General features: G+C 42.4%; 1 protein-coding gene across 1 annotated transcript; it reads right to left on the bottom strand.

Annotated features, from left to right (window-relative positions):
- Positions 1-33,157: 33,157 nt before the first annotated feature.
- Positions 33,158-108,883, bottom strand: LOC145403965 (NAD(P)H oxidoreductase RTN4IP1, mitochondrial-like). The gene is made up of 12 exons (XM_080275565.1): positions 108,836-108,883; positions 107,243-107,468; positions 99,720-99,865; positions 98,165-98,320; positions 88,255-88,353; positions 82,199-82,392; positions 72,526-72,711; positions 65,194-65,371; positions 50,133-50,326; positions 45,687-45,749; positions 37,542-37,643; positions 33,158-33,284 (listed from the first exon to the last, which is right to left on the bottom strand). Exons 1-12 carry the CDS (start codon positions 108,881-108,883, stop codon positions 33,158-33,160), a joined length of 1,719 nt encoding a protein of 572 aa, XP_080131691.1.
- Positions 108,884-137,476: the final 28,593 nt, after the last annotated feature.

The following is a 137,476-nucleotide window of genomic DNA, read 5'->3' as shown; positions in this document are numbered from 1 at the left end:
CCAGCTCGAATTCTTCCCTATCCTTCCGGCACCATGCCAGAAATCTTTCTAACAACTTTACCTCATTATCCTTCCCTCCTCCTTTCTACTGTGATGGCTCTGTAGCTATTTCTTCCACTGATGAAGCAGATCATTTTGCTCAGACTTTCGCCTCCAGTTCCACCTTAGACGATTCCGGTGCTGTTCCTCCACCACTTTCCCCCTCTGACTTCCTCATGGCTGACATTAAAATTTCTTTAATTGACGTATTTTCTGCCATCACTGGCATCAGTATTAACAAGGCATATGGACCTGATGGGATCCCTCCTGTTGTCCTCAAGAACTGTGCTTCTGTGCTTACACACTGCCTAGGTAAACTCTTTCGCCTTTGTCAACTTGTACCTTTCCTTTTTGCCAGAAGTTTGCTCTCATTCAGCCAGTCCCAAAGAAGGGTGACCATTCTCAACCCTTGATCACCCAATTGCTTTAACATCCTGTGTCTCAAAAGTTTTTGAGTCTATTCTTAACAGAAAAATTTTAAAGCATCTTTCTCATTACAAGCTTCTTTCTGATCGTCAGTATGGGTTCCGTCAGGGACGCTTCATTGGCGATCTTCTCACCCCCCAAAGACTCCTGGTTATCTTCCTTTCGGGACTTTGGCGAAAGCTTTGGTATTGCACTTGACATCTCAAAGGCTTTCGATCGAGTCTGGCATAATTCTTTAGTTTCCAAACTGCCCTCCAATGGTTTCTATCCTTCTATCTGTGCCTTCATCAATAGCTTCCTTTCAGGTCATTCTGTAGCTGCTGGTGTAGACGGCCACTGGTCTTCTAGATCTGTCAACAGTGGTGTTCCTCAGGGCTCTGTCCTATCACCAGCTCTCTTCCTCATATTCATCAATGACCTTCTAAGCTGTACATCTAACCCTATCCTCTCATACACTGATGATTCCACCCTTCACCTTTCCATTCAGTTCCCGCAACGCCCATCTCAGCAGTTACCCTACTTCAGCAAACAAGGGATGACGATATGGCACACCTAATATCTGTCTTAGGCTCCTATCTCCGACTGGAGTAAAAGTAATCTTGTTTTCAGTGCATCAGAGACTCAGTTCTTACACCTATTAACCCAACAAAATCTTCCACAGGAGTACCCACCAATGTTTAATAATATCCAGTTCAATCCTGCATCATCCTCAAACATACTTGGGGTTTCATTCTCTCGGGACTTATCTTGGAAAGATCATATTACATCTCTTGTAAAATCTGCTTCCAAGAGATTAGGTGTGCTAAGCCGACTCTGTACCTTCTTTACCCCTGCACAGTTGTTGACTTTATACACGGGTTTTATTCGCCCCTGTGTAGAGTACAACTCTCATGTGTGGGGAGGCTCCCCACATATAGCTTTTCTCAATAGGTGGAGTCAAAAGCTATTCATCTCAATAACTCTCCTCCTCTTGCTGTCTCCCTTCAACCTCAGTCTTTTCGCTGAGTCAAAAGCTTTTTGTCTCAATAACTCTCCTCCTCATGCAGTTGCCCTTCAACCTCTGTCTCTTCGCTGCACTGTTGCATCTTTATCTCTTTTCTGTCACAGCATCAATAGTCACTGCTCCTCTGAACTGTATACTTGCATCCCTCCACCTTAACGACTGGCACATAGCACCCGTCTAGCAACAAACTCTCATCCCTTTTCTGGCCTGCTCTTTAATGCAAGAGTTAACTGTTACTCCCAGTCCTTCCTTTATGCAATATGTCAACTTTGGAACCGTCTCCCTCTGTCTGTATTTCCTACTTCCTGTAATCTCCAGTCTTTCAAACGCAGTATATCCAGGCGTCTCGAAATGAACGGATCTTGAATTTGGCTCTCTTACATTTTTGTTTTTTTCTTGGAAGGAACGGTTTGCGGGCTTCTGGCCTGTGGTTCCTTCTTTGCATAAAAAAAAAATCCATCCAGCATCAAATCCTTTTTGCCCCATCATCTTATATACGGTATATATATATATATATATATATATATATATATATATATATATATATATATATATATATATACCGTAGATAGAGAGATATAGATATATATAGATACCAGGGTTGGATCAAATACTTTTTTCAGAGGTCAGATACCAATACAAGTCTTTTGAAGTTATGATACAAAAATACAAATGCAAATACTTTTATTCCCAAATTCAAAAATACAATTACAAATACAAACACCTGCATATCAGAATTACATTTTATCATAATTAATGCAAGGAAAAATTAACAAATTGCCAGTTACAACACATAATATGAAGAAATACAGATACAAAATACTTTTTTTTTGGGGGGTGCCAGATTACAATTACAAATACAGATACTGTACTTTGAAAATGTATTAAATACACCTCAACTACAAGTACAGCTATGTTTGATCCACCCCTGCTAGATACAGTTTTGTTTACCATTTGTCCGTAATAATTAGGTTAAAACATTTTATACAAATGCATATTACTATTATTATTAAGGTTTTGTCACGGCTGAAATACTTGGTATGAAGCCTTTTACTAAACCTTAATGTCATTTTGTGTGTGTGTGTGTGTGTGTGTGTGTGTGTGTGTGTGTGTGTGAGAGAGAGAGAGAGAGAGAGAGAGAGAGAGAGAGAGAGAGAAGATACAGTACTGCATAGGCCCAGCTTTATCTTTGTGATATTGTAGCTGAATGTTTTGTTATAATAAGCACTGCAGTACTGTAGTAATGCAGTGAGGTACGTAGGCCTATGTGGCACAATGTCATTGAACTGACACATTTCCGAAATTAGTGTTCATTTATACGTTGTGAAAATTTAAAAGAAAAACTTCTCTTCTGATCCACAGAGGTAAGCCAAGATAATATGCCGATGGGTACTCTTTTACCACAGGTATAGATATCAAGAACAATCCTTTAAATTAAACCAAAACAGTCTTAAAAACCTCGGGCATAATACTGTAAGTAAACACTGCCAGTGTTAATCGATCTAGCTTTGTCTGGCAACTCGTTACTGATATATATGCCTGGAAATAAGCCTAGCTGAACTGGGCTAATATATTGCCCGGGCCTCCCAAAAGGCGAGGCAATCCATAACAACAACCTAGCTGAAGCGTAGAGAAAAATTCCTTTTGATACAGCTTTACGTATTAAGAAAGCGCCACGTGTTCAAGCATAATGTAACAATGTTCGAAAACGCACCGTAAAATCTGAACAGTAGTTAAGTAACCTAGTATTATGTTGCAGCTATCACTGATCTTTATACGAACTTGAATGATCCCAGCATATACCTCATTCGCTGCACCAGCATGGCGATTGTCCAGGATCTTTCTATAGGGTCACTAGAAGGGGCAGGGTAGGATTGGGTGGGTGCATGAGTGGGCAGGATGAATGGGGTGAGTGGCCGAGTGGGTGGACATATTCGGTGGGTGAGTTTGGGCGAGTGGATGAGCAGCATGGGTGGATGAATGTGGGCGAGTGGGTGGGCAGGGTAGGTGGGTGGGTGAATGGGTAGGGTAGGTAGGAGAGTGGGTGGGAAGAATTGGTGAGTGGGTGGGTAGTGTGAAAATAGGTTCATGGTAGGAATAGTTTCATGGGGAATATACCCCTAGGGACATGGGTTCAAGGAGAAACATGCAGTGGGTTCATTGGGTAAAATGAGACCCCTGGGGTTTTCTCCCACAGGAGGAGTGACCGTCCAGAGTCCCAGTCATTATCGACATGTACGATCCTGTGATTTAACCGGGCAACGCCGGGTATCCCTGCTAGTGCATTATATTCTGTTACATTGAATATGTCACCCAGAGTAAAATAGTATGGCATCAACCATATTTGATAGTTACTGTATTCAGAATTACCAGACGCAGCGAGACTTACGACTATCGCTTAGGCTATACCCAATTACAGTAGGTTGACTCTGTGACACCCTATTCAGTCTGCAAGGTCTAGGATGTATATCGGTGATGTGCGGCTTCAACAGAGCGAACAACTTTAAGTGAAATAAGTTGAAATAAGCTTTTAATTAATTGCTAGGCGATTTAACACACACACACACACACACACACACACACACACACACACACACACACACACACACACACACACACACACACAACTTCTTTCAAACTGTATGATGAAGCAGAGGCACATATAAGTGATTAAAAGGTATTACAGTACTTCATCAATAACTTGATACTGAAGTGACGGGGTTTGTGGTGTGCTTAGGATGTTTCATTCATTCCTCTCAAGACGATTCATTTTAATTACACTTGTATTCTTCCTTTCTCCTCGAAATCGCTAGCTGGAGGGGAATGAGGAGTCAGTTGGCGGGACAAAAACACCTAAACAAATCTGTGAATTTTATCAGTTGCCATCACTGACCAGGTAATTTGTAATCATGATGCCTCCTCACTACTTTCTGTCCCTCCTCCCTCACTCTTTATACCTCCGTCACCTTTCCTTCATCATTTAGGCCGGATTCGTTCCCTTCTCCTAAGGTAAAGCTCCTAAGGTAAAGTGGTTCTGTCTCTGTCCCTTCATAACTCTTCTGTCCCTTTCTTCTCTTCATCAGTCACGACACGCTTTGCCACCTTCTCCTTCCTCTTACACGGACTGTACAACTGCCACCTTCCCTTCTTCATTTAGGTCTGTTTCATTTCCTTCTTCCCCCATGATAAGGTGGCCCTATCCCTTTCCCTCTTAATTTTTCATATTCAGTCTGTGTCCCTTCGCCGCCCTCACCCGTTGTATCATTGCCACTTTCCTCTTTAGTCATATCATCTTCATTCCCTTCTACGGCCTTCAACCATTTCCTTTCTTTAATATCACTAGCAGGGGTATCCGGCGTTGCCCGTGCCAAAAAAAAGGCGAACACTGTAATCCTACTTCTAATTCAATCTTTCTTTCTACTCCAGAATGACAGTGTACTTCTTAAGCCTTTGATGAGGGATTATAAAAGGTCCAGAAACTTTCTATTTCAGTTTTCGCAGACTAACGCACAGTATTTGTGCACACTTGTTTACCATTACCGGTGACCTCAAATGACCTCAGAGGTCATCCTCACATAGCCTGTGTCCGAACTGGAGGTCATGCGAGTCTCCATGTCAGATATTGGGCTGCTGAGTCTAGTTGTTCGAACGTGTGTTGCCCGGACCTCAAAAGACCTCCGAATGGTGGCCTCACATGATCTCGGAGGTCAACCTCACGTAGACTGTGTTGGAACTGGAGGTCATATGAGTCTCCGTGCCAAAAATTGGGCTGCTGGGTTCAGTTGTTCGAGCGTGTGTTACCGGTGACCTCAAATGTCCTCTGACCAGTAACCTCAAGTGACTTCGGAAGTCAACCTCACATAGCCCATGTCCGAACTGGAGGTCATGTGAGTCTCCATGCCAAAAATTGGGCTGCAGGGGTACCTGGCGTTGCCCGGCCCAAAAAGGCGAACACTCTACCAGTGACCTCAGATGACCCAGATCTGAATTTTGACCCCCCTAAACCCATCCTTGGGTCATCCTGATTCAGAATATATATGGGTCTGGGGGCCTCTGGCCCTTGGTTTGGGCGTGATTGAAGGACAAACGAACAACGCGGCTCTTTTATAATAAATACAGATCACACCCTCTTCACCACCCTCTCTTCTCTTCCAGCGATTATATCATCGCTGCCGCCCCTTCATCAGTTACGTTATTCTTTTTCCTCTTGGCCTACATGTCCCTTCTCTTCTTAATTTTTCTTCTTTAGTCACGACATCCTTTCCCCAACCCTCCCGTTTCTCTCATCCATAGAGCCACCGCCGCATTCCCGTCTTCATTTAGGTAATTTCCTTTCCCTTCTCCTAATGAGGCCTTCTCCCCTTTCATTCTAAATCACCTTCTTTCATGATACCCCTTCATAACCCAAACTTCCTTCACTTACACCTTCTGTACCACTGCCACCATTCATTCCTGTTCATGTATGTAAGTGGCAGTGTCCTGCACCTTTCTTCTTCAGTTACATCCTTTTCGATCCTACATTACATTCACTCCCGCCTCCCGCACCCACTGTGCTACTACTGCATCCCCTTCTTTTGGCCTCATCCTCTTCCATTCTGCAGTAGTGACAGTCAGGTTTCAGCCTCGTGTATTCCATGGCACAGAGAGGTGGTTCTCTTTCTTTTTCCCCTTCTTTGTCTAATATTATCCCTATCTCTCCTTCTGTAGCCAAATGTCTCCATCCCTCCATCAGTTAACCTTAATATGTCCTTTTTCCTTCTAAATTCAGGAAACCTCTAGCTCTCTACGTCTGCAGCATTCATCATGCCACCATCATATATTTTTTTCTTCTATTAGTTGGCTTTCGTCCATGTCACTTAGCAGAGTGCATCCAGGCAGAGAAGCCAAATACACCCTACTTTCACTCTGGGCTTTACAAATGACTGTTGGAAACAAGGTAATTGTTTATTCGCTCACGATTTCAGTTTTAATAGTGCATCCGTCCGTCTTTTTTTCTTCTTCATTCACAGAATCCCCAGTTTCATTCGCCCCTTCCTGACACACACACACACACACACACACACACACACACACACACACACACACACACACACACACACACACACACACACACACACACACACACACACACACACACACACACACACACACACACACACACACACACACACACACACACACACAATAACATCACCTTGTTTTCTCATACTGCATTCTCCTTCCTTAGTCAGGTCGGCTTCCCACCCTTTTGCTCCTATAGTAAGTGGACTCTCTTCCCATCCTTTCCTCGTCAGCAGCAAGGTGACTCCATCTATTTTTGATTTTGCTCCATTCTCCTTCACTACCCTCCTTCAGCTGCTGCACCATCCATACCATTACCTACCTATTTCCTCAGTCTGTGTGGCACTCTTTCCCTTGTTCCCAAGTCATATAGTTCCTTCCCATTCCTTCTGTCGCAAGGTAGTTAAGTCAGTTTCCCTCCTCCAACAGTCAGTGTCCTCACCTTTACCATCACTGTCATTAGTTGTTATGCCACACTCAGGTCAGTCTTCATCCGTTTTCCTTTTTAACACAATCATTTAATCTTAACAAACCCTCCTTCACCCAACCATCCCAGAGTGAGAGAGCATGCAAATGAGTGGAGTGGCTCCTAGCCAGATTGCCGGGGGGGACAGCCAGCTATTGCTTGGACGGTAATTGCTCAATCATCTGAGGACCTTTAGCTGGTCTGTTCAGTAAGCCGGAGCAGGTGACAGAATAAATGATGTCCAGGCTTGTGACAGTGAAAGGAAGCACCATCAGTCGTTGCTCAAGGATCTTGAGAGAATATTGTCCAATGATCTGAGGACCCATAGTTGGTCTACACAGAACGCCCTATTCAGTGATTGTTACATATGCATGCTGTTTATTCTTCGGCCTCGAGTCGCACTCTTTCAGAGCTAGATTCCGCTCATCATAATGGTCTTCATTTAGCAGTTGGTGCTTTTCGGTCAACTCCCGATGTAAGTCTTTGTGTTAAATCTTCTCACCATTAGGTCTTATGCATATCTCCTTCAGCTTCTTACAAATAAGTTACTCTGTCCTCGCAGCCTTCTCCTAGATTCTTTTCACTTGGTCTCCTATCTCCTTCTTCCGTTCCCCCTTCGGGTCCCCATCCTTCTTCAAGCTGTGATTTCACTTTTCCCCCTGTTCTTCCACCTTGTCCAGTTTCCTTCCCATCTTGGCTTCGGCCTCGTGCTGTAATTTGACCTTTTTTCTCCCTTGTTCTAAGTCTCTTCTTCTCGCAGATACTCGCTCCCTTTTTCTCAAACAAATGTACTGTGTTTCTTCTGCCATGCATATCTTTACTGATGGCTCCAAATGTTGCCATGGTGTTGGGTTTTCTGTTTTGTTCTCTGACTCCTTCTTCCAAAGTAAATTTCCTTCCATTGCAAGTATTCTCACTGCAGAACTGTATGCTGTTCTTTTTGCTCTGAAGTCTCATCCGAGGTTTCCTTCCTCCACCTTTGTTATAATGTCTGATTCTCTCAGTGCACTCGCTTCCTTACACATCACGCCTTCAGATTCTCATCCCCTAGTCACCCAAATTCAGGAATGGCTGTTCCGCATTTCTGTTCGGAAAAAATCAGTTCGCTTCTGCTGGGTTCCTAGCCATATTGAGATTACAAGTATATACTGAACAAACTCACTAGTTGGCACGCTTTGCTACTTTCTCCCCTGGAACCTCTCACTGCCCCATTTCAGCTTTTGATTGTTTTCCTCTTCTGACTCGTCTTTTCCGTGAACGTTGGCAGTTCTCGTGGAACCTGCAAGTTCGCAACAAACTTTATAGCGTTAAACCCTCGGTTCTTCTGTGGCACACATGAACCAACCCCATTTGTCTATTGGAGAATATCCTTGCTTGTCTTTTTATGGGCCATACTTGCCTCACTCATGATCATTTAATGAGTCCTGACCTTCAGCCCATCAGTCCACGCTGTAACATTTTTTTTTTTTTTTTTTTGCTCGTCAACACTCCAACACCGTCTCTCAGCTTTTCCCTTCTTTTCTTCACTACAGTACGAGTATGTCGACCTCCACAGCTTACTGATTTCCTAGATGACTTTCACACTTTCTGTTTGCAATATTATCACGTATCTTACTGTTAATGTAATTATTTCCCCTGCGTCCTTCTGCCTTATTGCCATATAGCCATATTATGGCTTGGTGCTAGTTCTTCATTGTTTCTTCATTTTTTCCATGCATGGTGCAGTATGAGGCAGCACCAACTACCTTCCTCTGATGTTCAGTCCATCCACCCATCATCCAATCGTACGTTGTCCCATGAGGAGCGTAGGAGTCCGGGGCTAGGCAAGTTGGTCCTGACATTTAAGTTGAGAATGACCAGCCTCACTCATCCCTGAGTGGCACTACATGAGCAATAAACCTCAACCATCCCTTGGATATAAACCTTCTCCGGCTCAGTCCGATTGGAGCGCCTTAATTACCCACTAAACCACCAGGCGTCATAATTTGATTATATGGTTACGACCCAGCCTAGTAAATGGTTTCCTGGTGTACAGGAAACAATTTGGCGTGTCACTCAGTGTAAAATCACTCATAGGCTGAAGAAATAGAAAAGAATGAAGGAAGGAAAGACTTAAGAGGGAGTGTAAAGTCATCCGTAGGCAGAAGGACAAGGAAAGAATGAAGGAAAGAAAGAAGAGGAAGGAAGGAAAGAAGGAGGAGAGGAGAGGGCAGACACCCGTGAGCAACAGTACATCAAGTGAGTGGATGGTGAGCGTCCCCATCTACCACCAAAACATACAGGATATTCGTCATCATCAATGAAGCACTCCCCCCTAACTTACAATTATCTATCCACCTATCTATTTATCCATAGCCAGATGCCTTAATGGAGGGAGTGTACACAAACAAATCACCTCCATGTCATCCTGTCTTTTTCCATCAGGCTTCCCTCCCTCCAGATCACACCACCCTCACTCATATATCTTCCACCTCATCCCTCGATCTCCTCCTTGGTCTCCCCTTCCCCCTCACTCACATACACGCTCCTATTCAGTCTCTTTTTCTCATTTCTGTCCACATGTTCAAACCAACTATGGTACTTCTAACGGTTTGTCAGCATGACCACAACAACATTGCAATGCTCCTTAACATCCTCATTTGTCTGTCTGCCCCTCCACGTAACATCACGTGCCCCTCAAATACAGCTGTACCCCCTCTTACGTGGCTAAAATATTAACTTGACAAACCGTGCATGCAGAATCTGTGAAAATGGACCCCTTTAACCCATCATAATAAAGTAGACCCCAGTTTGTGCTAAAATCCTTTATGACCCCACCTGGACTACAGATATGTTTCATAAGGGCATAGCCTACTGTGTAGAGATAAAACATATTAGACAGTGACATTAGAAATACTTAAAGGAATAAAAAGTGGGACAGAAATTCATCATGACAGGCTTCAACCTACTGACTTAAAACCCTCAGAGACCCCACCTCCGTTTCTGGGGTCCTAGGTGCAAGCCTCAAACTTATATTCATGACAAAACCACTCAAGTTCTTGGCAGCCAAGATGCCAGCCTAGACGTCACTGCGTGGGTAGTTTGAAGCACCTTGCCGACTTTGGTACTGCTTAGAAGCATCGTGTAAGTGGAATCCATGCAAAAAGGGTCTGCATAAGAGGAGGTACTGCTGTAACTGATTTCCACGCTCACTCTCAACCTCTCCCTCCAGCAGTGTCCAAGTTTCATATGCATATGTAGTGAGAATCACAATACACTACAGGTACAGTCATGCAATGACTACTTCTGTGCTTACTTCCCTGTTCCCCATCACTGCCCTTATCAAGCCTGCAACCGTCCTCACAATTATGATCATTATTTTGTACTCTTGCTACCAATATGCAATTTTATTCGGTCTCTGGGAAGCTTTTTGTAGCAAAAGTGATGAATTGATTTTATTCCTAATCCTTTTATTGCTAGGAGTCTTTTGTAATGCAAGTAGAAACAGTCTGCTGAAAGTGAAAATGAAATATAGAAGATTCGATCAGCTGAATGGATTAATTAACATCCAAGGAGGGATGCCAGTGATGCTGCAGTACGGATGGATGGAGTTCAAGCCTAATTTCTTCGCTATCAGGTGTCTCTCATGGCATTAATCAGTCTATCTATCCATTGCCAGACGCCTTTAATCCTGCAAGGGGTGGCCACAACCCCGCCATTTCACTGCCCTCCATTCAGCTCACACCCTCTTCTCACATATACCTCTCCACTCCATCCCTCCAACTCATCCTCGACCTCCCCCTCCCCTCTTCCACCTCGCTCACATACACTCTTCTCGTTAGTCTTTCGCTCTCCATACTCTCCACATGGCCAAACCACCTCAGTGAATTTCTCCAAATGCTTTCTGTCACATCCGCCTCCACATCACAATGGTCCTTCACATCCTCATTTGTCTGTCTCTCCATGTAACTCCACATGCACCTGTCAGATAACTGATTTCCACTGCTATCACCCTTGACTTGTGTCAAGGTCCAAGCTCCACTTCCGTATGTTAGAACTGGTATCACAGTACTATCATGCAACGACTTTTATACGTCCATGTTCACTTCCCATTTTCTTAACTTCTGGTGTGAGTAATGAAAGATAAAAGATGCTTTCATACTAAACAAATTATAATCATCTGAGGAGACCCGCAGTGATATTGCTGTTCCCGAAATTGGTTGCTGAAATAGTAACAACTGAGGGCATCACAACATCCCCACGAGGCGACAAGGGAGGGGTAAGTAGGGCGCGCGTGACATCCGTGTGATGTGGATGTATGTCTCATACAGCTGCGCGCCCCTATTCCACGGAATGCACCCGGCGCGATCATCTCAGTTTGGGTGTATTACCCTTCCACTGACCCAGCCTTCGTTAGGATCGAGGTGGAACTAATAAAATAGCTCCAGGCAGCACCCCAGTGACGGCCGGTAGCTGCACACTAAAGGCAACAGCCTGTAGTCGTGCAACCGTGATGGCTGGTAGCCATACACTAAAAGCAACAGCCTGCAGCCGGGCAACCGTGATGGCCGGTAGCTGCACCTTTAAGAGACTGCCAGCAGCCGCTCATAGTGCTGCCCACCCCCCCTGCAGAACTCATGACGGCCGGTTGCCGCACGCGGGGAGAGAATAGTACACTCTCTCTCCTGCAGTTGCCTCAAGGGGCACGACACCAGTGACGACCGGCAGCCACACCAGTAGACGGGGGATGGCCAGTAGCCGCCCTTCGCCAACACATCACCCCTCATATGGGACTTAGGCGACGGCTAGTAGCCACGCCCATAGACAGGTGATGCCCAGTAGCCGCACTTCATCTGCGGTCCCGTAAGGAAGTTGGGCCCTGGTGACGGCTGATTGCCCAAGGGACCTCGGCAACGGCCAGTAGCTGCGCCAGGGAGGGGTGCCTTAAAAGCCCCTCGCCCCCTGTGACTTCACAACCTGAGGGAAACCCCTGCTCGAGCCGCCCCACTGGTGGCAGAGTAAGTCCCACCCTTAACTCCCCAGACCGAGGTAGCCTCCAGGAGGAGAACCTTCCAATTGAGGACTGGTGGAGAGGACCCGTCCTGACCCCGGGGCTGCACTCCTTCCAGCCGGTGCCAGAGGGGGACCAGCACCTGTCGGACTCATGCCACCAGCAACGCCGCAGCCCTACCCTGACGGCAAAGCAGCGGGAGCAAGACCACAGTAGACGGGCTCCCCACGGTGCCCCTAATACCCCGGGGCGCGACCTCTCCAGTCCAGAAGAGGAGCAATGCCCTTCCTGCACTGGGCGCCTGCAGGAGCGCCTTCAGAGGATATTTGGCCAAACCCCAGTACCGAGCCCCTCCAGTGCCGGGCCGTTCACCATGCCTGACCACAGTCCATTCCGGAGGACGATGCCCCCACGAGTAGTCCCGTGGCCCCACGACGAGAGAACACCTGGGGGGACGCAGCTGACACTGGGCCACCACCTGTGAGCCGCCGGCCCCTCCCTCCCCTTGGTTGGCCAGCTCCTTTGCCCCACATCCCCATAGTGACTGTGACACCCCTGCCCGCGAAGTGGAAGTGACTATCAGAGTATAGAATACAGTGACAGTGTCCAACTATCCGAACTTTACTAAATGTGATAAGAGACACGAGCAGTGTTCCACCTCCCTATTTCATTCAGTGTAACGCAGGACAGGTATACAATTATCATAAAGTACAAGCAGCCCTAGAACAAAGTGTAATCCCATCTTCACTTAAGTACAGTGTCCGTCTGTTCCCGAGACTGTCGGTATCCTACGTGGTACCTGTAACTTATACATACCTGCCAGTTCCAGTTCTTGCCATTGGATAATCTGTATCTAGAATTTGGTAATATACATGTAAGGTTGTTGCCCTGTGTTTTTATGCCCTGTTCCTCTCATACTGTGTCTAAGCTTCGGTCTAGAAAGGGAACCCAGCTAAACTTAGGTGTTGTTAGGACGGGAAGCCGACCTAAAAACACCTAGCAACAGTTGCTAGTTGAGGGGGCTACTGCCTTCCTGTGCATTTTCCCTGAGTAGGGTGAACGGCTAAGGGTCATATTCTTGTTAATCTAAGAGGTTTTCTAACCTCTTCCTTATCAAATTTATTTACCTGTATGGCACAACAATATTTTCTCACATTATTTATGTAATTTACATCAGTATTAAGAAGAAATAAACAGCATGAAGAATAATGAGGTGTAGTATTCAACAGATCTTCCCAAGAAGCAGGTGGTAGATTCCTCCAAAGCTGACTAGAGCCATACCCTGAGTGTCAGACTCCAGTCAGATCTGAAACTTTTCCAACACTGCTTTTTTAGCATTTTGTTTTTCATATTACATCTCAATATTGTCCACGAAGAGATCAGTTGGATGGAAGTACTGGAAGCAATGAAGAAAATCAAAATGGAGAAAGAATCAGGGATTGATGGAGTGTATGGTGAAATGCTGAAGCACGGGGGAGATAGCCTGGGAGGAAGGTAGAGTAGCGGATGATGGGAAGTCGGGTATCATTATTCCCCCGAAAAAAGGAAAAGGGGAAAAAGAAGTGTGTGCTTGTTATGCTAGGTGTTTAAGGGGCGGCTTTCCGTCCCTAGGACGCCTAGAGTGTAGCTGGGTTCTCTTTCTAGACCGGAGCTTAGACAAACAAGAGAGGGCCAAGGCATATAAACACAGGGCAACAACCTACACGTATATTGGCAAATTCAACTGCTGTGAAACAGATAGACAATCTTACACAATCTCATAGGCAAAAATCAATACATAGGCTAGCATTAATGGGTATAGTATCGCACAGGATACTGTGTGTACAGGAGTCTAAGTCTGGTTCAGGAGGGCAAAGTCACTGTTACACTGTCTGTGGTGAGGAGACACTGTCGTGAGGCGTTCACTGTTCTGACACTGAGTTTATAGGCTGAGTACAGGGGGGGGGGGAGGTGTTACTGACTCTGCACAAGGGAGGGGAATATTTGGTAGCACTATTTGCAGGCGCCATTATAGGATGCGAGGGTAATATCACTGTTCGTACCGTAATATTCACTATCTGTGCTTTTGTATTTTAAGGTCTTATGGGCTTACTTGGCCCCACTGCACACTTGTAACTGGAATTCACTAGGGTGCCTGTTCGTTTACACTCACTGGTCTCAGTCTTTTCTGGCATCACTGTATTCTGATATCACTGTAAATTCACTCTCGTGCCTTAAGTGCCGGTCTCACTGTTCACTGTAAACTCACTGTCTTTGGGTCCACTTTGTTTCACTGGGGGAAGGGAAGGTCCAGGGCTTACAACTCTTGGCCCGGGGTGGGCAGAGGCCCTTTGGGTGTCCCTTCGTCCCATGGCCACAGGACCACTCTCAGGGTCGTCGTCTCTCTGCTGGGGCTGGGGCTGTGTGTGGTGAAAGGCCCCTCACTGTCGAGGCTGGGGACTGGGGTCTGGCCCTCGGGAATGGGGCCAAACAGGCGTTGGAGGCGCTCACTCAAGCACCTGGTGGAGGACGGGCATTGCCTTCGTTGGGGTGGGGAATGGGCCTGCCTGGGGGTCCGTGGAATGTCCTCAGAGGGGCGCCAGCTGCAGTCTTCTGCTGGGGGCGCTGCCATCAGGGCTGGGCTGTGGCATTGCTCTTGGCCGGAGTCCGTCCGGTAGGTGTCCTCTTCCTCCAGACGGAGGGAGAACAACCCTGGGACAGTACGGGGCCACTCCACCAATCTTCTGAACAGTGATCTTCCTCCTGGAGGTTGCCTTGGTCTGGGTGGACAGGCGGGTGATCTGTGCTCCTGCTGGAGAGCAGGACTGAGCACAGCTCACTGTCTCGTTGCAGAGTCACAGGGGGCGAGAGACTTTGGCGTCTCTCCCCAGCGCGGCTGCAGGCCGTCACTGGGTTCCCTTGGGCAACAAACGGAGGGTGGCTACAGGCCATCCCTTCGCTGTTTGCTCAGTTACAGGCCGTCGCCGGGGCCCGACTCCCTAAGAGGAACTCAGGCGAGGTATGGCTACTGGCCTTCACCTGCCTGCTGGTGTGGCTACCGGCCGTCACTAAGGTCCCACAAGGAGGGCGACATGCAGGAGAGGAGCGGCTACAGGCTGTATAAGTCTCCTCTCTACGGGTGCAGCTACAGGCCGTTGCTGGTATCGTGCCCTCCGAGGCAACTATTGTACAGAAGGAAAGGGGACATACTGCTTTTTCCCCAGCAGGGCTACAGGCCATCACTGGTTTCTGTAGGGGATGTGAGCAGGACTGGGCGGAGCGGCTACAAGCCGTCTCCTAATTAGCGGTCCGGCTACAGGCTGTGACCTTTTTTGTGAGCATCTACAGGCAGTTTCTGGTGCCTAGCTACAGTCCTTGGCCCTTTGTGGTGAGTGGCTACAGGTCGTCTCTTTATATGCTGAGTGGCTACAGGCCGTCTCAGGTGCCCGGCTACAGGCTGTGGTTGGGGTGCTGCTCAGAACCGTTAGGCCAGTTCCACCCCAATCCTGTCGGTGGACAGCTCGTCCGGAAGATAGTGTACTTTGACTAAGGTGGCGGCGGCAGGCGAGTTCTGGGGAATAGGGGCTCGCGGCCTGGGTGAACTCATGGCCCTGCTGCCCAGGCACGATCCACGCGCTGTCTAGCCCTCCATGTGCTCCTCCTGGGGGTGTGGTGGCGGCTTGCATTGTCACAGCCGGCATTTTATTGCTAATCATACAGTAGAAGCATTTGTCTTCTTGGTGTACCATAGTAGTAAAAGTATATGGTAGGATACTTATTGACAGAGATAGGGAAATAAGAGTGGAATTAGTTGGGGAAGAACAGGGAGGTTTCAGGAGGGGAAGAGGTTGTGAGGCTCAGGTATTCATCCTAAGGTGCTTTGTGCAAAAGTTTCTAGAAAAGGGAAAGAAGTTGTATGCAGACTTCATGTATTTGGAGAAAGCATATGACAGAGTGGACAGACAGTGAATGTGGAAAATATTAAAATATAAGTAAATGAAAAGCTGTTGTATACCGTGAAGAATATATATGAGGGCTAAAATGCAGTATAGTATTACCGAGGGCAACCCAACACCCCAAGAAGGAGTCCACAGAGGAGCATATACAGCGCGACTGGACTCCAGGCGACAGGGACATAAGTCCGCAAGGGCCGCGTGCCCCTATGACCCGGAGCTCGCCCGCCACCACCATAGCAGGAAAGCGAGACTACCTTCCGGGCGAGCTGACCACCAACAACCATGGGGTAGAGCTATTACTCTAGCTCCAGTCAGCACCCTTGAGACAGCTGGTAGCCACTCAGCCCTCCTACAGGAGACGGCCTGCAGCCGTTCTGGAGGTAACGATGAGATGGCCGGTAGCCGCTCCCGCCTTCATCAGGAGACGGCCAGAAGCTGCTCTGAAGTTGCCCTAAACAAGATGGCCAGTAGCCGCTCAACCCTCCTACAGGAGATGGCCTGCAGCCGCTCCGGAGGTAACGTGGAGACGACTGGTAGTCACTCCCACCTTTGTCAGGAGACGGCCGGTAGCCGCTCCGAAGGTGCCCTTGAGTCGTCTGTAGCCGCTCCCTTCCCCAGGCCACAGCCAGTAGCTGGGCCTTAGCGACGGACGGTAACCGCGTCCCTGGAAGGTCATGGCCAGTAGCTGGGCCCTACAGCAGGAGACTGCTGGTAGCTGCTCCTCTGTCAGGTGCTGACTCCTGCCCACCAACCTACGACCCTGAGGGAGACCCCAGCCTGGAGGAGTATTGGAGAGGCCCCATAACTACCACCGGGCTCTTCTCACTACAGCCGGTTCCTGAGAGGTCCTGCCTGACGGGCCTCGACGGAGGCCGACGCTGCAGCCCATTCCTGACGACGTCCTCAACCGCTGGAGACCGCCGCTCCCAGGACCCCCAGGCTGGACATCCCTTCACCCTGACGCCGGAGATCTTCGTCCTCCGTCAGGCACCTGAGCGAGAGGTTCAGGCAGCTGTTCGGCCCCAGCCCTGAGGGCCAGACTCCCACCCTGAGCCCTGAAAGCGCGGGACCCTTCGCCACCAACAGCCCTGGACGAGAGAGGACACCCCTACGTGTGATCCTGTGGCCCCTGCATATGGAGGCCCCTGGCGGAGCTTAGCCCCATCAGTAGCAAGGCTGAGCTATTCCCACCGCCCTTGTACCTGACTGCCATCACGCCCAGTCCCGAAAGTGAGTGAAAGTGAAAGCACAGTGTTCTTGACATAGTGAAACAAGGGCAGAGCAGTGAGTTATTAGAATATGGAAAGTCAGTGAGAAAGCATCAGTAATAATATAAAAGAGAAGAGGAATAAGTAAGATAACAGTGAACACGGCAAGGCAGTGAAATAAGGGTCTGTCTCAAGTGAACACACTACCATATACAGTATAGTGACTCCGCCTCGCATTAGGATCATACAGAAGCCCCAGTGCATCAGTAATAATTAACACACGACAGACAAACCAGTTAGCCTGCCAACAGTGAAAATAGTGCCACAAACTCCACCAGCATACAGAACCTACAGTAGACTTTCCCAAATAGTAGTGTTTAGTTTCACTGCCCTGAGTGCTGTTCACCTTACCCGACCTTGTCGTAAACAGTATCCTGTGCGATACTAACACCCGATATCTAAGCCTTAGAATTATTATTGTTCAGCATAACTGTATTTGTGACTGTAATGCTAGGTGTTTTAGGGTCGGCTTCCCGTCCCTCTAACACTTACTGTGCAGCTGAGCTTAGACAAATAGGGGAGAGGCAGGACACAAAAACTCAAGGCAACAACCTTACACGTGTATTTCTAAATTCTACGGTGGAACGGGTAGATGTCGCGAATACAGATACACTGGACAATTATAATTCTTAGGCCTAGATATGGGTTATTAGTATCGTGCAGGATACTACCCAGGTCAAGGTCGGGCAAGGTGAATAGCACTTAGAGCAGAAGTTTATATGCTATTATTGCAGGAAGTCCAAGTTTTATATATTTGTGGTGTGGGTGGTACTATTTCACTGTTGGCAATTATTACTTTAACACTGGGGTCTGTGTATGATTTTAGTATGATGGAGCGTTATCAGATGGTAGCGTATTCACTGTAATAGACACGTATTTCACTGCTTGGCCGTGTTCACGATTTCACTGTTACTTTTATTCACTCCACCACTTTTATATTGTCACTGGTGCTTCTCTCACTGACTTCCTTTATATGGTTAATTCACTGCTCTGCCTTCACGTCACTAAGTCACGGACACTGTGCTTTCACTGTCACTCCTTTCGCGTCTGGGGTGTCGTGGCGGTCAGGTACAAGGGCGGCGGAGGTGACCCAGCCTCACTACTGACGGGGCTGGGTTCTGCTGGGGGCCTCTGTGTTCAGGGGCCACGGGATCACACGTAGGGACGTCCTCTCTCGTCCGGGGTCGCAGCGCTGATGGGCCCCATGCTTTTGGGGCTTGGGGCGGGAGTACGGCCCTCAGGGCTAAGGCCGAATAACTGCCTGAACTTCTCGCTCAGGCGCCTGATGGAGGATGAAGATCTCTGGCGTCTGGGTGTAGAGAGGTCCCGCCCAGGGGTCCTGGGGGCTGTCTGGGGGTCCAAAGGGCTGCGGTCCCTGGTGCTCGGTGGTGCCGTCAGGAAGGGGCTGCCGCGCCGGCCTACATCAGGGTCCGTCAGGTGAGTCCTCTCCAGATCCGGCTGCAGGGAGAAGAGGCCAGGGGAAGTCACGGGGCCTCTCCAGTACTCCTCCAGGCTGGGGACTCCCTCTGAGTTGTAGGTTGGTGAGCAGGAGTCAGCACCTGACGGAGGAGTGGCTACAGGCCGTCTCCTGCTGTAGGGCCCGGCTACTGGCCGTGGCCTTCTAGGGGCGCTGCTACAGGCCGTCGCTAAGGCCCGGCTACTGGCCGTGGTAGCTACAAGCCGACTCACGGGCACCTTCAGAGTGGCTACAGGCCGTCTCCTGACGAAGGCAGCAGCGGCTACAGGCCATCTCCTGATTTCTCTCAGAGCGGCTACAGGCTGTCTCCTTCAGGGGTTGAGCGGCTACAGGCCGTCATGGGAAGGGCACCTTCAGAGCGACTACAGGCCATCTCCTGATGAAGGCGGGAGTGGCTACAGACCGTCTCCTGTTTTCCCTCAGAGCGGCTACAGGCCATCTCCTTCATGAGAGTTGAGCGGTTACAGGTCATCTTGGAAAGGACACCTTCAGAGCTGCTACAGGCCTTTTCCTGTTTTCTCTCAGAGCGGCTACAGGCCGTCTCCTTCAGGAGGGTTGAGTGGCTACCGGCCGTCTCAGGGGTGCTGACTGGAATTGGAGTAACAGCTCCACCCCGATGTTGGTTGGAGAAGGCTCGCCCGGAAGGTAGTCTTGTATTCCTGCTTTGGTGGTGGCGGGCGAGCTCCGGGTCATAGGGGCGCGCGGCCCGGGCGGACTTGTGTTGTTGTCGCCCTAAGTCCCAGCGCGCTGTCGTTGCTCCTCTGTGGGCTCCTTCTGGGGGTGTTAGGTCGCCCCCTGTGGCACTATACTGCATTTTAGTGACATCTGCCCATTCCACTGTAGAATTTAGCAATACACATGTAAGGTTGTTGCCTCAAGTTTTTGTGTCCTGCCTCTCTCTCGTTTGTCTAAGCTCCGGTCTAGAAAGAGAACCCAGCTACACACTACTTACTAGGCGTAAGAGGGACGGGAAGCCGACCCGAAAACACCTAGCATTACAAGGGCACTATGTGATAGTGTTTGCAGATGATACTGTATTATTAAGTGAAGATGAAGGGGAACTAGAAGGCATGGTGAATGGGTTTGAGAGAGGATGTAAGAAACGGAATCTAAAAGTGAATGTAGGGAAGAGTAAAGTTGTGGTCTTTGAGAGACATGCAGTCGCTGAAGCACACTGAGGCTGGATAGTGAGTGTAATGCTAGGTGTTATAAGGGTCAGCGGCCCGTCCGTCCAACGCCTAGTGTGTAGCTGGGCTCTCTTTCTAGACCGGAGCTTAGACAAATAAGAGAGAGGCAGGACACAAAAACTCAAGGCAACAACCTTACACGTGTATTGCTAAATTCTACAGTGGAACGGGTAGATGTCAAAAGAGTACTTTGCTGAACAATTATAATCCCAAGGCCTAGATTATGGGTGTTAGTATCGCACAGGATGCTACTTGGGACAAGATCGGGTAAGCTGAATAGCACTACAATCAGGAGTCTTAGGGCAGTGAAGCTAAACACTATTACTTGGGAAAGTCTAGGTTTTGTATATCGGGTGGAGTTCGTGGCACTGTTTTCGCTGTAGGCAGTCAAACTGGTTTGTCTGTCGTGTTGTTAATTATTGTCCTTACACTGGGGCCTCCGTATGGTCCTAAGGTGAGGCTATGTCACTGTATGGTAGTGTGTTCACTTAGACATTTATTTCACTGCCCTGCCATATTCACTGTTTCACTGTTATCTTACTTATTCCACTTCTCTTTTATAGTGTTACTGTTGTTTTTCTCACTGACCTCTCATATTCTGATAATTCACGTTCTGCCCGTGCTTCACTGTATCACTGGCACTGTGCTTTCACTGTCACTCACTTTCGGGACTGGGCGTAATGGGGGTCAGGTACAAGGGCGGTGGGGATGACTCAGCCTCATAACTGATGGGGCTGCATTCCGCCAGGGGCCTCCATATTCAGGGGCCACGGGATCACTTGTAGGGGCGTCCTCTCTCATCCGGGGCTGTTGGTGGCAAAGGGTCCCTCATTCTCAGGGCTTGGGGTGGGAGTCTGGCCCTCAGGGCTGGGGCCAAACAGCTGCCTGAACCTCTCGCTCAGGCACCTGATGGAGGACAAAGATCTCCAGTGTCGGGGTGTAGGGATGTCCCGGCCAGGGGTCCTAGGAGCAGTCTGGAGGTCCCATGGGCTGCGGTCTCCAGTGGTTCGGGAAGCCATCAGGAGTGGGCTGCGGCGTCGGCCTTTGTCGGGATCCGTCAGGCAAGTCCTCTCAGGAACCGGCTGCGGTGAGAAGAGCCCGGTGGTAGTCACAGGGCCTCTCCAATACTCCTCCAGGCTGGGGTTTCCCTTTGGGTCGTAGTTTTGTGGGTAGGAGTCAGCACCTGATGGAGGAGCAGCTACTGGCCGTCTCCTGCTGTAGGGCCCGGCTACTGGCCATGGCTCCTAGGGGCACGGCTACCAGCCGTCGCTAAGGCCTGGCTACTGGCCGTGGCCTGGGGAAGGGATCGACTACAGGCCAACTCAAGGGCACCTTCGTTGCGGCTACCAGCCATCTCATGACGAAGGCGGGAGCGGCTACCAGCCGTCTCCTTATTACGTCCGGAGCGGCTACCGGCCATCTCCTGCAGGAGGGTCGAGCGGCTACAGGCCGTCTCTGTTAGGACATCTTCAGAGCGGCTACCGGCCGTCTCCTTATTACCTCAAGAGCCGCTGCAGGCCGTCTCCTGTAGAAGGGTCGAGTGTCTACAGGCCATCTCTTGAGGGGCACCTTCAGAGTGGCTCCTGGCCATCTCCTGATGAAGGCGAGAGTGGCTACCGGTCGTCTCCTTATTACCTCCCGAGTGGGTCGAGTGGCTACAGGCTGTCTCTTTTAGGGCACCTTCAGAGCGGCTTCTGGCTGTCTCCTGACAAAGGCAGGAGCGGCTACCAGCCGTCTCCTTATTACCTCCAGAGCGGCGGCAGGCCATCTCCTGTAGGAGGGTTGAGTGGCTACCGGCCATCTCAGGGGTGCTGACTGGAGCTAGAGTAATAGCCCCACCCCGTGGTTGTTGGTGGTCGGCTTGCCTGGAAGGTAGTCTCTTTTTCCTGCTGTGGCGGTGGCGTGTGAGTTCCGGGTCATAGGGGCACGCAGCCCGGGCGGACTTATGTCCCTGTCTCCCGGAGTCAAGTTGCGCTCTATTCACCCCTTCGTAGGCTACTTCTGGGGGTGTTGGGCTGTCCTCCGTAAGACTATTCAGCATTTTAATGAGGAAACAGAAACTGTGAGTGCATTTAAGTACTGTATTTGGGTACGGTAGTGTGATGAGCAAAGATGGATAGTTCGGAGGATGAAGTGCTTGAAAGGGGACAGCAGGGATGAAGATTGCTGTTTCATTGAAAGCAGTGATGAAAAATAGGGAAGTGAGCATGGAAGTAAAAAAAAGTCACTGCATGGCAGCATTATGATCCCCACCTTAACATATGGAAGCGAAGCTTGGACCTTGTTGGAAAGACATAAGAGTGACAGCAGTGGGAATGAGTATTTAAGAGGAGCATGTGAAGTTACATGGAGAGACAGATTGACAAATGAGGATGAGAAGTACTGTGGCATGGATGTGAATTTGATAGAAAGAGTTTGGAAAAATATATTGAGGTTGCTTGGCCATGTGGAGAGGATGGAGAGTGAGAGACTAACTAGGAGAGTGTATGTGAGAGAGATGGAGAGGGGAGACCAAGGGTGAGATGGAGGAGAGGGAGACTGAGGGTGAGATGGAGATGTGGATTAGAGAGGCATATGAGAGAAGGGGGTGAAAGCTGAGGGGAAGGCAGTGAAATGGCAAGGGACAGGGTGACATGGAGGCAATTTGATTGTGGCCACCCCTAAAGGGATTAAGGTGTCCAGCCATACCGTAGATAGATAGTTGTTATTTATATTGCTTTAATACAAACATACCTGAATAAACATCTTTAAAAAAATATCTATGAACATGCTGTATGTAGAAATTAACTGGTAAGGAAGCAGTGCTACTAAGCTCCCTAAGCCAACAAGAATGTGGCCTTCAGAGACTGATGATCTAGGGACTGAGTAATGCTGCAAGCTGCATCCTCTGGCTACTGATGCATGGCTATTACTGCAACCCATTCCATCTAGAGGGTGTATTTTTTTTTTTATTCTACTGGTACCACCATCACTTCTCTATGACTATCAGTCACGTTCTTCATAATTGCTCAACTACTCTCCAACATTGTCTCTCAGCATTTCCCTTCCTTGCCTCAATACGATGGCTCCCACTGATTGAAGAATTCATAGGTGACTCTCCCACTGTTTTTCTTTCCAGTATTATCAGTTTTCTTTCTGCTTTTTACATCATGCATTTATTTTAATTATTCCCTCTACTGCCTTCTCCATTAGTGACATATGGCCATATTATGGCTTGGTGCTAGTTCCTCATTATTCCTTTCCTTTCCAGTCTGAATAGCTTATCAGAGCTGAATAACATACTCAGGAGATGAAAGAAGTATCCCTGGCCTTCATGGGTTAATAATCAAAGAGCAATACAAGTTTCTCGCTGGTTTAGGACATTTTGTAACACTTCTTTCTCAAAAATAGCTTTTCCCACAACACCTTTATATCTTTTTATATATTTTCAAAAACAGTTTTTCCTACAACACGTTTATATCTTTTTGTATATTAATGCAGCAAAGAATGTCAGTACCAAAAGACTTTAATACCATTCATGATAAAATTAAGGTGCAATACACAAAAATAAACTACTAGGAAAGAAGCTACAAACTCTCCTATGCCATCAAGAAAATGGATAATAGAAAGAATAGGTCTATATAGGACTGAATCTGACTGCATCATGTGAGGTTAAGTGAACTGAATAATGGCTTCCTAGTGTCAGGTATCAAAGACCAAATGGGACTACTTCAGAATAAAAATGCGTGACTAGCAGTGGAACGGAAATGGGAAAGTAGAAAGAGAGGGCGAGAAGAAATGGTAAAAACACATTAAAACAAGAACATGATGCTATGTAGATAAATATGCCTTTAAAAATCAATAAAACCTAGGAGAGAAAGTATGAATTTAACTGTCACAAAAGAGCAGTATGAGTTAAAAACAACACTAGAGAGTCCACAGAAAAGGTCCAGGATTCACTTAAAAGATCAGCTGAAAGAGGGAGACAGCTCAGACAAAATGGGAAAGGAAAAAAAATGGTGACAAACAGCACTACATGAGGATAAAAATGGCGACAAACAGCATTACATGAGGATAAATAAATGTCCAAAAGGTTTTTGCATAAGATGTAAAACCAAGATTCTGATGATGGATAGTGCATGGATAACTGACTTATTCACTGGACATTCCTCTGACAGCTCTCCAGTCTTTGTGCCATTTCTTTCATTGTTTCTCAGTCCTACCTCATTTCATCTTTTAAATGGGAATATGAGTTGTATGCTGGAAAAAAAAAAAAGAGAGAAAAAAAAAGAAAAGTCATATCAGAGTAAAAAATTACAGACCAACATATCTGTTTATTACAAAAACTGTACATTGCATACAACTATAGGAGATATAATATACATAACTACTCTGTACATTTATAATCTATATTACATGTCAAGGAAAAATTATGTAGCATGTGTTTTGTCAGAAAATACAGTACATAATGCTGATAATTCATGGTCAATAAAAAGCACTCCCAAAACTGTACTTTGCAAACTAGTGTTCCTATATTTGAATGGCTTCCACAGACCTTAAACACCATAAACTCTATTTCTTGACAGCTCAGTGATGTAATACAATATCTCATTATAAGTAGCCAACATTTAATTCAAAACAATTTATGCAGCACTAAATCTATAATAATTATGTTCCAGCTTTACCGAATACTGTATGTAGAACAACTTGCAATGATGTTTTAATAATCAGGCAAGCACTGTGGATTTAGGCTAACAAGTTACTCTTCTGCTTTGATGTATCATTATCATAATCATCTGCTCCTTCCATTTGGTAACATCACATCCTCATACAATATTATGCAACCTGTTAAAATCTATCTATCGGTCTATTGCTAGACGCCTCAATCCTGTTCAGGGTGGCCACAAACAAATCGCCTCCATGTCGCCCTGTCCCCCGCCATTTCACTGCCCTGCTCCCAACTCACATCCCCGCTCTCATATACATCTCCACCCCATCCCTCCATCTCATCCTCGGCCTCCCCCTCCCTCTCCTCCCGTCCACCTCACTCACATACACTCTCTTTGTCAGTCTTTCACCCTCCATCCTCTCCACATGGCCAAACCACCTCAGTGTATTCCTCCTAATGCTTCCTATCACATCCACACCACAATGCTCATTTATATCCTCATTTGTCAGTCTCTCTCTTCATGTGACTCCACAGGCTCCTCTTAAATAACTCATTTCCACTGCTCTCACTCTTGACTTGTGTCCTTCCAACAATGTCCAAGCTTCACATCCATACATTAGAGTTGGTATCACAATACTGTCATGTAATAACTTTTTTACTTCCATGCTCACTTCCCTGTTTCTTATCGCTGCTTTCAAGGAACCAGCAACCTTTCTTCCCTGCTGTACCCTTTCAAGCAGTTCACCCTCCAAACCTCCATCCTTACTCATCACACTAGCCAAGTACTTAAACGTACTCACATTTTTCAATTCCTCACCATCCAACCTCGCTGTACATTCACTGACTACACCTCTCTCAAAGACCATCACTTTACTCTTCCCTACATTCACATTTAGATTCCGTTTCTTACACACTCTCCCAAACTCATCCACCAAGCCTTGCAGCTCCCCTTTGTCTTCACTCAACAACACAGTATCATCTGCAAACAACAGTACAGGGAGTTTCCAAACACTACCCTCTCTCACCAGGACCACTCCAACATCCACTACCCTACCTTGCACCTCTTTTATTACCCCATCCATGTACAGATTGAACAACCATGGAGACATGACACATCCCTGTTTCAACCCAACCTTCAAAGAGAAAATTTCACTCAGTTCACCATCCACATGCACTGCAGCCTTAGCACCATCATACATACTCTTCACAGCATTCAACAACTTCTCATCTACTCCATATATTCTTAATACTTTCCACAATCCTTGTCTATCCACCCTGTCATATGCATTCTCCAAATCCATGAAAGCTGCATGCAACTTCTTTCCCTTCTCTAGAAACTTTTCCACTAAAGATCTAAGAATGAATATCTGATCTACACAACCTCTTCCCTTCCTAAAGCCTCCCTGTTCTTCTCCAACTAATTCCTCTGTTCTTTCTCTAACTCCGTCAATAAGTATCCTACCATACACTTTTCCTATTATACTAAGAAGACAAATGCCATTATGATTACCACACACTTCTTTTTCCCCTTTTCCTTTGTACAAAGGAATAATTATACCTGACTTCCAATCCTCCGGGACTCTACCTTCCTCCCAGGCTAATCTGCACATCTTCCACACCCATTTTACTACTATCTCTCCTCCATGCTTCAGCATTTCACCACGCACTCCATCAATTCCTGGGGCTTTCCCCAATTTAACTTTCTACATTGCTTCCACAACTTCTATCCTACTGATTTCTTCCTGTCTTCTCACCTCCCTCCTTCTCCCAGCTATTCCCCAGCCACTAATACTCGCATTACTTCCATCCTCTATGTTCAACAATCCCTTAAAGTGTTCTCTCCATTTGCTCACTTTTTCTCCCTTCTCCACTAATAATCTACCATTTTTATCTTTCACTCCCCTGCTAACTTCACTTCCACCCTGTCTTACTCTCTTCACCTCTTTCCAGAACATTTTCTTACAGTCCCTCCACTTTACACTCAAAATCCTTCCAAATTCCTCATCCACTCTCTTCTTACTCTCTCTTACTAATCTTTTCATCTCTCTCTTTCTTTCTACATATAACTCTCTCTTCCGCCTCTCAACCTCTTCCACGCCCCTATTTCTCATCCATTCATTGTATGCTTTCTTCTTTTGTGCCACAGTCTGTCTCACCTCTTCATTCCACCACGCTGTTCCTTGCACCCCCCTCCGTCTTCTCTTCATCCCACACACCACATCACATGCTGCACATATTTCTTTTGTGAATATCCTGCACACACCTTCCATGTTCCCCATATATATGTATAAATAAATAAAAGACACTTCCATATTAGGATACCCCCTTTGAAGTACATGGGCCCAAGACTATTATAGGTCTAGTACATTTAATTGCTTCAATTAGAGGATGTCACTTTAAACTTGCTATCTCCAGACAATTTTATTCAGCTAAGCTGAAAAATGGAAACTATAAAGGTTAGATTCATTGTATGCTTTCTTCTTTTGTGCCACAGCCTGTCTCACCTCTTCATTCCACCACGCTGTTCCTTGCACCCCCCTCCGTCTTCTCTTCATCCCACACACCACATCACATGCTGCACATATTTCTTCTGTGAATATCCTGGACACACCTTCCATGTCCCCCATATATATGTATAAATAAATAAAAGACACTCCCATATTAGGATACCCCCTTTGAAGTACATGGGCCCAAGGCTATTATAGGTCTAGTACATTTACTGTAATTGCTTCAATTAGAGGATGTCACTTTAATTTAAACTTGCTATCTCCAGACAATTTTATTCAACTAAGCTGAAAAATGCAAACTATAAAGGTTAGATTCAATCTAACAACCCTTACAGTACCAAAGGATTCTCCTAAACTGAATTAAGCTGTCTGGTGGCTGGAAGAGCAAACTACAACAATATGTCATCACTGTAAATGGGTTAAGAGTATAGTATATGACCAGCCTACCTCCCTTGAAGGCACTGATCATAAACCTCCAGTCAGCTCTGACACTTGTTAGTGTTATGTCTGACCAGTGACACATCAAAGAATGGAAAAGTTAACCATCAGTATCAAATTTATTTAGTCTTCGTCTCAGCTATATCTGGGGAAATGCAGTGGTTTACATTTTTATATCAAAATTCTAACTTCTTGGAGGCATATAACACTCTAAGTGGATATGGTAATACAAAGATACGCGACTCTGCGGATACAGTGATATGCAAAATACAATAAATTTACAACAGTTTCTGTGGGAATGTACCTTTTTCAAGGATTCTTTTTTCTTTTAAAGAAAATCAGAAAACATGAAAAATTATACAGATAACCAGTTCCTCACATTAAAAATAAACAAGTTCAGTAAAAGCACAAACAGTTTAAAAGTGGGTAGTTAATAGGAAGCATTAAAAGTGTAGAGATATTCTTATGAACATGCAACAGTCCGTACCAGGTATAGTAATCACTCAGTTATCCAACATAATTCATGCCAGATAATGCTATGCTGGGTATTGCGTTGGTACCCGCAATCAGCTACCCATGCAGCACTGAGGCAGACTACTTTATATGTTACCACCCTAAGCTATCCATCTCGACCCTCTATCCTAAAAACTCTCCTAAAATATTACCCATGAGTAAAAGATTAAAATCAAGCATAAAATACAGTACAGTATTGATACAGTACATATAATACAGTAACAGAGTACATGTTATAATCATAATCACACTTACCTAGTGCTGACATCAGCACAAAAGCCACAAACTCAGCAGTTGCGCAGAACTAGGGTACAGTAGTCAAAGCACTAGGGCATGGAGTACTGAGGGGCCACAAAGGAAGTCACAGCACTACAGCAACGAGCAAGGCATCGGGGGCCACAGGCCAGGTCACAGCACTATGGGATAGCCACTGCATGGGTCACAAATGCACAAGGCACAGATAGGTCCTCACTATGCAGTGTCCAGTGGAGAGAATGAGAGGGTGACAGTTGGCTTGGCACATCAAGTGGGACACTCCTGCAACGAATTGTGGCTGGCTGGTGTGTGCTGCTGTGTTGACATGCCGATCGGGTTCTGTGTCTGAGCCAGATGATACACGTTACCACCAAAAAATGCATATTACCACTGATTGCTTGCCGTTTGTGAGCCGGATATAGCCTAATTTCACCGAATAATGTTTTAATAGAGCCGAGCAGAAAGCCCTGGATACAGTATTGTGATAGGCCTGATACTGTCACGATGGATAATTGAGAAATTGCTATATGATTTATACATTAAAATTCCCTAACCTTGCACAAAGACCCACTCAGTTTACCAAGAATTAAAAAAACAATTCATAGCAACTAAATTCTAACCACTTACTATTAAAAAAACAATTCATATCAACTAAATTCTAACCACTTATTACCGTAATTGTTGCTGAGTAACTTTAGGGTGTATTTTTTACTGTAAAATATGTGAACTGTATATCTTTCAACTAAACAATAAACTGCTTAGTTTGAAAGTGAACCAGTTTTTCATTCTTGTGCATACCATACAAAGGTTATAAAAGAATTGCATGAGAGTGTGTTGTATCCACATTGACATGTGGGTGTGAGATTTTGGCACAGCATGAGCCTAAAAAGTTAAAGACAGAGCAGTGGAAACGTAACAGAATATGTGCAGGTTGCACAGAAAGACATGATAAGACATAAAGAATTGTGTAGAATGTGGAGTAGGGGAGACTATTGTTAGTCACGTGTAGGTGTGTGCTCTGATAGCAAAATAAAAAAAACAGAAGTCAAAAAGATGGTGCAGAAAAATTGTGTTTTTGAGTTTTCATGAAGGGGGAAGCATAGGAGGCCAAGATTATCGATGGATATATTAACAGTGTGCGTGAGCAAGCGAGGTATGGCAGATGAAGACGTTTAAAAAAAAAAAAAAAAATGACAACAGAATGAAAAGGATGGATGAAGTATATACGGGTGCACAGAAGGGTTGTACCCATTCTTAATTTGCTAGTCAGTCTGATGATTCTACTCAACAGGGGTATGTGAAGCACAGCTTATCATAGTCACCATCATTTCTGATTTGACAGTGGTTTTCTATGTAGCATGGGTCAGATAGGTCCATCAGATAGCATTCCACCTTCCTCTCATCTGCACCTGCATTACAGTAATACCTCTTAGATAAAGAGGTCAGCACACAACACCTCATCCCATGTCTTCTTCAGCCTACCTTTTCTATGGTGGTCTGGTACCATAATACTCTTCACCCAACTCTTCTGCTCAATCTGCTTAACATGTCCAAACCATCTCCACTTTCTCCTCTCGATGCTTTCCACCCAGTTATCTTCTTAGTTTTTCTGAGGATATCCCATAATCCAGTTTTATACCACATACCCATCTGATCATACTCACATCATTTTGTTCAAGTGTCATTACTTGTATAACCTCTTCTTTTACACCCCATGTTTACTGCCATACAGTATGACTTCAGTACAGGTAACAAATACTTTCACTTTTATAGACAATGAGAAAATTTGAGATTTCAGGAAGGGTAGCAATGCTCTTAACTTTTTCTACATGCTGCGCATCCTTGCAGTGGCACTCTGCTTGGCACAACCACCTTCACTGATGACAACTCCAAGGTAGCAGAATACAGTCTCCAGGTTCACGGACCGTATTAGCCTATCATCATGTGGTCTCGTTACAGCCCTGTATGTATCTACAGCCCTGTATGTAGGTGAGGTGGAGGGAGGGAGAGGGAGGGGTAGACCGAGGATGAGGTGGAGGGATGGAGTTGAGAGGTATATGAGGGAGGGGGGGGTAAGTTGGGGGGAGGGGAGTCAAATGGTGGGTGACAGAGTGACTTGGAGGCGTTTTGTCTGCGGCCACCCTTTGCGGGATTAGGGCGTCGGGCTATAGATAGATATAGATGTATCTACTACACGATCAAAGTCAAGCTGCCACTCACTTCATTATATCTCTTGTGTACCCAGTGTTTACTTTCAGCCCCCTCACCCCCCAAAAATGTATGGATGGTTCTTACTTATATGATGGAACCAAGATTTTGAAGCCTCAGTGATGTGAATGAAAAATTGCACGGACCATTTCACTGGGCTTGCAGTTTGATAGTTTTACTTTTGTGCTTTTTCTTTGTTTCTGGATTCAGCTTAATCCAGTTTTTTACATTAGATTAATGATGCATAATACTGGGAAATGTTGCACCCAAGGTATTCAAGCTTTCTGCAGAATTTAGCCATCATTATATAATATGAAAATGTCTAAAGTTTGTACTGTACTCATGCGAAGTACCGGTATTGCCTGAGAATATTACAATCCTCCTAAAAACTGTAGGGTGCAGATAACCCAAGTTTTTACACACAACACAATAGGGTCATCAGAATTCATACAATATGTACCCCCTCGTTTCTTCCCTTCCTTAAAATTTCAGTAACTATGATCCAGGTTTAATTATCTATCACTTGCAGTCTCTAAACTGGCTTAAATTTATCCTTCACTAGAATTTCTATAATAAAATATGCTGCAACAAAATAACAGTTCACTAAAAGGAGTTATTCTTCGATAAGGGAAAAGAAAAATACAGTAACCATAAAGCTCTAAAAGGTATTAGGTAAAGAAGTCTTTAACAAACACACTGACTATGCAATAGTCATGAAGAATTGCATCAAGGTCTACTTGTTAGATTACCCTAAGAGAAAGACACTTATTACAACCCCTGTCATACAACTATCTCCTACAGTATGCAGCACTACAGCCACAACAGTTTGAATTTACATTAAAGATGTGGTACATTAGAAAAATATATACTGTTATTTAATAGCACACTGGAGGGAGTCAGAGTAAACTATTATAGGTCATCCTAAGCAATACACATCATGAAGAGTTTGATTTCTGAATTATAACCTATGGTGCTCTGGAAAAAGAAGAGATAAAATGCATTTAATAGTGTAGTATAAAGATTAAGAAATTAACTGCTTATGACAAGTAACACAGGCAGATACTTTACCACAGTTTGTCCACCTTAACTTGGCAGAGATTCTATGATTTCTATCATATTTCTCAGAGCTCTGGGGCAAAATTAGATCATACTACAGCACTGCCTCCTTTCCTACAGCATTTCTTTGTGATCAGCATCACACACTATGGTTTGTCTTCTTACAGCTCAGCAATCAAGGTGGAGAGAGGGCAGTTTTAAAGCATGTTAAAGTGGACAGAGTATTGTGAACAAATCAGTAAGCACCACTCACATTTTATACCATAGCATCATGCAACACATCTGCTCCGTAAGTCTCCATTAAATATGACAACAATTAATATATTACATACTCTAGGAAACTATTTCACATCTTTTATTGGAAAGAAAAAAAAAAAAAAAGGAAAGTATGGAAGAATATCAACTAAACAATGAAAACTCAGATCAGTAAATCCAAACCCACATGCTGAAGAAGCCAAACAATATCAATGTCCTATGAAAAATTTGTACAGAAAAAGAAGAAGAAATTACAGAACTACTTTTGTCCTTGAGATCAATGATACTGAAGCTGAGCAATACTCTTCCATATGTTTTGGTGTGTCTGATAAATCTGAGTAACTACACATTCAGGCTATTGACTGAAATACCGTAGTACAAAATAATAAATGATTACTGAAACATAGTATACAGTACAGTACAGTAATTCAAAATGTCTTGTAATAAGTTTCAAATTGAAGAACACATCATGATTTATTTTTGTTCTTCGAACAGTCTGGGACTGCATCTAATTCACACTCAGGGCATGTCTGTAAATTTCCTCCCTGATAAATCAGAGAATCACCTATGGGCAAAGAAACATACCAAGACTCTCTTAACGTAGGAATATAAGCCAACAAAAGAAGCTGAGAGGCAGAAGAGGTCAAAGAGTAGGTGAACTTTTATCCCCAACTGTACATTCAGTGCCTCTATCAGCACTTCCTATCTAGTCAAGAGAACACTAAAATTATTTTAAAAAAGGAAAAAAAAAAATTCTTGTCAAGTAAATGTATCATTAAGGTCAATACTTAGTTTTCATACCGCACCCTGACATCTGTAATTCTTATATTAATATTTATGTGTCAGTGCCCCGGCACATGTTGCAAAAGGAGAGGAAAAATAAATAAATAAAGGCATTATGGTAATCTCTACTTTGAGCATGTAAAAAGTTGAGACCAGCTGACAATCTACACTGAGACACAATATGATGCAGCATAAGGAAGACTAATTATTATCATGTTTAATATGGAAGCTCCATATACAGTAATCCCTCAATTATGTGGACGTCCCGTATCCGAACATTAGGCCTTGGCTCTGTTATGTCAGTATCCGAAATCTTTGTCAGTATCTGAACAAAATTTCTGACATGGCCAGATGGTTGGCCCACAAATTTTAAAAAATCGGTTGGGCAGCCGGCCGGCCTTTCTGGCCGTGTGCAGGTAAATAGACCGCAACACATCATCTGAGCAGGAATGGCTGTGTGCCTCCTCACTGAATGGTCAGTCACCCAGCCAGCTGGCCAGCCTCTCGGGCCACGCACAGGTAATAGACTCTAACCCACTGGCTGAGCAAAAATGGCCATCTGCCTCCTCACCAGTCAGAGTGACCTGTCCAGCCAGATCACTCCACTTGGACACTCCCAGGCATGAGTGGCCGTCCGCCTCCCTACTGAATGGTCAAAGTCGCCTGGCCAGCCGGTAGAGACATGGCAATGATGTGTTCAGCAGCAGGTACTGCACGTCCCCACTCATTGCCCAGCTCCAATGGATGAAGGAGGAGCACTTTCTGACATCTGTTAAGTGATTATGTCAGCCACTAGAGCACATGGGATTACTGTACACCAACTACTGTACAGGGCAGTGGGTTATAGTACTGTAGCTATTAATTTTTTTTTTTTGCAAGCTTCATCTTCATATTTTTTTTTTTTTTGGGGGGGGGGGGGGAATTCTGTTGTTGATGCATTGTTTTCTTAGTGTCTGGCATTATATCAGATATTCCCATGTATATTTTGATGTCTAAATAACTGAAAGGCCGAAGAACAATACTAAAATTGGGAGGGTTAGTGTACATAAAGAGAGGGTCTAAATGGTATTGTTCCGTATCTGGATATCATCCATATTCTAACGTACCGAAAGCTCCATTATGTCAGGTAATTGAGGGATTACTGTATTTCCCACACACTTAATGAGCTGGGATGTTGAGGAGGAATTATATGCATATAACCCTGATAATGATGCATTATGCATTGTACAAAGAAGTTTTCAGGACCCAGTTTGAAACTATTGTAACTTTGAGCATCAGTTCTCCCAAAACAGTGCATAAATACCTTCAGCCTGGTTATGTAATTTTTATTTAATTCTTGTTACATGATTTTATTCAGCTTGGGAGATATCTCTTACTGTGGTAGGGGTAAATAAGGGCTGCATCTAATCCTTCCAACTATAGGTCCTTCCAAAGCTGAGTAAAATCACTTAGAGAAGTCACAGATAAATTGAAAAGTCCGTCATTTGAGGAATGGGTTCAGTCAACATCGATATTAATGTGTCCATGGCAAAATCAGAGAAATATGCAAACTTCATCAGCACATATCACTAAAACTTGAAACATACTTCAGAACTGAGAACACTATGTACTTCACATCATTTTTAAACAATACCAGACAATATAAAAGCATACGTCGAATAATTTGTCAAAAATACCATCAAATTTAAAAAGATTACAGATATAAAAATATGTATTGCAAGGAAATCATTAGACAGTGATGTAAGTGGAACATTCCCAAATTCTGTGAGGTAATACTGAACTTCCTTACACCACTAAAACTCTTGCAGAGGTAATAGCATACTAGTTATTACTGTTTGCCATTCCTGCATGCCAAATGAAGCACTGTAAGAACGTTAACAGTAATAGCCACTCCTTTATTACTCCACAGGGGCCAAGGGGGACCTGTGCAATAGGAAGGCCTGAGTTTAGGCTACCATACTCCAGGTTACGTAAGCCATAGATGACCATTGTATGTCCCTGGTAGCATTCAGATGGCAGAAAAACCTCCAGTCACCTCTTTGACTCAAACTGTGGTGCATTAACTTATGCTTCCCTCTAAGTCTAGATTATCACTCATGCTACTGAAGGGTATCACTGGAAGAAGAAAATAATATAGCAATAGAAAAAAATTACTTCCATATTTTCGGTAATGCTTGGTATAATCCCAAACATCAGTACTGCACCATTTTACAGGGCACAGGTGAAGACAAATTACTGTACTGATTCATGGATTAGTTCTTTCATAATCAAAAGCTCCTAAGTACACATCATGAAGCAAAAATGAGTATGGAAATGTTCTTACTGTGAACAATGTTTACTAAGTTATCTGTGATTAGTCATAACAGATCCCCTACTGCGCCCACAAAGGACAATCATTTTTTATCATCAAAATATGCTATTGCTAAAAATCATGAATTCTGAGATATGATACAGCAGCAACAGCCAGATCCACAAGACTTACTTCAGCAGAACACAACATGTAAAGCATTGAAAACACTGTCGTAAATTAATATAACCCTATCAGGTTTCTGGGCTGGGCAGATTATGTCTGTGCTAGAGTCAGCCACTCACGCTGACCCACATCTTTGCAGCCCGATTTTTTACTTTGATTACTGTGTAAATACACTTTTCATGATAGAATGTTGGTTTTGGTGTCATTTTAAAGCTGAATAGTTGTACTTTATCGTAGTATGTTCAAAAAAAGAGAACAAAGAAAATTTAATGTCAAAATGACGAGTTGAAGTTAGGTGAAAAGCAAAAATTTCATACCTTGCTGTAGAAAAATATTCGGCAAAAAATAACGAGTAAAGATATATAAACTTGGTTTAAACCATGCAAAAATACAATAAATTACCTTTACAGTGATATATAGATTATGGTAATTTTTGCATTTCATCCATCCATCATCCAATCCTACATTGCCCCATGAGGAGCGTAGGAGCCCGGGGCTAGGGAGTTGGTCCCGACATTTAAGATGAGAGTGACCAGCCTCGCTCATCCCTGAGTGGCATTACATGAGCAATCAACCCCAACCACCCCTTGTATTTGCATTTCATTGTGCAGTAAAAGCAAAAGGAAAGACATGCACAATTTTGTTTTAGTCTCGGCCAAATATTCGGTTCACGATGTTTTTCTTTGATCGGTCAGTGTAAATACACTTTTTAAGACAGGATGCTGGTTGTAGTGTTATTTTGATGCTGAATAGTTGTACTTTATCGCAGTAACTTCATGAAAGGAAAACAAAGAAATTAAAAAGTCAAAGTGAGTAGTTGAAGTTAGGGGGGAAAAAAAAAATTTTATACCTTGCTGTAGAAAAATATTCACCAGGAATAAAGTTATACAGAAACAAAGCCATGGGTCAGACCAGCTGTGCAGTACCGCCACACATAGAGCAACCATTCCGTGACATCACGCTTGAGCCTCTTTGTTATGATGCGTAAACGCGATTTATGTTGAATATTTTACAAAAGTTTCTTAAAATGACGATTAAAAGCATCATCGGAATCTCTGAGGTTGGATTTGAAATGACGATCGAAATAGTCATTGGAATCTCAAAGGGTTAATCTAATTTACCAACAAACAATTATCTCCAACTTAGGAAAGGCACCTAGCTGCTGTGAACAGGTTAATGAATGCTATTTCATGCATGATCACAAAGTTCTGATAATGGTTGGCAATTTCAATTAAAATAAACATTAGATGCATACTTCAGCAATTCCCTTCTAAGTACTTCCCTCCTGCATGCACAACTCATGTTCCAACATTCCAGTCACTGAAGATAGCATTACTGGAACTCATCTTTCTTGACACTCTTCAGGATGCTTGCTATTTCAGTCTGAATGTCTTAATTGTGTCAAAATGATGTCTGTTCAAGAGCTTCAGCCTGGAGAAAACCAGAAGTTGCATGATGCTAAATCTGGTATAGGGTGGATGTAGAACTAACAGAATTAGTTTCTTGGTCAAACACAGCTGGATAACAGCTGCTGCATGGTTGGGTGTTTGCTGTATGATGCCTTCTACAGTATACCTCATACCAATTAATTTGGCCAGGCATGTATGGCAACACTGTTCTGGCCGAGATTCTGATTGGCTGGATGTGTTTGTTCGATTTTGTTGTTGCTAAAACTGATACTCTTTTTATTATCAGATGTGATACTGAGTTTGTTGACAATACAATCGTCAAAAGCAATAAGAAATCCGTTATATACTTATCAACAATGAAATTTTCATAGGAAGATAGAGATATTGTCAACAAAGTATTATAACAGTCCAAGTCAAGGTCAGCATTCGAACAATTCCTTTAAATCTCCGACACTCCGTAATATAACAAAATTAAGGAAACCTGCTTAATCTAAGTGTTGGTATAACACATTTAAATTCTATGATCAGTCTGCACCCTTAAATCATGCCACAACTCTGAATAATTAAAAATTCTAATGAAAAGACGAGTTCTGCATGGAGGGAGGTTTGAAAAAATTGCAAAAAATCAAAGTAGGCAAAAGGAAAACTATTTCATTATATATCCTCTATTGTCACAGTACGGACTGATCTTAAAATTTAAATGTTATACCAACTCTTAGATTAAGCAAGTTTCCTTAATGTTCTGTTATATTACGGAGTGTCAGAGACTTAAAGGAATTGTTCAAACGCTGACCTTGACTTGGACTGTTATAATACTTCGTTGACTTATATCTCTATCTTCCTATGAAAATTTCGTTGCTGATAAGTATATAATTGATTTCTTATTGCTTCTGACGATTGTATTGCCGACAAACTCAGTAACACATCTGATAATAATAAAAAGAGTATCAGTTTTAGCAACAGCGAAATCGAACAAACACCTCCAGCCAATCAGAATCTCGGCCGGAACAGTGTTGCCATACATGCCTGGCCAGATTAATTGGTATGAGGTATATCACTCCACTTCTCACACAACAGCTTCCAGAAAATATTTCAAAACTCTGAAATTATGTGTGCACATATCCTTATAAAAAACTTCACTGACAAGCTTTTGAGGGTCTCAGTTACATTTATGTCACAGTGGGAAAGTTGTCTTTTGGTCTCTGGGTCATATCTGTAAATCCATGTTTCATCCATTGTTATGATCCTAGATAAGAACATTGGATCCAATGTGCATACACATCAATAAAGGTGGAGGAAAATGTGACATGATGCTTCTTTTGGCCATCTGCAAGGATGCTTGGAACAAAATTGGTGACAAAAAACCAGTCATGGGCTGGTCATATTACTTTAACCTTGTTCCACCTACAGCTTACTGACAAAAGGTATCATGCTGTCTGGTGATATATGGCAACCTGATGAGCAGCTCATGTACAACAAGTAATGGCACAAATCACTAGCTGTTCATCGCAAACTGCTGAATCCATTATCAGAACTTTTCTTTAGCACACCTCATATCTAATCCTTCCAGTTTACAAAGCCTCTCCCAGGGTGAATACAGTAATCTGGAAATATAGTTTATGAAATAAAATACATACTGTAATACACTTATTCATTATATATGTCATTAGATTCAAGAGGTTAGGGGTAAGGTAGCCTAGCATCAAGTCTTTACATATCAAAGAGACTGGCTGTTACTGTTTTAACCTCAGACCATATTTTTCAAATAAAAATTGCCGGCCTGAGGTCAAACTTATGACAAGATATAGTTGTTATGATACAGTATCTACAAGCACTTTGAGATACAGTATCTACAAGCACTTTTGAGCAATCATGTTTTAAATATATGCAGCACATAACCCCTTCAGTACAAGATGTCACTCTTAAACACATTTATGGTATCAGGTAGCAGTAATAACAAAATATATGTAAGATGTTATACAATGGAGGGGTTAATGTACATTTTTTACAACCCCTTCTCTTAGAGGTGACAATAACTGTTTGGCAATGGCAGGAGTAATTTACTACATAATATATCATACAGGAAGTAAGGAAAGGATTAAAGTTATTTAACCCTTTCAGGCACAGTCGCGCGATTCGCGTGATGTCGGCTTGCACTCCGCCAGACACAGTCACGCGACTCGCGTCCTTAAGGCCCCTTCAAGGCCCAAAAATATTCGTCAGAAAAAAACTTATAGGCCGATTTGCGTGATTTTTTGGCGCGTCTTAGGGTAGCCAAGGCCTACTGGAGGTAAGTCATTGGCAACACTGCTTTGCCTTATCAGCCTCAGCCCGCTCCCTCCAACCTCAGTGTTTGTTGAGCAGTCAGCCAGTGATGTTTGACAGCTCGTGGTTCCCTTTAAATCGTCCATAATTCTCCTCCTCTTGCCCAAGGCAAAGACCCTATTGAATCAGTGAGATAATACATTGTATGTGAACATATAGTGATGTGATATTGTTGATGGAACATTCATATATGTATTGAAAAGCAATTCTGGCCGTTAGCAATCGTTGGGCCTTGGAGCCAGACACATGGTCAGTGTAGCGGGGTTTCACCACTCCACCCCCCCATAGGCCGTATGGCGTGAGTGGAAATACGTATATAAATGAAGCCAAGGCATAAATATATATTGTGTGAAACATACTGTGGATGGCTTGGTGAAATTATGGAGCCAGCAAGCGTTATGTGTGGCATGAAACAGTGTTGTGAAGGGGCAAACCTGAAGTTGGGAGGGAGAATTACCGGTGTTTTAGGGCTGGAATTATTGTGATTCTGATAGTGTAAATGCGTATGGAATTGTATGAAATATACGTCAAACAAGCTGCGAGTTTCCGTGAACGAGTGTGGTGTGTGCTAAAAATAGCGTTGCCTCATGCTCTCAGGGAGAAGCTGACTCACACACACACACTACATAACTCCTTATCTTCAAATCCGTGGTCTAACTGGATCAACACCCCTGGAGGAAGTGAGTTCTGCAAATTTTGTTGATATATGTAATAATCTATTACCATTACCTCTCACACTTTCAGACAAATATCCATTTTCTCCTACAGATTACACATATGAAAGAAAGTAAATCTCCACAGCAGTAACTATAGAAGAGTTATGTTTATGTGTAGTAGGTTATAACAATAGAAAAACATCCATGGAAGATGTAATAGTCTGTACAGATAGGGGAAAAAGAAAGTTAGTAGCATAGTCTTCAGGCCGGTGTACGAGGAAGAAACAGTGTGTGTAAAAGTTGGTAGCGATCGGAAGAGTAACCTCACTTTGTCGGCCAATTACTCGAAAACTATTAGACTTATCGATTTCCTGTTACAACCATCATCAATACCACTAAATTCTACGTAAGATCAATACCAGAATGTAAGCCTTTGGTAGCGTTTTGGGTGTAAAAGGCGAGAGAAATGTTTTTGTTCCTAGCGGTCGTTGTGTGACATGACAAGCGCTCGGAGTAATAACATCATTTTGTCGGCCAATTACTCGAAAACTATTAGACTTATCGATTTCCTGTTACAACCATCATCCATACCACTAAATTCTACGTAAGATCAATACCAGAATGTAAGCCTTTGGTAAGCGTTTTGGGGGTAAAGGCGAGAGAAATGTTTTTGTTCCTAGCGGTTGTTGTGTGACATGACAAGCGCTCGGAGTAATAACATCATTTTGTCGGCCAGTTACTCGAAAACTATTAGACTTATCGATTTTCTGTTACAACCATCATCAATATCACTAAATTCTATGTATGATCAATACCAAAATGTAAGCCTTTTGTAGCGTTTTTGGGGGATAAAAGGCGAGGGATATGTTTTTTTTTCCCTCGCGTTTATCAGTGACATTCGCTCGGAGTAATAACCTCACTTTGTCGGCCAATTACTCGAAAACTATTAGACTTATCGATTTTCTGTTACAACCATCATCAATACCACTAAATTCTACGTAAGATCAATACCAGAATGTAAGCCTTAGGTAGCTTTTTGGGGTGTAAATTGGGTTGGTAATGTTTTTCCTCGCATTTGTTATCAGTGACAAGCGCTCGGAGTAATAACCTCACTTTGTCGGCCAATTACTCGAAAACTGTTTGACTTATCGATTTTCTGTAACAACCATGATCTATACCACTAAATTCTACGTATGATCAATACCAAAATGTAAGCATTATGTTACGTTTTGTGCGATAAAGACGGTGGAAATGAGTGTCTCTTCCCGGCTGTTACCATTGAGAAAGGCTCGTAGTAATACTCTCATTTTCTCTGCCAATTACTCGGAAACTATTGGACGTATCGATTTCACGTTTGAACCATGATGAAGAGCAGGAAATTCTATATATGTACAATACATAAAAATGTAATATTTCTAATAAGAATTCGTGGTTACGTAGACGGGAACATTGCGTACGCCATGCGCGCATCACGAAAGTCAATCACGCACGGAGTGCCTTGTACTTTTTTTTCGATTTACTCGAGAACTATGAGGCGTATGGGGTTTTCCCGTCACAGTGGGAAAGCTGGATAATGGGGGCATATTACTATGTAATAAAAACGTTAGGTCCCTGGGAAAACTTAGCTCTCAGAGGTCAGTGAAAATTTTTCGAAAATGGCTCTCAGTTTTTGACCATTTTCTCGAAAAGTATACATCGTATCTAAACCAGATTGGTTTCGTTAGAAAGCTGATGAAATTCTCTATGAAAAAATATTAGATCATTTTCCTGTAGGATGGAAAACATTCAAACGGTGATGTTGGGAAGTCAAAAATGTTTACTCGACATGCCTTCCAGGGCTCATAACTTTCTGTGCTGTTGTTTTCCTGTGTTTTGGTCATGTTTATCAGATAGAACAAACATCCATGCATACCTGGACATAGGTTTCATGGGAATACATTGATTTTGGGGGGGCGAAAATAAGGCAAGAATGTGTTTCATTCGCTCAAATTTGCTCAAATTTGCCGCGCGCGCGCTCACCGGCCGGGCGGCTTCGTAGTCGAAATTCCGGGATCAGAAAACTTATTGAAACTTATCGTGCGCGAAAGGGTTAACCCTTTCAGGCACAGTCGCGCGATTCGCGTGATGTCGGCTTGCACTCCGCCAGACACAGTCACGCGACTCGCGTCCTTAAGGCCCCTTCAAGGCCCAAAAATATTCGTCAGAAAAAAACTTATAGGCCGATTTGCGTGATTTTTTGGCGCGTCTTAGGGTAGCCAAGGCCTACTGGAGGTAAGTCATTGGCAACACTGCTTTGCCTTATCAGCCTCAGCCCGCTCCCTCCAACCTCAGTGTTTGTTGAGCAGTCAGCCAGTGATGTTTGACAGCTCGTGGTTCCCTTTAAATCGTCCATAATTCTCCTCCTCTTGCCCAAGGCAAAGACCCTATTGAATCAGTGAGATAATACATTGTATGTGAACATATAGTGATGTGATATTGTTGATGGAACATTCATATATGTATTGAAAAGCAATTCTGGCCGTTAGCAATCGTTGGGCCTTGGAGCCAGACACATGGTCAGTGTAGCGGGGTTGCACCACTCCACCCCCCCCCGTAGGCCGTATGGCGTGAGTGGAAATACGTATATAAATGAAGCCAAGGCATAAATATATATTGTGTGAAACATACTGTGGATGGCTTGGTGAAATTATGGAGCCAGCAAGCGTTATGTGTGGCATGAAACAGTGTTGTGAAGGGGCAAACCTGAAGTTGGGAGGGGAGAATTACCGGTGTTTTTAGGGCTGGAATTATTGTGATTCTGATAGTGTAAATGCGTATGGAATTGTATGAAATATACGTCAAACAAGCTGCGAGTTTCCGTGAACGAGTGTGGTGTGTGCTAAAAATAGCGTTGCCTCATGCTCTCAGGGAGAAGCTGACTCACACACACACACTACATAACTCCTTATCTTCAAATCCGTGGTCTAACTGGATCAACACCCCTGGAGGAAGTGAGTTCTGCAAATTTTGTTGATATATGTAATAATCTATTACCATTACCTCTCACACTTTCAGACAAATATCCATTTTCTCCTACAGATTACACATATGAAAGAAAGTAAATCTCCACAGCAGTAACTATAGAAGAGTTATGTTTATGTGTAGTAGGTTATAACAATAGAAAAACATCCATGGAAGATGTAATAGTCTGTACAGATAGGGGAAAAAGAAAGTTAGTAGCATAGTCTTCAGGCCGGTGTACGAGGAAGAAACAGTGTGTGTAAAAGTTGGTAGCGATCGGAAGAGTAACCTCACTTTGTCGGCCAATTACTCGAAAACTATTAGACTTATCGATTTCCTGTTACAACCATCATCAATACCACTAAATTCTACGTAAGATCAATACCAGAATGTAAGCCTTTGGTAGCGTTTTGGGGGTAAAAGGCGAGAGAAATGTTTTTGTTCCTAGCGGTCGTTGTGTGACATGACAAGAAGCGCTCGGAGTAATAACATCATTTTGTCGGCCAATTACTCGAAAACTATTAGACTTATCGATTTCCTGTTACAACCATCATCCATACCACTAAATTCTACGTAAGATCAATACCAGAATGTAAGCCTTTGGTAGCGTTTTGGGGGGTACAAGGCGAGAGAAATGTTTTTGTTCCTAGCGGTTGTTGTGTGACATGACAAGCGCTCGGAGTAATAACATCATTTTGTCGGCCAGTTACTCGAAAACTATTAGACTTATCGATTTTCTGTTACAACCATCATCAATATCACTAAATTCTATGTATGATCAATACCAAAATGTAAGCCTTTTGTAGCGTTTTGGGGGATAAAAGGCGAGGGAAATGTTTTTTTTTTCCCTCGCGTTTATCAGTGACATTCGCTCGGAGTAATAACCTCACTTTGTCGGCCAATTACTCGAAAACTATTAGACTTATCGATTTTCTGTTACAACCATCATCAATACCACTAAATTCTACGTAAGATCAATACCAGAATGTAAGCCTTTGGTAGCGTTTTGGGGGGTAAAAGGCGAGGGAAATGTTTTTCCTCGCATTTGTTATCAGTGACAAGCGCTCGGAGTAATAACCTCACTTTGTCGGCCAATTACTCGAAAACTGTTTGACTTATCGATTTTCTGTAACAACCATGATCTATACCACTAAATTCTACGTATGATCAATACCAAAATGTAAGCATTATGTTACGTTTTGTGCGATAAAAGACGGTGGAAATGAGTGTCTCTTCCCGGCTGTTACCATTGAGAAAGGCTCGTAGTAATACTCTCATTTTCTCTGCCAATTACTCGGAAACTATTGGACGTATCGATTTCACGTTTGAACCATGATGAAGAGCAGGAAATTCTATATATGTACAATACATAAAAATGTAATATTTCTAATAAGAATTCGTGGTTACGTAGACGGGAACATTGCGTACGCCATGCGCGCATCACGAAAGTCAATCACGCACGGAGTGCCTTGTACTTTTTTCGATTTACTCGAGAACTATGAGGCGTATGGGGTTTTCCCGTCACAGTGGGAAAGCTGGATAATGGGGGCATATTACTATGTAATAAAAACGTTAGGTCCCTGGGAAAACTTAGCTCTCAGAGGTCAGTGAAAATTTTTCGAAAATGGCTCTCAGTTTTTGACCATTTTCTCGAAAAGTATACATCGTATCTAAACCAGATTGGTTTCGTTAGAAAGCTGATGAAATTCTCTATGAAAAAATATTAGATCATTTTCCTGTAGGATGGAAAACATTCAAACGGTGATGTTGGGAAGTCAAAAATGTTTACTCGACATGCCTTCCAGGGCTCATAACTTTCTGTGCTGTTGTTTTCCTGTGTTTTGGTCATGTTTATCAGATAGAACAAACATCCATGCATACCTGGACATAGGTTTCATGGGAATACATTGATTTTGGGGGGGCGAAAATAAGGCAAGAATGTGTTTCATTCGCTCAAATTTGCTCAAATTTGCCGCGCGCGCGCTCACCGGCCGGGCGGCTTCGTAGTCGAAATTCCGGGATCAGAAAACTTATTGAAACTTATCGTGCGCGAAAGGGTTAATTTAAGCTGCATGTCTGAAAAGAGAATTTTAAAAAAAGTAACGAAAATTACATATGAATAAACAGTAATGCCTTACATAATCAAGAATACTAAAGATATACCTAGTCCATTTTTTCTCCATATAATGCAGTTCTATTTAATTTTACAATTATGAATAGAAACAATTTATTGTTGTCACAAACTGTCAAACTTGACTCCTAAAAAGTATATCAAAGTACTGTACACTGAGAGCCACATAAATGGCCTCACAAAAAAAAAATTGTCCAAACAAACACTATCTGGAAGGATTTGTAAGGTCTGTTGAATATTGCACTAGACAGTATGTAGATTCTGTATGGAACTTCTACAACAGTAAGTGGTAAAGAATATCATTCTTTCTATATAAGCTATTTTTGCTCTCTTGTAAAGGAGTAGTTAATCTGCTAAATGGCACAGCTGAGCATTCTAATCACTATGTTTAAGGGCTCAGTGAAATACTAGTTTGCCACTTCCATAACAGCACCATACCATGGACAAAACAGGAACACAGGGATGGGAAAGAACTAGAGACTAAACAGGACAGTAATGAATAAACTGGGGCAATGGATGGACGGGATTAAGAAGTGAAAGACAGGTACAGTAGTGGGAACCAGGGGAAGAAGAGGACAAAAGTGAGAGATGAGATGGATAATAAGTATGAGAACGAACAGGACGAAGGGAGCAGACACAAGTGGACAAAGTGGTCTCATTACAACGATCCCTCCATTCGAGCAGCTAGTGGTCTTGCCCTGCAAAAACAGAGCTGTCAGTAAAATGCATGGCATCTCTTCTAATTGTATTAAACAAAGTATATTCAAAGCTAGAAATACTGTACCATAAAATACCACAGTAACAAAGAAACAGTAATAATCAAAGGCTGAACCTTTTTTTTAACATGTATTCATCATCATCAGTCTGACTTTTTCTCACCTAAAGATGGAGTGATGTATAATCCAAAAACAGTAAGAGAAAATGAAAAAGTGGGAGAGCTATCTAAACCATGCTCAGTGAAATGGGACATAATCATTCACACAACAGTCATAATCTCAGAATGGTGACTTCCCTCTCACAAGCCTAAGTATCTGCACATATATTTATATTGTCAAACTGACAAAAATCTGCAGTGTAACAAATTTTTACAACAACAGATCATGAGACTTAGTTCTAGTAATGCATATAATGTATACTTTCATTATGAATTACTATATAGTTAATACTGTATTGTTACTGTACTTTATCACCAAGATACTTACAAAATGCCATTCCTAGATTCCTAACAGGGGTGTTAATACTGCAATAAAAATAAATATTCAGTTAGTAATGCATGGAAAACTAGTGGAATATTTAAAAGATAACACACATCTAAAACATCACGCAAGATTGTAAAACATGGCCCATTTCCATGGAGTCTTGTGAGCTATTAGTATTAAAACTTACTTCAACGTCAAACCATTGACCAAACCAAATCAAACTGATATTTTAAGTCTAGATACAAATGTCCGGCAGCCTAATGCCTTAATCTCTTTCTAGCATGCATGACTGTGACTGAAATATAGAAAGTGTGGACATGTATTGGAGTCTTCTTAATTTAACAGGGTCTGCTTGGGAATTTCCCTGACAAGTCATAGCATTTAAAAACGAAAAAACAAAAGCCTTCATGCAGAACAACAGAAAGCAACATTTGCCTGCCAGCTTCCACTCTGCTCAGTACTGCTCCCAAAAACTGCTAACATAAGTACTGCGCACTACACACATATGTATTATATCTATCATGCCCTGTCTGACAAAGCTGGAAGCAAATAAAAAATTTTAAAATTAATGAAGAATGTGAGAAACATAAGTCTGAGTTTGAGTACTTTAGCAAAAAAGCACTGCAGTCACTATACGGCTTGTTAATTCATGCAGGATGACCAGTTCCTTGGATTTCATTAAAATAATGTACCTGTACATGAAAAACTTGGTAATAATCAAATCACACTATAGACACAAACATAATAATAAGTTAGGAAAAAGTAGGAAACAACAGTATAAGAACATTTGGTTGACACTAAAAACAAAAGATCCTCAGCACCCTGAACACATGAACAAGTAATGTTCAGTGGAATCTCCTCAATCATGCGATTCTAAACAGCAGATTCATAATACTCTGCAACATCATGCAACAGTTTGCAATATCAGTAACTTGTCGAAATTACACAAAGTTCATGAATGCAACCTCAAAAGTACTGTAATGCTTTTCCAATGCCTCCTGTAATATGCGCCACCGTTACCTCAAGCCTGCGCACCTAGCCGGCCGAAAAACAATCCTAGTCACGCATGGCAGTTACTAAACCAATCATATTTAAGCACAAAATTTACTATAAGCCGATCACAGCACTTCCCTCCCATGCCAAACAAGGAGGACACACACACTTGATGCCCCGGCGCCCAGGTCAGTGCTTTGTCTCCTCTCTGTTGTTGGCCTGTAGTTCCGGTGTGGTTTGTTATGAGAGGATTTTTTTTCCCCCCATGCTTCCTCTGTCTGCCCAGTGTTACCATGGCTGATCATAGCCCTCCTAAGACTACAACTTCTTTGAGAAAGGGGATGAAGAAGAAGCCAACATTAACTTACACCCAAAAGTTAGATGTAATAAGAAGGACTGATGGCAGTAAGAAGAAGGCCAAAGTTGCCCACCATTACAGGCTCAACGAAGTACTGTAATTCTTTACCAAACAGGCATGGGAATTCCACCTATATTATAACAAACTCACAATCTCAAGTTAAGCAATTTTGGTACATATGCAATACAGATAGTTAACTGTTGAATTGTGACAGCAAGAAATGGGTGGAAAAAACAAAATACAATAATAGTCCTCCAATCTGACCACGAATGATCCGAATATCCCAATACAGTAGTGCACCAACTTTCGCTACAGCAGGATTCGCGGAATCCACTTTCGCGGCATGCACCAAATATTCCCTAACTTCCACTTTCGCTTGAAAAAAATCGATTTTCGCGCACAAATTTTGGGTTTGGGACAATATTTTGAACTTTGAATTTCCTGCACCGCCCGCCCGCAACCCACCGCCATCTTGAATGACGTCATGTCAACACTCTGTCCACCCATTCCCGCCATTGTGTACGAGCGTGCTAGCTCCATTGTGTTGGATTCTCACGGTTCAATGGCCTCTACTATACCTGGTAGTGTGGGGAAAGGGCCTGGTGGTGTGGGGGGAGAGCCTGGTGGTGTGGGGGGAGAGCCGGGAGGCAGTGGTGGTGATAAAAAGTGGCCGGGACATTCAAAGTCGGGAGGAAAGGCCAAGGCCAAGGCCATAGAGGAGCTTAACCTGGATGAAGATTTCGATGGATTTGTTCAAGAGAACCTAGCACAAAGGGAAATTCAGCACAGAGTGGAAGTGTTGCATCAAGTTGCATCTGAGGAGGCAGAGAGAGAGAGTGGTAGCGAGGCAGCAAGAGGTGGCGCCAATACGTCTGGTGTGGCTAAATAAGCCCGCCACGCGCCTCGGATACTTACCCCCAACATCCATTAAACACCTCAACCTGGTCTCTGTGGTGTGTTTCTCCTCATATAATGTGTACTGTACAGTTTTTATTGTTTGTATCTCACAATGCAATGTACAATAGTGATTTGATGTACTGTACTGCAAGTGAAAATGAAAATCTGATGTTACTTTAGGATAACCGGGAACCAATTAGCCTTTTTGCTATAAAGACAATGCCCCAACTTTCGCTAATTCCACTTTCGCGCATTATTTTTGGACCCAATTAGGCGCGAAAATTGGTGCCCCACTGTACACCAAATTTTTCAAGGCATTTTTTTTTTGGGGGGGGGGGGGGGCTTCGTCTAAAGATTTATCTGCCTTGGACTTGCCCTTGGACTTGGATGTACCTGTCTGCAACTACACTTCTATGCATTTCTCATGAATGAAACAATAACCCATATAATTTTCAGTGTTTATTTAATGGTCATGTACATATTTCAGTGTTTTCAAAGGTCCCTCCCGATGGTCCGAAAAAGCACTAGTCTGAAAAACCCTCGGTCCCCTTCGATTTAGATTACAGGACTTTCACACTGTATAGGTATACCTTGATATGTGATACCCCTAGCTGCAGTACCCCAGCTTAATGACGGGGGTAGAAATACCACCATACTCTGCCTATCAATCTACACATTGGGGGGTTCCTGAGGGAGGTTGATGAAGAGGAAATGGCACAGAGGTGGCGGCATGAGGCAGCAGCACACTCGCCTCAAGCCTCCGAAGCCCTCCCCCCCTCCCTCATCCATTCAAGCAGTTTAGTCAGTCAGTCAGGTAAGAATCTTACAATATTGTTCATTCCCATTAAACATGATATATTAATTTCTTTTACAGGTTGTTAATGTTTGGTGGTGACCAGTTTGATGTAGGTTTGGGGGTAAGGGGGGCAACTTCTCCGAGATGATAAACCCAAAAGTAATTTTCCCCATACGATTAGTTATTTCTAACTCGCAGAATTCTCAAATCGCGGCATGTGCTCAGTCTCATAAAGCCGCGATTTAGGAGATTCCACTGTACCGCATATGGCTGAAGGATACTACAAGTAACAGTACAGCACAGTACAGTACTAACATTAATTACAATATAGCACTTAAGTGATGCCAAAGGCACAGCTACTGTGATTAAGTCTATTCCTATGTATCTATATAGCCTATGTATCTATGCTGACAAAACAGCTCATAAATGATTTTTATCAATACTGGCACATGTAGGTCTGGGAAGAAATTATATGATATTGGTTCTGAGATCAAAAAGTAAGATCAAAGGTCAAGGCCAAAGTTCAGGCACAGCATTGCTGTGTCCTCAGAGAACTTTTGATCTAGATGTACAGTATTTGCATCCTATTATCAACAGGGGATAAAATTACTAGACCACACTGAGACAAGGAGAGTTATTGATTAACCTTGTGTACACAGAAAAAAAAAAAAAAAAAAAAAAAAAAGTCTATCTGGATATGTATTAGTAACATTCAAAGGAATTGGGCTGATTTCTATAGGCTTCAGTATATAGATATGAAGATGGACAGATGGAGGTGTAGTGCTTCTCTGAATGATATGCAAATGGCAGAACAGCAAATGAGCAGCTGTAATGTTGGCTGTGCACTGAGTACACTAGTGATGTGACATGCAGGGGCAGATTAAAGTGGTATAGACAAGTGGAGAGAATGAAGGCTGAACTCTAGGTGAAGAGATCTGTGTGTGTGCATATGATGACAGAGCACCAAGAAGTAAAAATGTGATGATCTGAGGTGAGCTTCTATGCTAAACGATCTCAAATTTAGGGAATTTTATAGAGATGCTGCTGGAGATCATGCACCATGGAGAAATACCATCTAGTAAACAAAGCTAACACATGTACAAAGCATTTCAAAATGAACATACTATTTCTCATCAGTACCACAGGGATTTTACTGTTTGTCTGCATACTATACCAGTATTACACTATAATCCTTGAGTAGCATAAATACTAAATATACTCTACCAATGTCCATACCGACCTATCTTCTAATCCACTAATATCACCTAATCTACCTACAATATTCACTTTTTGATTCAGTGACAGTGTAATAACAAACAGACAATGCTAACCAAGTCTCTGTCCTTCCTTCTCTCTAATCATTATTCTTGATGACCTCACCTGAAACGGACCACAGTCCTGCCAACTTGTTCACCCTTGGCAACATGTGCAAAGGCCACCTCAGCATCCTGGGCCGAGTATGCTTTATCCACCACTGCCTGGAGCTGTCCCCCAGCAATCAAAGGTGCAACAGTCTCCAGCACATGTCCATTAACCTGAAGCTTCCCATGCCCTCCACCAGTTACCCATGGTTCCTGATAAAGAAATATGTACATTTGCATCAAAATATTTATCTTCCCCTCCCACAGATGGCACCTAAAAGGGGTGGGAGACAAGAGCTAGAAATCCCATAATCCTCCACGAAATTAACACAGCTCTCAAAAAACTGCACTGCAAGAAAACTCTCTGTGACTTGAAAATTAAACTGATAGATAAATAAAATACAGCCCTGTGGTTCAGCCATGACAGATGCCTACAATCATTACCTGAGTCCCAAATAAACAATGATGCTGAAATGGAAAATGTGAGTGCATTTAAGTACCTGGGTAGTGTGATGAGTAAGGATGGAAGTTTAGAAGGTGAAGTGCTTGAATGGATACAACAAGGAAGAAAGGTTGCTGGGTCTTTTAAAACAGTGATAAGAAACAGGGAAGTGAGCATGGAAGTGAAAAAGGTACTACATGACAGAATTGTGATACCAATTCTAACATATGGAAGTGAAGCTTGGACCTTGTTGGAGGGATAGAAGTCACGAGTGAGAGCAGTGGAAATGAGCTATTTGAAAGGAGCATGTGGAGTCACATGGAGAGACAGACTGACACATGAGGAAGTGAAGGAGCATTGTGGTGTGGATGTGGATGTGATAGGAAGCGTTAGGAGAAACACACTGAGGTGGTTTGGCCACGTGGAGAGGATGGAGAGTGAGAGCTTGACGAGGAGAGTGTATATGAGTGAGGTGGAGGGGGGGAGTGGAAGGAGGAGGCCATGGATGAGATGGAGGGATGGAGCGGGGAGGTATATGAAAGAGGGGTGTGTGAGCTGGGAGGAGAACAATGAAATGGCGGCGGACATGGTGACATGGAGGGGATTTGTTTGTGGCCCCCCCCCTTATGGGAGTAAGGCATCTGGCAAAAGATAGTTAGATACTGGAATGAGTGAACTTTTTTTTCTGTTTTATGTTTCCAAACTATCCCTTAACCCTCAGCCCTGTGGAAGCTTCCCTGTGCTGGTTAACACTCTGATACCAGTCAGTAAAATATCTATCTATCTATCTGTCTATCTATATATGTATGTATATGTATATATCAGTATATATATATATATATATATATATATATATATATATATATATATATATATATATATATATATTTATCTGCCCCTGTGTAGAGTACAACTCTCATGTGTGGGAAGGCTCCCCACATACAGCTCTTCTCAATAGGGTAGAGTCAAAGGCTTTTCGTCTCATTAACTCTCCTCCTCTTACTGACTCCCTTCAACCTCTGTCTCTTCGCCGCACTGCTGCATCTTTATCTCTTTTCTATCGCTACTTTAATGGTCACTGCTCCTCTGAACTGTCTGCATGCATTCCTCCACCTCTACGATGGGCGCGTAGCACCCGTCTAGCAGCAAACTCTCACCCCTTTTCTGTCCAACTCTCTAATGCAAGAGTTAACCGTTACTCCCAGTCCTTCATTTATGCAACAGGTCAACTCTGGAACTGTCTTCCTCTGTCTGTATTTCCTGCTGCCTATGATCTCCAGTCTTTCAAACGCAGTGTGTCCAGGCATCTCGAAATTAATGGATCTTGAATTTGGCTCTCTCTTGTATTTTGTTTTTCTCTTGGAGGGAACTGTTATTGCGGGCTCATGGCCTTCGGTTCCTTCTTCCTCGCATAAAATATATATATATATATATATATTTATCCATCCATCCATCATCCAGTCCTGTGTCGCCCAATGAGAAGTGTAGAGACTCGGGACGAGGTAAGTTGGTCCTGACATTTATGATAAGAGTGACCAATCACACTCTAACCTGAGAGGCATCATGTGAACAATAAACCCAAACCACCCCTTGGATATGAACCTACACAGGCTCAAACATACGAGTATATAATATATACTCGTATATGTATATACTGTATTGTGGTAGGTGGGGGCGCTCACCATCCACTCACTCGATGTAGTGCAGCTCTCGGGTGTCTGCCTTTTCCTCTCCATCCTTCTTTCCTTCCATTCTCTTCTGTCTTTCTTTCCTTCATTCTTTCCTTGTCCTTCTGCCTACGGGTGACTTTACACTCCCTCTTCTGTCTTTCTTTCCTTCATTCTTTCCACTTCCTTCAGCCTGTGGGTGACTCTACACTGAGTGACAAGTCAAATGGTTTTCTGTGCACCAGGAAACCATTTACTACGCTGGGTGGTATCCATATAACCAAATTTTGGCACCTGGTGGTTTAGTGGGTAATTATTGCGCTCCAATCGGATTAAGCCGGTGAAGGTGGTTCGGGTTGATTGCTCATGTAATGCCACTCAGGGATGAGTGAGGCTGGTCACTCTCATCTTAAATGTCGGGACCAACTGCCTGGCCCCGAGCTCCTGCGCTCCTCATGGGGCAATGTAGGATTGGATGATGGATGGATATGTATATATATATATATATATATATATTTCATTCATTCATTCATTGCCAGACGCCATGTATCCCACACAGGGTGGCCAAGGGCTTAGAGTTAATTGTTTTACAGGGAGGGGCACTAATCCTCCACCAACCCCACTTGACGTAGGGATATATATATACCTGTATATATATATATATATATATATATATATACCTGTGTATATATATATATATATATATATATATATATATATATATATATATATATATATATATATATATATGTATATATATATATATATACCTGTGTATATATATATATATATATATATATATATATATATATATATATATATATACCTGTGTATATATATATATATATATATATATATATATATATATATATATATATATATATGTATATATATATATATATATATATATATATATATATATATATATATATATCTATCTATATATCTATATATATATATATATATAATGTGTATATATATATATATATATATATATATATATATATATATATATATATATATATATATATATATATATATACCTATATACCTATATAAATATATATATATATATATATATATATAAATATATATATATATATATATATTTATATATATATATCTATCTATATATATATATATATATATATATATATATAAATATATATATATATATATATATATATATATATATATATATATATATATATATATATATATATATATATATATATATATTTATATATATATATATATATATATCAATATATATATATATATCAATATATATATATATATCAATATATATATATATATCAATATATATATATATATATATATATATATATATATATATATATATATATATATATCTATATAAAATCACACCCACCCACCACAAATTGACTTAGGACCTACACAATGAATCGCTGTGGGAGAGTTGTCTGTCTCTGCTTTGTGTTTCCATCTCTACCAAGTGAGTTTTGGGGGCAAGAAGTAACAGGCAACTCCTCTGGTGTTGGCAGGAGGTGGTGAAACACTCAGCACATCAGTGCTTGCCCAGAAACGAGAGTGGGAATATATGTTCCCGTCACCCTGAGCTTGGACCTCCCTCTTTTTTCGTATACATTACTGTTTGCACTGTTATTTTCCTAGTCGAGTTGTCATGCCTGGAAAGTACTGCTCAAGGGATGAGAGGGTCCATATCATTGCATGGAGGCAGGATAATGTCCCCATCAACACGATTTGTGAACATACTGGACACTCAAAGTCGACCGTCATGAAGATTCTTGCTGCAGCGCGCGGCCTGCCACCTGATGCACAAGCATGGCGGTGGAAAGAAGAGGATGACTTCCAGAGGTACAGATACGCTTCTGAAGAGGGAAGTAATCAAGAATCCTCGACTGACAGCAGCAGAATTGAAGAGAATGCATCCCCAGCTGTTACAAGACGTCCCAACTGAACTATCCAACACTGCTTGCAGAAGGAGCTGGGTTTGCCAAGCCGCACCGCAGCCAAGAAACCGCTTTTCACTGACCACATGAACAAGCAGCGCATTCAGTTTGCCAAGAAGTATGCACACCGAACATCTGATGAGTGGAGAAAAGTTACGTTTTCCGATGAAAGCACATTTCAAGCGCTCCAGGTGCGTTCTGCCAAGGTTCGTCACCCTGCCTCCTGTAGTCAATATGACCCTGCTTACATGGTGCTGATTGTTAAGCACCCATAATCAGTAATGGTATGGGGGTGTTTCTCAGGTAAAATGGGAAGGGGAGGCCTCTACATTCTTCCAAAGAAATTGATGATGAATGGTGGCTGGTACATTCAAGTTCTGAAAGATCATTTGTTAAACTTTTTTGCTATTCATGGGTGCGACTTTTTCATGCACGATTCAGCTCCATGTCACAAGTCAAGAAAGGTAACAAAATGGCTTCAGGATATCGGATTGAGGTCCTCGACTGGTCTGGCAAAAGTCCAGATCTAAATCTGACAGAAAATTGCTAGGCAAAGATAAAGAAAATCATGGCAGAGAAGAAGACACCCAATCTGGACAACCTCAAGATTGAACTGACAAATGTTTGGTGCAAAGAAATGTCCTTAGATTACTTTAGAGATCTAAGTGATTCCATGCCAAAATGCATCCAACTGGTCCTGAAAAACAAGGGAAACATGATTTCATATTATGAATGGCATTTCATGAATAAACATTGTGATATACTATGATTTCTGTGTTTTTTAATATCTTGTGGGGGGAGGTCCTGAGTCAATTTGTGGTAGCCGTATGTACATACAGTACCCTCATGTCCAACACACGTTTGCCCAGCACAGAGAGCAAAAAATTAGTACGATTTAATACGATTTAATTACTGTAACACGGGTGCGTTAGCATAACACGGACGGAGCTCCGAGAAGTGGGCGAAATCCGCAGAGTTCACCTCTAGCACAATCACCCCCAGTCCAACAAGGTCATACTGGACGTTCCTGTGATGCTGACAGCCAATCAAAACTTCCGATCAAGTAGCCTCCCCCGCCCGCTATCGTGACGTGATCCTGATGTTGCCCAATTAAAAACGCGTCTGCTCTCATGTGATGTTTTGTTTAAATTTCTCCCACCACAGCGCCACTCAATTGGATAATTTGCATTGGATGGTGCTTTTTTCTTGCTGCATTTTCTGCCCTTGCTACTGCATTTTACCCTGCTCACTATGCCTAGGAAGCCTTCTGAGAACCCCAAGAATCGGCGGCACCTCCCTCAGGCCACCAAGCTAGAAATCATCGAGAGGAAGAAGAAAGAGGAGGGGAATGTGGACATCGCCAAGGCTTATGACGTGAATGAAGCCAGCGTGAGGAACATAATAAAAAACCAAGACAAGATCCTGGCGGCAGTGAAAGCTTACTGAGGCAGGCCACTTGACTCCAGGTGCATGCCTACTGACCCAGCAATCATCATGATAGAGCGGTACCTCAGTATGTACATACTGGGGAAGGAGGCAGAGAGTGTTCCTGTAGATCCTAAAAGGTTAGTTATTATTCACAGTACAGTACCATTTATTATAATTACAGTAGTACCAATATGTGTATAAGTATATGGTAGGTATTTAGGGTTACTTTTCTCAGAGTTGCTGACATAATTCATTTTTCCCCATAAGCTCTGTTGTTTGTTCAACACGTTTTTGGTCCAACAAGGGACCCGCGCATGACAATATTACCGTGTTGGATGCGAGGGTACTGTATAGATATATATATATATATATATATATATATATATATATATATATATTCTTTCCTCTTCCTTCTGCCAGTGGGTGACTCGACACTGAGTGACAAGCCAAATGATTTCCTGTACACCAAGAAACCATTTGCTATGCTGGGTGGTAACCACATAACCAAATTATTGCACCTGGTGGTTTGGTGGGTAATTGAGGCCTTCCAATCGGATTGAGCCTGTGTAAGTTTACATTCATGGGGTGGTTGGGGTTTACTGCTCACGTAATGTCACTCAGGGATGAGTGAGGCTGGTCACTCTCATCTTAAATGCCAGGACCAGCTTGCCTAGTCCTGGGTTCCTATGCTCCTCATGGAGCAACACAGGATTGGATGATGGATGGATTGATATATTATATATATATATATATATATATATATATATATATATATACACACACACACACACACACACAGTACAGGAATAAATTATCAACCATGATTTACAGTCTGGTTATGTCGTTGCTTCACTCTGATCTGTGTGGTCAAGCAGACCCACTGACGACAAGTAACCAACTGCTTCTTTGGGGCCGTCCTATAAGTAGAATACAGTATGTACACCATACAGAACTATAATCGATTCTTTTCCAGCTGATGATCCACTTTCATGAATGTGGCACCTGCGCATTCCTGCCGTGTGATTGGTTGGTTTCAATTTCATACCTGAAGTATCATATTTACAAAATACAATTGTACCTTATATTCCAATTCTCATAAATGCTGTTTTGCATTGTTATTGTACTGTACAAACAGACGTGAAATAAGCACGTATCTGTGATTCATTCAAACGGACAATGAATTTGAGGAAGTTGAATTTGAATTGAAATATTTATTGTAGTAAAAGGTACAGAGTTGTTGCATCTCCTTATATTTTTAAAAAATAAATACATTTGGCTGGATAGGTGCAAATAAAAGGTATCTCAATACTTAGGCACTTGTTACATTAGACAATAGTACCAATCTAAGTAAATTAGCAGTTTTGTCAGTGGTAAAGTGGTGGAAGTGGGGAGGCGAATGGAACAGTCGCTACAGAGGAGGGGGGTGGGACACAAGACTGCCAGGGTAGAAAAACAAGTTGTCTCAACTCGCAAGATGGCAGACTATATTTTGGATCACACCTACTCCATTGCTTCGATACCTTCACCCATATTATCCAATAGTATATATATCTGTAAGTACCCTGTATATATATTTATTTATTTACTGGAGATGCAACAACTCTGTAACTTTTACAACAATAAATAATTCAATTCAAATTCAACTTTCTCAAATTCATTGTCCATTTGGGTGATGCACAGAGACATACTCGTTTCATGTCTGTTTTGCATAGTACAGTGACAATGCAAAACAGCATTTATGAGAATTGGACAGAGTTAGAGAAAGAACAGAGGAATTAGTTGAAGAACAGGGAGGTTTTAGGAAGGTAAGAGGTTATGTAGATCAGACATTCATTCTTAGATCTTTAGTGGAAAAGTTTCTAGAGAAGGGAAAGAAGTTGTATGCGGCTTTCATGGATTTGGAGAAAGCATGTGACAGGGTCGATAGACAGGGATTGTGGAAAGTATTAAGAATATATGGAGTAGATGGGAAGTTGTTGAATGCTGTGAAGAGTATGTATAATGATGCCAGGGCTGCGGTGCGTGTGGATGGTGAACTAAGTGAATTTTTCTCTTTGAAGGTTGGGTTGAAACAGGGATGTGTCATGTCTCCATGGTTGTTCAATCTGTACATGGATGGGGTAATAATAGAGGTACAAGGTAGGGTAGTGGATGTTGGAGTGGCCCTGGTGAGAGAGGGTAGTGTTTGGAAACTCCTTGTACTGTTGTTTGCAGATGATACTGTGTTGTTGAGTGAAGACGAAGGGGAGCTGCAAGGCTTGGTGGATGAGTTTGGGAGAGTGTGTAAGAAACGGAAACTAAAGGTGAATGTAGGGAAGAGTAAAGTGATGGTCTTTGAGGGAGGTGAAGTCAGTGAATGTACAGCGAGGATGGATGGTGAGGAATTGGAAAATGTGAGTACGTTTAAGTATTTGGGTAATGTGATGAGTAAGGATGGAGGTTTGGAGGGTGAAGTTCTTGAAAGGGTACAGCAGGGAAGAAAGGTTGCTGGTTCCTTGAAAGCAGTGATAAGAAACAGGGAAGTCAGCATGGAAGTGAAAAAGTTACTACATGACAGTATTGTGATACCAACTCTAACGTATGGAAGTGAAGCTTGGACGTTGTTGAAAGGACACAAGTCAAGATTGAGAGCAGTGGAAATGAGTTATTTAAGAGGAGCCTGTGGAGTCAAATGGAGAGAGGGACTGACAAATGAGGATATAAATGAGCGTTGTGGTGTGGATGTGGATGTGATAGGAAGTGTTAGGAGGAATACACTGAGGTGTATTCCAGCCCCATGGAAAGAAGAAAATATCCATCCTGTTCCTAAAAAGGGGGCAACTTCTGATCCATCAAACTACAGACCAATTGCAATAACTTCTGTTCTCGGTAAAGTTTTTGAGACACTAATTAACAAACACATAGTCAAGCATCTAGAAATCAATAAATTGATCAATGATCGGCAGTATGGATTTAGACAGGAACGTTCAACTGTAGATATTCTTTGCCTTCTTACTCATTAGATTAACAAAACAATAGACCAACATGGTGAAACACACACAGTAGCACTTGATATTTCAAAAGCATTTGACAGAGTATGGCACCAGGCCTTATTGTCTAAGATGTCACACTATGGCCTTGCATCACTGGTTCCTCTAATTTCTTCTTACCTTCATGGTAGAAAAATACGGGTAATGGTAGATGGAATTTATTCTCAGTTTCATTCCATAAATGCTGGTGTACCTCAGGAATCAGTTTTGGCGCCAACCCTCTTTCTCATACATATAAATGACCTTTTATCTGTCACGCACAACCCAATACACTCTTATGCTGATGACTCGACCCTTCGCAGTTCTTTCACATTTAGTACCTCCTTTACACAACTTGATATTATAAATTCCCAAATAAACATAGCAATTTCTCTGAACCAGGGCCTTTCTAAAATTAATCAATGGGGACAAAAAAATCTGGTCTCATTTAATGCTAAGAAAACTAAATACATTAATTTCTCCAATAGAAAGAATCCCTCAGCCTCTCACATAATTTTAAATAATGTCAGTATTCCCATATCCACTACAATTGATATCCTAGGTGTTAAACCCAACTTAAGCTGGACAGCTTATGTTAAAACCCTTTCTAAAAATGCTTCTAAAAAACTGGGGCTTATGTACAGAGTTCATGAGTTCTTCACTGACGAGCAGATGACCACAATATACGAAAGTCATGTGCGTTCTCAGATCAAATACTGTTCACCACTGTGGAGTGGATGTGGAGCGGTTGCATTGAAGCAGTTGGACAAAATTCAAAACAGAGCCATTAGATTAATCAATAATCTTGCCACAACGCAGGACCTTCCTCCGTTATCAGTACGTAGAGATGTTGCTTCTTTAGCACTATTTTATTGACATTTTAACTGTAAGTGCTCTAACAAACTGGCTTCAATTGTGCCTCCCCTTCACATTTTCTCCTGAAATACTCGGGCAGCTGGGAGCGACCATGAACTCACACTCTCTCCCCCACAACGCAGAACCTCTGCTTATCAAAATTAATTTATCCCCAGAACTATTACTCTCTGGAATTCACTTCCTGGGAGTTGCTTCCCACATACATTTAATCCTCTCAGGTTTCCCCCCTGGGGGTAGGAGGATTTTTCAAAAATACTCCCCCAGTATCCCTGCTTGTCGTAAAAGGCGACTAAAAGGGTTGGCGGAGAGTTAGTGCCCCTCCCCGGAACACAACTAAAAAAAAAAAAAGAAGAAGCCTCGGGCAAGGACTGACCAAACGATGATGACCCAGGACCGGACAAAGGACTTGGTAATGGCTACATGGAATGTAAGGGGAGCGAATGATGAGGTGAAAGAGAGAGAGATTGTCCAGGTGCTTGAGGGTGCAAAAGTGGATGTATGTGGAATGACTGAAACAAACTGGAGAGGAGAAAGTGTGAGAGAATGGGAGTATGGATGGGGTATATGTGCAGAAGTAGGTGAGAATGAGAGGGCAAAGGAAGGAGTATGTATAGTTGTGAGTAAAAGATGGAAGAAGAGCATAAGACAGTATGGATCAGTTGGGTCAAGGATTGTGTGGGTAAAGTTGAAAGTTGGAATACAAATGTGGGCGATTGTGTGTGTGTATGCGCCAATGCAAGATCATGCTAGCAGAGTGAGAGAAGAGTTCTGGACAAATGTGGAAGTGTGCATGGAAAAGTTTGGAAGGAATGTGAGAGTGTTTTTGATCGGTGATATGAATGGTAAAGTAGGGAATGTGAAGGTGGATGGAATAGTTGGTGAGTGGGGTGTGCCTGCTGAGATAGATGAGAATGGCAGTGCGTTAGTGGACATTTGTGCTGGGAGGGGGTTGGTGATAGCCAATACCCTCTTCAGGCATAAAATGATCCACAGGTATACATGGCGAGTGATGAGAAGGGTGGGTGGTGAACTGAATGAAAGGCAGGCAATGATTGATTATGTGTGTGTGGATGAAAGGATGCGAAGATGTGTAATGGATGCAAGAGCTTATAGAGGTTGGGGGAGTGGACTTTCTGACCACTACTTGGTGGTGGCCAGAATTAGGATACAAGTAAGATGGAGAAATAGAAGAAGGGAAAGACAAGAGGAAGGAGTAGTTGCAAGGAGAGTGGAAAGGTCACAAGAGGATGAGAAAAAGGCAGAGTATAAGAGAGAAGTGGAGGAGCAATTGGGCAAATATGAATTGGAGCAGATGGGGGACATGGAAGGTGTGTGCAGGATATTTACAAAAGAAATATGTGCAGCGTGTGATGTGGTGTGTGGAAGGAAGAGAAGACGGAGGGGGGTGCAAGGAACAGCGTGGTGGACTGAAGAGGTGAGACAGGCTGTGGCACAAAAGAAGAAAGCATACAATGAATGGATGAGAAATAGGGGCGTGGAAGAAGTTGAGAGGCGGAAGAGAGAGTTATATGTAGAAAGAAAGAGAGAGGTGAAAAGATTACTACGAAGAGAGTGGATGAGGAATTTGGAAGGAATTTGAGTGTAAAGTGGAGGGACTGTAAGAAAATGTTCTAGAAAAAGGTGAAGAGAGTAAGACAGGGTGGAAGTGAGGTTACGAGAGGAGTGAAAGATAAAAATGGTAGATTACTAGTGGAGAAGGGAGAAAAAGTGAGCAGATGGAGAGAACACTTTAAGGAATTATTGAACATAAAGGATGGAAGTAATGCGAGTATAAGTGGCTGGGGAATGGCTGGGAGAAGGAGGGATGAGAGAGGACAGGAAGAAATCAGTAGGATAGAAGCTGTGGAAGCAATGAAGAAAGTTAAACTGGGGAAAGACCCAGGAATTGATGGAGTGTGTGGTGAAATGCTGAAGCATGGGGGAGAGATAGTAGTAGAATGGATGTGGAAGATGTGCAGATTGGCCTGGGACGAAGGTAGAGTCCCGGAGGATTGGAAGTCAGGTATAATTATTCCCTTGTACAAAGGAAAAGGGGAAAAAGAAGTGTGTGGTAATCATAGGGGCATTTGTCTTCTTAGTATGATAGGAAAAGTGTATGGTAGGATACTTATTGACAGAGTTAGAGAAAGAACAGAGGAATTAGTTGGAGAAGAACAAGGAGGCTTTAGGAAGGGAAGAGGTTGTGTAGATCAGATATTCATTCTTAGATCTTTAGTGGAAAAGTTTCTAAAGAAGGGAAAGAAGTTGTATGCGGCTTTCATGGATCTGGAGAAAGCATATGACAGGGTGGATAGACAAGGATTGTGGAAAGTATTAAGAATATTTGGAGTAGATGGAAAGTTGTTGAATGGTGTGAAGAGTATGTATGATGGTGCTAAGGCTGCAGTGCGTGTGGATGGCGAACTAAGTGAATTTTTCTCTTTGGAGGTTGGGTTGAAACTGGGATGTGTCAAGTCTCCATGGTTGTTCAATCTGTACATGGATGGGGTAATAAAAGAGGTACAATGTAGGGTAGTGGATGTTGGAGTGGCCCTGGTGAGAGAGGATAGTGTTTGGAAACTCCCTGTACTGTTGTTTGCAGATGATACTGTGTTGTTGAGTGAAGACGAAGGGGAGCTGCAAGGCTTGGTGGATGAGCTTGGGACAGTGTGTAAGAAACGGAATCTAAAGGTGAATGTAGGGAAGAGTAAAGTGATGGTCTTTGAGAGAGGTGAAGTCAGTGAATGTACAGCGAGGTTGGATGGTGAGGAATTGGAAAATGTCTATCTATCTATCTATAGCCCGACGCCCTAATCCCACAAAGGGTGGCCGCAGACAAAACGCCTCCAAGTCACTCTGTCACCCACCATTTGACTCCCCTCCCCCCAACTCACCCCCCCCTCCCTCATATACCTCTCAACTCCATCCCTCCACCTCATCCTCGGTCTACCCCTCCCTCTCCCTCCCTCCACCTCACCTACATACACCCTCTTGGTCAGTCTTTCATTCTCCATTCTCTCCACATGTCCAAACCACCTCAGTGTATTTCTCCTAATCTTTTCAACCACATCCACATCTACCCCACAACGTTCCTTCACTTCTTCATTCGTCAACCTGTCCCTCCACGTCACTCCACATGCTCCTCTCAAGTAACTCATTTCCACTGCTCTCACTCTTGACTTGTTTAAGTACTTAGGTAGTGTGATGAGTAAGGATGGAGGTTTGGAGGGTGAAGTTCTTGAAAGGGTACAGCAGGGAAGAAAGGTTGCTGGTTCTTTGAAAGCAGTGATAAGAAACAGGGAAGTGAGCATGGAAGTGAAAAAGTTACTACATGACAGTATTGTGATACCAACTCTAACATATGGAAGTGAAGCTTGGACGTTGTTGGAAGGACACAAGTCAAGAGTGAGAGCAGTGGAAATGAGTTATTTAAGAGGAACCTGTGGAGTCACATGGAGAGACAGGCTGACGAATGAGGATATAAATGAGCATTGTGGTGTGGATGTGGATGTGATAGGAAGCGTTATGAGGAACACACTGAGGTGGTTTGGCCATGTGGAGAGGATGGAGGGTGAAAGACTGATGAAGAGAGTGTATGTGAGTGAGGTGGAGGGGGGAAGAGGGAGGGGGAGGCCGAGGATGAGATGGAGGCATGGGGTGGAGAGGTATATGAGAGAGGGGGGTGTGAGTTGGGAGCAGGGCAGTGAAATGGCAGGGGACAGGGCGACATGGAGGCGATTTGTTTGTGGCCACCCCAAACGGGATTGAGGCGTCTGGCAATAGCTAGAGATAGAATTTTAAATCCAATTGTTATAAGTATTTTATGAATGGAGGATGCCTTTAGGCACATGGACTTATTTTTTTTCCTTTGTTTTTCCTTCCTTCATTCATTATCAAAAAAAAAAAAAAAAAAATGTAGAGAGGATGGAGGGTGAAAGACTGACGAAGAGAGTGTATGTGAGTTAGGTGGAGGGGGGGAGAGGGAGGGGGAGGCCGAGGATGAGATGGAGGGATGGGGTGGAGAGGTATATGAGGGAGGGGGGTGTAAGTAGGGAGCAGGGCAGTGAAATGGCGGGGGACAGGGCGATGTGGCGGCCACCCCGAACGGGATTGAGGCGTCTGGCAATAGATAGGTAGATAGATAGAATATGAGGTACAATTGTTTTTTGGAAATATGATACTTCAGGTATGAAACTGAAACCAACCTATCATGTGGCAGGAGTGCGCAGGTGTCACATTCATGAAAGTGGATCATCAGCTGGAAAAAAATTGAGTATACCAACTCCTTGTGGTAGACAGTGCCTCACCATGGTTGGACCCGGTCCTTCCCAATGGCAAGGTACTAGGAAATGTGCGGAGGTCTGGGTAGTGGGTGGACACTGCAGATGCTCTGCTGTACCCATGGTGCACAGCACCATCACAAATAAGCTCGTCATCAGTGCCAGATTTACTTGTAAACCTCATCTTTGTTCTCCTTGAAGATACCAGTCTAAAATTTCTACTAACTAAAAGAGTGTTGGTATTTTCACAAGAAAATGATCTATTCTCTCTATCACTCTCTCTCCACACACTAGCTTTCCAACATGCCAATCTTATTAATATTCAGCAACCAAATTGTCCTTTAACTTCAAGCAGCCCTCCCCCCCCAAAAAAAAAATAAATAAATAAATAAATATATTAATAAAATGTTTAGACATGAATACAAGTACACATCCTGCAATAATACTAACTACAGTAGTTAGTAAAGACTGTTTCTACCCCAGTCACTATGAGAAGTCTCCCTATGTTGAATAACACTGGCTGGTGGATGCATGAACTAAATAAGGGACATCGCTGTACTGAAGGGGATTAATGCTCTACAATATGTTAAAAACTCTATTTTCACTAACATATGCTGCTGCACTTCTCCGAATCTTAAAATCAAACTTACAATTAAATCATCATAATTATCATCCAGACCTTTCCCACTCCCAAGGTGAGGTGAAGCAGGATGCTGAAAGTCACAAAAAGCTGATAAAATGAGAAAATAACCAGTGGCAGATACACACAGAAAGAACTGCAGGCACTCCAACTTTATATTACTACTCTATATGCATATGCAACGACAACTTCTGTATTTTACTGCTTTATTGACAGTCAGCTTCATTTAACATGACAGAGACCTCTCCTAGCAAAGAATTTAGAACAATATCTATCAACCTACAGTCAAATATACCATGAAAAAAATGGCTTTTGTGTCCCCTGTCCTTCACCATCAGTCAAACTGTTTATGGGTAATCTCTCATACTAAAAGGATTACATGAAGACACTGTAAATTACACACATGCCTCCAGTTCATGGGTGAGGGGTTATTGGCAAAACAATACTTGTTTCTTAATTATGAGCCAGTTATAAGAAGGTGTAATTTATCAGAAACTTAAACTCTTCCCTGCAATCAAGTACAATACTTTTCATTTCATTCCTGCTCTCTCTCTATACCGGTACTAATTTATTCACATAAGGAAAGTACTGCATGATCTGGAAGGGCTTCATTATAGCTTTCATCAACCCCTTCACCAACAGGGCACTCTCCTAAGCTGTATGAAATCATATGGTAGCAGTAAGAGCACAATAATACTGATGTCTTTGGGCTGCCGGGGTTAAAAATGAAACAATACTAAGTAAATCACTTTCCATAAGGAGTACCTTTCTCTAAACAACTAACCTTGGTAAACCAATATCGAACCCTCATATACAGAGAGTAGAGACCCCCAGTGACATAGCCGTATGAGTCAGAAGCTAGGTGGGCAGATGTAGTAGTGACAACTGTACCACCAGGTGAACAGTGCTTCAAGCAGGACTCATGGAGTACCTCACCCACTGTATTCAAGATTACGTCAAATCTGGATAGAGATACAAACAAGACTACACAAACAGAGAATTAAATCAATGATAATTATTAAAACAGCTAAATATAATATATCATCATCGTAACAAATCATTTCAACTCTTATTACCCCACCAAAGAGGGAATAAGGCAGAAAAAAAAAAAGAAGAAGAATTATTAAACTGCATGCTTAGTGAAATGCCCAGAGTCACTCACACATTATTCAAAATTAAAAAATTCTGGCTCTACCTCACAAGCAAAACCATCTGCACATACTTTTGGGGGTATTTTTCTTTACAGATGACCTTCAAATATGTGGTGCTACCCAAGAGTTCCAGTAATCTGAACAGAGGGAGCCAACCATTTGCAGTTTTGCCTTGTGCCACTAGGAGGAGTCAGCAGCACTCCATGTGTGTCAGTGCGGCCCCAGCAGTGTCTGTGAGCAGACGTGTCGTTGAGCTATGCTTACTATTGTAACGTGGTGTGTAGGTGGTTTGTTGGTTTTGCAATGGTGCAGCAATGTCAAGTCAATGTTGATCGTTTTCTTTGATATCCAAGGGATTGTTCACGAGGAATTCATCCAACCCAGTCAATCTGTCAGCGGAAAGTTTTACTGTGAAGTTTTGCTGCGTCTGAGGAAGAACATCCACTGCAAATGTCCAGAACAGTCAAAGAACAAGGACCAGGTCCTGCATCATGATAACGCCCCCACTCACACATCAATTGTTGTCTGGCAGTTCCTGGCTTCCATTAACACGGTAATCGTTCCTCACCCACCCTATTCACCTGACCTTGCCCCCTGCAACTTTCTCCTGTTGCTCAGCTGAAATTATGACTGAAAGGGCATTGATCTGACTCGACTGAGGAGATCCAGACAGAATCTCAGGAGGTGCTCAAGACCATCATGCCTGAAGTCTTCCAGGGATGCATGGACTTGTGGAAAAAAAGCTGGGACCATTGTATTCATGCCCAAGGGGACTACTTCGAAGGTGACAGTGAGAACTAGGAGGTGAGGTAACTCATTTTCCTACAGCGTGGTGGACTGAAGAGGTGAAACAGGCTGTGGCACAAAAGAATAAAGCATACAATGATTGGATGAGAAATAGGGGCGTGGAAGAAATTGAGAGGCGGAAGAGAGAGTTATATGTGGAAAGAAAGAGAGAGGTGAAAAGATTAGTAAGAGAGAGTAAGAAGAGAGTGGATGAGGAATTTGGAAGGAATTTGAGTGTAAAGTTGAGGGACTGTAAGAAAATGTTCTGGAGAGAAGTGAAAAGAGTAAGACAGGGTGGAAGTGAAGTTAGCAGGGGAGTGAAAGATAAAAATGGTAGATTACTAGTGGAGAAGGGAGAAAAAGTGAGCAGATGGAGAGAACACTTTAAGGAATTGTTGAACGTAGAGGATGGAAGTAATGTGAGTATAAGTGGCTGGGGAATGGCTGGGAGAAGGAGGGAGGTGAGAAGACAGGAAGAAATCAGTAGGATAGAAGTTGTGGAAGCAATGAAGAAAGTTAAATCGGGGAAAGCCCCAGGAATTGATGGAGTGTGTGGTGAAATGCTGAAGCATGGGGGAGAGATAGTAGTAGAATGGATGTGGAAGATGTGCAAATTGGCCTGGGAGGAAGGTAGAGTCCCGGAGGATTGGAAGTCAGGTATAATTATTCCCTTGTACAAAGGAAAAGGGGAAAAAGAAGTGTGTGGTAATCATAGGGGCATTTGTCTTCTTAGTAAAATAGGAAAAGTGTATGGTAGGATACTTATAGACAGAGTTAGAGAAAGAACAGAGAAATTAGTTGGAGAAGAACAGGGACGCTTCAGGAAGGGAAGAGGTTGTGTAGATCAGATATTCATTCTTAGATCTTTAGTGGAAAAGTTTCTAGAGAAGGGAAAGAAGTTGTATGCGGCTTTCATGGATTTGGAGAAAGCATATGACAGGGTGGATAGACAAGGATTGTGGAAAGCGTTAAGAATATATGGAGTAGATGGGAAGTTGTTGAATGCTGTGAAGAGTATGTACGATGGTGCGAAGGCTGCAGTGCATGTGGATGGTGAACTAAGTGAATTTTTCTCTTTGAAAGTTGGTTTGAAACAGGGATGTGTCATGTCTCCATGGTTGTTCAATCTGTACATGGATGGGGTAATAAAAGAGGTACAAGGTAGGGTAGTGGATGTTGGAGTGGCCCTGGTGAGAGAGGACAGTGTTTGGAAACTCCCTGTACTGTTGTTTGCAGATGATACTGTGTTGTTGAGTGAAGACGAAGGGGAGCTGCAAGGCTTGGTGGATGAGTTTGAGAGAGTGTGTAAGAAACGGAATCTAAAGGTGAATGTAGGGAAGAGTAAAGTGATGGTCTTTGAGAGAGGTGAAGTTAGTGAATGTACAGCAAGGTTGGATGGTGAGGAATTGGAAAATGTGAGTACATTTAAGTACTTGGGTAGTGTGATGAGTAAGGATGGAGGTTTGAAGGGTGAAGTGCTTGAAAGGGTACAGCAGGGAAGAAAGGTTGCTGGTTCTTTAAAAACAGTGATAAGAAACAGGGAAGTGAGCATGGGAGTGAAAAAGTTACTACATGACAGTATTGTGATACCAACTCTAACGTACGGAAGTGAAGCTTGGACATTGTTGGAAGGACACAAGTCAAGAGTGAGAGCAGTGGAAATGAGTTATTTAAGAGGAGCCTGTGGAGTCACGTGGAGAGACAGGCTGACGAATGAGGATATAAAGGAGCGTTGTGGTGTGGATGTGGATGTGATAGGAAGCGTAATAAGGAACACACTGAGGTGGTTTGGCCATGTGGAGAGGATGGAGGGTGAAAGACTGACGAAGAGAGTGTATGTGAGTGAGGTGGAGGGGGAAAGAGGGAGGGGGAGGCCGAGGATGAGATGGAGGGATGGGGTGGAGAGGTATATGAGAGAGGGGGGTGTGAGTTGGGAGCAGGGCAGTGAAATGGCGGCGGACAGGGCGACTTGGAGGCGATTAGTTTGTGGCCACCCCAAACGGGATTGAGGCGTCTGGCGGTAGATAGATAGATAGATTCAAATTACTGGAACTTTTGGATAGCACCTCTACCTCTGCTTATGACCCATTCCATCACGTACCAAACCTGTCATATGCTTCTTTGTTAATACTGTATTTCATCCACCGATCCTGAACACTTTCCATAAAACTAGTTTTATCTCTTACAAAACCTCATTCATATTTTGCACATGGAATGGAGAGATTTACATAAAAAGGGCTCTATTTCTGTTAATGTTTATAGACATGGTTAATGTCCAGATATTGTATACAATAGCTCCTTTGCAACACTACAGTACAAGGATGCAAGGATCACAGGTGGTGGGTGGGGTTATTATTACAGTACAGTTTCTATTTCTTTACTTTTTAACTCTTACCTGGACTAGCACATGCTGATGATGATGATGATTGATCATAATGATGATGACAATTATGATGATGATGATGATGAAGAAACTACATGCAAGTAGTGCATTTCCAAAGAAGTAAAATTTCAGAGCACAGGAGTGCAATATTGCATGTATCAAAAGAAGAATCTAATGAGTTCTCATTTGAATTCATGAACCTGATTACTTCCAACTATAAATCATTACCAAACCATTTCACAGTATTTGCCCATTGGCTACAGCATTAACATTTGTCTCACCTGAAAAAAATTGGCAAACATTAGTCCAAATACTATACTCTATGTGACTGAGACTACACCAGCAAAAGAGTTGATCAACAACATTCTAACCTTCTGATTGCTGCAATTGTCCTAAGTAAACTAAAAGTGTTAGATGTTACTCTCAATACTGTACACCATATACCCGTTTGTATATCTTTAGCAGAGAAAGCAATGACCAAGTTAATTTTTAACCTTTTGAATACTCGGATTTCTCTTGGTTAAACTTACCTTGTAGAAAAACTACTGTATATTAACAAACGGAAATTGCTGTTTGTAAGGATGATACAACAGATTTGGCCTGAATTAGAGTCTCTCAAGGTATGAATGGAAATGGATCACATGTACCTCCATTCAAAACTAAAAAGGGTCCAAGTCTGATTTAAACTCATCCATGACTCTACTGCATCTTCCCAGTGAAAACTATATCTATATGCAGGCATAATTTTTCCTTCTGAACAATCCATGTCACTGGTAAATATATATATATATACATATATATACAGGTATATATATATATATACATATATATATATATATATATATATATATATATATATATATATATATATATATACAATCCTCGTAAATTGCGGCGTTTTGGGTCTGGACCACTGCCTTGATTTGTGAATTCTGTGAATTATGAATAACTTATGTGAAAAATTAATTTGGGTCTGGACTTTGGCCAACTTGCCCTCACAGCACCCTACCTACACCTATCTAGGCACCATCAAACAAAATCATACAAATTTAGGAATATTCAGTGCATGTATTAAGGGATCTCACCTTAATCCTATGATGAAATTGCTTAAGTGAATGGAGTGGGGTGGTGTTGGGAAGAACTTAGAACCTTTCAGCACTTGTTCTTCCCAAACTCTTTCACCAGCTTTGAAAACTTCTCTTCCCTCTCAACACGACAAATGAGCTCCAAACGTTGACTGTATGACAACTGCGGCAGCTTCCTGACGCCATACTGCTTAGAGTGCTTCATTGAGGGGTCGGGAGGGGCCATGGCAGGTAGGAGGCGGGGGGAAGTTGCACAAAAAAGGCAGGTAACTCTCGTACTCCACGGCGACGGTCTGTAGTGTGCGGACTGCCGGGACAAGAACAACAACAACATGGTGGCATTAGTATGCACATATGCCATCAGGGATGCATGGTGATTGGTTGTTGGGTTGCGATTTTCAGTTTGAATGCCGCGGTTTACGGTTCTCCTCGGAAGAGCCCCACTTGGATGCTTAGATCCACGAATTTCGTGACTTAACAGTGATTTAAGGTTGTCGGCAGTCTGACGGCCACCTAGCCGTGATTTACAAATCCGTGATTTATGAACACGCGATCTACGAGGATTGAGTGTGTGTGTATATATATATATATACAGTATATCTATCTATCTATCAGTCTCTCTCTCTCTCTATATATATACATACTACACTCTCATCTTAAATGTCGAGACCAACAGCCTAGCCCCGGGCTCCTACGTTCCTCTTTGGGCAATGTAGGATTGGATGATGGATGGATATACAGTCGACCCTCTGTCTTCGCGGGGGTTAGGGGCCTGAGACCCCCGCGAAGATCGAAAATCCGTGTAAAATTGGTGCCCCCCTAAAAACACCCCTAGCCCCCCATTTCCTTCTGTAATGAAAGAAAATCCCTGTGTACATGTCAATAAACACTTTATTTATAATTAAAGTATGAAAAAAATAGTTTAATTGCGTAGGTGGATGGCCGCTTACACCGCTCGTCACAGCTACTCTCTCACCCTCCACCACCGTTACCATGGTAACCACTGCAGTCGTCACATCACTGCAGAAAACGAACAAAACATGTTTCGTAAATACTTCCTCCACCACTTCCAGTGTACAGTGTTGTTCTTGTACTGTACTTTATACAATAATATACAATACTGTGCGGTATGCAGCATGTGGTGCGCATTTTGAATGTGTTTCCATTTTTCTCTGGATTTCAAAAAAGGTGATTTGGTTTCCCTGGTGACAAACCGCGAACAATCGAAACCGCAAACAGAGGAACCGCGAGGACAAAGGGTCAACTGTGTGTGTGTATATATATATATATATATATATATATATATATATATATATATATATACTGTACCATGATTTCTGTGTTCTTTAATACCATGTGGGGGGAAGTCCTAAGTCAATTTGCGATAGCTGTAAATGGAGTATGTATATATAGATAGACAGATGGATAGATAGATATAGATACTGTATATCTATCTATCTATCTATATATATATCAATCTATATATATATATATATATATATATATATATATATATCAATCTATATATATATATATATATATATGTATATAAACAGTATATATATATATATATATATATATAGATATATATATATATATATATATATATATATATATATATATATATATATACATATACACACACACAGTATATATTTCCATCCATCCATCCATCATCCAATTCTGCGTTGCCCCATGAGGAGTGTAGAAGACCGGGTCTAGGCAGTTTGGTCCTGACATTTAAGATGAGAGTGACCAGCCTCACTCATCCCTGAGTGGCATTACATGAGCAATAACCCCAACCACCTCTTGGATATAAACCTTCACCGGCTCAATCTGATTGGCGTCCTGTAATTACCCACTAAACCACCAGGTGCCATAATTTGGTTATATGGTTACCACCCAGCATAGTGAATGGTTTTCTGGTGTACAGGACACTATATATGTATATTGTAGGTGGGGGTGCCCACCATCCACTCACTCAATGTAGTGCTGCTCTTGGGTGTCTACCTGTAGGTGGGGGCGCCCACCATCCACTCACTCAATGTAGAGCTGCTCTCGGGTGTCTGCCCTGTCCTCTCCTCCATCCTTGTTTCCTTCCATCTTCTTCTGTCTTTCCTTCATTCTTTTCTCTTCCTTCTGCCTACGGGTGACTTTACACTCCCTCTTCTGTCTTTCATTCCTTCATTCTTTCCTCTCCCTTCTGCTGGTGGGTGACTCTACACTGAGTGACAAGCCAAATGGTTTCCTGTACACCAGGAAACCATTTACTATGCTGGGTGGTATCCATATAACCAAATTTTGGCGCTTGGTGGTTTAGTGGGTAATTATTGTGCTCCAGTCAGATTGAACCGGTGAAGGTTTATATCCAAGGGGTGACTGGGGTTGATTGCTCATGTAATGCCACTCAGGGATGAGTGAGGCTGGTCACTCTCATCTTAAATGTCAGGACCAACTGTCTAGACCCGGGCTTCTATGCTCCTCATGGGGCAACGTAGGATTGGATGATGGATGGATGGATGGATATATATATATATTTATATAGGTATAGATAGATAGATACATAGATAGATATACAGTATGTATATAGATAGATAGATATTTCTATATATAAATATCTATCTATCTATCTTATATATATATATATATATATATATATATATATAGGGTACTCTCCCTTATTCAAGTGCATTCACAGAAGAGACACTTACTTTTCTCTCAGCATGAGTTCCTTGTCAAAGTTGGAATTATCGTAAGTGATAACATCCTGTGCCCCCAACATCTGAACGAGGGGAGCAGCCCGTGAGGACACTGTAGTGGTAACCAGTCCACCCCACGCTCGCACCAGCTGCACCCCCACCACACCCACACCAGACACACCCGCATGGACCAACACTCTGTCATTTATGAGCAAAAATTTTTTTACACTGTAGTCTTAACACTTCAAAATGTTTGCTTTATGCCATTCAGTTAGATGTTGTAGGATACTCAGTAGTTAAGCCACCCTACAAAACATGTCACTGAGTGTGCCATGAACTTGTTAATTTAACTGTACAGTCATAATCATTTACAGTACAAATACTGGTGTACTCTGTCCTTTGCAATCACTCTCTTATAAACTCTCAATGTATTGTACCACAATTTACCAGGTAAGTGACACAGTTAAAATTCAGGGCACAACTGCAGTGCTTCATGCACTCTACAAGTACCAGATATAGGTACTATGGATGGAGACACTCACCAACCACTCAATGTATTGTTATCTTCAGGTGATTTTACAATGAGTGATGTGTCAAATGGTAACTATCCTCCGGCCAAGGAAACTATATATTAAGCCAGGGTAACTGACCCTACAGCCTGCAACATCAATAATGACATGTGGTCCTGTACATGATCTCTCGATAATGCTTGGTGGCAGTTCTTCATGGACAGCTGCCATCATGTGAAAAGATCTACACATACTAACAGGGTCAATGGCGTTTAGTCTAAAAGTAGATGTATAAATACACAAGACAACAAACCAGATATATAAACAAACAAAAATATCTTAACCCTTTCACATCAGGTGGTAGGTTAATGTGCCAGTATGGAAATGCCATTGGGTGTTCTGAGCTTTTTATATTTGCACACCAGTGCTGGGGACCCAACAGTGGTTCAGTATCAGGAGGTGGCATGACTGAGGAGTTGTCATCATGGGAGGACTGTTTCACTGTCTATTATTTTCATCATATACCAGAAGTATGTTGAGGCATGTGGTATGAAATGTTTCACTGCCGCGGCAGCTTACTTTGATCTGATGGAAGCAATGTCTGATGACTCAGATTATGTTGTCAGATGAAAGTGAAAATGAAAGTGCTATTTAAAAAAAGAAAGAAAGAAAAAAAAGCTTTGAGTTTATCATTATATCAAATGACATACAGAGCTCCAACACCACAGGTTGTGACAGCTCACCCAACAGGATTCCCCCCCCCCCCAACATTAAGTGTATGGTGAAATGCTGAAGCATGGGGGAGAGATAGTAGTAGAATGGATGTGGAAGATGTGCAGATTGGCCTGGGAGGAAGGTAGAGTCCCGGAGGATTGGAAGTCAGGTATAATTATTCCCTTGTACAAAGGAAAAGGGGAAAAAGAAGTGTGTGGTAATCATAGGGGCATTTGTCTTCTTAGTATAATAGGAAAAGTGTATGGTAGGATACTTATTGACAGAGTTAGAGAAAGAACAGAGAAATTAGTTGGAGAAGAACAGGGAGGCTTTAGGAAGGGAAGAGGTTGTGTAGATCAGATATTCATTCTCAGATCTTTAGTGGAAAAGTTTCTAGAGAAGGGAAAGAAGTTGTATGCGGCTTTCATGGATTTGCAGAAAGCATATGACAGGGTGGATAGACAAGGATTGTGGAAAGTGTTAAGAATATATGGAGTAGATGGGAAGTTGTTGAATGCTGTGAAGAGTATGTACGATGGTGCGAAGGCTGCAGTGGGTGTGGATGGTGAACTAAGTGAATTTTTCTCTTTGAAAGTTGGGTTGAAACAGGGATGTGTCATGTCTCCATGGTTGTTCAATCTGTACATGGATGGGGTAATAAAAGAGGTACACGGTAGGGTAGTGGATGTTGGAGTGGCCCTGGTAAGAGAGGATAGTGTTTGGATACTCCCTGTACTGTTGTTTGCAGATGATACTGTGTTGTTGAGTGAAGACGAAGGGGAGCTGCAAGGCTTGGTGGATGAGTTTGAGAGAGTGTGTAAGAAACGGAATCTAAAGGTGAATGTAGGGAAGAGTAAAGTGATGGTCTTTGAGAGAGGTGAAGTCAGTGAATGTACAGCGAGGTTGGATGGTGAGGAATTGGAAAATGTGAGTATGTTTAAGTACTTGGGTAGTGTGATGAGTAAGGATGGAGGTTTGGAGGGTGAAGTGCTTGAAAGGGTACAGCAGGGAAGAAAGGTTGCTGGTTCTTTGAAAGCAGTAATAAGAAACAGGGAAGTAAGCATGGAAGTGAAAAAGTTACTACATGACAGTATTGTGATACCAACTCTAACGTACGGAAGTGAAGCTTGGACGTTGTTGGAAGGACACAAGTCAAGAGTGAGAGCAGTGGAAATGAGTTATTTAAGAGGAGCCTGTGGAGTCACATGGAGAGACAGGCTGACGAATGAGGATGTGAAGGAGCGTTGTGGTGTTGATGTGGATGTGATAGGAAGTGTAGGAACACACTGAGGTGGTTTGGCCATGTGGAGAGGATGGAGGGTGAAAGACTGACGAAGAGAGTGTATGTGAGTGAGGTGGAGGGGGAAAGAGGGAGGGGGAGGCCGAGGATGAGATGGAGGGATGGGGTGGAAAGGTATATGAGAGAGGGGGGTGTGAGTTGGGAGCAGGGGAGTGAAGTGGCGGGGGACAGGGCGACTTGGAGGCGATTTGTTTGTGGCCACCCCAAACGGGATTGAGGCGTCTGGCAATAGATAGATAGATAGATAGAAGTTAAACATCATTTTACTCAGGAAGTTAATGCCCATTTTTTGGTGTGGAATATTTTATCAAAACAATTACCGGTATCTTTATATATCTCAAAACCCCCGTGTGTGGGACATCCAGACAAAAGAAAAAATATCCGAAGTGGAAGAGTTAATACATACTTACATGTGCACTTCAAATAATATACAGTTGGCTCCATTATTCTCCAATGCATACTTCATAAACACTCTCCCACCAACAATTAAAAAATACAGTAATGAAAAGATAAGGACCTGCACCATGCCAGTATATCATATCAGCTGTTCTACATATGGGCAGTTGATTCTTCCAATATCCGATTAGTACATACTCATGTAAGGTTGCCTACAGTGGCCTATGCTCATTTGGTCATCATCCATTGTTCACTTTTTGGAACTTCGACAGGTTCGAAGAATATGGACTCAGTGCCATTGGTTCTGTTACAGGAAAAAAAAAAAAAAAAAAAAAAAAAAAAAAAAGACAGGAGTAACTACAATAATTTCACAAATAAAATGTTTGGAACTTGGGGGGGGGGGGGGGAAGTTTATATAAAATCTGGGGTCCTGGGAAGCTGTTCCTGCAAAGCTTTATCATAATAACCTCACATAAGCCCGTATACAGACAGACAATTGTCTATTCTTTTACTGACCTGTCAAAACTGGCACCAGTGGTATTAACTGGTAAATACAGTGAAGTTTTATTTTGCTTTTTCTTGGTATTGTACTTCCAGATAATTTTATTAAGCTTCACAAATACCTCCTGTTGTAAGAGAGTTCAAGAACAATACATCTAACCACTTCACTTCAAAACTGCTCTCCTAACCTGAGCAGAGTCATAGCTACAGCTTTCACAGGCACTAGTTACTTTGAGGCCATCAAATGCAAGAACCTAAAAAGACAAATCACAACACAGAAAATGTTAATGAACATCATCATGATCATCCTGACCTCCTTTCCCACCCTAGGGCAGGGAGAGGAGTAGCAATATTCAGACATTCCAAGTTTGCCCAGTCCAATGAGCCACGCTTCCAATCACTCATCATCAAGCCCTCAGAATCCTGGCTCTATCTGATGTGCCAAAAACTTTCACCACATTCTGTAGTTTCACAAAAATGTATCTGATAGCATCAATCCGAACACTGTCATGTTAAAAAGGGGTGCCAAATCCCTGATTATGCACTTATTCTCACAACATTCATCCAGCCAACTTGATCTCTTGTCAGTTCCCTAGCCTCACTGACTTCCATACCTCTCTTCCTCACACACTAATCCACCATATCCCTCCACCTTCTCTTTGCCCTAACTCGCCTCCTCCTTTCTTCAAATTTGCTCAGATATACCTTTTTCATCACTCTATTGTTATCTATTCTCTCCACATGACCATACTACTGTATCTCAGTACACTCTCTTCGTGTCTGGTGTCCACAGACTTCTTCACTCCGCATCTTTCACAAATCACATTATTTCGTATTCTATCCACTCTCTGTACTCCACATGCATTCCTCAGTAGTCTCATCTCCACTGCTCTCACTCGTGACTTTTCATTTTCATGCCACAGCATAGGCTCACATCCATATGTTAAAGTTGGCACTAGCACTCCTTCATTTAAGCCTCATACAGCTGCAACACCAAGCCTCTGTTACTTATCAAGGCCTTCATGGCACCAGCTACTTTCCTTCCTTGTGTCACTCTACTTTCCACTTCTTTTGCACATTTTCCTCTATTTTTTATCACTGTACCCAGGTATTAGAACTCTCTCACCAATTCCTGTCTCTCTTTCCATTCACTGTAACATCGCACTGGGAGTCACCTAGTCTGTCAATAACCATCACTTTACTCTTTTCTACATTTACTCTCAAGGCACGATGCTCACAGACATCAGTAAAACTCTACACTAGTCTACCAAGTCCTTGTCTGGTATTTGCAAGTAGCACTGCATCATCACCATACAACAAATTTGAGACACTCCATCCATCTCCATTCATTACCAATGCTATCCCTCTCTCCATTACTCATGTTTTTACTTCTCTGATCATCCCATCCATATATATTATTAAAAAACCATGGTGACATCACACAACCTTGTCGCACACCCACAATGATCGTGAACCATTCACTTAGATGCCCATTTACCCTTACACATGCCTCACTACCATCACAGATATTCATGACTACACCTAGCAGCTTACCATCTACACTGTACATGTGCAAAACCTACCACTATCCTTCTCTGTCCACTTTGTCATATGCTTTTTCCAGATCCATAAATGGCATAAACATCTTATGGTCCTTCTCACAAGCCTTCTCCACTATCTGTTCCATTGCAAATATTTGATCCACACATCCTCTGCCACTACTAAAGCTACCCGGTTCATCACTCACTAGGACTTTTAATATCTCTTACTTTCTCTATAATAATTCTTCCATATACCTTTCCTACCACACTCAATAAACTTATACCAAGATAATTCTTGCATTCACTTCACTTACCTTATTTTTGTACAGGGGTACAAACACAGCCTTTTTCCACTTTGCTGGCACAGTTTCACTCATCCATGCCTTCTTACAAACCTTCAACAAGCACTTTATTCTGCTCCCTCCACTACAATTAATCATCTCTGCATACACCTCATCAACCCCAGATGCTCTCCCATTTTTCGGCAGCTTCACAGCGTTCTTCACCTGTGCTGGTGTCTCGTTTCCTGGCACTGCATTCCTTCTCTGCACACCCCCAATACCAATCATATTTACAGCTGCTCTGCTCTCTCTATTACCAGTCATCAGGCTTTCAAAATATTCTTTCCATCTGGTCCTTATTTCATCCCCAGGGGTTAATAATCTACCACTTACATCCTTCATACTTTCACATTTCTTTCGGCTGCTTATTCTAAATTTTGGCACCTCTTTCTAGAATAACTTCCTATTTCAGAGTAATTTCCATTCATTTGCCTTCCTAGATTATCATTTACCTCCTTCTTTTTCCTCTTCACTAGTCTCTTTAAGTGCTTCTTGCTCTCAATATATTCAGATCTTATTTCAACTGAACCCCTGTTCTGCAACCACTCTAGGTACTTCTTCCTCTTTTCCTCCACTGCACTCTTAACCTCTTCATCCCACCATTCTTCCCACTTTTCTTCTTTGTTGTTACTCTTCCTGCACCATACACCCCTTTAGCATTCCTAACTATGCAATCCCTTTATACATTCCACAGGCTGTCCATTTCATTCCAATTCACTGATTCCAACTCCTCCCCTACTTTGGTCATGTATTCATCTGCCATTTCTTTAATCCTCAGCTTCTTGACTTTCAGTCTTTCTCCCTGACTGCTCCTCTCTCTCCGGGTCCACCTCATCTTCTCAGCTTGATCTTGCATACCACAATCATATGATCCAACAGACCTCCACAATGTCCTCTCATGGCCCTCACATCGGCAATCATTCCCAGCATCGACCTCTCTATGAGCACGTAATTAATCAGTCTCCTTTCAGCACGATCCCCGTTCCCTCTATGCCATGTACATTTATGTGAAACTTTGTGTTTGAAATACGAGTTACAAATGCACAACCTCCTTTCCTGACACATATCCTTCAGTCACTTGCCATTATCATTTTCTCCTGGTACTCCATTACAATCCTTTATGTCATCCACAAGACCAATGCCTAGTCTTCCACTCATATCACCCATTACAATCACTTTATAGCTCCTGGGTATTTCTCCCACTGCTTCATCCAGCTCATCCCAAAACCTGTCTCTCTCTCACTCCTGTCATCACACTGTGCATATGCTACAATCACTGAAACTTTCACCTTCTCAAACTTGAACTTGACGTACATACATCTCGAGATGACACATTTGTAATCTCCCATTCCACTGCCACACCTCATTCATCAAGAAAGAAACTTGTTTCTTGCATCTTCCTCACCCATTCATGCCTGATCTTACACAATTCACATTCTCCCACTCCTCCACTGCACACCTTTCATCTTTGTGTCACACGGTGCCATCACAGCATACCTCGCACTATTGAACACATTCACCACTTCCATCCACTTGCTCTCCTCATTCATACCTCTTACATTCTACATGGCCATGCGAATTTGCCCATTTGGTTGGTGCCCTGGGCAGGTATTGGGCCCTCTGAGGCTGTCCGAAATTAAGGAATCTTGGGGACACTTAACCTGGCCAAAAACCTCAGTTACATGGTTACCACCCAGTGTAGTACAGTAAATGGTTTCTTGGGTACAGGAAACCACTTGGCTTGTCACTCAGTGTAGAGACCATAAGGCATCCCTACACTGAGTGAGTGGATGATGGGCGCCCCCACCTAATACCTCCAATGAACACAAGTTATAAAAACCCATTGTTACTGACAAGCAACCACTGTTGATTAGCTCATGCACTATACACCAATTTAGTACAGTATGCAACGTTGGGTCTGGTTAGTACTTGGATGGGTGACCGCCTGGGAACACCAGATGCTGTTGGCATCCCTACGTCAAGTGGGGTTGGTGGAGGATTAGTGCCCCTCCCTGTAAAACAATTAACTCTAAGCCCTTGGCCACCCCGTCTGGGATACATGGCGTCTGGCAATGAATGAATGAAAATGAATGACCAATGGGTTGCCAGTGGATCTCGTGAACTCAGATGTTGTGTGCTTACTTTCATATAGTAAACGAAGTAATCAGTGTGGAGTAAAATCATTCAAATTCTATTGTGTCATTTATAGCATTATTATTATAAAGCCTAATTCATCTATCCTTAGGCTGGCAGTTATAATTTAGGGTCTATCTTGCTTTCCTTCATTCTTTCTTCGTCCTTCTGCCTACGGGTGACTTTACACTCCCTCTTCTGTCTTTCATTTCTTCATTCTTTCCTCTTCCTTCTGCCTATGGGTGACTCTACACTGAGTGACAAGCCAAATGGTTTCCTGGACAGCAGGAAACTATTTACTACGCTGGGTGGTAACCATATAACCAAATTTTGGCGCCTGGTGGTTTAGTGGGTAATTATTGTGCTCCAATCGGATTGAGCCGGTGAAGGTTTATATCCATGGGATGGTTGGGGTTTATTGCTCACATAATGCCACTCAGGGATGAGTGAGGTTGGCCACTCTCATCTTAAATGTCAGGACCAACTGCTTAGCCCCGGGCTCCTATGCTCCTCATGGGGCAACGTAGGATTGGATGATGGATGAATGGATGGATGGATGGCTCCTGAATGTTTGCAACAGGAGTGTTCGCGCTGAGTGGAAAATCTGCCAGACACCACCAGAAACTACGTCTCATTTTCGTTTTGACAGGCTAAGGGGGTCTTAGTTAAACTTCAGTGTTCTTTTTCTGATCGATATTTACGATATTGATTAAGCAACGTTGGGTCTGGTTAGTACTTGGATGGGTGACCGCCTGGGAACACCAGATGCTGTGGCATCCCTATGTGTCAAGTGGGGTTGGTGGAGGATTAGTGCCCCTCCCTGTAAAACAATTAACTCTAAGCCGTTGGCCACCCCGTTTGGGATACATGGCGTCTGGCAATGAATGAATGAATGAATTAAGCAAATACCATTTTAAAAATATAAATTACTCTCACTTGTACTATTTCACTCAAAATATCGCCTAAAAATTCGTATATTTATATATTCTTCCCTAAGAAGGTTAGAACAGTATCTGCCAATAAGACTGTTTTTGGACTGTAAGTAGCAAAAAAGGCGTATGAATAATGATATCCGTATATAATCTGACTTGTACAAAAAATGGCAAATATGGTCTATCTATCTATCTATCTATTGCCAGACGCCTCAATCCCGTTTGGGGTGGCCACAAACAAATCGCCTCCAAGTCGCCCTGTCCCCCGCCATTTCACTGCCCTGCTCCCAACTCACACCCCCCTCTTACTATGGTCTATCAATAGTTTAATATTTATTAGACTCTAAAATGTTATGGCGTATCGAAGCCTAGCGCTGCCAGACGTACGAAGCAAGCCAGCTGATGGAGCAGATCACAGTACGAGTGAAGACACGGGTGTTTTGGTTTGCTTGGAAAACTTGTTGTACTGGAGGCAGCAACTAAATATCGACATGCTTTCTTGAAGTGAATTAAGTTTTATTCTAACTCACAGGGAGTTTAATGTGTTAGTATGAATTATAATCAACTATTATTATTGGTTAAAGATATACATATATATTTCTAAGCATGCATAAACTAGGCTGCAAACGCTGTGAAATATTTTTTATATTACTATATTTTTTCATGCTGCATTGACAAAGCACTGTTTATAGAGAAGACATAGAATATTTACATATTTCTACAATATATAAGATGCATGAAAAAGGCCATTCAATCATTGCCTGACATGTGATTTTTTTTCCTTCTGAAAAATTAAAATACTGCTGATATCTGGCATTTCTCCAGTCACACGAACGCTCCTATTGCAAGAGCCCATGAAAACTACTTTTGAATTAAAAGACATTAAACAGCCTTTAATTTTTGTTAAGAAATCATCAATCCCCTGGCACACTTAGGTCCTTTCCTTTTATAGAACAGTTCTGTAGTGCTTGAGGTTGAGCTTAAGGGCAGGCTTCATTCTATGTATTGATATATAGTATTTTCCTCACTGTCCTCTTTTAATTTGTAGATGCCTAGTGGTCCAGTGAATCAAGGCACTGCAACAGGCTGTGGCCCATAAGGGTCTAATTCAAGATGGTGGTTTAGGTTTACTGCACATATAATGTCACTCAAGAGAAAGCAACTGGTCACTTTCACCTTAAATGTCTTAACTAAGTAACCTAGCCCCAGGCCCCGAAGCTCCAAATGGGACAGTCAAATGATTGGTGGATGCCTGAAATTATCAGTAAAATTTTTTCAGTTTCTCAGAACAAGGCAATAAAAACTTACTATGTCTTACCTCTTGCCTTCAGTCGAGTCTGGACCAAGACCTGCCTGTGTAACGAGAGCATCCCAGGCTCTCATGATACTATACGGAAGTGCGGCAGCTCCCTCAAAGGTCAGCTGGGATGGCTTGGAAGCTACAAACTCCTCTGACACCACCACATACTCACTTAAGGTCCCAGGATGATAGAATGGCACTGCTAGCCATACCTGAAAGGAAGCATTTTCTCTTAACCCGTTAAGGTGGATTAATTACAGGTTATTCTATTTTGCCTCCATTCATCTGACAACAAATTACAGTACCAATAAATATCAGTATCCATTTATGCAGGAAAATGAATATTAAACATATTTTCTGTAAAGTCTACTAAAAAAAAAAACAGCAATGGGAAACAGTGATTGACGTGATGCAAAAGATGCAAAAATAAATCACATTGAAGGCAGCAGAAGAAACCATAATTGTTTTCTCCTGATGCATACCCCCTGGGGGTAGGTTTTTTTTTCAAGAATATTCCCCCAGTATCCCTGCTTGTCGTACAAGGCGACTAAAAGGGTTGGCAGAGGGTTAGTGCCCCTCCCCGGAAAACAACTAACTAAAAAGACGAACAAGAAGCCTCGGACAAGGACTGACCAAAAGATGACGACCCTGGACCGGACAAGGGACATGGCAATTGCAACATGGAATGTAAGAGGTGCGAATGATGAGGTGAAAGAGAGAGAGATTGTCCAGGTGCCTGAGGGTGTGAAAGTTTATGTATGTGGAGCAAGTGAAACTAATGGAGAGGTAAGAGTGTGAGAGAATGGGAGTATGGATGGGGTATATGTGCAGGAGTAGGTAAGAATGAGAGGGCAAAAGAAAGAGTGTGTAGAGTTGTGAGTAAAAGATGGAAGAAGACATAAGAAAGTATGGATCAGTTGGGTCAAGGATTGTGTGGGTAAGATTGAAAGTTGGAATACAAATGTGGGCGATTGTGTGAGTGTATGCTCCAACGCAAGATCGTGCAAGCAGAGTGAGAGAAGAGTTCTGGACAAATGTGGAAGTGTGCATGAAAAAGTTTGGAAGGAATGAGAGTGTTTTTGATCAGTGATATGAATGGTAAATAGGGAATGTGAAGGTGGATGGAATAGTTGGTGAGTGGGGTGTGCCTGCTGAGATAGAGGAGAATGGCAGTGCGTTAGTGGACACTGGTGCTGGGAGGGGGTTGGTGATAGCCAATACCCTCTTCAGGCATAAAATGAGATAGATAGATAGAGGTATACATGGCGAGTGATGAGAAAGGTGGGTGGTGAACTGAACGAAAGGAAGGCAATGATTGATTATGTGTGTGTGGATGAAAGGATGCAAAGATGTGTAATGAATGCAAGAACTTATAGAGGGTGGGGGAGTGGACTTTCTGACCACTACTTGGTGGTGGCCAGAATCAAGATCCAAATAAGAAGGAAAGGACGGGAAGAAGGAGTATTTGCAAGGAGAGTGGAAAGGTTACAAGAGGATGAGAAAAAGGCAGAATATAAGAGAGAAGTGGAGGAATGATTGACCAAATATGAATTGGAGCAGGTGGGGGACGTGGAAGGTGTGTGCAGGATACACAGAAGAAATATGTGCAGCATGTGATGTGGTGTGTGGGATGAAGAGAAAACGGAGGGGGGTGCAAGGAACAGCGTAGTGGAATGAAGAGGTGAGACAGGCCGTGGCACAAAAGAAGAAAGCATATAATGAATGGATGAGAAATAGGGGCGTGGAAGAAGTAGCGAGGCGGAAGAGAGAGTTATATGTAGAAAGGAAGAGAGAGGTGAAAAGATTAGTAAGAGAGAGTAAGAAGAGAGTGGATGAGGAATTTGGAAGGAATTTGAGTGTAAAGTGGAGGGACTGTAAGAAAATGTTCTGGAAAAAGGTGAAGAAAGTAAGACAGGGTGGAAGTGAAGTTAGCAGGGGAGTGAAAGATAAAAATGATAGATTACTAGTGGAGAAGGGAGAAAAAGTGAGCAGATGGAGAGAACACTTTAAGGAATTGTTGAACATCGAGGATGGAAGTAATGGAAGTATAAGTGGCTGGGGAATGGCTGGGAGAAGGAGGGAGGTGAGAAGACAGGAAGAAATCAGTACGATAGAAGTTGTGAAAGCAATGAAGAAAGTTAAATTAGGGAAAGCCCCAGGAATTGATGGAGTGTGTGGTGAAATGCTGAAGCATGGGGGAGAGATAGTAGTAGAATGGATGTGGAAGATGTGCAGATTGGCCTGGGAGGAAGGTAGAGTTCCAGAGGATTGGAAGTCAGGTATAATTACAGTACATCCTTCAACTTTCTGAATTTTAACTTTGCGATTCACCAATTTTGCGAGGTAGTTTCAAAAGTCATGTATTTTTTAACATTTATGAACTTTGCAAGTGATCACACACTTTGCAGGTCGAGTGGTGGGAGAGTCGTCTTCCCACACTACTTTGCCACGCGAAGTAGTGATGTCATGGTTCACTGGGCGTACTGCGCCTCCTAGGTCAGTGGTCTGCCGCCCCACCACGTTTGTTTGCACCTGTTCCCAACCAAGGTCACTGACCCTCACAATTTCGTGGTGCTCTTCGCAATATCCCAACAGTCTAACCTTGCACGAATGTAATTATGGCGCCAACAGGTATGAAGAACAAGAAAATAAGTTTGGAGACCAACTTGAAAATGATTGAAAGGAAAAAAGCAGGTAAAGGTAATTCTGCTATTGGTTGGGAGTTTGGTGTTGGTGAATGGACGGTGAGAATGATTTTAAAGAACAGTAAACAAATCAAGCAAGTAGCAAGGAACTGAGATGCTCAATTTGATGGTAGAATAGTGATGGTATGATAGTGATGACATAGGCCCCGTGGGGCCACAGTAGCCATACCAAAGCCTCGCCCCACCACCAGTCCCGTACACCACGCCAGTCTTCACATCAGTGTAAATTTTTTTTTTTTTTTTTTTTTTTTTTTACTGTACAGTATATCAGTTCATGTTTGTTTCATTTATCATCGTAAAATTAAGAGGTAGAGTCGAGAGAAAGAGTGGGAAAAAGTGCTTACCTTGGAGTGATGTCGACCAATTTGCCCATCTATCTATCTATTGCCAGATGCCTCAATCCCGTTTGGGGTGGCCACAAACATATCGCCTCTAAGTCGCCCTGTCCCCCACCATTTCACTGCCCTGCTCCCAACTCACACCCCCCTCTATCATATACCTATCCACCCCATCCCTCCATCTCATCCTCGGCCCCCCCCTCCCTCTTCCCCCCTCCACCTCACTCACATACACTCTCTTTGTCAGTCTTTCACCCTCCATCCTCTCCACATGGCCAAACCACCTCAGTGTGTTCCTCATAACGCTTCCTGTCACACAAACATCCACACCACAACGCTCCTTTATATCCTCATTCGTCAGCCTGTCTCTCCATGTGACTCCACAGGCTCCTCTTAAATAACTCATTTCCACTGCTCTCACTCTTGACTTGTGTCCTTCCAACAACGTCCAAGCTTCACTTCCATACGTTAGAGTTGGTATCACAATACTGTCATGTAGTATCTTTTTCACTTCCATGCTCACTTCCCTGTTTCTTATCACTGCTTTCAAAGAACCAGCAACCTTTCTTCCCTGCTGTACCCTTTCAAGCACTTCACCCTCCAAACCTCCATCCTTACTCATCACACTACCCAAGTACTTAAACGTACTCACATTTTCCAATTCCTCACCATAATTCACATATTTAATTGTTTCAGTTTTATGAATTTTGATTTTGCAAGGGATTTTGTCGACCATATTGTTGCAAAATTGGAGGAAGGACTGTATTCCCTTGTACAAAGGAAAAGGGGAAAAAGAATTGTGTGGAAATCATAGGGGCATTTGTCTTCTTAGTATGATAGGAAAAGTGTATGGTAGGATACTTATTGACAGAGTTAGAGAAAGAACAGAGGAATTAGTTGGAGAAGAACAGGGAGGCTTTAGGAAGGGAAGAGGTTGTGTAGATCAGATATTCATTCTTAGATCTTTAGTGGAAAAGTTTCTAAAGAAGGGAATGAAGTTGTATGCAGCTTTCATGGATTTGGAGAAAGCATATGACAGGGTGGATAGGCAAGGATTGTGGAAAGTATTAAGAATATATTGAGTAGATGGGAAGTTGTTGAATGCTGTAAAGAGTACGCATGATGGTGCTATGGTTGCAGTGCGTGTGGATGGTGAACTGAGTGAACTTTTCTCTTTGAAGGTTAGGTTGAAACAGGGATGTGTCATGTCTCCATGGTTGTTCAATCTGTACATGGATGGCGTAATAAAAGAGGTACACGGTAGGGTAATGGATGTTGGAGTGGCCCTTGTGAGTGAGGAGAGTGTTTGGAAACTCCCTGTACTGTTGTTTGCAGATGATACTGTGTTGTTGAGTGAAGACGAAGGGGAGCTGCAGGCTTGGTGGATGAGTTTGGGAAAGTGTGTAAGAAATGGAATCTAAAGGTGAATATAGGGAATAGTAAAGTGATAGTCTTTGAGAGAGGTGATGTCAGTGAATGTACAGTGAGGTTGGATGGTGAGGAATTGGAAAATGTGAATACGTTTAAGTACTTGGGTAGTGCGATGAGTAAGGATGGAAGTTTGGAGGGTAAAGTGCTTGAAATGGTACAGCAGGGAAGAAAGGTTGCTGTTTTCTTGAAAGCAGTGATAAGAAACAGGGAAGTGAGCATGGAAGTGAAAAGTTACTACATAACAGTACTGTGATACCAACTCTAACTTATGGAAGTGAAGCTTGGACATTGTTGTAAGGACACAAGTCAAGAGTGAGAGCAGTGGAAATGAGTTATTTAAGAGGAGCCTGTGGAGTCACATGGAGAGACAGGCTGACAAATGAGGATATAAAGGAGCGTTGTGGTGTGGATGTGGATGTGATAGGATGCGTTAGGAGGAATACACTGAGGTGGTTTGGCCATGTGGAGAGGATGGAGGGTGAAAGACTGACGAAGAGAGTGTATGTGAATGAGGTGGAGGGGGGGAGGGGGGAGAGGGAGGGGGAGGCCGAGGATGAGATGGAGGGATGGGGTGGAGAGGTACATGAGAGAGGGGGGTGTGAGTTGGGAGCAGGGCAGTGAAATGGCAGAGGACAGGGTGACGTGGAGGCGATTTGTTTGTGGCCACCCCGAACAGGATTGAGGCGTCTGGCAATAGATAGATAGATAGAGCATACCCCAATGGAGATCAAACTGGTTTGCTCTACATATATTCATGTGAACAAACAGATTTAAGTGATGACAATGACAGCAACAACAATGATGATAATGATGATGATGGTGATGATGATTTTATGTATCTGTTAACCTTTTTACTGATCACCAATGTTTCAATGCAATGTAGAGACAGCTTAGTTAAACTAATATAGCAATACTGTAATATATAAGCTGCCAGTAATGTGGGTAAACTCAGTAATTACTCCTTGACTTTAAACATAACATTTTAAGTTTATTCTGACAGCAACAAGATATTTTGATTCTGCTTTGGAGAAACTTGTCAGACTGGCAGAGAACATAAAGCACTGATGTTAAGCTGCAAAAAAATGAATAAAATAATAAACAAATGCATAAATAAATAAATAATCATAACAAAAATTGATCTTAAAAAGCAGGAGAGTCCTATATTATTCCTTCTGAGGTATTGGGGCCCGGGACTAAGCTACTGTTGTGGGGGAAAAAACAAAGGCAAAACACAAAGTCACCACTTCAGCTAAGAAGTTCTAACTACTATATTATGAAATACAATATCTTTATCCCTTTCACTGTTAGGATTTCTCTCAGCTAAACAAAATCACTTGTTGCTATCCTACATAAATGCCTTGCATGCACTAACAGAACATAGTCAAAAGGTTAATGAGACAGTTTTAAGCCTCTGACAACTTTATCTTCACTGAACAAAATCATCTGGTACCAGTCTGAATAATGTACCTAAATGTACTACGGCAGTGAAAAAGCTTACACATCACACCTCCTCGCCTTGCTCTACCCGTGTGATCTCCCTGCCAGCCCAAATAAAACACCTAAATGTACCTACAGCAGTGAAAAACCTGACACATCTTACCTCCTCGCCTTGTTCTACCCGTGTGACCTCCCTGCCAACAGCCACAACCACACCAGAGCAGTCCCTCCCCAGCACCACTGGAAATTCTCCTTCTGTATTCTGTACCAGAGAAAGATACATTTTAGAAAGTACAGTAGTATGCTGTAGTATGTTGCTTTCATTTATGTCAGTCTGTGCAATTAAGTCTACACTAATTTAAAAAACATATGTCTATTAAGTGATCATAATGGGCGATATGAATGGAAGAGTAGGCACTGGTCCTCAGGATAACATAACAGGTTGTAATGGAGTACCAGGAGAAAATGATAATGGGAAGCAACTGAAGGATGTGTGTCAGGAAAGGAGGTTAGGCATTTGTAACTTATATATCAAACACAAAGATGCACACAAATATACATGGTACAGAGGGAACTGGGATCCTGCTGAAAGGAGCCTGATTGATTATGTACTCGTAGAGAGGTCGATGGTGGGAATGGTTGCTGATATACAGGCTGTGAGGGGACGATGTGGAGGTCTGTCAGATCATATGACTGTGGTAGGCAAGTTGAAGCTGAGAGGAGTGAGGTGGACCACAAGAGAGAGGATCAGTCAGGGAGAAAGACTGAAAGTCGAGAAGCTGGGGATCAACGAAATGAAAGATGAATGTTGGACCAAAGCAGGGGAGGAGTTAGAACCAGTGACCTAAAATGAAATGGATCTGGACAGCCTGTGGAATGCATATAGGGACTGCTTAGTTAGAAATGCTACAGCGGTGTGGGGTGTAGCAAGAGTAACAACAAAGAAGAACGGTATGGCATGGTAGGATGAAGGGGTTAAGAGAGCAGTGGAGGAAATGAGGAAGAAGTGGCAAGAGTGGTTATGGGACAAGTAAAATTGAAATAAGAAGTGAATATACTGAAAGCAAGAAGCACGTAAAGAGACTAGTGAAGAGGAAAAAGGAGGAAGTCAATGATGACCTAGGAAGAAAAATGAATGAAAATTACTCTGAAAATAGGAAGTTATTCTGGAAAGAGGTGCAGAAATGTAGAAGTGTAAGCAGAAACAAACGTGAAGGCGTGAAGGACATAAGTGGTAGATTATTAACCCATGGGGATGATGGGAATGAAGTAAGGACCAGATGGAAATAATATTTTGAAAGCCTGATGATTGGGAATAGATAGCAGAGCCACTGTAAACATGACTGATTTGGGGGGTGTGCAGAGAAGGAATGCAGTGCCAGGAAACGTGACACTCATACAGGTGAAGAGAGCTGTAAAGTGGCTGAAAAATGGGAAAGCAGCTGGGGGCTGATGAGGTGCATGCAGAGATGATTAAGTGTAGTGGAGTGAGAGGAATAAAGTGCTTGTTAAAGATTTGTAAGAAAGCATGGATGAGTGAAACTGTGCCAGCAGAGTGGAAAAAGGCTGTGATTGTACCGCCTGTACAAAAAAAAAAGGTAAGCAAAGTGAGTGAAAGAATTATCGTGGCATAAGTTTGAGTGTGGTGGGGAAGGTATATGGAAGAATTATTACAGAGAAAGTAAGACAGATATAAGAAGTCCTATAGTCGTTTTTTTTCCAGCTGACGTAAATGTCGGCAATCGACATCCCGCCCGCCAGAGTTATCAATCATAAACATTACCACTAGCCATCGGACTGTGCTGCTGTCAACACCTCTCTACACCATACTCAATTCTGTATGATCCTTGCTGATTTTGGTATTATTTTGAGTATACACATAATTTTCACATATGTATTTTCACTGTCGCTTACCTAGTCAGAGTAGTATGGTAAATATACGCGGATGCTTGATCTCATTTAATATTTCAAAAGGATAACATGTTCTGTCATTCCACTCCAGCCCACAGCAATGTTTCCTCGGTGAGAGCAGCTAATGCTACAACCAATCATGTCTGGAGAATTACTGAACAACAAGGAGTAACAAAAAAAAAAAAAAAAAAAAAAAAGGTTGAAGTATGACTAATAAATGCACCCCCTGTCACACCGTGGTGGATACTGAGTGAATCATTGGGCAACCATTAAAATTTTTATGATCTACTGGGCATGGAGTTGCCACATATTATAATACAGTGTATTGGCATATTAAAAATTAGCTGAGGGCCTTTAAAGCAATAATAAAACAACAGTTACTAATGAATCATATAATTATATTGTACACTCTTATGGTTGTGAGGGGAGGGAGGGGTTTTGGGAGAGAATGGTAGGAGTGGAGGTTGGAGGAGGAAGTGGAGTGAAGGGTGGGAGGCAGCAGGAATCAAGTTGGATGTCGCTTGTTTCCCGCCAATAGTGGGATACAGTATACAGTATTTCAAAATACTGTATTGCACAGGCGCTAACTTTAGCGGCCAGTTTTCCTTTTGTTTGTATTTTTCCCTGATTAACATATTTTGAAGTATTTTTTAAATTCTTATTTTCATTGTATAATGCATATATGAATTAACTACTTCATGTTAGCTCAGTGTGTTTACCACTGATTCAAAATTCATCGTCACCTCAATCATAAAATCAGACACTAGAAATGCTGATATTTATTCATGTTAGCTCATTGTATTTACCGTATTAACCCACCGTGTGCCAGTGCCGTTTTAAAACGGTTTAAAATTTAAAAAAATTTGCTGTGACTGCATTTTTCAAGATTTGCGGGTAAAAATTGGCAGGCATGTAAGGTAACTGTTCCTCTACCATCCCGCAGGCTGTCAAGGCCATACACTCACTCACTCACCCCCTCATGCTCACTCTGCCTCACTCGCCTGTGTGCCTCACCCAGTGCTGTACATAGTGAAGGCATTTTGAAAATATTTTCATGTAAGTTTTTCATTCATTCATTCATTGCCAGACGCCATGTATCCCAGACGGGGTGGCCAATGGCTTAGAGTTAATTGTTTTACAGGGAGGGGCACTAATCCTCCACCAACCCCACTTGACACGTAGGGATGCCAACAGCATCTGGTGTTCCCAGGCGGTCACCCATCCAAGTACTAACCAGACCCATGTGTAAGTTGTAAATATTTTCTTGTAAGTGTAAGGGTTGCAAGCGGAAGTCGAAGCCCATCTGTTCATCTGTCATGCCACCTACTGGCCACTTGGTGAAGCTTGCCCTCATTCAAACGTTTGAAATCATTTTTGTGATAGAGGCAGTTAAAGGATCACCAGCAGTGGCCATGGTGATTGAGACAAGGATAAGGAAGCAGGTGTTCATTCAAGCAGAGTTGGGGCAAGCGCGAATGATGGCAGCGAGGGTGACAGTGGTGACTGGCAACAGTGACTCAACCACCACCTAGGAACCGGTTGGGACAATTCACTGTCAAGTCAATTCGCCATAATAACAATAACAAGACAGTTAGCCGTCATTATTGAAGACAGCTATGAGTGATGCTAGAATATAATTCAAAGGCGACTACAGCGAGGAAGAAACAAGTTAATTATTGACTAAAGGTGCAACTAATAAATACTGTAATATCCAATGCCTATGCTATTGAACACTGACTCTGATGGATCCCCCTGAAATATAGTTATTAAGGTATTGATTAATTAATAATATGTATATTTATTGAATGACGGGGAATCGTCCAGGGTGCGAATTGTCCTGACGGGGAATCGTCCATGTTTTGACGGCGATTGTCTGACAGCGAATTGACTTGATAGTGAATTGTCTCGGAACCCAACACTCACCACATGAGCTTCATTCTTTCTATATTAAAGTGCGTGCAGCCTGTATTTCTTGCTTTTATTGCTAATAGTAAGTAAATATGTACTAAATATAAGCAAATATATGGCTGTGTTAAGATTTTGCGTGGGTATAAGTGTTTACGTAAAAGTTGATGTAGGTTTGTCGGCGACACGCCGGTCCCATTTACAGTATTTATTTTTCCAAAGTTTATCAATTCGCACTTTGATAAATCGCATTTTGATCGTTTTTTTCAGTCCCAAAACCGATTGAAGATCGAGAGCCTTCTATATGGTGAAGTCAAGTTGTAAATACCTTCTTGTAAGTGTCAGGACTGTATGTAATGAAGTCAGGTTGTACCTGTTTTCAAGTAAGTGCATTCACAGTGAGAAAGACATGCAAATTGTGATAGATGCTGAAGTAATAAGTAATCAGAAAAGTGTACTGAACATTGCTATACCTTCCCAGCATAAATACCTGAGTATACCTTACATAGAAAATGCCTTTCTCTCACGTACGTGGTGAACGTGAGAGAGCGGCTATACCTGTACACGAGTATGTAGGACTCAATAAAACTCATTTCCAAGCCTTGGTGAGCATTTTAATGGCAAAATTTGTTGTTTCCACATCAAAATCTATCATTTTAGCCCCCCCCCCAAAAAAAAAGGTCGAAAAATGGCCGGCACTGGGGTGACCCATAGGGCTAAAAGAAGTCGGCACACGATGGGTTAATATGAAACGAAATCCAGTCATCTCAGTCATGAAAGATGATACAGTAAGCGCCTCTGGATGACCGAAAAAGCGAGTCTCGTTGCGGAGATGTTTATGCACCTAATTTTTTAAATCATTTGTTTTCTTTGCATTTAAGCTTGATAAACATTTTTCTTGTCTAGATTGCTCCTACACTTATTCATAACCATCATGAGAGAGTGAAAATGCTTGGAATGTGCTTGTGCTTGGAAAGATTTGTAGGAAAATAAAGAGATTTTGTATTTCCTTCCCAGCTCAGGTGGTTGGATGAAGATTGCCGACATTTATGTAAGCTGGAAAAAACTTGACTACAGTGAGTGATGAACAGAGTGGCTTTTGGGGTGGCAGAAGATGTGTGGATTAAATATTTGCAGTGAGACAGATAGTGGAGAAGGCTTGTGAGAAGGACTATAAGGTATTTATGGCATTGATGGATCTCAAAAATGCATATGACAAAGTAGACACAGAAGGATTGTGGAAGGTTCTGCACATGCATGGTGTAGATGGTGAGCTGCTAGGTGCCTTCAAGAGTTTTTAGGATGGTAGTGAAGCCTGTGTAAGGGTTAATGGACATCTATGTGAATGGTTCAGTGCCTTCAAGAGTTTTTATGATGGTAGTGAAGCATGTGTAAGGGTTAATGGGCATCTAAGTGAATGATTCACGATCGGTGTGGACGTGCGACAAGGTTGTGTGATGTCCCCTTGGTTGTTCAATGTATATATGGATGGGGTAATGATAGAAGTAAAAACACAGGTAACTGAGAGGGGGATGGCATTGGTAACGAACGGCGATGGTTGGAATACCTTGAATTTGTTGTACAGTATATTGATGATGTAGTACTACTTGCAAATACCAGACAAGAACTTAGTAGACCAGTGCAGAGTTTTGCTGATGTCTGTGAGCGTCATGCCTTGAGAGTAAATGTAGAAAAGAGTAAAGTGATGGTTATTGAGAGAGTAGGTGACTCCCAGTGTGATATTACAGTGTATGGAGGGAGACTGGAATTGGTGAAAGAGTTCAAATACTTGGGTACAGTGATACAAAAGAGAGGAAAATGTGCAAATAATGTTGAAAGTAGAGTGATACAAGGAAGAAAAGTAGCTGGTGCAATGATGGCCTTGATAAGAAACAGAGGCTTGGATGTTGCAGCTGCACAAAACTTACATGAAGGAATGTTAGTGCCAACTTTAACATATGGATGTGAGACCATAATGTAGCATGAAAATGAAAAGTCAAGAGTGAGAGCAAAGGAGATGGGACAGTTGAGGAATGTATGTGGAGTACAGAGAGCAGATAGGATATGAAATTATGTGATTCATGAAAGATGTGGACTGAGGAAGTCTGTGGACACCAGAATCAAAGAAAGTGTGCTAAGGTGGTATGGTCATGTAGAGAGAATGGATAACAATAGAGTGGTGAAAAAGGTATATCTGAGTGAATTTGAAGGAAGGAGGAGGCGAGGTGGGCCAAGGAGAAGGTGGAGGGATATGGTGGATGGGTGTGTGAGGAAATGAGGTTTCAAAGTCTGTGAGGATAAGGGACTGACAAGAGATTGACCTGGCTGGATGTATATTGTGAGGAGAAGCACATGATCAGGGATTTGGCACCCCTTTTTAACATGACAGCATCTGGATTGACTCTATCGGATACGCTCATGTGAAGCTACAGAATGTGGTGAATGTTTTTGGCATATAAGACAGAGACAGGATTTGGAGGGCTTGAATGATGAGTGAAAGGAAGCGTGGCCCATTGAACTGGGCAAACTTGGGCTCTCTGGACATTGCTACTCCTCCGCCTGCCTTAGGGTGGGAAAGGAGGTCTGGATGATGATGATGATGATGATGATGATGATGATGATGATGATAAGAATGAAGTTCCACTACTAACTATAAAGTTGATTTGCCAATATCTCCCACTTAAAAGTACAAGTTGTATGAAAAATGTGATTTTTAGAAAATGTCCCTGATATATAAGGACTTTTTGTAGGTGGTGGCGACCATCATCTGGTCACTTGATGAAGTGCTGCCCACTTCTTCCTTCACCGTTATCATTCTTTTTCTGTCTGCCTTCCTCTCTTCCCATTTCTCCCATCTTTCCTCTCACTTTTTACTACTCTTCTTTCCATTTCAGGTGGCTTTAGTTTGAGTGACAAGCCTTTCTTGTATGCCAAGAAATCATTTACAACGCTGGTTGGTAACCATATAACCAACTCGTACGTGTTCCCTGCATGTCAACAAGTTGGTTGGTGGAGGGTTTGTGCTCCTCCCCATCAGACAACTAACTCAAACTGCCACCTCTTATGGAACTATGGTGTCTGGTTATAGATAGATGTATAGACGGGCAGACCTTACTACAATTTGTTCTCTTGATCTAACCAGTGACTGCAAAAACTACACATACAGTAGGTAAATGCATGACTTTTTAGAAGTGCTGGGACACATAATCCATCTCTATATACTGTATTTATTTTTCTATTTTCTTTTCTCCTTCAGCAAAATAAGCTACAATATGACCTGGCCAAACTGTTACTAGCTACTTTCGAATTCATATACAATAATTTAGCTAGAAATTATTCTAAGGTAAAAAATATAGGCATTCTATTACTGTACAGTATGCAGTCCTGCCTATATGACACCTTGGTAACTAACTAATATTAAAGGATAACTGCACTTTTCTTAAAATACCGAGAGCTTTAAATAAAGGGCATGAAACATTAGCTACTAAGACTACTGTATCTATCTATTGCCAGATGCCTCAATCCCGTAAGGGGTGGTCACAAACAAATTGCCTCCATGTTGCCCTGTCCAATGCCTCTTCACTGCCTTGCTCCCAACTCACACACCCCTCTCTCATATACCTCTCCACTCCAACTCTCCATCTCATCCTTGGTCTCCCCATCCCTCTCCTCCCCTCCACCTCACTTGCAAACACTCTCCACATTAGTCTCTCGCTGTCCATCCTCTCCACATGGCCAAACCACCTCAGTGTATTTCTCCTAATGCTTCCTATCACATCCCCATCCACACCACAGCACTCCTTCACTTCCTCATTTGTCAGTTTGGCTCTCCATGTGACTCCACATGCTCCTCTCAAGTAACTCATTTCCATTGCTCTCACTCTTGACTTGTGTCCCTCCAACAACGTCCAAGCTTCACTTCCATACGTTAGAGTTGGTATCACAATACTGTCATGCAGTGACTTTTTTACTTCCATGCTCACTTCCCTGTTCCTTATAATTGCTTTCAAAGAACCAGCAACCTTTCTTCCCTGTTATACCCTTTTAAGCACTTCACCCTCTAAACTTCCATCCTTACTCATCACACTACCCAAGTACAGTACCTCGTGTCCAACACGGTAATATTGGCATGCTCGGGTCCCCTGTTGGACCAAAAACGTGTTGGACAAACAACAGAGCTTATGGGGAAAAATGAATTATGTCAGCAACCCTAGGAAAAGTCACCCTAAATACCTACCATATACCAATACATATGTTGGTATTACTGTAATTATAATAAATGGTACTGTACTATGAATGATAACTAACCTTTTAGGATAGTGTTGGTGAGCTTGCTGGGAATGGGAAGTGGTATCCATGGCTGTAGGTAGTCCTACTGGGTCCCCGGAGGATGGCTGCTGGGATCACTAGTGGGTAATGGCTGCTGTTCTTCCTCAGCCTCCCTCATAAATCCTTCGAAATCACACTCAGAATCACTATCTTTGTCCCATCCATGGAAGGTCCTGCTTCTGCCTGTCCTAGCACTCTGTAAGCCTTCACTGCCACCAAGATCTTGTCTTGGTTTTTTATCATGGTCCTCACGCTGGCTTCATTCATGTCGTAGGCCTTGATGATGTACACGTTCCTCTCCCCTTTCTTCTTCCTCTCGATGATTTCTAGTTTGGTGGCCTGAGGGAGGTTCCGCCGATTCTTGGGGTTCTCAGAAGCCTTCCTAGGCATCATGATCAGGGTAAAATGCAGTAGCAAAGGCAGAAAATGCAGCGAGAAAAAAGCACCGTCCAATGCGAATTATGCAACTGAGTGGCGCTGTGGTGGAAGAAATTTAAACAAAACATCACATGAGAGCAGAAGCATTTTTAATTGGGTGACATCACGATCACGCCATGATAGCGGGCAGGGGAGGATACCGGTACTTGATTGGAAGTATTGATTGGCTGTCAGCATCACGGGAACGTCCAGTATGACTGTGTTGGACCGTGGGTGATCATGCTAGAGGTGAACTCTGCTGATTTCACCCACTTCTCGGAGCTCCGTCCGTGTTATGCTAACGCACCCGTGTTACAGTTATTAAATCGTATTAAATAGTACTAATTTTTTGCTCTCTGTGCTGGACACGAATCGTGCTGGACAAACGCGTGTTGGACGCAAGGGTACTGTACTTAAATGCCCTCACATTTTCCATATCCTCCTCATCCAGCCTCATTGTACATTCAGTGACTTCACTTCTTTCAAAAACCATAACTTTACTTTTAGATTCCATTTCTTACACACACTCCCAAACTTGTTCACCAAGCCTTGCAGTTCCCCTTCGTCTTCACTGAACAATACAGTTATCATCTGCAAACAGCAGTACAGGGAGTTTCCAAACACTACCCTCTCTTATTAGAGTCACTCCAACATCCACTGCCCTACCTAGTACCTCATTTATAACCCCATCCATTTACAGACTAAAGAACCATGGAGGCATGACACATCCCTGTTTCAATCCAACATTCAGATAGAAAAAGTCACACGGTTCACTATCCACATACACTTCAGCCTTAGCACCCTCATACATACTCTTCACAGCATTCGACAACTTCCCATACACTCCATATATCCTTAATACTTTCCACATTCCTTGTCTGTCCACCCTGTCATATGCTTTCTCCAAATCCATGTAGGCTGCATACAACTTCTTTCCCTTTTCTAGACTCTTTTCCACTAAAGACTCAAGAATTAATATCTGATCTGAAAACCTCCCTGTTCTTCTCCAACTAATTCCTATTAAGTAACCAAACAAATAAAAATGCTACTAAATAGCCAAACATAAAAAAAAAAACTCACTTGATGTAGTGCTGCCTACTTCTTCCTTAGCCTTTATCATTCTTTTTCTGTGCCTTGCCTCCTCTCTTCCTATTTCTCCCATCTTTCCTGTCACTTTTTATTGCTTTTCTTTCCTTTACAGGTGGCTTTACATTGAGTGACAAGCCAAATGGTTTCCTGTAAGCCAAGAAACCATTTACAACACTGGGTGGTAACCACATAACCAAACCATACGTGCTCCCTACGTGTCAGCATGTGGGTTGGTGGAGGGTTAGTGCCCCTCCCTGTAAAACAAATAACTCTGAGTCAAATGGCCACCCCTTGCGGGATTGCGGCGTCTGGGAGTAGTAGTAGAAAAAAAAAAAAAAATTGTTCTGAACTTTTTTTTTATCACAAACAGTCAGCAAGTAAACGATAAGCATCCCAGTACAGGCAAATAATACTGAACATACTGGATTGTACTTGTTAAGTTGTCGCCTTAACACCCGGCCATATCCCTCGGAGATTTTGATATCTAGGTAGTCAATTCCTGCTGCCTTAACCTGTATGAGAACCTGATGAGGGTCGACAATCCTTGGAGCAGCAAGGTCTTCCACCACACAGATAGCCTGTAAAATAAAAAGTTGCTCATACTTAACCCCTTCACTGTGATGATGTGCTTTCTTATTCTTGCTACCATTACATGATTTTGTTCAGTTAATGGGAATTTCTCATCACAGTACTGATGCATGAAGTTCATTTCTAGTCCCTTCACTACCACCTGACTCTTCAAAGCTCAAAAACATCGTAAAGCATGAGTAAACTATAAAATATGCTATCTAATGAGGAGTGGAGTACATCCTTTGCAATTACTAGAAATTCTCAGAGCAAAATAATTTGCATCCTGAGCAAAATGTCCAGTATGCATGGTAGTGAAAATATTAACTGACATACTTTTCAACTCTGGCAGCTAACATTTCTCCAGCTGAAGAAAACAGTCTTACGTCAGGTTCATTAAAATACTAGGGTGTTTATATTGACATAAAGGTTAAACCTACTAAACTGTATTAATCCGCTGGTTACTAAGGGATTTCCTCTGCTGAATGAGTGTCATTAGCCAAAATATAAAATAATGCACACATGTCGTAATGACATCAGACATGGAAAGGTTAAATAAAGTTTTGGTATATTACTTTCCCTCAGCTGAATGAGTGTCATTAGCCAAAACATAAAATACTGTACACGTAATGACATCAGACATGGAAGGGTTAAATAAAGTTTCTACATGCAGTGCAGCTGTAATTAATGGAACACTAAATGACAAATATCATTTTATACTAATAAGTGCATTACCATCTATCCTGAGGAACTTGTGGATGGCCAATGGTCACATGTGCTGAATGCAAATTTTACTAGAAAAAAAATAATATATACTCATATCTATTTCTGTAAAGGTAAGGTGAGTAGGAGCATATACAAGTACCTGTACTACAGAATACAAGAAGTACATTCTAAGATCCTCCCCTCTCCCATGAGCCACTTACACCACTGTGAAAAAAAAAAAAAATCTACAAATGTTGTCTGATGCATAACAACAACTAAAAATGGTGAAGAGCGATCAGAGGAACCATAGAAAGGCTTTGTGACACGTGTAAAGCAAGTAATCACAGGAACAGTTTGTCTGACTAGACAGGCTATAAACATGCTTACATGCATCAGCATTGTCCATCTGATGGCAGCACTTCATGCTGATATTTTACAGTATTTAATTCATAACATTATTTCCAATACCTCTGCCATCATAAATTAAAGGATGATGATCAACAGATATAATGAACAATTACAAGATTCAAATAAATGTAGAGTGTAAGAATTCACTCATCTTTGGTGCCTGAAGCACACTGAGTCAAATACAGTACAGTACAGTGTGATGGATCTGGGAAAAGCCTCTGTTTTTGCAGTGAAAGCAGATATTTCCCTGTCACCACTACCATCCCCTCAATGCCCTGCTGCCCCTGTGTGACTCACCTCCATGCCCCTGTAACTGTTGGCAACCACTGCTCTCATCCGCTGTGGGGCCACTATGTTATGGCGCAGCCTCATCCCCACCAGAATCCCACATATGCTTCCCACAAAGAAACATGCACCACCAAAACAAATGTGTGTGCGTGTAACTGAAATACATAAAGTTACTGGAGTTACCATCCAACCACACATTATTGATCTAGCTACTAAATATCAATACCAAATTATCAAAGAAGCCATTACAATACATCAGCATGAGATGGTTATGTTAAAAAATACCACAACTTTTCCCATAAAACTAGTGCTTTTAATTCGGGGAAACTGACAGTTCAGGTTCCAAGATAGCAATGGGGGAAGGCCAGTAGATGATCTGTCTGAATTTACTGCAGACCTATTAAAAAAACTTCAATGCCACCCAGTCTAACTCTCTTTACATCTTTCCAGAACATTTTCTTACAATCCCTCCATTTTACACTCAAATTCCTTCCAAATTCCTCATCCACTCTCTTTTTGCTCTCTCTTACTTATCTATTCACCTCTCTCTTCCGTTCTACATATATCTCTCTTTTCCGTCTCTCAACTTCTTCCAGATCCCTGTTTCTCATCCAATCATTATATGCTTTCTTCTTTTCTGCCACAGCCTGTCTCACCTCTTCATTCCACTATGCCATTCCTTGCACCCCCTTTCGTCTTCTCTTCACCCCACACACCACCTCACACGCTGCACATATTTCTGTGAATATCTTGCACATACCTTCCACGTCCCCCATCTGTTCCAATTCATATTTACGCAATCGTTCCTCCATTTCTCTCTTATATGCTGCCTTTTTCTCATCCTCTTGTAACCTTTCCATTCTCCTTGTATCTACTCCTCCTTCCTGTCCTTTCCTTCTTCTATTTCTCTATTTTACTTGGACCTTGATTCTGACCACCACCAAGTGGTGGTCAGAAAGTCCACTCCCCCAACCTCTATATGCTCTTGCATCCATTACACACCTTCGCATCCTTTCATCTACACACACATAATCAATCATTGCCTTCTTTTCATTCAGTTCACCACCCACTCTCATCACTTGCCACGTATACCTGTGGATCATTTTGTACTTGAAGAGGGTATTGGCTATCACCAACCCCCTCCCAGCACAATGTCCACTAAAGCACTGCCATTCTCATCCACCTCAGCTGGTACATCCCACTCACCAACTACTCCATCCACCTTCACATTCCCTACTTTACCATTCATATCACCAATCAAAAACACTCTCATTCCTTTCAAACTTTTCCATGCACACTTCCACATTGAGCCAACTGATCCATACTCTCTTATATTCTCCTTCCATCTGTTACTCACAACGATACACACTCCTTCTTTTGCCCTCTCATTCTCACCTACTCCTGCACATATACCCCATCCATACTCTCATTCTCTCACACTCTCTCCTCTCCATTTAGTTTCGGTTAATCCACATACATCCAATTTTGCACTCACAAGCACCTGGACAATCTCTATCTCTTTTACCTCATCACTTGCACCCTTTACATTCCACGTCGCCGTCCGTATCATGTCCTTTGTACAGTCCTTAGTAGTCAACTTTTGATCAGTCCTAGTCCGAGACTTCTTGTTCGTATTTTTAGTCAGTTGTTTTCCAGGGAGGAACACTAATCCTCCGCCAACCCACCTGCTGTCACATAGGGAACACGTGTCGGTTGGTTATAAGGTTACTACCCAGCGCTGTAAATGCTTTCCTGGTTTACAGGAAATCATTTGGCTTGCCACTCGATGTAGAGCTACCCTAAAACAGAGTACCACAACACTAAGTGGGTGGATGATGGGTGCCCCCACCTACCACACCATACACATATATACTGTATATATATATATATATATATATATATATATATATATATATATATATACAGTATATATATACGAGGTGTGACAAAAAAGAAACGGGACACTGGCTGCTAATCACACAATTCATCAGCCACACAGTAATGAAGTACATCATAGTGTTGCCCAACATCTCAGCACTGTATGAGAAAACCAGCACTTCAATTAACCTATTAACTTTCTTTTCACAGGTGGTTTTGTAGCTCCTGTCAAGTGTCCTTCGTCACAGAATCAGCCTTGAGCAAAGGATTAACATCAAGTTCTTGGCAAACATGGGAAAAACTCCAGCAGAAACCCTTGCCATGCTGAAGGATGTGTAGGGACAGAAAACAATGTCCCATACACGTGTCTGTGAGTGGCACAAGAGGTTCAGGATGGAATGGGGTGATGTGGAATGACCCAAAATCAGGACGTCCCTCAACAACAAGAAATGATGCCAACATCCAGAAGGTCAAGGAATTGGTGTGGAGTGATCACGGACTGATGATCAGAATGATGGATGAGCAACTGGGATTGAATAGGGAGTCAGTGAGGTCCATCTTATTGAAAGTTGTGGGTATGCAGAAGATTTGTGCAAAGTTGGTGCCCAAACTGCTCTCCGAGGACTAACAGACCCGCCGTGTGGATGTGTCACAGGACATTTTGGTGCATCACCCTGGCCCATCCTGTGCTTCTTGTGCCACTCACAGACACGTGTACGGGACACTGTTTTCTGTCCCTACACATCCTTCGGCATGGCAAGAGTTTCTGCTGGAGTTTTTCCCAAGTTAGCCAAGAAATTGATGTTAATCCTTTGCTCAAGGCTCATTCTGTGACAGTGGACACTTGACAGGAGCTACAAAACCACCTGTGAAAAGAAAGATAATAGGTTAATTGAAGTGCTACTTTTCTCATACAGTGCTGAGATGTTGGGCAACAATATGATATACGTCATTACTGTGTGGCTGATGAATTGTGTGATTAGCAGCCAGTGTCCCGTTTCTTTTTTGTCACACCTCGAAAATATATATATATATATATATATATATATATATACTGTACTTATATATACAGTCATTACTCATTTTAAGATGTTTCGGTTCACGATATTTCGCTACAACGATAATAGAAAAGCTCCACCCCAAAATCCAACTTACGATAAATTTCCCGCTATAACGATTTTGCCATCAGGAAGCGCCAGGCACACTCAAGGTGATCGTTGCTTGTCTCAGGCAAGATGGCGGCCCCAGCGTGCAGTGCATTGTTATGATCCCACCACCCCTTCAAAGCCCTGTCTTTTCAACTTGTTCATGTGTGCCCCCTTGTTAGTGTCACCTCTCAGCCAAACATCGTACTACAGTACAGTATTCCCTAACACTTACTGAAAACTGACAAGCACAGACGTAGGTGGAGAAACTTTAGCACAGTCTGGTGCACTAGCCATCACTGCCTCCCGTATGCAAAGTTCTGCGTTCTTTATTGTAAAAACAGTTGACTAATTCACCCCAAACATACGGTTCCGAGACAATTCCCCATAAAGTTAATTCACTGTCAAAACATGGACAATTCCCCGTAAGGACAATTGGCACCCTGGATGATTCCCCGTCATTCTATAAATATACTTATTATTGATTAATTAATACTTTAATAACTAAGTTTCAGGGGGATTTTATAACTCATATAAGTAAAAAACTAGTGTACTGTACTTGCTAAATAAACTGGTATGTAAATAAATGACGGGGAATCATCCTGATGGCGAATTGTCGCCGACATTCCTTCCCTAAGTTTGTCCAACACTTTAACTTTCTCTGTCAGCGACATCACTTTACGGGCCCGCTTTGGTGTGTTACCACATGCATCACTAGCACTACGCTTAGGCCCCATGTTGACAAACAAGGCAAGCAATCACTGGAAGGCAGAAAAATAAGCCACAAATAACGATTTGCCAGTCATGCACAGTTCTACCATCGGATTCAAACTGATTGTGTGGTGCGTGGTAGACCGACCTCACACACACACACACACACACACACACACACACACACACACACACACACACACACACACATATGTATGCGCACTGGCAGCGGGTAGGCATTTTTATATTTTATTTATTTCTCTCATATTAAAATTATTTATTTGAGTATTATAATTTTGTTTTAATTATTGTATGAAAAATTCGCGGATAACCGAAATTGCGTGAAAAAAGTTCGCGTGAATTAAGGGATTACTGTGAATTTGTGTGCCCAGTAGTAAGGTCAGTGCCAGTGTAGGCCCCAGTGCTATGGTTGGTGCAGGTATGGGTCCCAGTGCTAAGGTTGGTGCAGGTATGCGCAGGATTCCCCTCCCCCTAACCTGTTCCTGTCTGAATCAGAGGCTGACCACTAGTGCCTGTAAGCAAAGGCTGTCCCCCAGCCTCGGGGGGGATGACTTGGAGATGACTTGGACCAACACAGGAAGGAATGAAGGTGGGTTGTCATTTATGGTTCAGTCTTGGTTAGGTGACTTTGGGAAGTTGAGTTGACGTAACCCCCCTTTTATAATGGGTTTCAATCTACCGATTTACAATAAAATTGGTATACGATAAGGTATGACCTGACATAACCCCATCATGAAACGAGTAATGACCTGACATAACCCCATCGTAAAACGAGTAATGACTGTATATGTACTGTATATATATATGTACTGTATATATATATATATGTACATATACAGTACCCTCGCGTCCAGCACGGTAATATTGTCATGCATGGGTCACGTGTTGGACCAAAAACGTGTTGGACTAACAATAGAGCTTATGGGGAAAAATGAATTATGTCAGCAACCCTCGGAAAAGTCACCCTAAATACCTACCATATACCTATACATATATTGGTACTGTTGTAATTATAATAAATGGTACTGTGCTATGAATGATAACTAACCTTTTAGGATAGTGTTGGTGGGCTTGCTGGGAATGGAAGGTGGTATCCAAGGCTGTAGTTAGTCCTACTGGGTCCCCGGAGGATGGCTGCTGGCGTCACTGGCGGGTAATGGCTGTTGCTCCTCCTCAACCTCCCTCATAAATCCTTCGAAATCAAACCTCCCTCATAAATCCTTCGAAATCAAACCTCCCTCATAAATCCTTCGAAATCACACTCAGAATCACTATCTTCGTCCACAGCCATGGAAGGTCCTGCTTCTGCCTGTCCTAGCCCTGTAATCCTCGGCAAAGTGCATGCTTCTCACACTGTTGCCAGAGCCCCGTCTCGTGACTGGAAAGTGATCGCTGTCGCTGACTCGGTTGAGAGTAAGGAGAAGCAACTTTGTTTATAAACTGGTATGCACGCTGATGAGAAGGGTTTCAATACGACTGATATTTATTCTAAAACATTAATATGTATTCAGTGTCAGGCTAAATGTTCAATGCTGTAGTACGATACATTCTCTGTCGAGTCGCCTGGGTTTTGGTCACACCGTTTTCCCCATCATATGCTCGGCAGGAATCCATCCAGATGAATTCCAAATGCCCGTGGTATCGTCGGCATTTTTACCACGTTACCGTTCCGATTTACCATCGTATCCTCGGCAAACCTGGTATGAAGTGCCGTGTGATAGCCTTCGGCTGCCAGGATCTCGTCTTAAGTTTTTTATTATGATCATGTTGGCTTCATTCATGTCGTAGGCCTTAGCAATGTCAACTTTCCTCTCCCCTTTCATCTTCCTCTCGATGCTTTCTAGCTTGGTGGCCTGAGGGAGGTGCCGACGCTTCTTGGGGTTCTCAGAAGGCTTCCTAGGCATCGTGAGCAGGGTAAAATGCAGTAACAAGGGCAGAAAATGCAGCTGGAAAAAAGCACCTTCCAATGCAATTATGCGACTGAGTGGCTCTGTGGCGGGAGAAATGTAAACAAAACATCACGTGACACCAGAAGCATTTTTAATTGGGCGGCATCACGATCACGTCACGATAGCGGGCGGGGAAGGCTACTTGATCAGAAGTTCTTCACTGGCTATCATCATCATGGGAGTGTCCAGTATGGCCGTGTTGGACCGGGGGTGATCGTGCTAGAGTGAACTCTGCGGATTTGGCCCACTTCTTGGAGCTCTGTGCGTGTTATGCTAACACACTCATGTTACAGTAATTAAATCGTAATAAATAATACTAATTAATTGCTCACCGTGCTGAACTCGAATCGTGCTGGACTAACGCGTGCTGGACGCGAGGGTATTGTATATATATATATATATATATAAATATATATATATACACAGTAGTGCACCAACTTTCGCTACAGCAGGATTTGCGGAATCCACTTTCGCGGCATGCACCAAATATTCCCTAACTTCCACTTTCGCTTGAAAAAAATCGATTTTCGCGCACAAATTTTGGGTTTGGGACAATATTTTGAACTTTGAATTTCCTGCACCGCCTGCCCGCAACCCACCGCCATCTTGAATGACGTCATGTCAACACTCTGTCCACCCATTCCCGCCATTGTGTACGAGCGTGCTAGCTCCATTGTGTTGGATTCTCACGGTTCAATGGCCTCTACTATACCTGGTAGTGTGGGGAAAGGGCCTGGTGGTGTGGGGAGAGAGCCTGGTGGTGTGGGGGGAGGGCCGGGAGGCAGTGGTGGTGATAAAAAGTGGCCGGGACATTCAAAGTCGGGAGGAAAGGCCAAGGCTAAAAGAGAGTATCGTGTTGGAGTGAAGAAATGGCAGTATAATAATGAAATGAAAAGGAAGATAGTTGAGCACATGGACAAGGGCGCAAAAAACAGTGAAATCTGCCGTATATTTAACATCCCAGAATCGACAGTGCGTAGTATGAGGAAACAGCATGGTGATAGCGAGGCAGCAAGAGATGGCGCCAATACGTCTGGCGTGGCTAAATAAGCCCGCCACGCACCTCGGATACTTACCCCCAACATCCATTAAACACCTCAACCTGGTCTCTGTGGTATGTTTCTCCTCATATAATGTGTACTGTACAGTTTTTATTGTTTGTATCTCACAATGCAATGTACAATAGTGATTTGATGTACTGTATTGCAAGTGAAAATGAAAATCTGATGTTACTTTAGGATAACCAGGAACCAATTAGCCTTTTTGCCATAAAGACAATGCCCCAACTTTCGCTAATTCCACTTTCGTGCATTAGTTTTGGACCCAATTAGGCGCGAAAATTGGTGCCCCACTGTATATATATATAAATACAGTATAACCTATACCGTATATATAACAATTACTACCTAGCTGTACCAGTACTATTATTACTACAATAAGGATACACTTAGCAAATACAATCCAGGAGCTTGTAATATCTACCTCACCAATCATGAAGCTATCACATAAAAACTCTAATAACAAAGTGAAGGCAAAAACTGATCATTATAATACAATACAGATCTCAAAGAGGAGATGCAACGTCAGTTTTTAAATTCTCGGTTTAATATACAATAATAGCTTCAGTTCAAAATAAACAAAAACTAAATGTTTTAATCTATTCTGATAAACTCTAATTGCTACTTCTGAAACTTCAGGTATCTTTGCCTTGAACTGCCACTTAAGAAACTTTAAGTATCATTGCCTTTAAGACATGCTAATTCATTTTACTAAACATCCAAAATTTCAATATAACTCTGGTTAAAATCACAGTCCCCAACAAACTTACCTTCAGCAACAAAAAATATAAAAATTCTGTCGTATACTACGGAGGGCTTAAAGGCACTTAACGATTCCCTTAGCTGATCCATCCGCTCTCTGGCCCTCTCTGCCCACTCCCTACTAATATTCTGATTTCTGATGGCATCCAGGGAATTACAGAAAGCTGTTTTGGCTCCATTGCCGAGGGAGGAGAGATGGCTGGTCAACTGGCGTGCAGCAGAGTTTAACGTTACCTATATGTGAAAAACAAAACAAAATAAAATAAGATACAGCATCACTACCCAACTCCTCTCTGTATATTATACTTATTAAATAATAAACCTTCAAGGATTGAGACTGCTTAATATGCAGGCATAATACAATGCAGTAAAGTATAGTATGCATTATGCAATGATATTTGTCCATTTATAAAATGGCTGTCTTATACAGATGCAAGGTCATGAGAATTATAAAGTCTACAGAAGTGAGGCACCTCAGGCCAGAAAAACACTAGTAAATGATAGACAAACAGAGCTGCTTCTAAAAATCCTCCTGTATCTAAAAATATATAAGTAAATAATAATGCAGTAGTAGCAGTAGTAGTAGTAACAGCAGTAGTAGTAGTAATATAATAATAATAATACTGTAATAATAATAATAATAATAATAATAATAATAAATTAATAATAATAATAATAAATAAACACATACATACATACATAATCTAAGCCTGTGTTGCCCCATGAGGAGCATAGGAGCCCGGGGCTAGGCAAGTTTGTCTTGGCATTTAAGATGGTGACTCTACACTGAGTGACGAGTCGAATGGTTTCCTGTACACCAGGAAACCATTTACTACGCTGAGTGGTAACCATATTAACCAAATTATGGCGCCTGGTGGTTTAGTGTGTAATTGAGGCGCTCCAGTCGGATTGAGCCAGTGAAAATTTATATCCAAGGGGTGGTTGGGGTTATTGCTCACGTAATGCCACTCAGGGATGAGTGAGGCTGATCAATCTCATCTTAAATGTCAGGACCAACTTGCCTAGCCCCAGGCTCCTACACTCCTCGTGGGGCAATGTAGGATTGGATGATGGATGGATGGATGGACCAGCCTCACACATCCCTGAGTGGCATTACATAAGCAATAAACCCCAACCACTCCTTGGATATAAACCTACACGGGTTCAATCTGGTTGGAGCGCCTTAATTACCCACTAAACCACCTGGCGTCACAGTTTCATTATATGGTTACCACCCAGAGTAGTAAATGATTTTCTGGTGTACAGGAAACCATTTGGTTTGTCACTGTAATAATAAAAATTTCCACCCTTAAACTATGCTGTTACAACAAAATATTGCAGGGTATTTACAAATTCATTTAACACTGAGGCTCCTACGATTCATTCTCAGCTGTCTGGAACTAGTTGGATAAAATATTAGCATTGCTTCAATTATGACAAAGTTAAAGCTGACATAAGCACTCTCAGAATACTATGAAAAACTCCCACGTGAATTCAGTCATCTGGCATTAGTTGAAATAAAATACTGGAGCTATCTCAGTCATAACAGGGTTAATAAATTTAATCTAGTTAAAGTTAGAGGATTGTGGCACAGGACTAACTTGTGCAGACTCTACTCGTTCTTGAGCAAGGAACATGAGATGATCCATCACGTGGCCTCTATAAGGATCATCCACACCATGGTACCTGATGGCAACAGGATAATTAGTTTTTAGTATAAACATAATGTTGCCCTTCGGCACCATTGCATACTTTTAGCATTTTGATATACAAAATCTTTTGGATTCTCAAAAGTTTTTAGTTTTCAAATTTGGAATTTTTTTTCTTTAAAAGGCCCTGCAACTATGTGAACAGTGTCAGTGGAGTAGACTATCATTTACGTTTTCATTTTTTTCCTGATATCTGAACCAAGCAGCATCCTTACACATCACACAACTTCACATCACCACTTTGGCACTAATACCCACTTTGTATACTGAATACATGCAAGCGCTTGTGTTTTAGTATTAGCAGTGGTGTTTTTTGACATGTCAGTGGGTGTTACTGAAAACCAGTTAATACAATTTTGATTTAATTTGAGATCAAAAACTGTTCCCTATCCAACCTGGGACTGATCATGCATCCTTTCAGAACACACCCACTGCTGTGCCCACTCCACCACCAACTTCCTTTTTTATGTAGCTTTACTGTAAAAACCATAACATACCTTGCATAAAATAAGATATTTCAGCTTTTGTAATCTTGCTGAAAGATCATACTCTATCTCCTATCATCAAACCCACGAGTATAAAGTACAGTGATAAAATTCTTTTAATTTCCATGGAAAAACCACTACTGTACAAGGATATTTATCAGTATTCAGTGTAACAACAGACAACTCTGGCAGCAAAAATTTCTAGCAAAGGTATAAGTCAAATTCTGCAATATTTAAAGTCATACCATGTGTGATAAGGTCAGATAAGTCCAAGGCAGCCACCAGTGGGATTTAAACTCACACCTCCATCTTTCCAAGGTGATGTGCTGACCAATTACAGTACACCAATACAAACTTTCACTTTGTCAATCAGAAGGGCCTCCAAGCAAATTTACATACTTACCACACCAAGAACTTTGTCGCTGTCCCTGTAATATAAGCATTAGAAACTTCCCATGGGACTAGGACTACTCTTCACTTAAAAAAAGGGGAAGGTGGAGGAACAATAACCAGTTACACCCTAATAGTTCCCAGGCAGTTACTGTTCTTTGCCAATCAGAGGGACTACAGTTTCAGAGCACCATTATGCCTGCAACAACAAGTAACAAAGTAACCTTGTATTGCTTCATTCAATTTTACACTTACGATGATCTATGAACCTGAAGAAATACAGAAGATCAGCCATTCAAATTCCAGGCTCACACACTTGATCACCATCTCGTACATCATATTGTACACCAATGCTCTTAACTTCTGACCTGTTGAAGGGGGACGGGGGGCTTCTTTTTGGTACCACCAAGAGCCGCAGGCAATAAAAGAGATCCTACCGTGCAAATCACAGGTGTGATGAGTTGATACAACCATGAAGTTGGGTACAACTTTGCCATCTGCCATGACAGTGGTGCTGATATCTTTATTTTCCATTCAGCCATCTTCTGGCAATGGCAAGAAGTAGAGTTTATTATCTGCAGTGATAAGAGGGCTCCTGAAGTGAGAGATGTTACTGGTGCAGGAGCCAGGAGGTGCTGCCTTGTGATGCTCTCTTCATGCATGTAAGTGCCACCCATACCACAGACAGTGATCCCAGTCCGTCAGATACAATGCTAACAGATATATAAATAAATAAATATTTGCATGTGTGTTGAGTCTCGGACCATCACTTAGTGATGGTCAAGGTAAAGATGCAAAGAAAGTGGTTGAGGAGGCGAAGGGGAAGACAGGAGGAAGCAGCTCCTGTGAGAAGAGTGGAGAAATTGCAAGGTAGTGAGAAAATGACAGAGTATAAGAGCATAGTGGAAGAAAGATTGGGAAAGTATGAGCTAGAGCAGATGGAAGGGGTGGAAGACGTATGTAAGATATTCACGGAAGAGATAGGCGCAGCGTGTGAGGCAGTTTGTGGAGTGAGGAGGAGATGCAAGGGTGTGCAAGGGACAGCGTGGTGGAATGATGAGGTGAAATGAGCTGTGGAACAAAAGAAGAAGGCATATGGTGAATGGTTGGCGAGTAGAGGTAGGGGAGAAGATGAGAGAGAGAAGAGAGAGGTATATGTGAGCAGGAGAAGGGATGTTAAGAGACTGGTGAAGGAGAGTAAGAAGAAAGTGGATGAAGAGTTTGGGAGGAATCTGAGTGTGAAATGGAGGGAGAGTAAGAAATTGTTTTGGAAGGAGGTAAAGAAAGTAAGGCAGTGTGAAAGGGGAAGTAATAGGGGAGTGAAAGATAGGAATAAATAGATTGTTGGTGGAGAAGAGAGAGAAACTGAGGAGATGGAAGGAGCACTTTGAGGATTTGTTGAATGTAGAGAGTGAGAGCAATGTGAGTATAAGTGGTTGGGGAATGGCTGGGAGAAGAAGAGATGAGAGGAGGGAGGGAGAGATCAGTAGGGCGGAAGTAGTGGAAGTGATGAAGAAGATTAAGCTGGGAAAGGCCCCAGGAATTGATGGAGTGTGTGGTGAAATGCTTAGGTATGAGGGTGAGATTGTTGTGGAGTGGATATGGAAGTTGTGTAGATTGGCTTGGGAAGAGGGAAGGGTTCCAGAGGACTGGAAATCAGGTATAATTGTTCCTCTGTACAAAGGAAAAGGGGAGAGAGAAGTATGTGGTAACCATAGGGGTATTTGCCTTCTTAGTGTGACTGGTAAAATATATGGTAGAATACTCATTGATAGGGTTAGGCATATGACAGAGGAGCTAGTTGGAGAAGAACAAGGGGGATTTAGGAAGGGAAAAGGGTGTGTAGATCAGATATTTGTTCTAAGATGTTTAGTGGAGAAGTATCTAGAGAAGGGAAGGAAAGTGTATGCTGCCTTCATGGACTTGGAGAAAGCTTATGACAGAATAGATAGGCAAGGTATGTGGAAGATATTAAGAATATATGGAGTGGAGGGGAAATTGCTGAGTGCTGTGAAGAGTATGTACGAGGGAGCTAGGGCTACGGTGCGAGTGGATGGTGAGCTGAGTGAGTTCTTTGATCTCAATGCGGGACTGAAACAGGGGTGTGTGATGTCTCCATGGCTGTTTAATATATATATGGATGGGGTTGTAAAGGAGGTGCAAGGTAGGGCAGTGGATGTTGGGCTGGCCCTAATGAATGAGGGTGAGATTTGGAAGCTTCCTGTGTTGCTGTTTGCTGATGATACAGTATTGTTGAGTGAAGATGAATGGGAGTTGCAAGGTTTGGTGAATGAATTTGGGACAGTGTGTGGGAGGAGGAAGCTGAAAGTTAATGTAAACAAAAGTAAAGTTATGGTGTTTGAGAGGAATGAAGTCACAGAGTGTGCAGTGAGGTTGGATGGTGAGGATATGGAGAATGTGAGTGCATTCAAGTACTTGGGTAGTGTGATGAGTAAGGATGGAACTTTAGGGGATGAAGTACGTGAAAGGGTACAGCAGGGAAGAAAGGTTGTTGGTACACTGAAAGCAGTGATGAGAAATAGGGAGGTGAGTATGGAAGTTAAGAAGTCACTGCATGATGGTATTGTGATCCCTACCCTGACGTATGGAAGCGAGGCGTGGACCTTGCAAGAGGAGAACAAGTCAAGAGTGAGAGCAGTGGAAATGAGTTGCTTGAGAGGAGCATGTGGAGTGACGTGGAGGGACAGGTTGATGAATGAAGAAGTGAAGGAACGTTGTGGGGTAGATGTGGATGTGGTTGAGAAGATTAGGAGAAATACACTGAGGTGGTTTGGACATGTGGAGAGAATGGAGAATGAAAGACTGACTAAGAGGGTGTATGTAGGTGAGATGGAGGGAGGGAGAGGGAGGAGTAGACCGAGGATGAGGTGGAGGGATGGAGTTGAGAGGTATATGAGGGAGGGGGGGGTGAGTTTGGGGGGAGGGTAGTCAAATGGTGGGTGACAGAGTGACTTGGAGGCGTTTTGTCTGCGGCCACCCTTTGCGGGATTAGGGCGTCGGGCTATAGATAGATAGATAGATAGTGTTGAGAATGTATGGGCCACCACAAAAGGAGACATTCGGGCACTGTGTGCCCTGTTGTTGGACATCAGTGCGGCAAATAAGCTCCTCTCGATCAAGATACAGATACTGTACCTGACACATCTGCCTCTCTACCAGCTTCTACAATGACTAAGAAAGTCATGAAGACCAGGAAAAGGAAAACCAAGACTGTTAAGGCACCTGGGCGCACAGGGAGACGCAAAGCAAATGTCTTCAAATTAACTACCCAATGAACAGTAAAAACTGTCTCAAAAGACTGGAAAGCAAATAAAGATGAAGATGATGACTCATGGTCTACCCAAGAAAAAGAAGGAAAAGATGATGAAGGAGCAGACACAGCTGAGCCTGGAAAATAAGCCCCTCATGTAAGAACACTCACATTGGGCAGAAAATCATACACACTGGATGTCTTTTTTAAGGAACTCCAAACCTAGCAACAACAGAACTCTCAGAACTCAGTTCCATTTTCAATTTCTGAGGGGAAAGATAGCTACACAGTGGATGCCCTCCTGAAGTTCTGAGCCCAACAATGACAAAGCTAGCTCCAAAACTATGCACAAGCTGTCCCAAGAACATTTGACTCTGATGACAACTGGATTTCTGTAAAGACCTGGAGTAAGGTCAAGAACACTGAGTAAGACTTAGTAAGACTCTGATGATGACTAGACTCCTGCAAAGACCTGAGTAAGGCCAAGAAGACCTAGTAAGGCCAGATATATCTCAAGACACCAATTCCAAGGCCAGATGACCAAGAAGTGACAGCAGTGATAGATGCTGGATCAAAGGCTGTATGAGGCTCCATTGCCCAATCCAGATCTGCCACCTGTGACAACATAGACACTTGGTCTATCAGATGCAGACAGTAAGGAGTGACACAAGAAGACAATTCACCTTTAAGACAACCCCTTCCTCACCTCCCCCCCCCCCACTCCTCCCCAAAAAGCTTTCAATCTCCGACTATTACATCCTTCTCAGTTCATACCTACTTTAGTTTACTTAGCATCTCCTTTCCAAAACTTTTCTATCCCAGATTATGATCATGAGCAGACTAACTTATTCTTTAAATTTTTATCTAACCACACAAACAATTTACATCTAATAAGTAACCATCAACAGTCTACCAGGTGCAGTACTTAAATTTAACCGGTTACATCAGTTATCATTTATGTATGAGTAAAGCTACTTCACAATGATATTTACAATTAACAGTAAGTTTGATTTTAGTCCAGGTTCCCTGTGATCACAGTGAAATTTCATTAATGTTTATGGTCAGTACTGAGAAAGATGTTCTTTGAATTTTTGAAATACAGTACAGTAAATGGTCCTGGCAACTCTTGAGTATTTTCCTCTTTATTGGAAAGTTTGCCAAATGATTTCCTGTAAGCTTGGAAATCACTGAATATGCTGGATGGTAACCTTATAACCAACCAATATGTGTTCCCTATGTGTCCGCATGTGGGCTGGCAGAGAGTTAATGCCCTCACTGGAAAACAATGAATTAAAAAGACAAACAAAATGCCTCAGACCAGGACTGACCAACAGGTGATGACCACGGACCATAAAAGGGACATGGGATGGATTTCAGTGAGGATTGTGAGGGAAGCAAATGATAAAATGAAAGAGAGAGTGTCCAGGTGCTTGAGGATGCAAAAGTGGACATTTGTTGATTGCCTGAGATCAAATGGAGAGGTAAGAGTGAGAGTGGCAGTATGGATTGGGTATATGTGTAGGTGGGGGTGTGAATGAGAGGGCAAAGGAGGGTGTATGTTGTTGTGTGCAAAAGATGGAAGGAGACTATAAGAGGGTATGGATCAGGTGATTCAAGGATTGTATGGGTAAGACTGAAAGTAGGAAAGCAGGCGTGGGCGACTGTGTGTGTATGTGCACCAGCAGAAGACTGTGTGAGCAGAGTGAAAGAGTTCTGGCCAAATGTGGAAGCATGCATGGAAAAGTTTGAAAGAAGTGAGAGAGTGTTTTTGACTGGAGATATGAATGGAAAACTAGGAATGAGGTGTATGGGATAGTTTACGAAAAGTGGTGGCTCAATCGACAGAGAGGTGGCCTGCAGCCCTACCGGACCCAGGTTCAAATCCCTGCTGGGGCAGGGAACAGTTTAAGGATTTGAATTTCATAAAATCAGACTTTACTGATCTACCAGATGACCTGCCGACATGTCACAAAAATAACCCCAGTAATACCAATACACCAGTCCTGTATGTGACAGCCCTAGCATGTAGTCAATATGGAAGGTGGGTGTTAATGCTGAAGTGGTGACATGTAGAGGTGTATGGTGTATAGGAGGACTACTAGGCCTTGGGAGCAAGCTGCAAAGCCTATGCCCAGAGTTGGTCACATTAAAAAAAAAAAAAAAGTTGGTGAATGGGGTGTGCCTGCAGAAGTGGATGAGAATGGTAGTGCTCTAGTGGACATTTGTGCGGGAAGGAAGTTGGTGGTAGCCAATACTCTCTTTAGGTACAAAATGATCCAAAGGTATACATGGCGAGTAATGAGAAGGGTGGGTGGTGAACTGAGTGAACAGAAGGCAATGACTGATTATATGTGTGCAGATGAGAGAATGACAAGATATGTAATGGATGTGTGAACATGCAGAGGTTGGGGTAGGGGACTTTCTGACTACCACTTGGTGATGGTGAAAGCCAGAATAATAATGTGATGGATAGATAGAGGCAGAGAAGGGCAGGAGGAAGTAATTCATACAAAGAGGGTAGAAAAGTTGCAAGAGGATGAAAAAAGGCAGAATATAAGACAAAAGAGGAGGAGTGATTGGGTAAATATGATTTGGAGCAGATGGGGGAGATGGAAGATGTGTGCAAGATATTCCCAGAAGAAATCTGTGCAGCATGTGAGGTGATGTGTTGGGTGACGAGAAGACGAAAGGGGGTGCAAGGGACAACATAATGGAATGAAGAGGTGAGACAAGCTGTGGCTTAAAAATATATACTGAATACTGTATATATATATATATATATATATATATATATATATGTCTGTCTATCTATGTATCTATCTATCTATCTTTCTATACAGTATACATATATATATCTATCTGTCTATTGCCAGACACCTCAGTCTCGTACGGGGTGGCCACAAACAAATTGGCTCCACGTCGCCCTGTCCCCCGCCATTTCACTGCCCTGCTCCCAACTCATAACCCCCTCTCTCATATACCTCTCCATCCCATCCCTCCATCTCATCCTCAGCCTCCCTCTCTCTCTCCCCCCCTCCACCTCACTCACATATACTCTCCTCGTCAATCTCTCACCCTCCATCCACTCCACATGGCCAAACCACCTCATTGTGTTCCTCCTAACGCTTCCTATCACATCCACATCCACACCACAACGCTCCTTTATATCCTCATTTGTCAGCCTGTCTCTCCATGTGACTCCACAGGCTCCTCTTAAATAACTCATTTCCACTGCTCTCACTCTTGACTTGTGTCCTTCCAACAACATCCAAGCTTCACTTCCATACATTAGAGTTGGTATCACAATACAGTCATGTAGTAACTTTTTCACTTCCATGCTCACTTCCCTGTTTCTTATCACTGCTTTCAAGGAACCAGCAACCCTTGTTGTACCCTTTCAAGTACTTCACCCTCCAAACTTCCATCCTTACTCATCACACTACCCAGTACTTAAATGTACTCACATTTTCCATTTCCTCACCATCCAACCTCACTGTGCATTCATTGACTTCACCTCTCTCAAAGACCATCACTTTATTCTTCCCTATATTCATCTTTATATTCCGTTTCTTACACACTCTCCCAAACTCGTCCACCAAGCCTTGCAGCTCCCCTTTGTCTTCACTCAACAACACAGTATCATCTGCAAACAACAGTACAGGGAGTTTCCAAACACTACCCTCTCTCACCAGGGCCACTCCAACATCCACTGCCCTACCTTTTACCTCTTTTATTACCCCATCCATGTACAGACTGAACAACCATGGAGACATGACACATCCCTGTTTCAACCCAACCTTCAAAGAGAAAAATTCACTCAGTTCACCATCCACACGCACTGCAGCCTTAGCAGCCTCATACATACTCTTCACAGCATTCAGCAACTTCCCATCTACCCAATATATTCTTAATACTTTCCTCAATCCTTGTCTATTCATCCTGTCATATGCTTTCTCCAAATCCATGAAAGCCGCATACAACTTCTTCCCCTTCTCTAGAAACTTTTCCACTAAATATCTAAGAATGAATATCTGATCTACACAAACTCTTCCCTTCCTAAAGCCTCCCTGTTCTTCAATTAATTCCTCTGTTCTTTCCCTAACTCTGTCAATAAGTATCCTACCATACACTTTTCCTATTACACTAAGAAGACAAATGCCCCTGTGATTACCACACACTTCTTTTTCCCCTTTCCCTTTGTACAAGGGAATAATTATACCTAACTTCCAATCCTCCGGGACTCTACCTTCCTCCCAGGCCAATCTCCACATCTTCCACATCCATTCTACTACTATCTCTCCCTCATGCTTCAGCATTTCACCACACACTCCATCAATTCCCGGGGCTTTCCCCAATTTGACCTTCTTCATTGATTTCACAACTTATATATATATATATATATATATATATCAAATTGTGCAGACTCGCATGGCCATGTGGAATGTGAGAGGTGTGAATGAGGAGAGCAAGAGAGTGGAAGTGGTGAATGTGTTCAAGAGTGCAAGATAAGGCTGTGATGGCACTGTGTGAAACGAAAATGAAAGGGTGCAAAGTGGAGGAGTGGGAGGATGTGAAATGTGTAAGATTGGGAATGAATGGGCAAGGAAGATGCAAGGAAGGAGTTGCTTTGCTGATGAATGAGGTGTGGCAGAGTCGAATGAGAGACTACAGATGTGTCAGCTCGAGGTGTATGTATGTCAAGTTCAAGTTTGAGAAGGTGAAAGTGGCAGTGATTGTAGTGTATGCACCATGTGAGGACAGGAGTGAGAGAGAGAAAAACAGGTTTTGGGATGAGCTGGGTGACGTAGTGGGAGAAATGCCCAGGAGCTCTAAAGTGATTGTGATGGGGGATGTGAATGGAAGAGTAGGCACTGGCCCTGAGGATGACATAATGGGTTCCTATGGAGTACCAGGAGAAAATGATAATGGGAAGAGACTAAAGGATATGTGTCTGGAGAGGAGGTTGTTCATTTGTAACTCGTATTTCAAACACAGAGATGCACATAAATATACATGGTAGAGAGGGAACAGGGATCATGCTGAAAGAAGCCTGATTGATTACGTGCTCATAGAGAGGTCGATGATGGGAATGGTTACTGATACGAGGGCTGTGAGAGGACGATGTGGAGGTCTGTCAGATCATATGATTGTAGTATGCAAGATCAAGCTGAAAAGAGTGAGGTGGATCAGGAGAGAGAGAAGCAGTCAGGGAGAAAGACTGAAAGTTGAGAAGCTGAGGATCAATGAAATGGCAGATGAATACAGGACCAAAGTAGAGGATGAGTTAGAATTACTGAATTGGAATGAAATGGATCTGGACAGACTGTGGAATGCATATAGGGATTGCTTAGTTAGGAATGCTAAAGCGGTATGTGGTGTGGCAAGAGTAACAACAAAGAAGAAAAGTACTGCATGGTGGGATGAGGAGGTAAAGAGAGCGGTGGAGGAAAAGAGGAAGAAGTGGCTAAAGTGGTTACAGGATAGGGGTTCAGTTGACATAAGAAATGAATATGTTGAGAGCAAGAAGCACGTAAAGAGACTAATGAAGAGGAGAAAGATTGAGGTAAATGAGGATCTAGGAAGAAAAATGAATGCGAACTACTCTGAAAACAGAAAGTTATTCTGGAAAGAGGTGCGGAAATGTAGAAGTGAAAGCGGTAAGAAATGGGATGGTGTGAAGGATGCAGGTGGTAGATTATTAACCTATGGAGATGAAGTAGGGACCAGATGGAAAGAGTATTTTGAAAGCCTGATGAATGGGGATAGAGAGAGCAGAGCAGCTGTAAACATGATTGGTTTTGGGGGTGTGCAGAGAAGGAATGCAGTGCCAGGAGACGTGACACTCGCACAGGCGAAGAGTGCTGTGAAGCGGCTGAAAAATGGGAAAGCAGCTGGGGTTGATGAGGTGTATACAGAGATGCTTAAATGTAGTGGAAAGAATGGAATGAAGTGCTTGTTGGAGATATGTAAGAAGGCATGGATGAGTGAAACTGTGCCTGCAGAGTGGAAAAAGGCTGTGATTGTACCCCTGTACAAAAACAAAGGTGAACGAAGTGAGTGCAAGAATTATCGTGGCATAAGCTCACTGAGTGTGGTAGGGAAGGTATATGGAAGAATTATTATAGAGAAAGTAAGAGAGATATCAGAGGTCCTTGTGAGTGATGAACAGGGTGGCTTTAGGAGTGGCAGAGGATGTGTGAACCAAATATTTGCAGTGAGACAGATAGTAGAGAAGGCTTGTGAGAAGGACCATAAGGTGTTTATGGCATTCATGGATCTGGAAAAAGCATATGACAAAGTGGACAGAGAAGGATTGTGGAAAGTTTTGCACATGTACAATGTAGAGGGTAAGCTGTTAGGTGCCGTCAAGAGTTTTTATGATGATAGTGAAGGATGTGTCAGAGTTAATGGGCATCTAAGTGAATGGTTCACAATCAGTGTGGGCGTGCGACAAGGTTGTGTATGTCCCCATGGTTGTTCAATGTATATATGGACGGGGTGATGAGAGAAGTGAAAACACGAGTAATGGAGAGAGGGATGGCATTGGTAATGAATGGTGATGGATGGAATATCTCAAATTTGTTGTATGCTGATGCAGTACGGCTTGCAAGTACTGGACAAGAACTTGGTAGGCTAGTGCAGAGTTTTGCTGATGTCCATAAGTGTCGTTCCTTGAGAGTAAATGTAGAAAAGAGTAAAGTGATGGTTATTGGGAGAGAAGGTGACTCCCAGTGCACTGTAACAGTGAATGGAGAGAAACTGGAATTGGTGGGAGAGTTCAAATACCTGGGTACAGTGATAGAAAAGAGAGGCAAATGTTCAAAAGAAGTTGAAAGTAGAGTGACACAAGGAAGAAAAGTAACTGGTGCAATGAAGGCCTTGATAAGAAACAGAAGCTTGAGTGTTGCAGCTGCACGAGGCTTACATGAAGGAGTGTTAGTGCCAACTTTAACATATGGATGTGAGACTATGGTGTGGCATGAAAATGAAAAGTCAAGAGTAAGAGCAGTGGAGATGGGACTGCTGAGGAATGTATGTGGAGTACAGAGGGTGGATAGGATACAAATAATGTGATTCGTGAAAGATGCCAAGTGAGGAAGTCAGTGGACACCAGAATTGAAGAGAGTGTACTGAGATGGTATGGTCATGTGGAGAGAATGGATAACAATAGAGTGGTGAAGAAGGTATATCTGAGTGAATTCGAAGGAGGGAGGAGGCGAGGTAGGCCAAGGAGAAGGTGGAGAGATATGGTGGATGAATGTGTGAGGAAGAGAGGTTTGGAAGTCGGTGAGGCTAGGGAACTGACAGGAGATCGAGCTGGCTCGATGAATTTTGTGAGGAGATGTGCATGATCAGGGATTTTTGGCACCCCTTTTTAACGTGGCAGCGTCTGGATTGACTCTGTCGGATAAGATATGTGAAGCTACAGAATGTGATGAATGTTTTTGGAGTATCTGATAGAGCCAGGATTCTGGGGGCTTGAATGATGAGTGAATGGAAGCGTGGCCCATTGGATTGGGCAATTTTGGGCTGTCTGGACATTGCTACTCCTCACCCTGCCCTTGGGTGGGAAAGGAGGTCCGGATGATGATGATGATGATGATGATGATATATATATACAGTACAGTATATATATATATATATATATATATATATATATATATATATATATATATATATATATATATATATATATATATATATATATATATCTGTATATATATATATATATATATTCTGTATATATATATATATATATATATATATATATATATATATATATATATATATATATATATATATATATATATTCTGTATATATATATATATATATATATATATATATATATATATATATATATATATATATATATATATATATATATATATATATATATATATATATATATATATATATATATATATATATATATATATATATATATATATATATATATATATATATATATATTCTGTATATATATATATATATATATATATATATATATATATTCTGTATATATATATATATATATATATATATATATATATATATATTCTGTATATATATATATATATATATATATATATATATATATATATATATATATATATATATATATATTCTGTATATATATATATATATATATATATACCGTACAGTAAACCCTCTCTAATTCGAACCCGAATAATTTGGAAATCGGTTAATTCGGATCTTTTTTGACCACCAGACAAATAGTTTTATTTCAGATAGAATTTCGAATTAAGCACGTAGGGATGCCAACAGCATCTGGTGTTCCCAGGCGGTCACCCATCCCAGCAACGTTGGGTCTGGTTAGTACTTGGATGGGTGACTGCCTGGGAACACCAGATGCTGTTGGCATCCCTACGTGTCAAGTGGGGTTGGTGGAGGATTAGTGCCCCTCCCTGTAAAACAATTAACTCTAAGCCCTTGGCCACCCCATTTGGGATACATGGCATCTGGCAATGAATGAATGAATGAAAAATTTTGAATTAAGCGAGACAATGCCGAAAAGGGTTCCAGTGCTAAGTGGACATGAACAGTTTTGTAATGATAATTGTAGTAACAAATGTAATTTTTAAGAACTGCACAGTACCTTCAGTACAGTTAAGTATACTGTACTCTACTACTTTGTTGCAAGACTTCATTATCAAGATTTGACACTATTTATTGTACAGTGCACTCTTTGAGTGTAAAGTAATAATATACTGTACTGTTCAATGTTTTTGTGAAAAAGTCATGTTTTAGTGAGCGTGGGTGTGATTTGGGGATTGGGACAAGCATGAGCTCCAATAATTCGGATTTTTGGATAATTTGACATAAGGTTCCCCCCTATTAATCTGAATTTTAGAGGGTTTACTGTGTATATATATATATATATATACACACTGAGGTGGTTTGGCTATGTGGAGAGGATGGAGGGTGAAAGACCAACGAAGAAAGTGTATGTGAGTGAGGTGGAGGGGGAAGAGGGAGGGGGAGGCCGAGGATGAGATGGAGGGATGGGGTAGAGAGGTATATGAGAGAGGCGGGTGTGAGTTGGGAGCAGGACGGTGAACTGGCGGGGGACAAGGCGACGTGGAGGCGATTTGCTTGTGGCCACCCCAAACGGGATTGAGGCGTCTGGCAGTAGATAGATAGATAGATATATAGTGGATACATGGGAAGTAGATACACTGAGGAAATTGAGAGATGAAATAGTTAGAATGTAATGAAGAAGAGAGAGATGAAAAGATTAGTAAGGGAGAGAAAGAAGAGAGTGGATGTGGAATTTGGAAGGAATCTGAGTGTAAAGTAGAGGGAATGTAAGAAAATGTTGTGGGAAGGGGTTAAGAGAGTTAGACAGGGTGATAATGAAGGTAGTAAGGGAGTTCAATTTCGTTTTTGAAGGCTCCAGGATGCTTGCATGTGTTGGCCTTGGTCACCTAATGGCTTCTTTCCACATTGCTCGATCTCTGACAGCTTCCTTATTTAGTCCCTTATCCCTGAGGTCACACTCAGTGACCTCGTTCCAGGCCTTTTTCGGTCTACCTTTCACTACCGTACCCCCAACATAAATACTTCTCACTTTCTGCATGCAGTTATCATTCCCAATGCTTTCCACATGCCCAAACAATCTCAGTCTACCTCTCCTTATCACACCAATACACTCCAGTCCCATTCTACCACTCAACTCTTTCATCATAAACCTAACCCCCCTAGACCTTGCACTAATGGATGCACTGCACATTCACTCAATCATTGTTATTTCTGTACGTTTGAGTTGCAAATTTCTTCTTTTACTGCCTATGTCTCACTGTCATACATCATTACACTCTTAACACATGCTGCATACAAAAGATCCCTTAGCATGGAGGAAGGGCCTTCTCTATGTCAGGAGAGGCAACACCTCCTTGAACTTCTTCCAACCACTCCTCACTATAGTCACACAGCTTGCTTCTGCTCCACCTCCAGTGCATAACATGTCTCCCAAATAACAAAACTTTTCCACACAATTGAGACACACCAGCAGGTTCAGTCCTTTCACGCCTGGCAATATCCACATGCTCTCCCAGACACACCACACACATGAACTCAGCATTATCCCACAGTCTACCTCTAATACCACTACATCTCTTATGCACCCACTTAACACAAACATTGCACAAGATGGAATTATTTCCCACGCGCTTGTGACAAATCGCACATGGCCATTCTCCCTCTTCTTTGGTAGTACTGCCCCCAGCCCTAGATACCATCACTTTTTTTTTTGCGAAAGATAAAAATAGTAGACTTCTAGTGGAGATGGGAGAAAAGGCAAGCCGAAGGAGAGAATACTTTAAGGAATTGTGAAACATAGAAAATGAAAGTAGTGCAGGTATAAGTGGCTGGGGTATGGCTGGGGGACAGAGGAAGAGATTAGTAGGATGCAAGTACAGTAGTGGCAGCAATGAAAAAAGTCAATATGGGGAAAGCCCAAGGAATTGATGGAGAATGTGGCAAAATCCTAAAGAACAGGGGAGAGATAGTAGTAGAATGTATATGGAAAATGTGTAGACTGGCCTGGGGGGAAGGTAGAGTCCCGGAGGATTGGAAGTCAGGTACTTTATATATACCGGTAATTACAGTATTCCCCTGTATAAAGGAAAAGGAGAAAATAAGATGTGTGGCAATCATAGAAGCATTTGTCTTTTTAGTGTAACAGAAAAAGTACCAGTATATAAATGGTAGGACACTTATTGACAGAGTTAGAGAAATAACAGGGGAATTGGTTGGAGAAGAACAGGGAGATTTAAGGAAGGGAAGAGGGTGTGTGGATCAAATATGGTATTCATCCTAAGGTCGTTAGTGAAGAAGTTGCTGAAGAAGGGAAAGAGGTAGTATACAGCTTCCATGGATCTGGAGAAAGCATATGACAGAGTGGATAGACAAGGAATGTGGAAAATATTAAGAACCCTGTATATGGGGTACATGGGTAGCTGTTGAATGCTGTGAAGCATATATTTGAGGGTGCTAAGGCTGCAGTACATGTGGATGGTGAACTGAGTGAATTTTTCTGTCTGAATGGTGAATTGAAACAGGGATGTTTCATGTGTCCATGGTTGTTCAGTTTGTATGTGGACAGAGCTATAAAAGAGGTACGAGGTAGGACAGTGGATGTTGGAGTGGCCCTAATGAGAGAGGGCAGTGTTTGGAAACTTTCAGTTCAATTGTTTGCAATGAAGACAGAGGGGAACTGCGAGGCTTGACATATGAATCTGGGAGTGCGTGTAAGAAACAGAATCTAAACGTGGATGTAGGGAAGAGTATAGTTTTGGTCTTCGAAAGAAATGAAGACACTGAATGCACAGTGAGGTTAGATGGTGAGGAAATGGAAAATGTGAGTGCATCTACTGTAAGTACAGCAGCTACTTGGGTAGTGTAATGAGTAAAGATGGAAGTTTAGAGGATGAAGTGCTTGAAAGAGTACAACAGGGAAGAGAGGTTGCTGGTTCTTTGAAAGCAATGATAAGAAATAGGAAGTGAGTATGGAAGTGAAAAGGTCACTGCATGATAGCATTGCGTTACCAACTCTAATGTATGGAAGTGAACCTTTACCTTGTAGGAAGGACACAAGTCAAGAGTGAGAGCAGTGGAAATGAGTTTTTTGAGAGGAGCATGTGGAGTTGCATGGACACAGACTGACAGATGAGGAGGTGAAGGAGCATTGTGGTGTGGATGTGACAGATAACATTAGGAGAAATACACTGAGGTGGTTTGTCCATGGGGAGAGGATGGAGAGTGAGAGACTAATGAGAAAGGTGTATATGAGTGAGGTGGAAAGGGGGGAGACCAAGGACAAGATGAAGGGATGGAAAGAGGAAGGTGAGAGCTGAGGGAAGGGCAGTGAAATGGCAGGGGTCAGGGTGACAGGGAGGTGACTTGTTTGTTTCCACTCCTTATGGGATTATGGCATCTGGCTATATGTAGATAGATAGATATTTAATGTGGACAGGTATTTCCCAGATGGTGAGAAACTAGAAACTATATGAGCAGGACTCATTCCTGCCAAAGCCTTAGTGAGTAGCCAGTTAGTCCACTATGCCATAACCTGAGTGTGACATGCTTCTTTTGACAATTTATTTCTTTTTTCCCCTTTTTACCTTAGCCACTGTTGGTCTTGCATTTAATTTTACCATCAAAATCATTTTTTTGAGACAGGTTTGAGCTTTCCTTCAGTAACAATGCTGTGGTAAATGGATCAGGAAGTGCCTGAATTTTGTTTATAGTAGTTACTGCTACTTTGTTTCTGGGTCAACCTAGAGGGCAGGGATAACAGATTATAAACAGCAAAATATCCTGTAAAAACTGTGTGACACTGCTTCTATGAGAAATTTTGTGGTTCATCGTTAAAAATCCTGCTCATACGAGTTTGGTCTCATGCCCTCGGAATGGGAGCCCCCACAAACTGAAAAAAGATGTCACCTCTCACCAGATAACTTAATGTAAAGTTCAAAAGTGGGGTCAACTTGAATTACCCTCTGTTATACAATTTTTGTTTTACCTTACTGAAAATAGGATATTAATTGATTGGTCTACATATAATACTGGGGAAAAAAATGGCTTCGTTATCAAAATATAATAGAAACGGAAGGTTGCGTCCATCTCAGTTTAGGGACAGCCTACATGCGAGTATTATGTTGCCCGAGTATTAATCAATGTCATGTTTTTAAGTAGTGAATGTACATTTGTAAGGAAAAATGGTAAATGAGTATAACGAAATTGTATCTAACATAGCAAATGGTGCAAATATGGTGCTTAAACAATCGACGATCGTATGAACTCACTCAGCTCATACGGAGGCGCTTTCTCATGGGTAGGGTGACGTAGTTTGTGTGCCCGCCGCCAGGGGCCCAGGGGGGCGCTGATGATGTGTATACACCACACCTGACGCTCGCGCCTTTTGAAATCAGCCGATAAATACGGAAAATATAGCGTCGTGGTAGACTGCGCAGCTAAAGTATATGTGGAAAAATAGACTGTAGCAGAATTGAGACGTTTTCTCAAAGCAAGAGGAAAACCATGCCCTTAAAAATTCGGGTCGCTGATCTCGGCCACATAAGATTTCAGCCGCACAATTCTTACTACTGTATTATTAAGTGTAAAATGGATAGGATCATGTCAGGATTTGCCAAATGAAAGATTACGATCTTTGGAAACTGTACGATAAATTTTTCCAACAACTGAGATTCATAACAGTTGATAAAAATGTGCTGAATGCAAAACCACACAGTAAGCTTTAATGGCTTTTAGTAAACTCTATGGAGAACTTTTCAGAGTAAATCCCATTTAAAACATCAGTAAAATATCTAAGATGAAAATAATACTGGTATAATGCTTTATGCATGAGTAATAATCCCAACAGGAATTTTTTTTTCAGGAAGGTACACCAACTCTGAGCGGATAGTGACCCCATGCTATTTAGTGATCCGGCGAACACTGGCAACTTTCAGGAGTTTGTGGGGGCTCCTATTGACTTGTATGAGGTAAGCCACACACCATGGGTTAATACCAGAGCTGGGAACCACAATCTAAAATTCAACTCCGCAATTGCAATTCCGTAACCTCAAGCCCTTACCTTCCGCTACTGCAATTCTGCAATAAACTTGGAATGTGCAGTTCCACTACCTCAATAATGCAACCGCAACCCAGTTTCACAATTTTCAATACAGTACAAAGTGCACAAACAGGGGACAAATTGATTGGTAATGTAATGAATTATTGTATTTATAATCTGTTTATGACATTAATTTCCCACAGTGACTCTCAATCACTGCGACCCTTGCTACATTTTTTTTTTTTTTTTTTTTTTTTTTTTTTTTTTTAATGTGAGGAAGAAGGAACTAAAGGCAACGAGCCCACAAAACTGTTCCTTCCAAGAGAAAAACAAAATACAAGAGAGAGCCAAATTCAAGATCCATTCATTTCGAGATGCCTGGACACACTGCGTTTGAAAGACTGGAGATCATAGGAAGCAAGAAATACAGACAGAGGGAGACAGTTCCAGAGTTGACCTGTTGCATAAATGAAGGACTGGGAGTAACGGTTAACTATTGCATTAGAGAGCTGGACAGAAAGGGGGTGAGAGTTTGCTGCTAGACGGGTGCTATGCGCCCATCATAGAGGTGGAGGAATGCATGCAGACAGTTCAGAGGAACAGTGACCATTGAAGTAGCGATAGAAAAGAGATAAAGATGCAACAGTGCAGCGAAGAGACAGAGGTTGAAGGGAGTCAGTAAGAGGGGGAGAGTTAATGAGACGAAAAAACTTTGACCCCACCCTATTGAGATGAGCTGTATGTGGGGAGCCTCCCCACACATGAGAATTGTACTCCACGTGGGGGCGGATAAAGCACCTGTATAGAGTCAATAATTGTGCAGGGGTAAAGAAGGAACGGAGTTGGCTTAGCACTCCCAATCTCTTGGAAGCAGATTTTACAAGAGATGTAATATGATCTTTCCAAGATAAGTCCCGAGTAAATGACACCTCAAGCATGTTCAACTATGATGCAGGATTAAGCTGAATATTATTAAACATTAGTGAGTATACCTGTGGAAGATTTTGTCGGGTTGATAGGTGCAAAAACTGAGTCTTTGATGCATTAAAAACAAGATTATTTTTACCCCAGTCAGAGATATGAGCCAAGTCAGACATTAGGTGTGCCATAGCCTCAGCCCTTGTTTGTTGAAGTAACTGCTGAGATGGACATTGTGGGAATTGAATGGAAAGGTGAAGGGTGGAGTCATCAGCGTATGAGTGGATAGGGTTAGATGTACAGCTTAGTAGGTCATTGATGAAAAAAAGGAAGAGAGTTGGTGATAGGACAGAGCCCTGAGGAATACCACTGTTAATAGATCTAGAAGAACGATGGCTGTCTACAACAGCAGCTATAGAATGACCAGAAAGGAAGGTAGAGATGAGGGCACAGATAAAAGGATAGAAACTGTAAGAGGGCAGTTTGGAAATTAAAGATTTATGCCAGACTCGATCGAAAGCCTTTGAGATGTCAAGTGCAATAGCAAAGCTTTTGCCAAAGTCCCGAAAGGAGGATGACCAGGAGTCTGAAAGGTAGGTGAGAAGATCGCCTATGGAGAGTCCCTGATGGAACCCATACTGACGATCAGAAAGAAGGTTGTGATAGGAAAGATGCTTTAAAATTTTTCTATTAAGAATAGACTCAAAAACTTTTGAGATACAGGATGTTAAAGCAATTGGATGATAGTTAGAGGGTTGGGAATGGTCACCCTTCTTTGGGACTGGCTGAATGAGAGCAAACTTCCAGCAAGAAGGAAAGGTACAAGTTGACAGACAAAGGCAAAGAGTTTGCCTAGGGAGGGTGTAAGCACAGAAGCACAGTTCTTGAGAACAACAGGAGGGACTTCATCAGGCCCATATGCCTTGTTAGTACTGAGGCCAGTGATGGCAGAAAATACATCAGCTGAAGAAATTTTAATGTCAGCCATAAGGAAGTCAGAGGGGGGAAGTGATGGAGGAATAGCACCGGAATCGTCTGAGGTGGAATTGGAGGAGAAAGTCTGTGCGAAGAGATCTGCTTTATCAGTAGAAGAAATAGCTACAGAACCATCAGAGTAGAAAAGAGGAGGGAAGGATGATGAGGTAAAGTTGTTAGAAAGATTTTTGGAAAGGTGCCAGAGGGAGTGGGAAGAATTCGAGTTGGAGAGTTGAGAGCATTTAGTATGGATGAAATTATTTTTAGTAGAGCGAAGAACAGACTTAGCACGAACCGGGCAGAAACGTAAAGATGATGTGAGTCAGGGGTGGGTTGGCTCCGGTACCTTTTGTAGGCCCTCTCCTTCTTGCGGACAGCATTAGAACAAGTGTGATTAAACCAAGGCTTTCTTGCGTTAGTCAAAGGATATGAGAAAGGAATGTATGCTTCCATGCCCGAGAGAATAACCTCCGTAATGCGCAAGGCACACTCAGATGGCTCCAGGCCATGGAAGCAATAATCATTCCAGGGAAAATCAAAGAAGTACTGCCTGAGGGCCTCCCAGTCCACAGCTCCAAAATGCCACAGACGACGTTTCCCTGGAGGGTCCACAGGCCGTACCGGAGTGATAGGACAGGTTAAGGTAATAAGGTTGTGATCGGAGGAGCCTAGCGGAGAGAAAAGATTAACAGAGTAGGCAGAAGGATTAGTTGTGAGGAAGAGATCAAGTATGTTGGAGCTCTCTCTAAGGTGGTCAGGGATACGGGTAGGGTGCTGTACAAGCTGCTCTAGGTCATTAAGGATAGAAAAGGTGTAGGCTTGTTCACCAGGTGGATCAGTGAAAGGAGAGGAGAGCCAAAGGTGGTGGTGAACATGAATGGAGATTTCAAAGAAAGGAGAAATGGATAGTATGTGTTCCATCGTAGAAGTAAGATAGTCAAAGAATTTTTGATAGTAGAATTAGGAGATAAGTAAACAGCACAGATATATTTAGTCAGAAAATGACAGGAAAGCCGAAACCAGAGTGTAGAGAATTCAGAAGAATCGAGTTCAGGAACATGAGAGCAAGATCAGTTGTTGCGTATATATACACAACAGCCACCTTTGGCTTTGAAATGAGTATAGAGAAAGTAGGAGGATACAGAAAAGGGTCTGCTGTCAGTTGCCTCAGACAGCTGAGTCTCAGTTAGAAAAAGAAGGTGAGGTTTAGAGAAGGAGAGGTGGTGCTCAACAGAGCAAAAGTTAGAGGAAAGGCCACGAATGTTGCAGAAATGAAGAAGAAGAGAGTCGGACAGTGGTTCCAGGCATCTTGAGTTGTCACCAGGAGAGGGGCAGAAGGTGGGGGCATTTATGGTCCCCCCCTGGGGACTCCGAGGCTACGTTATTCAACGCCATTTTTTTAAATATTTGAAAATGAAGTGTGGTGTGTACTGTGCATGTAGTTTGGTGTTGACAGTTAGAGAAACTTGTATTGGAGAGCATGCTGGCCTACTCTCTGTGTTACTGAGACAGTGAAAAAGTGTCTCTGTTCATAACTTCACTCCTACTTCTCAGAGTTCTCACAGTCTCAGAAGTTCAAGTTCAGAAGTTCACACTTGACATTTGACACTTCCTCACAGCCACACGTCACAGTCAGTCTGAGTCCTCTGAGACTGAGAACAGCTCCATCATGAGCAGGTCCATGTTCCCTTTCATGAACACCAGTTGCTCAAAGTTCTCCGAGGTCAGACTTGCCCTTTTGGCCTTCTACCTGGGAGAACAGTCTCTCATAGTACTAATATTATAATAACATAATCATATCCTTTATTACAAAGATAATATTACAAGGAAATGAATAGCCTTTGTGTCACTTGGGAAAATCATTCTGACTAGCAACAGAATGCAGTCCATAGAACTTCTATCTATCTATCTATCTATTGCCAGATGCCATAATCCTATAAGGGGTGGCCATTTGACTTTGAGTTATTTGTTTTATGGGGAGGGGCACTAACCCTCCACCAACCCACTTGTTGACACGTAGGGAGCACGTATGGTTAAGTAGATAATTTCATAGCAAAATGTTTACTCTCGCAGATAATAACTCGGTAAGACCATTAAAAAAAGTATTTCAGTGATCACCATTCTATTAGCCCTTAAGATCATCATCTGTCAAATTGTGGAACAACTGTGCACAATTAGCTATGCGTGCTACAAAATTTCCTGCCATGCTGGCTTATAGTATACCGTATCATATCAAATCATTTCTCCTGGTTTCGTCCATCCCTACTGCTGACACAGCAACGCCTCGTCCACTGTTGCTGCTGACCGGGAATCCTGTTCAAGCTTTATATTCATGAGTCATGCAGTAACCTGTACTAACCGACACCGACCGCCATGTGGGAGACTGCGGACAGGATCGCAATTGCGGAAGTACTTCTGAAACGCAATACCGCAAGTTTCAGACGAGTTTCCTACAATCGCAATTCCGCAACTGAAATCATGCGGTCCACTGCTGCGGAAATTGCTGATTGTGGAAGTGATTGTGGAGGTGCCCAGCTCTAAGTAATACTCACATAATGCCACTAAGAGGCAAGCAAATGACAACACTTCCCTCTAGTGTCTGGACTAAGTAACCTGGCTCTGAGCCCTTATGCCCCTGATCAGGCAATAGCTACTTGGTTGGATGATGGATAGATGTTCCTGCAGATATGTACTGTAATCATCCAAGGGTTAGTGTAGACAATTATCCCCCCTTAAATACCAAATTAGATGCCAGAGCTAAATAAAAATAATTTTGGTGGTGGCCACAATAAATTATTGGTGACTAATGTTATAAGTTATGTAGAAAGGAAGAGAGAGGTGAAAAGATTAGTAAGAGAGAGTAAGAAGAGAGTGGATGAGGAATTTGGAAGGAATTTGAGTGTAAAGTGGAGGGACTGTAAGGAAATGTTCTGGAAAGAGGTGAAGAGAGTAAGACAGGGTGGCAGTGAAGTTAGTAGGGGAGTGAAAGATAAAAATGGTAGATTACTAGTGGATAAGGGAGAAGAAGTGAGCAGATCGAGGGATCAGTTTAAGGAATTGTTGAACATAGCGGATGGAAGTAATGTGACTATAAGTGGCTGGGGAATGGCTGGGAGAAGGAGGGAGGTGAGAAGACAGGAAGAAATCAGTAGGATAGGAGTTGTGGAAGCAATGAAGAAAGTCAAATTGGGGAAAGCCCCAGGAATTGATGGAGTGTGTGGTGAAATGCTGAAGCATGGGGGAGAGATAGTAGTAGAATGGATGTGGAAGATGTGCAGATTGGCCTGGGAGGAAGGTAGAGTCCCGGAGGATTGGAAGTCAGGGTATAATTATTTCCTTGTACAAAGGAAAAGGGGAATAAGAAGTGTGTGGTAATCATAGGGGCATTTGTCTTCTTAGTGTAATAGGAAAAGTGTATGGTAGGATACTTATTGATAGAGTTAGGGAAAAAACAGAGGAATTTGTTGGAGAAGAACAGGGAGGCTTTAGGAAGGGAAGAGGTTGTGTAGATCAGATATTCATTCTTAGATCTTTAGTGGAAAAGTTTCTAGAGAAGGGAAAGAAGTTGTATGTGGCTTTCATGGATTTGGAAAAAGCATATGACAGGGTGGATAGACAAGGAGTGTGGAAAGTATTAAGAATATATGGAGTAGATGGGAAGTTGCTGAATGCTGTGAAGAGTATGTATGAGAGTGCTAAGGCTGCAGTGCGTGTGGATGGTGAACTAAGTGAATTTTTCTCTTTGAAGGTTGGGTTGAAACGGGGATGTGTCATGTCTCCATGGATGTTCAATCTGTATATGGATGGGGTAATAAAAGAGGTACAAGGAAGGGTAGTGTATGTTGGAGTGGCCCTGGTGAGAAAGGGTAGTGTTTGGAAACTCCCTGTACTGTTGTTTGCAGATGATACTGTGTTGTTGAGTGAAGACGAAGGGGAGCTGCAAGGCTTGGTGGATGAGTTTGGGAGAGTGTGTAAGAAACAGAATCTAAAAGGTGAATGTAGGGAAGAGTAAAGTGATGGTCTTTGAGAGGTGAAGTCAGTGAATGTACAGTGAGGTTGGATGGTGAGGAATTGGAAAATGTGAGTATGTTTAAGTACAGTACTTGGGTAGTGTGATGAGTAAGGATGGAAGTTTGGAGGGTGAAGTGCTTGAAAGGGTACAACAAGGAAGAAAGGTTGCTGGTTCCTTGAAAGCGGTGATAAGAAACAGGGAAGTGAGCATGGAAGTGAAAAAGTTACTACATGTCAGTATTGTGATACCAGCTCTAACGTATGGAAGTGAAGCTTGGACATTGTTGGAAGGACACAAGTCAAGAGTGAGAGCAGTGGAAATGAGTTACTTAAGAGGAGCCTGTGGAGTCACATGGAGAGACAGGCTGACAAATGAGGATATAAAGAAGCGTTGTGGTGTGGATGTGGATGTGATAGGAAGCGTTATGAGGAACACACTGAGGTGGTTTGGCCATATGGAGAGGATGGAGGGTTAGAGACTGATGAGGAGAGTGTATGTGAGAGGTGGAGGGAGGGAGAGGGAGGGGGGGGGCCGAGGATGAGATGGAGGGATGGAGTGGAAAGGTATAAGAGAGAGGGGGGTGTGAGTTGGGAGCAGGGCAGTGAAATGACGGGGGACAGGGCGACATGGAAGCGATTTGTTTGTGGCCACCCCATAAGGGATTGAGGCATCTGGCAATAGATAGATAGATAGTCTAATGTTTCAGTTACTCTGGAGGGTTAATGCATGTTCATTGGGCACACTTTTCACATGGGGTCTATTAGTTTGGGAACATTTCTTTCCAGGAATAATTAAAGAAAATTAATCAACATATGTAGGCCTACATGCACAAGTTTTACCTGGAAAACTAATTGTGTTGGCATATTTTACTGTTGCATAGCTGATATATGGTTGGTTCATGATTTTAAGTTAATAACTTTGTCATACTCTGGTCTTTAATGCAATGAATTAGCTGGTACTGATACACCATCTTTACCCCTTCACCTTTTGGTCACAATCTATGAGCTTTATATGTTGCTGTCAGGCAATTCTATTTATATGAGACCATCAGAAAATTTCAACAGACTATAATACTGCGAAGGAAAAAAAACAAAAACTAAGCAGTCCTTGATTTTATACTGGCCAATAATTCATATGACAGTACACTATGTTATTCCATCAAACACAAGGAACTTTCATTCAACTGTGAAAAATTTACCAAAGCTAGGGAGCTATATCTGATATACACTAATAATTTGAGTACATTCACTATAAAATCTGATAGGCTAACACTCCGGTCATGAGGATTGTACAAACTTGTAAAGTCGCAATGATTATGGAACATGCTTTTTATTTCGTGAGACTTATAAAAAAGCACCTTCCAGGATTACATCTCCTCCGCCATGCAGGAAAGTAAAGTAAGTACAACAACCTTTATGAATATAAATTATTTCAAACTTTTCACCTAACTTCGGACTTAGGTTAAAGCCTATACACCAATCACTGCCAAGTTACATTGGAAATATGGTTCTCCATACGTCCTGTATGACAGGACGCAGACTGCTTTGATAATTTAAAGGCGAATGAGTAATTAATAGTAGTTTTCAGTTTTAAAAATGATCAACAATCATTCAGTTACTTATTCCCGGTTTCTTACGGTTGCCCCAGAAGCAGACGATGGACCGGCACTTATTTTGATATATTTCCAACGCCATGTAATGTCTCAAACTATATTTTATACCTTTAGCAGACATTTATAAAATATACCATGCCTAATTCATTGCTTAAAAAGTATCATTACCATACTTTTCGAAAAACAACAACTTAGATATAATATTGTTAACCTATATTAACCAATTTTCTTTCGTTTCTCATCAAAGAAAATGTCATATCATTTAGTGGCTAACCATTATAGCATGAATGTCAATCCTTTCTTCCCTGCTTGGTCTTCAGGGACAGTGTTCCCCAGAGTTATGGGTCTTGTACTGAATGGTAAACAAAGAACCTAGATAAAAAGAAAAGTCCTTTCTGAACGAGGTGTTCTTTTCTTTTCTTTTCTTTTTCCATTCTGCCTGTGATGCAGTGATTTATCCCAGGATATTGGGTGAAAAGCTCTCCACAAGGTCAGGCCAAAATTATGGAGATGATTCACCACGCCTACCCCCACTGGGGGAGGAGTTTGGGACTATTAGGCCATAATATTTTCGTCCATGAGCTTGTTAGGCCGTTAGAACTTTAGGTCCTTTGGAGTTTAGGCCGTAATGCAGGAGTCTCAAGGCCGTGAGATGTTTAGGCCGAAGTTTGATAAAATTATATAAAACTGCACCTACGGCACAGTATATTGTCTTAGCTATAGGTTAATAGAAAAGAAAAACATTTTAATTTTTGTTTGATATACGATGATATATAGATAGATAGATAGATAGATATTGTTAGCTGAGGGTAACCTCGATCTCTTTGGTCGAGCCGACCCATCAACCACATCCAAACAATCGTACCTGTAGCGCCGTCCCATGCAATGAACCGATGTTCCCCAGCTGCAGACAGCGCCTCGCCACAGCTAGGCGCTTGGAAGTGTATGGAGGTTTGCTTCTTGGGTGGACGTCGCATTTGCGTGTCCACCTTGTTAATAGGAGTAACTTAGTAGGCTCCACATCACTCTGCTATTTAGTTATGTGATGATAGCCCAGCGTTGTACATGGTTTCCTGGCTTACAGGAAACCATTAGGCATGTCACTCAGTGTAGAGCCATTTGAAGTGGAAAGAAAAGTAATAAAAGTGACGGGAAGGATTGGAGTAATAGGTAGGGCGGAGGAGAAAAAAAAAAATGAAGGAAGAAGTAAAGTACTACATCGAGTGAATGATGGTCACCAGCACCTACCACCTAATTCAATTAGTAAAACGTCAATATATTTTTATTGCAAGGGTATAGCCACGTCAACAGTAGAGAGTATGTGTCTGTGTGTGTGTGTTTCTCGAGTTACGCATTATATTGTTAGTCAGACAGTAGACAGAAAAACTGATAGATAATTAGATAAATGGAGAGATGGACCTGTAGATGTATGGATGGTTATATTGATAGACATATAGATAGATTGCAAACATACCGATAATATGTCATAGGAATAACAAACTCTGTCTGTCTATCTATTGCTTGACGCCTCAATCTCGTAAGGGATGACAACAAACAAATCCCCTCCATGTCGCCCTGTTCCCCACCATTTCACTGTCCTCTCCCCAGCTCACATCCCCCTCTTTCATATGTCTCTCCACTTCATCCCTTCATCTCATCCTCGGCCTCCCCCTCCCTTTTCTTCCCTACACCTCACTCACGTACACTCTCCTCGTTAGTCTCTCGCTCTCCACCCTCTCAGCATGGCGAGACCACCTAAGTGTATTCTAACGCTTTCTGTCACATCCACATCCACACCACAACGCTTCTTCAATTCCTCACTTGTCAGTCTGTCTCCCTTTGTAACTACATATGCTCCTCTCAAATAACTCATTTCCACTGCTCTCACTCTTGACTTGGGTCCTTACAACCACGTCCAAGCTTCACATCCATACGTTAGAGTTGGTATCACAATACTATCATGCAGCGACTTTTTTATTTCCATGCTCACTTCCCTATTTGTTATCACTGCTTTCGAAGAACCAGCAACCTTTCTTCCTTTTTGTACCCTTTCAAGCACTTCATCCTCCAAACTTCCATCCTTACTCATAGCAGTACCCAAGTACTTAAATGCACTCACATTTTCCATTTCCTCGTCACTCATCCTCACTGTACATTCAGTGACTTTATTTCTCTCGAAGACCATAACAAATTTACTCTTCCCTACATTCACCTTTAGATTCCATTTCTTACACACTCCTAAATTCATCCACCAAGCCTTGCAGTCCCCCTTCGTCTTTACTTAACAATACAGTATTATCTGCAAATAACGATACAGGAAGTTTCCAAATGCTGCCCTCACTCATTAGGGGCACTCCAACCTCCAATGCCCTACCTTGTATCTCTTTTACAACCCCATCCATTTACAGATTGATCAACCATGGAGACATGACACATCTTTGTTTCAATCCAACATTCAGATAGAAAAATTCACTCTTCACTATCTTCACGCACTGCAGCCTTAGCATCCCCATACATACTCTTCACGGCATCAACAACTTCCCATTAACTACGTCCATTTTGGGAGTTCCTGCATCTGGTAATATGGCACCGCACTGAGTAAGGATGGAGGTTTGGAGGGTGAAGTGCTTGAAAGGGTACAGCAGGGAAGAAAGGTTGCTGGTTCCTTGAAAGCAGTGATAAGAAACAGGGAAGTGAGCATGGAAGTAAAAAAGTTACTACATGACAGTATTGTGATACCAACTCTAACGTACGGAAGTGAAGCTTGGACGTTGTTGGAAGGACACAAGTCAAGAGTGAGAGCAGTGGAAATGAGTTATTTAAGAGGAGCTTGTGGAGTCACGTGGAGAGACAGGCTGACGAATGAGGATATAAAGGAGCGTTGTGGTGTTGATGTGGATGTGATAGGAAGCGTTGTGAGGAACACACTGAGGTGGTTTGGCCATGTGGAGAGGATGGAGGGTGAAAGACTGACGAAGAGAGTGTATGTGAGCGAGGTGGAGGGTGGAAGAGGGAGGGGGAGACCGAGGATGAGATGGAGGGATGGGGTGGAGAGGTATATGAGAGAGGGGTGTGTGAGTTGGGAGCAGGGTAGTGAAATGGCGGGGGACAGGGCGACTTGGAGGCGATTTGTTTGTGGCCACCCCAAACGGGATTGAGGCGTCTGGCAATAGATAGATAGATAGACTGCTGTGAGAAATAATTAAAAATGGTTAAAAATGTCATATAATACGTACTGAGTAGTGATTATTATTCTTATGACTGGCAACCGT

The sequence above is a fragment of the Coenobita brevimanus genome, chromosome 62 (genome assembly GCF_032717465.1).
Source record: "Coenobita brevimanus isolate Jiangsu-jjx chromosome 62, ASM3271746v2, whole genome shotgun sequence".
NCBI classification, from domain to species: Eukaryota; Metazoa; Arthropoda; class Malacostraca; order Decapoda; family Coenobitidae; genus Coenobita; species Coenobita brevimanus.
This window is presented reverse-complemented; position numbering and strand designations above follow the sequence as displayed.

What these genes read in the sequence shown, in the direction of transcription:
- LOC145403965 (XM_080275565.1), bottom strand. Translation starts at nt 108,883, where the DNA reads ATGGATCATCTCATGTTCCTTGCTCAAGAACGAGTAGAGTCTGCACAA. An exon ending in AACTTAACAAGTACAATCCA is followed by an intron (nt 88,354 to 98,164) that starts GTATGTTCAGTA and finishes TCTCTGGTACAG; the next exon opens with AATACAGAAGGAGAATTTCC. An exon ending in GGGTAGAACAAGGCGAGGAG is followed by an intron (nt 82,393 to 88,254) that starts GTAAGATGTGTC and finishes GCTTCCTTTCAG; the next exon opens with GTATGGCTAGCAGTGCCATT.